General features: G+C 39.2%; 1 protein-coding gene across 1 annotated transcript; it reads right to left on the bottom strand.

Moving 5' to 3' along the window:
* Positions 1-71,259: 71,259 nt before the first annotated feature.
* Positions 71,260-135,007, bottom strand: ALDH8A1 (aldehyde dehydrogenase 8 family member A1; the record flags this gene model as incomplete). Its single annotated transcript, XM_053712194.1, has 7 exons — positions 71,260-73,945; positions 80,620-80,781; positions 96,854-97,110; positions 100,311-100,460; positions 100,542-100,697; positions 110,904-111,051; positions 134,837-135,007. Coding segments are annotated over 7 exons (1,497 nt in total), but the record flags the coding sequence as incomplete, so codon positions are not given.
* Positions 135,008-144,179: the final 9,172 nt, after the last annotated feature.

The raw sequence follows: 144,179 nt of genomic DNA, 5'->3' as shown, positions 1-144,179 counted from the left end.
CAACGGCCGCCGGAGTATCAGGAGGAGGAGGTAAGCCAATCTCCCCCTCCCCAGCTAACTCCTAACTTGGGCCCAGGGTTAACAGTGGAGATGTTGGCCCCCACTGACCCCCACGTTCCCTTTGCCACCGGGCAGGACTATGCCCCAATTCCCCCATACTGGTCAGAACCCTGTGAAGAGCACCTCAACCTGATCCGTCGCTATGAGGGCGCGGATTTCGTTCCAGAGGTAAAGAGGCGGCTAGTCCGATATGGTCCAGACCCTGCGCAGGAGGTAGTCAGTCGCATCATCCGGGAATTGGATACGGAGAACAAAGCGGCACGAGCCTTTGAGCGCCAACTGTGGAGTTTGAGGGTATGGACACCTGGTCTCTCTCCCCAGCCGCAGCATGTTCCACAGGGAGAGGGGAGCAGCGACCTCCCTCCCCAGCGGCAGTATACTGTGCAGAGGGAAGAGACAACCGGTCTCCTTCCCCAACCCCAACCAGAGATACCAGAGGCAGCAGGCCTCATAGACTGGTCCTGGGAGGACCCCCAGCAGGCAGGTGGAGATGGGACCGCAGTCTCTCTACCGGCCCTACAGGGATGCTGGGCAGGCGGCCCAGATCCCCAGCGACAGACCCAGCTACAGGGAGGGGAGAGCATCGACCTCCCTCCCCAGCCGGAGTGTGCCTTCCAGGGAGAGGAGACAACCGGTCTCTCTCCCCAGCCGCAGCATGTTCCACAGGAAGCGGAGAGCATCGACCTCCCTTCCCAACGGCCGCCGGAGTATCAGGAGGAGGAGGTAAGCCAATCTCCCCCTCCCCAGCTAACTCCTAACTTGGGCCCAGGGTTAACAGTGGAGATGTTGGCCCCCACTGACCCCCACGTTCCCTTTGCCACCGGGCAGGACTATGCCCCAATTCCCCCAGCAGAAGAGCTGGCATCAGAACAGAGCGCTGCTGGCCTCTGCCCTACAGACCCCCTTGTTACAGGACTGGCCTGCAAACCCCTCACCCCAGCAGAAGCGCTGGCACCAGGGCAGAGTGCCGCTGGCCTCTGCCCCCCAAGTACCATCAGCTATTTGCACAACTGCGCCAGGAAGGCAGAGGATGCTACACTTTCATCCTATAACCTGGAACCTACAGGCCAGTGCTACTTGTTGTGGGGGGGCTGCTTTGCTGCTAGTGTTTATTTGTGGGTGGGTTGCGAGACTAACTTAGGCACTGACCGACAGAAGGTCAGGTGCCTTGTTAGTCTCCCTCCAAAAGGGGAGATATGTTACAAACTGCTATTTGTGACTGGCCCTTTAAATGGAAAATTGCCCTGCTTCCCTGGATTTTGGAGAAGCCTATTTGCCAGCCTCCTTCCACATGACTATGGCCCCTGGAAGATTGTGCCCCTGAGGACATATTGACTTTTGTTGGGTGTGTGTGGCCCTTTAAGAACCATCTGGGGACATATTGTGACTTTGATGAACAATGCCCCTTTAAGACTATGTTCCCAGACCTGTGAAATGACTTGTCCCTGGCTTTCTCCCACTTGGTTCAGTTTCATTGTGTGCCATTAAGAGTTAAATTTTGTTCAGCTTCAAGAAACCTATTCTAAATACAAGTCTGCTGGGATTAGCTCTAATTAGGTTTAGTGATCAACTTTCCCATTGTCTAATCAGACTAGTATTGATAAGGTGGACTGCATTGTTTTATTGTGTGTAATGTTATCTGCTGAAGTAAATGTTGTGGCCTGTCAAAGGGAGTGTCTCTCTATCTAATATCAAATGTGTGATGGGGGATTTTATGCCTCCCCCTGAGAGTGTCCTGTTTGCATGTAACCTGAATAAAAGCAGGCTGTGTGCTCCAGCACATCAGACCTATTTTTGACCCTCTAACTTGCAGCTTTGACTCATGTTTGTAGGGGACAGCTTATAATCACTACAGGGATTGCTATGTTTTTCATACTCCCTTAGCTACAGGGATTGCTACAGAAGGAAGAGGTTCGCCTACTGGAGCCTGGTCGTAGGTCCAGGGCGCAGAGCAGACGGCGAGATACCAGCCCAGCAGCGGTGGTTCATATAGTCTGCATTACTGATGGTGGCTACGCAGCAGTTATAGTGTCCACGGTGCTGCTGCTCCTTTGGTGAGCGCTAGGAGCATCCTTTTCTACGGTCCAACTTCCAGCCAGCCTGGAGGCAACCGTAACACGTACTAACTGCGCTGGGCTTCAGCACCATTAGGACGGCATGGACAGTTCTAGTCTTCTGGCTGCCCTGATGCCATAGCCGCTTCGTAAATCGTAGACTGGAGGTCATCCTAGGCAATCCCTCTGACCCGACTCCATCATTAAAATCACGTGATCGCATGAACGATTGCGTGATTTCAATTTTTACTCATTTGTTTACAGTTCCGATGTAGACAAATAAGTCTCGGCGGAAAAGGCTTAAACCAATATTTGTAAATGTATATAATTCCATTAGCAAAAATGCTTATTGTAAAAGTTATTACTTTTTTTCAGCTGCATACGCACATATCCTGTGTGGGTCCGTGGACCAGTATTCAAACACCTTTCCTGCTTAGAAAACTGGCAGTGGTGCGTATATAACAATCTCAAAGTTTTCACTGTCCCTTCAAAGGGACAGTCTAGTCAAAACAAAACTGTCATGATTCAGATTTCCAATTTACTTTTATCATCAAACTTGCTTTGTACTCTTGGTATTCTTTGTTGAAAGCTAAACCTAGGTTGGCTCAAATGTTAATTTCTAGGCCCTTGAAGGCCTCTTCTTATCTCAGGGCATTTTGACAGTTTTCACAGCTAGAGGGCATTAGTGCATGTGTGTCATATAGATAACATTGTGCTCACACACATGGAGTTGCCTAGGAGTCAGCAATGATTGGCTAAATGCAAATCTGTCAAACAAAATAAAATAAGGAGGGAGTCTGCAGAGGTTTAGATACAAGATAATCGCAGAGGTAAAAAGTATATTAATAGAACTGTGTTGGTTATGCAAAACTAGGGAATGGGTAATAAAAGGATTATCTATCTTTTTAAACAATAACAATTCTGGAGTAGACTATTCCTTTAAGGAAATAAATGAGTGATTGTTACATATTATGTTGTTTACAGGGGAGTGTTGAAATGTTCTGCACATGTCAATCTATGTGACTGTTCCAGGCAATGCTATAAAAATGAATATTGTTTTACTTGGATCTTCAAATTGATATTTACAACTGCTACAATATTTTACAGTCCACGTGTTTTGTTCTTTGCCAGTGTAAATAGGAGAAAGGTAGAAACTGTACATTGCTTACAGAACACAATGGTGTTCTCAAATAAAAAACATTCATGAGAAAGAAGGGGCGCGCATGATTAATTCTATAATCTTAGCATATGATTTTAATAATAGCAAAAGAGTAAATACAATGGGTTTAAAAAAATAAGCTTTGCCATTCAGACAGCGCATACCATTTTTATAATTTTTCAATGTATTTGTAGTATCAAATTTGCTTCATTCTCATGGTATTCATGGTGATTGCGTGGGTAGGTATAATGCACTATAAGCTATATGAGTACGGTAGAACTTTGCACTTAAAGGGATACTAAACCCAATTTTTTTTCTTTGTGATTCAGATAGAGAATGCAATTTTAAGCAACTTTCTAATTTACTCCTATTATCAAATTTTCTTCATTCTCTTGCTATCTTTATTTGAAAAAGAAGGCATCTAAGCTTATTGTTTGGTTCAGACTCTGGACAGCACTTTTTTACTGGTGGATGAATTTATCCACCAATCAGCAAGGACAACCCAGGTTGTTCACCAAAAATGGGCCGGTATCTAAACTTACATTCTTGCATTTCAAATAAAGATACCAAGAGAATGAAGAAAATTTGATAATAGGAGTAAATTAGAAACTTGCTTAAAATTGCATGCACTATCTGAATCATAAAAGAAAAAAATGGGTTCAGTGTCCCTTTAACCAGTGCAACAGTAAAACATGGCAGCTAATTAACTCAATATGTTTTTATTTAAAGGGACATGGTACTCAAAATATTCTTATCATGTATATAAAATGTATATGAAAGAGAAACTGTTAATTGTGTTAAAATGTTTTTTTGGCAGCTGCTTACAATTTAAACTAAAACAAACAGGATGTATACAAAAACCAAGCATTTTCTTACATTTTGAAACATTCTTTTTCAGATAGAAGAAAAAATACTTGAGTATCATGTCCTTTTAACCATTAATATCATTTCATAAGGTGTGCAATTAACAATTTCACATCATTTTTCATCATTTTATAAAAAAAACTCTAGGCATAGGCAAATATTTGTATTATAATAATAATAAGGCAGTGTTATTTGGCTATTTTCAGCACCCAATTTAGGACGAGATTATAAGTTATGTGCTAATCATAGCTTGGGTTTGCGATACGCTATATTGCTAACATTAGTGCGCAACTTCATATTAGAAGTCCATGGTAAAGCACATTTACCAGAGAAGGGAGATCATGAACACATCATGAACACACTAACTTGCTCTCATATTAGAAGTTGAAAATTATAGTATGAGCTCAAGCGAAAGCCAAATCTGTACTAAAATATTTAGCGTGATTTAAATCCTGAAGTAAAGTGTAAGGATTGTTAAAAACACATCCCAAACATATTAAGATGTAATATTACTCTCATATATACACTTTTTTAAATAAAAAAAATGTATAATTTAATATGAATAAAAAAGGTTTTAAAAGAGTTAAAAGTGATATGGTATATGGCAGGGTGTTTGACAGGAAAGGGCTTCAATGTGTGAGTGTATTATAACTATCTATATCTTTTTATATATATATATATATATATATATATATATATGTGTGTGTGTGTGTGTGTATGTGTATATATATATATATATATATATATATATATATGTCTAAATATGTGAATATATGTCTATACATGTGTATTTATGGGGTTATAACTGTAAATAGGTATGTGGGCATGTGCACAAATACATACATATGTATACATATAAAACATATAACTACACATGTATACACATATATAGACACATATATATATATACATACACATACACATATACTTTTGAGCCCTTTCCAGCCAAATACCTTGAAATATGCAATTTACTTTTTAATCTGTTTTAATGTGTTTTTAAAGAAATACTTTAATTTCTATATATTTCTATATAAACATTATTCAGGCTCTATAGACCGCTGCTCCATAACCTGTACGTCTGCTCTGAGGAGGCGGACAGAACTCGCAAGAAATCATCCCGATCCAATACGATCGGGTTGATTGACACCCCCTTCTAGCGGCCGATTGGCCGCAAATCTGCAGGGGGCGGCATTGCACCAGCAGTTCACAAGAACTGCTGGTGCAATGATAAATGCCGACAGCGTACGCTGTCAGCATTTATCGATGTGCGGCGGACATGATCCGCAATATTGGTTCATGTCTGTCCACACCTTGTTAAATAGGCCTCCATATATCTAGATATATCAAAATCTGTATTTATTCAAGTAGTTATATATGTATACATATATACAGTATTTTTCACAAAAACAGAAATATATATTTATAATAAAAAGAAAATTTTCTTCTTTGTGAAGAACATAGGAATTTGAAGTATTCCTAACACACCTTCAGGTTTAGAGCAGCTGATCTAGCACAGTGTCGGATTAGCTCACAAGCAATAACTAATAGTTTTTTTTTCAGTGCACCCTATAGAAGTTTAATGGGAGAGAAAGTTAGCGCGGTCGTGATATCCGAAGTCCTGAAGTTAGCGTGCGTCGGTCTCTCGCTCGTACACCTAATTTATACTTTCAACTTGTAATACACACTCTAATTTTTTACTTTTGGTGCAGTTAGCACGTAAGTGAAAACATTTAGCGAACCACTTGTAATCTGACTCTTACTTGTGTAAAAGTGCAACACACAAAAATCTGTGCAAATTCACTGCAATCATAAATACACATGATGATGATAATAGTTAATTTGAGAAAGCAATTTGAACTATATTTGTAGTTTAATTTTTCAAAATCATCAATTTTATGTATTAAAGGGACATGAAACCCAATTTATGATTCAGAGAAATAATGCAATTTTAAATAACTTTCCAGTTTATTTCTATTGTCTAATTTGTTTAGTTCTCTTGGTATCTTTTGTTGAGAAGCATATCCAGATATGCTCAGTAGCTGCTAATTGGTGGCTGCACATGTATGCCTCATTTAATTGGCTCACCCATGTGTATTGCTGTTTCTTCAACAAAAGATACTAGGAGAAGGAAGCAAAATAGATAATAGACGTTATTAGAAAGTTGTTTAAAATCGTATTCTCTACCAAAACCATGAACGAAAAAAATTGGGTTTCATGTCCCTTTAAAATCATAAAAATAATAAATAACCATTTATTACTGTAAACTACCGATTTTCAAAATAATTTGCTTAGATAGTAAACCACAATTTAGTCTTATTAAAAGAAAAGATGTGAATGTTTATAAGTATCCCATGTACATGACAGGTTTCTGATTCCAAACATTCTAAAAAGCTAATTCTTCTCAAAATCTTTTCCCTTGGAAGCTTTGTATGGTCACTTGGCTTTTTCCAGCTATTGAGATCATTTCCAAGACCTAAAGCTCACCAATCACCCTGCGTGACAGTAAAGTTCTTATCTAGCAACAAGGAGATATGACCTTACACAGGAAGAGCCTCCTCTATCTATTCATGGGATGGGTGGTGGAGGAAGAGATGTGCAGTGTGTGCCAGGAATACAACTTGTTGAAATACAGGCACAAAATTTTCCTTTAATTTTCTATCTGATCTATATTTATATAAAGTTTGTCAGGGCTTTTACTTGATGGGAACATAAATTTGCAAACATTGTTCCCAGAATAAGATCAATGGAATCCAATTAGGTATGAACTTACAGCACTTTACTGCCAAAATGGGTTGTAACAACATGTTGCAACCTTCTTTTAGTCAAGGGGTTAATAACTTAAAGGGACACTGAACCCAAATTTTTTCTTTTGTAATTCAGATAGAGCATGCAGTTTTAAGCAACTTTCTAATTTACTCCTATTATAAATTTTTCTTCGTTCTCTTGCTATCATTATTTGAAAAAGAAGGCATCTAAGCTTTTTTTTGGTTTCAGTACTCTGGACAGCACTTTTTTATTGGTGGATGAATGTATCCACCAATCAGCAAGGACAACCCAGGTTGTTCACCAAAAATGGGCCGGCATCTAAACTTACATTCTTGCATTTCAAATAAAGATACCAAGAGAATGAAGAAAATTTGATAATAGGAGTAAATTAGAAAGTTGCTTAAAATGTCATGCTCTATCTAAATCACAAAATAAAAATTTTGGGTACAGTGTCCCTTTAAACATTGGACTTATGAAAGTTAAAAGTGTAATTATATTATTAGAATTGTTCATACATAGGACTTTTATTAGGCTTTCTGTATTTGTTTTGTTATGAATGCAAATTTATTGCAAAAACACAGATATTCATTTTGTTTTCTTGAAACAAATATCTGAAAGAATGCACTAGTTCATTTAAAGAATATGAACAAATACTGACAAAATTCATCAGTATTAATTTGCTTGATTTTAATTAGCTTTATAGAGTGAAAACTTACCTTTAGCATGGTGGAGAGCCGCGCTAATCCTGACACAACTTCACAAGGGCCACGCTAATAAGATCCCGGAGCCAGCACTGAAGTAGAAAGTCCTTTAGCACAGACACTGATATCTGCCGCACTAAGCGCTCTATTAGCGTTGCCCCGGGCTCTATAAAGTAGCGTCAGGATTAGCGCAGCTCTCCAGCGAACTATAGGTAAGTGTAAGGGTACAGGTGAACGTTTTCACTTGTAGCATACTTAGTATTAATTTTATTTTTTTAAATAAAGGAATACCGACTAGTGCAGCAGATAAATATTAGGAAAAAAATCAATATTCATTCCGATAGATTTGTCCAAAAACACATTTTTCATCTCTGCACAAGTCTAACTTTTATGTTTTCCTTCTTTGTTTCCTTAAACAGAAGGAATACGCTAGTCAAAATTAAACTTTTTTGAAACAATTTTTTTTTTTTTTTTTTTATTGAGGCATTGAGTAGAAACAACACAATAAAGAGTATGTCCAGACACAGAACATAAACAATGAAGAAACTGATACATTTCACGCATAGAAGGTATGCAAGGATTAAAACATTGGTGTGCTAATATATAGTAGTATCTAGTCCATAGAAGTTCAATATTTATGTAAAAGTAAAAATCAATGACATGGAAAATACCCAGGTTGATAACAGAAGAATACCAGTTAACATAAGTTATAGCACCACCTTTATGACCTTGAGCACAAAATGCAAAACATTATATATAATACATGTGTGACTGGAACATATAGGGATGAAGCCTCGATTTTTTAATACAGGTAACAAGTAGTCCCTACTCCCAGATAAAGGGTGTTTTATAAGCTAAAAATAGTGAGAGGTAGGGAGCTGGCTTTTATATGGGGGGGTGGGAAATGCAGCGGGCAAGAGCCGCTCATAATGAAGGGGAGAGGGGGGGCGGAGCCAGTTAAGTTGTCATGAAAGTACAGACTACAGAGCTATTTAGAATGGGATGGAATTGAATCTCAGGGCTTTTAAGTACACTCCTGGTCTACGCCTCTAGTAAATTAAACCTAGGGCATGTGAAAGTAAGAGTAGCTTCCCAGAATGAATACAAACATTATAGAGATATACAAGGTAAAGGACTACTACATGAGCCCCTCTCCTGGGGCGGTGCCAGCTATAGGCGATGCGGGTAAAAGGAATCGGGATATGACCCGCAGGTAGTAAATGCCAGCGGGAAAGGGAGGAGAGGGGTCAGATTAAGGTGGTAGGTGTCTAAGATAGTAATGTCTTGAAAAAGCTATGTGTCGCTCACAGACAAGCTTAATAAAAAAGTTTGTATAGACATAAAATATATAGCAAAACATAGGATAGGGTGTGGTATATTTTTACCCTTATAGTAAGACGTACATTATAACTCATATACATATCCCTGGTATATAGAAGATAGGGGTTATAAATGGAGTGGGATCACAATTAAAAATTTTCTCTAAGGTAGCTTAAGTCCTAATAGCAAACTTCAGGTATAAGGCAAATGAGTAAGCAAAGGGCATAAGAAGCCACTAACTGCAGAGCAGACAGCTCTCTGCATGTTATTAATGACATTCGTGAGGAGGTAACAATATCGGAGGGATTAGGTAGGGGTCATGTTATATAGTTTCAGGCATGGACTCTATAAGGAGTGACTTACTGTTTAGGTGCATAGGGGTGTTAAACAGTCCAACACAATCCCTGTCCTAGCCAAAGATGTGCAATATATAACAGTTAAAACTGTCCAGTTTATCCCGTCAAAATTAAACTTTAATGATTCAGATAGAGCATGCAATTTTAAGCAACTTTCTAATTTACTCCTATTATCAATTTTTCTTCGTTCTCTTGGTATCTTTATTTGCACTACACTATTAGCCCCTAACTCATCAGCCCCCTACATCGCAAAGACTGCACTACACTATTAACCCCTAAACTACCAGACCCCCACATCGCAAAGTCTGCACTACACTATTAACCCCTAAACTACCAGTCCCCCACATCGCAAAGTCTGCACTACACTATTAACCCCTAAACTACCAGACCCCCACATCGCAAAGTCTGCACTACACTAATAACCACTACCCCGCCAGCCCCCCACATCGTAAAGTCTGCACTACACTATTAAACCCTAACAAACCAGCCCCCCACATTGTAAAGTCTGCACTACACTATTAACCCCTAAACCACCAGCCCCCGCATCGCAAAGTCTTCACTACACTATTAACCACTAAACTGACAGGCCCCCACATCGCAAAGTCTGCATTACACTATTAACCCCTAACCCAGCCCCCACATCACAAAGTCTGCACTACACTATTAAACCCTAAACCGCCAGCCCCTAACGCAAAGTAACCCACTAACATCTACATCCCCTGACCTAACACCCCATATGTTAACCCAAAATAAACTAACCCTACCTTTACCACAAAAAAACTAACTTCCCGTAAAAAAAAATTTACCTGTGAAATTAAAAAAAACCTAATGTTACCTTTTAAAATAAAAAAAACTAACATTACTCTTGAAATAAAAAAACCTAACATTACTATTAAAATATAAAAACCTAACATTACAAAAAAATTACTTTACTTTATAAAAAAAAAAACTGCCATTACAAAAATAAAAACTACAAAAAATAACAAAAACTAACATTACAAAAAATAAAAAAAATTACCAAAAATAAAAAAAATATTTATGCCTATTCTAATACCCCAAAATAAAAATAAAAACTACCACTAAACCTCAAGATGGTACTCACCGAAGATTATAGCAGTGGCACTAAATCTTCATCCCAGACGGCAGTCCATCTTCTTCTTATCTTCATCCCAGTGGCAGCAGTGGAGGTGGCAGCGGCATCAGTTGTCTTCTTCTTGAGAGCTTGAATAAGGAGGTCCTCTTCATGTGGTCACCAGCCGCACACTGAATTCTGAATGCGAGGTAGTTCTTTTATATAGGAGTACCCTTGTATTCCTATTGGCTGATTTGCATGTTCAAATTCAAATAAGCCAGTAGTATGAAAGCTTTCATTTCGTTCTATAGGCTGATTTGAATTTGAACATGCACATCAGCCAATAGGAATGCAAGGGCACCCCTATATAAAAGGGGTATCTCGCATTCAGAATTCAGTGTGCGACTCGCGCAAACGTTTTACAGCTAGCACAGTTAGCGCTCTACTGAAAGCACTAGTTAGCATTCCATATATATATATATATATATATATATATATATATATATATATGTCTAAACATGTGTATGTCTGTATGTATACATGTGTATACATGTGTAAATTTATATACATATATATATATATATATATATACACACATATCTGTATATATACTATATATATATAACTATATATATGTATATATATATATATATTTATTTCCATATATATATATATATATATATATATATATATATATATATATAAAAAAATATATATATACAGTATATATATATATATATATAGTATATATATAGATATGTGTGTATGTATATATATATATATATATATATATACTGTGTATATATATACTGAAGGTATAGATTTATATTTTACAAAAAAAATTCAGATATATAGAAATATATATTTAAAAATAAAAATAAAATGTTCTTCTAGTGAAGAAAATAGGAATCTAAAGCCACATTGTTCCAACAGTTACAAATTGGTCTTGATTCCAGGGAATGAAAGAAAACTACATTGCCAAATATCCATTGCAAATATAGTTGTGCATTTGTTTGTTTACAATTGCATATTCATAACGAGAATAGGGATATTCATTTCATTTTAACCAAATGAATATCCAAACGAATGCACTAATTTAAAGAATAAAGAATATATACTTACAAAGTTTGTCAGTATATATTCGTTATCCTTTAAATGAGCTTTTAAAGGTTAAATGGACATTCTACATCTTAGTCATCTTAAAGTCTTACCAAAGATTAAGCTGCAAATAGCCTCTCTGCATCCCTTTACTATATCATGCAGCAGGAATGCCAAACTCCAACTACTGATGATGTCACGATCAGAGCTGTATATAGCGTCCAATCAGAAAAGCCTCACTAGTTGTCTAATCAGAAAAGCCTCACTAGTTAAATTCAGCTGACTGTCAATGCTATTCAGCAGAGTGCCTAGTTGCAGCTCAGATCGTTACGTCATCAGTGGGTGGAGTTTGGCAGTCATTTCAAAGTGGTCAGAAACAATATTCTTTTTAAAATAACTTTGTTACCGTACCTGCTACATGATATAGAAAGCGGTGCAGGAGGTTATTTGCAGCTTAATCTAAGGAAAGACTTTAAAATGACTAAGGTGTAGACTGTCCCTTTAATATACTTACCTAGAGTGCAATGGCAAGCTCTGTGAAGAAGGGTCAGATTAAACGTGGCTCCCCGCGTGTGCTATACTGTACGTAAGTATAAGCCTACAGGCGACACTGTGTTACCTGAGGCAAAGTAACATTTACTTGTTGGAAAATGTATGTAAATGTTAACAAAAATTCAGTATTCGTTTCATTTTAAAGTAAACGAATACTGAATAGTGCAGCACTAATTTATCAGAATATTCATTACCTATATGTCCAAAACAAATTATTTGCTCTTGCCCATGTGTAATTGCAATCATATGTGTCAGATTTACTAAAAGTTTCAAGTCAATGTTCCAAAACTATCGGCTAGATTACGAGTCTTGCGTTAGCCTTAAAAAGCAGCATTGAGAGGTCCCAACGCTGCTTTCTAACGCCCGCTGGTATTACGACTCTGGCAGGTACAGGTGTACCGCTCACTTTTCTTCCACAACTCGAGCTTACCGCAAATCCCCTTACGTCAATTGCGTATCCTATCTTTTTAATCGGATTTGCCTAACGCCGGTATAACGAGTCTTGGAAGAAGTGAGCGGTAGACCCTCTCCTGTCAAGACTCCTACCGCATTTAAAAGTCAGTAATTAAGAGTTTTATGGGCTAACGCCGTAACATAAAACTCTTAACTAAAGTGATAAAAGTACACTAACACCCATAAACTACCTATGAACCCCTAAAACGAGGCCCTCCCCCCACATCGGAAACACTTAAATAAAGTTTTTAACCCCTAATCTGCCGACCGGACATCGCCGCCACTTTAATAAATATATTAACCCCTAAACCGCTGCACTCCCGCCTCGCAAACACTAGTTACATTTTATTAACCCCTAATCTGCCGTCCCTAACATCGCCGACACCTACCTACATTTATTAACCCCTAATCTGCTGCCCCCAATGTCGCTGCTACTATATTAAATTTATTAACCCCTAAACCTAAGTCTAAACCTAAGTCTAACACCCCCTAACTTAAAAATAATTTAAATAAAACAAAATAAAATTACTACAATTAACTAAATTATTCCTATTTAAAACTAAATACTTACCTGTAAAATAAACCCTAAGATAGCTACAATATAACTAATAGTTACGTTTGTATCTATCTTAGGGTTTATATTTATTTTACAGGCAACTTTGTATTTATTTTAACTAGGTACAATAGTTATTAAATAGTTATTAACTATTTAATAACTTCCTAGTTAAAATAAAGACAAATATACCTGTAAAATAAATCATAACCTAAATTACAATTACACCTAACACTACACTATAATTAAATAAAATATCTAAACTAACTACAATTAAATACAATTAAATTAAATAAACTAAAGTACAAAAAAAACCCACTAAATTACAGAAAATAAAAAAATAATTACAAGAATTTTAAACTAATTACACCTAATCTAATCCCCCTAATAAAATAAAAAAATTCCCTACCCTATACTAAATTACAAATAGCCCTTAAAAGGGCCTTTTGAAGTGCATTGCCCCAAAGTAATCAGCTCTTTTACCTGGAAAAAAAAAATACAATACCCCCCCAACATTAAAACCCACCACCCACACACCCAAACCTACTCTAAAACCCACCCAATCCCCCCTTAATAAAACCTAGCACTACCCCCTTGAAGATCACCCTACCTTGAGCTGTCTTCACCCAGCCGGGCACAAGTGGTCCTCCAGAGGGGCAGAAGTCTTCATCCGATCCGGGCAGAAGAGGACCTCCAGACGAGCAGAAGTCTTCATCCAGACGGCATCTTCTATCTTCATCCATCCGGAGCGGGTCCATCTTGAAGCCAGCCGACGCAGAGCATCCTCTTCTTTTGACGACTCCCGACAAATGAAGGTTCCTTTAAATGACGTCATCCAAGATGGCGTCCCTTGAATTCCGTTTGGCTGATAGGATTCTATCAGCCAATCGGAATTAAGGTAGAAAAAATCCTATTGGCAGATTGGATCAGCCAATAGGATTAAAATTCAATCCTATTGGCTGATCCAATCAGCCAATCGGAATTAAGGTAGAAAAAATCCTATTGGCTGTTCCAATCAGCCAATAGAATGCAAGCTCAATTCTATTGGCTGATTGGATCAGCCAATAGGATTTTTTCTACCTTAATTCCGATTGGCTGATAGAATCCTCTCAGTCAATCGGAATTCAAGGGACGCCATCTTGGATGACGTCATTTAAAGGAACCGTCATTCGTCTGGGTCGTCGGAAGAAGAGGATGCTCTGCGTCGGCTGGCTTCAAGATGGTGCCTGGATGAAGACTTCTGCTCGTCTGGAGGTCCTCTTCTGCCCTGATCGGATGAAGACTTCTGCCCCTCTGGAGGACCACTTGTGCCCGGCTGGGTGAAGACGGCTCAAGGTAGGGTGATCTTCAAGGGGGTAGTGTTAGGTTTTATTAAGGGGGGATTGGGTGGGTTTTAGAGAAGGGTTGGGTGTGTGGGTGGTGGGTTTTAATGTTAGGGGGGGTATTGTCTTTTTTTTACAGGTAAAAGAGCTGATTACTTTGGGGCAATCCCCCGCAAAAAGCCCTTTTAAGGGCTATTTGTAATTTAGTATAGGGTAGGCATTTTTATTATTTTGGGGGGCTTTTTTATTTGATTAGAGGGATTAGATTAGGTGTAATTAGTTTAAAATTCTTGTAATTATTTTTTTATTTTCTGTAATTTAGTGTTTGTTTGTTTTTTGTAATTTAGTTTATTTTATTTAATTGTATTTAATTGTAGTTAGTTTAGGTAATTAATTTAATGATAGTGTAGTGTTAGGTGTAATTGTAATTTAGGTTATGATTTATTTTACAGGTATATTTGTCTTTATTTTAACTAGGAAGTTATTAAATAGTTAATAACTATTTAATAACTATTGTACCTAGTTAAAATAAATACAAAGTTGCATGTAAAATAAATATAAACCATAAGATAGATACAATGTAACTATTAGTTATATTGTAGCTAGCTTAGGATTTATTTTATAGGTAAGTATTTAGTTTTAAATAGGATTAATTTATTTAATTGTAGTAATTTTATTTAGTTTTATTTAAATTATATTTAAGTAAGGGGTGTGTTAGACTTAGGTTTAGACTTAGGTTTAGGGGTTAATAAATTTAATATAGTAGCGGCGACGATGGGGGCGCAAGATTAGGGGTAAATAATTGTAGGTAGGTTGCGGCAACGTTGGGGGGGCAGATTAGGGGTTAATAACTATAATGTAGGTGGCGGAGATGTTGGGGGCAGCAGATTAGGGGTTAATAAGTATAATGTAGGTGGCGGCAGTGTCCGGAGCGGCAGATTAGGGGTTAATAATATAATGTAGGTGGCGACGATGTTGGGGGCGGCAGATTAGGGGTTAATAAGTGTAATATTAGGGGTGTTTAGACTCGGGGTTCATGTTAGAGTGTTAGGTGTAGACATAACTTTTGTTTCCCCATAGGAATCAATGGGGCTGCATTAGAAGCTGAACGCTGCTTTTTTGCAGGTGTTAGGTTTTTTTTCAGCCGATTCTGCCCCATTGATTCCTATGGGGAAATCGTGCACGAGCACATTTAGCCAGCTCACCGCTACCGTACGCAACGCTGGTATTGAGGTGAGATGTGGAGCAAAATTTTGCTCTATGCTCACCTTTTTGCGGCTAAAGCTGGGTTTAAAAAAACCTGTAATACCAGCAGTGAAAAAAAAATGCTCGTTAGCAACGCACCCCTGTTACCGCAAAACTCGTAATCTCGGTGTATATTTCCCTTCATAGAGCTTTTAAAAATGCATCCCACTAATATGACTACCCTTGTTCCTGCACTGTCACTGAGGCTATACTGGTTAGGGTGTAACTTAAAATTTTTAAACATACTGTTTATTACAAATCACACAAGGTTGGAAAGGAGAAAACTCTACCAGAATATAATATGTTCTTTTGTCTAAAACTATGTTCTAATTATATTTCAATTCAAAACCAGCATTGTTCTAAAAATAGCAAAGTAATATATAACATCTGATTTGCATGATACACAGAATTAGACGGATTGCTTGCACTACTGTACACAATGTACTGTACAGATTTTGCACATACACTGCAACATATCTGACAACAAGGAAGTATTATATACATATTTATCTTTGACAAACTTACTTTAGCACAAATATTTTTTGCATGTAAGTAACAAATTAAACTAATAAAGGAAATGATTTCTAAATTGAACTATTGTGCATGTTGTTGTACATTATACTTGGAAATCCAAAACATATTTTTTTATATAAATACTTATTTTTATTAAGATATCTTATACAGACAATATATGTCATAAGAAACACATCAAAATACAGATAAACATAAATACATAAGATAAGTCAATACATGAACCATATGTAATGTGCCACACATTACAACCTCCCAAAATCTATATTGATGTGCATATCTATACCTATTTTTTTAACTCAAAAACACCACATTAGATAATATGGCTAACAACTCAAAGTCATAACATTTTCATTGTAACTGACAAATGATATTTTAGCCCATTTAACAAATTAAAGTGATATATTTAGGAAACCTAAACTTTGAAGATTTTATATAAGCATAAAACTCTGGATGTAAGCCAGAAAATAGTTTGAATTAGCGGACCAGAGCCGCTCTCTAACTATCCCAGCCTTACTACTGGGAATATAGGGTCACCCCCTGCACAGTGAAAATATATTATTATAAAATAACTAAGTAGGTGTAAGAAGGAAATATTCACAACCTTGGAGTATTATATTTAACAGTGGGTAAGCGCCGCTTAACGTTGAAATAAGGGGGGGGGAGCAGATTAGAGCAAAACTCATTATAAATAGGAACAAAGTGGTAATGATATAATAGGCCGCCAGTCAATACGGGGAGCTACTTGAGGCCAGGGGGTCTAATACTTGAACATAATCACTGTCTTTTAGAGTAGAAATAATCCAGTGTAACCAGCCTCAAATTCCCAGTTATGCCACATAAGAGTTCCTTTTCCCTATAATGCGGTGCCTATACGGAACCTAAGTTAAAGGCTATGTAGTATCAAACAAACCCGTTTTATACGGGCATACAATTGTATAGCATAGACACACCAATTGCATGGGATATTTATAAAAATTGATTTCGCCCTCAAGTTATGGGCCCTATACCCAAGGGCAGGTGTGTTAAAGTAATAGAGAAGCAATCCCTAATGATATACTTAATGTTCATAGTAGGCTACCACCTACTTTAATTATGGTATGTCTAGATCAAGGAAAGTAATATATAAGGATACCGCAATATTATTAGTGCTAGTGTCTCCATGTATCGACTACATTGTATAGCTTACCCAGGCATGTAAGTCTGGGTCAAAAAGTAGCAGACCTTGCCCTGTACCGCAAAGATTGGTCTGCTGAGGATGCTGTAGAACAGTAGTTCCCTACTTGCAATAACTGGTAGAAAAAAACAATCATAAACATATATTACCATACCAAAACTACCTGCAAAGTCTAGCAATGTAAAGGTTCATCTAAAGTGGAGCAAGGTGCTATCTGGATCTATCCCCAAAATCTGCATGCGAATCCCATCTCTTATTAGGAATATAAATGTATGCTTGGGGGCTAGATGTAAATATTGGAAATGATGAATTACGTTTAAATGTAGCCTCGCCTTTAAGGCTGAATATTTAAGGTGTAAGACCACTCATGATTCTACGTGAGCCAGGAGAAAGCTTAGGAGGTGAGGTACTGAGATACTTAAAGGCTAACTATGGCTTAGAATATTGTGAAAGAGATCGTTGAACCTGAATGGCAGGAATCATTAAGATAATAAGTAAAGACATTAGGAAACTTAATAGCATATGTGATCTCAAACGCTTGGGGAGACCATTTTCCAAATTATTATACTGATACTGGGTATAACTATTATGCTCAAGGAGAGTAACTATAAATAACAGAAAAATATCATTAGGAGAATCAAAGAGATAATTCAAACTTATAGTTATCATGCTAATTGAATCATCAAAAGTGACTAACATCCCCATGCTATCAGCAACTGATTTAAACCAAATCGGCTCGTAGTCTCAGTTAAGGGGACCCTGTGCTTGCACAAATTTACAAACATATATATTATAGTAACTACCCAGTAGGCCTCACTGAGATCGCTAGACTGATTGTTAGGAGCCGGTATTTTAGCCCATTCCCACTCTCAAAAGCAGGTGTTTGTTGTATAGATTTGAAAGTACATGCAGTCTATATATACAAAATATATGAGCCTGTTATAGTAATCCTGAAGTAGGAAATTTATGGAAGATAAACAGTAGCCGACCCATGTAAATAGTGTATTGGCCATGTAATGCTTCTTATATTCTCTGCGGAGCTATCATCTAACACCGCATCTATCAGATCCCCTGTAGCTAGTTGAACATTTTCCATGAGCTAAGAGTATCTCTCTATTTAGTGGTGCTAGTCATCTGCATGAGTCTGCCAAGCCCCATTATGTATAATCCCTCTAGGTTGGTACCAGTGGGTTGCTCTTATATTAGTCTAAGTGCAAAGAAAAACATTGCTGAATACATACAACTATAAATCGATTGTCTCTCAACATACACATAAACAAATTAACATTTCAACTGATATAAGGATGGCTCTTGTGGAACCACTAAAACATCTTAATACAGGGCTAACACCAATAAGTCATATGCTATAGACAAATCAGAAACCGAGAAATCAAACAACGTAGTTATCATGAGAGGCTCAAGTTTCTATAGCTAAGTCTCTTGTTAAGGGCAAATGATTGAGTCGGCCTGGGAAAGTTCTCAAAGACAATAAGTGTTAAGGTGTCCCATCCACAGTTGAATACCATTACACTTTACCCTACTCCAGACTTGACTATGAGTGTAGAGATCCGCTGTGTGACCGAGGAAACAGTGTAACCCAGATCCCATTTTTAGTAAGAGAGGTCTGAAATGGCTGTCAGCCATCCGGAGCTTAAGATTTCGTCAATCTGCGAATTGAATATAAAAATGTCCTAAGGTAGCGTAGACAGTCCAAATGTGCTATTTTGATCTATTAGTTACATAGCGCCTCAGAGTAGGGGATATCAAATTTACTGCGTCTTAGCCTATTCCAATTCTAGACTGAACCAAAGTTAGTGGTCTGCCGAGGAATCTATCTTCAAGACCATATGGAAGGAATGTGCCATTAGAAGAAATCAGAGAATGAATAGAGCGGGTATCGCCCTGCCATTCCTGAAAGTACAATGAATCTCTAAGGACTAGCTGAACCTTTGCTGTCAAAGAGAGAATCGTGGAAGGTTCATTCTGAAAACCAACGATCACCGCAGTAATCCCCTCTGGTGAACTGCAGCCCCCATCTCTCCTTCGGATGTCAGCCACATCTCCCGTAGGAGAAACTGTGGTAAATAGTTCAGACCACCACTGCACCCTCTGCGGCATAAAAACAGACTCACTCTCCTTTTCAGAGAAAGTTGCGTGTAGCGTCACAGAACATCCTTGTACGATTGAGCTGATAACAGATTCCGGTCTGGGCTCCTGTGAATCAGCTTCGATAACTGTGCCCTTTACCAGATGCGTTAAATTTATAAAGTTCTCGTCCATTTTCTCCTCTAGATCAATTAATAGATCCTGAATAGATACCTTAGCCTTCTCCATGTTGTTGACTATAGATGGCGATCCTAGTCTAGACTTCAGCAGGCCATCAACTTCACTTATATTCCAGGGAGATTAATAATGTGGGTCAAACAAAGTCTCCCCAACTTCTTCCGTGAAATATTGATCAAACTAACGCCTAGATTTAGAGTTCTGCATTAGCCATCAAAACCAGCGTTAAGGGTTTCTAACGCTGCTTTTAACCGCCCGCTGGTATTTAGAGTCAGTCAGGAAAGGGTCTAACGCTCACATTCCAGCCGCGACTTTTCCATGCCGCAGATCCCCTTACGCCAATTGCGTATCCTATCTTTTCAATGGGATCTGCCTAACGCTGGTATTTAGAGTCTTGGCTGAAGTGAGCGTTAGAACTCTAACGACAAAACTCCAGCCGCAGAAAAAAGTCAGGAGTTAAGAGCTTTATGGGCTAACGCTGGTTCATAAAGCTCTTAACTACTGTGCTCTAAAGTACACTAACACCCATAAACTACCTATGTACCCCTAAACCGAGGTCCCCCCACATCGCCGCCACTATAATAAAAAAATGTAACCCCTAACCTGCCGACCGCACACCGCCGCCACCTACATTATCCCTATGAACCCCTAATCTGCTGCCCCTAACATCGCCAACACCTATATTATATTTATTAACCCCTAATCTGCTCCCCCCCAATGTCGCCGCTACCTTACCTACACTTATTAACCCCTAATCTGCCGACCGGACCTCGCCGCCACTATAATAAATGTATTAACCCCTAAAGCTAAGTCTAACCCTAACACTAACACCCTAGCTAAATACTTACCTGTAAAATAAACCCTAATATAGCTACAATATAACGAATAATTATATTGTAGCTATTTTAGGATTTATATTTATTTTACAGGCAACTTTGTATTTATTTTAACTAGGTACAATAGCTATTAAATAGTTAATAACTATTTAATAGCTACCTAGTTAAAATATTAAACAAAATTACCTGTAAAATAAATCCTAACCTAAGTTACAATTAAACCTAACACTACACTATCAATAAAAAAATAACTAAACTACCTACAATTACCTACAATTAAATCAACTAAACTAAATTACAAAAAAAACCACTAAATTACAAAAAATAAAATAGATTACAAGAATTTTAAACTAATTACACCTACTCTAAGCCCCCTAAAAAAATAACAAAGTTCCCCAAAATAAAAAAATGCCCTACCCTATTCTAAAATAAAAAGTTAACAGCTCTATTACCTTACCAGCCCTTAAAAGGGCCTTTTGCGGAATTAAGGTAGGACAAATCTGATTGGCTGATTGAATCAGCCAATCAGATTCAAATTCAATCTGATTGGCTGATTGGATGAGCCAATCAGATTGAGCTCACATTCTATTGGCTGATCGGAACAGCCAATAGAATGCGAGCTCAATCTGATTGGCTGATCCAATCAGCAATCGGATTGAACTTGAATCTGATTGGCTGATTCAATCAGCCAATCAGATTTTTCCTACCTTAATTCTGATTGGCTGATAGAATCCTATCAGGCAATCAGAATTCGAGGGACGCCATCTTGGATGACGTCATTTAAAGGAACCTTCATTCGTCGTTAGTCCGTCGGTGAAGAAGGATGGCTCCGCGACGGCTGCTTCAAGATGGTCCTGCTCCGCGCCGGATGGAAGAAGATAGAAGATGTCGTCTGGATGAAGATGTCTGCCGGTCCGGATGTCCTCTTCTGCCCGGATAGGATGAAGACTTCGGACCCTCTGGAGGAGCTCTTCTGCCCGGATAGGATGAAGACTTCGGACCCTCTTCTGGACGGATCGGTGATACCCGGCTGGGTGAAGATAAGGTAGGAAGATCTTCAGGGGCTTAGTGTTAATTTTTTTAAGGGGGGTTTGGGTGGGTTAGATTAGGGGTATGTGGGTGGTGGATTGAAATGTTGGGGGGGGTATTTTATGTTTTTTTTACAGGCAAAAGAGCTGTTTTCTTTGGGGCATGCCCCGCAAAAGGCCCTTTTAAGGGCTGGTTAGGTAATAGAGCTGTTAACTTTTTATTTTAGAATAGGGTAGGACTTTTTATTTTGGGGGGCTTTGTTATTTTTTTAGGGGGCTTAGAGTAGGTGTAATTAGTTTAAAATTCTTGTAATCTTTTTTTATTTTTTGTAATTTAGTTTAGTTGATTTAATTGTAGGTAATTGTAGGTAGTTTAATTAATTTATTTATTGATAGTGTAGTGTTAGGTTTAATTGTAACTTAGGTTAGGATTTATTTTACAGGTAATTTTGTAATTATTTTAACTAGGTAGCTATTAAATAGTTATTAACTATTTAATAGCTATTGTACCTAGTTAAAATAAATACAAAGTTGCCTGTAAAATAAATATAAATCCTAAAATAGCTACAATATAATTATTCGTTATATTGTAGCTATATTAGGGTTTATTTTACAGGTAAGTATTTAGCTTTAAATAGAATTAATTTATTTAATAAGAGTTAATTTATTTCGTTAGATAAAAATTATATTTAACTTAGGGGGGTGTTAGTGTTAGACTTAGCTTTAGGGGTTAATACATTTATTATAGAGGCGGCGAGGTCCGGTCGGCAGATTAGGGGTTAATAAGTGTAGGTAAGGTAGCGGCGACGTTGGGGGGGCAGATTAGGGGTTAATAATTATAATGTAGGTGTCAGCGACGTTGGGGGCAGCAGATTAGGGGTTCATAGGGATAAAGTAGGTTGCGGCGGTGTCCGGAGCAGCAGATTAGGGGTTAATAATATAATGCAGGGGTCAGCGATAGCGGGGGCGGCAGATTAGGGGTTAATAAGTGTAAGGTTAGGGGTGTTTAGACTCGGGGTACATGTTAGGGTGTTAGGTGCAGACTTAGGAAGTGTTTCCCCATAGGAAACAATGGGGCTGCGTTAGGAGCTGAACGCTGCTTTTTTGCAGGTGTTAGGTTTTTTTTTCAGCTAAAACTGCCCCATTGTTTCCTATGGGGATATCGTGCACGAGCATGTTTTTGAAGCTGGCCGCGTCCGTAAGCAACGCTGGTATTGAGAGTTGAAGTGGCAGTAAATTATGCTCTACGCTCCCTTTTTGGAGCCTAACGCAGCCCTTCAGAGAACTCTAAATACCAGCGGTATTTAAAAGGTGCGGGGGAAAAAAACACGCGTAGCTAACGCACCCCTTTGGCCGCAAAACTCTAAATCTAGCCGTAAGGTAGTTAAACACTCTTTTTATGAGTAAAGAATAGCATTTTAGGACGGTTAGGGTCGGGAGCTCTTAATCCATGCATCCTGTAGCTTTGGCGGTTGACTCTGCCCTCCCCCCAAACATATTTTGTACAAGGTATACTGTATAGACAGTGTAGTGATAAAATTATAGGGAGAGTACATTTATTTATTATTAAATACAATAGCCCAGGTGGAGCTCAATCGGTGCGTTATCCATATAGTGACCCTGCACTAAGAATGGCGCACAATCTGGTATTCCAAGTAAAAAATGTACCAGAGAATCTTAACATGGATATTTTTTAGTGCACCATATACTATGAATGGACAGCATACTGCATGCTATTATCACTCATATTAAAAGTGGTGAGTAATGTGTAATATTTGTTTTAAATATATTTTTCTATATATATATAAAAAATATATATCTATAGCTCTATATATATATATATATATATATATATATATATATATGTACACACACAAACATATAAAACATAGACACACACACACAAGTATAAAAATAGGAATATCTATTTAAAATGATTCATGTGAAGAACTTTGGAATATAAAATATTTACAATACATAAAATATTTACAAACCCATATTAAAAATAATTTTTCTTGTTTTCAGGTATTTGAATAGAAAGTGCTCCAAAGTATATATACATATGTATATATGTGTATACATATGAATATATGTGTTTATATGTGTGTATATATGTATATGCATACATATATACACACATACACATAAATACACATGTATACACATAATATAAAAGGCCAAGTGTGTTTGTCTGAAGCTGTCATGCGCAGTAGAGACTCCTGGCCTTCAACAAACTGACCTGGCACCTGATCTGTGAAGGGAGCTTGGCTGGCCGGGCATGAAGGGGGCGGGGCTGGGGACGGCAGGGCGTGACGGGACAGGGCCGAGGCATGACTTGGGCGGGGGTGTGACTGGGGCGGGACCAGGCGGGCGTGGCGGAGCGGGGCCTGGCAGGAGCGGCCATCTGCTGTGAAAGAGAGAGCGCACAAGAAGGGGGATATAGCGCAAAAGAGGGGGGTTGGAGAGAGCAAAAGAGAGGGGTGGGAGAGAGCAAAAGAGGGGGTGGAAGAGAGCAAAAGAGGTGGGTGGGAGACAGCAAAAGAGAGAGGTGAGAAAGAGAGCAAAAGAGAGGGGAGAGAGAGAGAGCGAGCAAAAGAGGGGGGAGAGAGAGCAAAAGAGAGGGGAGAGAGAGCAAAAGAGGGGGAGAGAGAGCAAAAGAGAGGGGAGAGAGAGCAAAAGAGAGGGGAGAGAGAGCAAAAGAGGGGGGAGAGAGAGCAAAAGAGGGGAGAAATAGAGCAAAAGAGAGGGGGAGAGAAAGTAAAAGAGAGGGGATAGAGAGCAAAAGAGAGGGGGGAGAGAGAGGGAGAGCAAAAGAGAGGGAGAGAGAGAAAAAGAGAGAGAGAGCAAATGAGAGGGTGAGAGAGCGCAAAATAGAAGGGGGAGAGAGAGAGCAAAAGAGAGGGGGAGAGAGAGCAAAAGAAAAGGAGGAGAGAGAGAAAAAGAGAGTGGAGAGAGCAAAATACAGGGGGGGAGAGTGCAAAAGAGAGGGGGAGAGAGAGAGCAAAAGAGGGGGAGAGAGAGAGAGAGCAAAAGAGAAGTGGGAGAGAGAGAGAGCAAAAGAGAGGTGGGAGAGAGAGAGAGAACAAAAGAGAGAGGGAGAGTGCAAAAGAGAGGGGGAAGAGAGAGAGCAAGAGAGGGAGAGAGAGCAAGAGAGGGGGAGAGCGCAAGAGAGGGGGCAAAGAGAGAGCAAAAGAGAGGGGGAGAAAGAGAGCAAGAGAGGGAGGAGAAATTGAGAGCAAAAGAGAGAGTGGAGAGAGAGAGCAAAAGAGAGGGGGGAGAATGATCAAAAGAGAGGGGGGAGAAAGAGAGAGCAAAATAGAGGGTGGAGAGAGAGCAAAAGAGAGGGGGAGAGAGAGAGCAAAAGAGAGGGTGGAGAGAGAGAGAACAAAAGAGAGGGGGAGAGAGAGAGCAAAAGAGAGGGGGGAGAGAGAGATAGCAAAAGAAAGGGAGAGAGAGAGAGAGAGAGAGCAAAAGAGGGGGAGAGAGTGAAAAAGAGAGGGGGAGAGAAAGAGAGCAAAAGAGAAGGGAGAGAGAGCAAAAGAGTGGGGAGAGAGAGCAAAAGAGAGGGGAGAGAGAGCAAAAGAGAGGGGGAGAGAGAGAGCAAAGAAAGGGTGATAGAGAGAAAAAGAGAGAGAGCAAATGAGAGGGTGAGAGAGCGCAAAAGAGAAGGGGGAGAGAGAGCAAAAGAGAGGGGAGAGAGTGCAAAAAAAGGTGAGAGAGAGAGCAAAAGAGAGGGGGGAGAGGGCAAAAGAAAGGGAGAGAGAGAGCAAAAGAGAGGGGAGAGAGTGCAAAAAAAGGTGAGAGAGAGAGCAAAAGAGAGGGGGGAGAGGGCAAAAGAAAGGGAGAGAGAGAGCAAAAGAGAGGGGGGAGAGAAAGAGCAAAAGAGAGGGGGAGAGCATAAAAGAGAGGGGAGGAGAGAGAGAGAGAGCAAAAGAGAGGGGGGAGAGAGAGAGAGAGAGAGAGAGAGAGAGAGAGAGCAAAAGAGAGATGGGAGAGAGAGATCAAAAGAGAAGGGGGAGAGAGAGAGCAAAAGAGAGGGGGAGAGAGCACAAAATAGAGGGGGAAGAGAGAGAGCAAGAGAGGGGGAGAGAGCAAGAGAGGGGGCAAAGAGAGAGCAAAAGAGAGGGGAGAGAGAGCAAGAGAGGGAGGAGAGATTGAGAGCAAAAGAGAGAGTGGAGAGAGAGAACAAAAGAGAGGGGGAGAGAGAGAGCAAAAGAGAAGGGGATAAAGAGAGAGCAAAATAGAGGGGGAGAGAGAGCAAAAGAGAGATGGGAGAGAGAGATCAAAAGAGAAGGGGGAGAGAGAGAGAGCAAAAGAGAGGGGGAGAGAGCGCAAAATAGAGCGGGAAGAGAGAGAGCAAGAGAGGGGGCAAAGAGAGAGCAAAAGAGAGTGGGGGAGAGAAAGCAAGAGAGGGAGGAGAGATTGAGAGCAAAAGAGAGAGTGGAGAGAGAGAGAGAGAGCAAAAGAGAGGTGGGAAAGAGAGCAAAAGAGAGGGGGAGAGAGTGCAAAAGAGAGGGGGGAGAGAGAGCAAAAGAGAGTGGGGAGAGAAAGAGCAAAAGAGAGGGGGAGAGAGAGAGCAAAAGAGAGGGGAGAGAGAGAGCAAAAGAGAGGGGGAGAGAGAGAGCAGAGGAGAGGGTGGAGAGAGAGAAAAAAAGAGAGGGGGAGAGATAGAACAAAAGAGAGGGGGGGAGAGAGAGAGCAAAAGAGAGGGGGGTAGAGAGATAGCGCAAAAGAGGGGGAGAGAGCGCAAAAGAGAGGAGGGGTAGAGAGAGAGAGCAAAAGAGAGGGGAGAGAGAGCAAAAGAGAAGTGGGAGAGAGAGCAAAAGAGAAGTGGGAGAGAGCAAGGGGTGGGACCGCTGTAGTGCCAAAAATGGCCTGTGTACACAGGCTTTAGGACTAGTTATATATATTTACACATTATTGCCCTTTCCATTAAAATTTCCAGCCATATACCTTTTAACCCTTATAATTCTTTTTTTCACTATTTATAGGAATAATTATTACTAGATAGTGTTTATATGAGTGTATTTATGTTATGTTCGGTGCAACTTTAATGTAGCCCTAGCCCTTTACACAAGGACTTCAGTTGCGCTAACCCAACAAGCGCAAGTTTAGTTAGCGCTCGTGCGGACGCATTTACTTTCAACATGTAATATGAGCACAAATTATCGCAGTCGCAATATTTTAGTTTTGTGAACGTGCTAATGTTAGCCACCACTTGTAGTCTAGCCCTAAACTTTATTCTTCACACAGTGTTGCACCCTGTCTATCGATTGCGCTCCACTTCTAAACTAGCCCTGTATACCACATGTATCTGTCTAAGACCTCATCTCTCATAGAAGACAGCTTGGCAGAAGATAAACTTCCTACATATTATATTGACACCAATCAAAATGTAACTCACACAGCTTTCCAGTTTAGTTTTTATCAAACATGGCTCTCCATGCTAAATTAAAGGGCCCGATTCATAAAACTACATAGTACAACTTATAGACTTTTAAAAAAGCCTAAACATAAACCCAAGCTTATTCAAAGACCAATATCTATATAGTTTGAGAATAGAAGTCTTAGACAATATTTCTTCATTTTAAACCTCCTTTTCTACTTGTCCTTGCAGCCAAAAGTAACTGTCACTTGTGCATATGGCAGGGAGTCCTATACATACACGTTATTCTCTGTGAGTACCTTGAGCACACATCTCACACATTCATAGAGCTCAAGTGAATGACAGGTACTCTCAGCTGGAAAGAGGAGAACATTTAGGAAGAGACCTTTTCCCAGGGGTAAAATTAGATGATATGTTATCTGCTAAAGTTTGTGGGTTTGATTAGTTTTAAATACACTATCAAAAAATAGTCTACAAGAATAGAGATGATACTTAAAGGGACAGTCTAGTATTAATTAAACTTTCATTATTCAGATAGGACTTTTAATTTTAATCAACTTTCCAATTTACTTTTATCATCAAATTTGCTTTTTTCTCTTGGTATTCTTAGTTTAAACTAAACCTAGGTAGGCTCATATGTTAATTTCTAAGCATTTGAGGGCTGCCTCTTATCACAGGCTTTTTAAATCTCTTTTCAACACAAAGAGACAGAAAGTACACATGGGCCATATAGGTAACACTATGTTCAGGCACAGACAGTTATTTAAGATCTAGCACAACACAATGCTAACTGCAAGACAATAGATAATAAACAGTCACAGTCATGTGATCAGGGGGCTGGAAGAAGGTTCCTAGATACAAGGTAATCACAGAGGTAAAAAGTATATTAATATAACTGTGTTGGTTATGCAAAACTGGGGAATGGGTAATAAAGGGATTATCTATCTTTTAAAACAATAACAATTCTAAGGTAGACTGTCCCTTTAAGTTAGTTTCCTATTAGAGTAAGGGAACACAGAACTATTTTTTTTATCTAAATAATCCCTTTTACTTGTTAAAAAATGCATTTCACAAGCAGTGCATCACACAAAATATCTACAGTCTAAAATATCTCCCACCTCTGGTCACCATGGAAATGCACCTTTATATTATATTTAGGACAACCACCTCAAAGGCCAGTCCCAAGACTCTGCAAGATAATATTATTAGAGTCAGCTCTCAAGGTTCTGACTCAGCTGTCTATAACAATGTTGCAACAAAACATGTATTACAGTATATGTTTATATTCCAGAGTATTATTATTCTTTATTTATAAAGCGCGAACAAATTCCGCAGCTCTGTCCATGGGTACAATAACAATGATACAATATTTTTAAGGCACAGAACAAAATTAGTCAAACAAATACAGGAAGGATTTAGGTCCCTATTTCCATAAGAACTTACAATCTAGAAGGGTAGGAAGGTGAGAATCTGGTGGTGTGGACTGCAAAGGTGAGAATGATGTTAGTGCGGAGTTAGATGAGGGCAACTATTAGGCAAATGGAAATAATGTGTTAGTGAGTTGGGTGATAGGCTTCTTTAGGGAGCCTTTAAAATAGGACAAATTAGGGGAATGTCTGACAGTGTGAGGAAGTACCTTCCAGAGGTTTGGTGCCACACGAGAGAAGTCCTGCAGTCTAGCGTGGGAGGAGGTAATGGTAGAAGATGCAAGGAGCAGGTCATTGTTGGATCTTAGGGGATGGGCTGGAGTATATTTGTTGATTAGTGAGGACAGGTAGGGGGGGCCGCATTGGTAAGGGCTTTGTAGGTCAGGGTTAGAATTTAATTCTGCTGTAAATAGGGAGATAGTGAAGGGAATCGCAGAGAGGTGCAGCAGATACAGAGCATCAGGAAAGGTGGATTAGCCCTGCAGAGGCATTTCGGATGGATTGAAGGGGGGGGAGGCAGGATAAAGGAAGGCCAGTAAGTAGGCTATTACTGGAGTCAAGTCGGAAAATTACCAGCAGGGAGTGGATTAGCTGCTTAATGGTGTCAGCGCTCAGAAACTGACACATTTTGTAGATATTGCATAGGTGATTAATCTACAATTAAGATAAATTCTAAAAAATATCTATATAGCTGCAATCTGACTATAGTCTTAGAATACCTTTGTCTAAAATATAAAAAATATTGAACAGTCATACATCACCAACATGAACCAAATTAAATGTGTTCCAGCTTTTCCAAGTAGATTCAGGTCACCTCATATGAAGAAAGGTATTGCAATCAGATCAAGAAATGGTCTCAGATTTTGCTTAAAGTGACTGTGTCCCAAATATGGCAGCCAGTTTGTCAGTCAAAATTCAGCAGCAGAGTCCTTTTTTTCTCTCTCTTGCTTGGGGTTATAACACACAATATAATCCCACCCCTTTTTATTCTAATTATCAGTGAAATTTGGAAATGCCCCACGGTGCGTGTCTTTTCATTGGCCCTTCGGATGCTTAGCATTGATTTGTTATTTGGGAGATGCCTCCCTGATTGGCTCATCCTGCTCTGCATGTGTTCCAATAGTTAATTTATTTGGCTGTCATACCAGTTTTAATCCCCTAGGGGGCAGTAGACAACCGAAAATGCAGTTTCACCATTATTTATTGCCACATCTTAATATATCATTTAAAGTGTTTATATTCAACATACTATAATCTCTTGTATTAATAAATCATATGTTTCATATATGGTCTGCACAGTGTCATTTTTTCTGATCATTTTAAGACCAAACGTGAAAATATTCCACTTATAATATATTAAAATGTGTTTAAAAATCATATTTTCTATGAAACGATTTAAAAGAATTATAATACCTTCATCATGGATTCAATTACTTTCTCAGTTATCATCTTAATATCACATACATACCTTGAGGTCAGCAATCAGATGTCATTTTCATATAATTATATCTATATTGGATTACTATCCCATATAGATTATTATTTCATATCTGTATATTTCTTTTTTGAGTGTATAAAACATATGATATTATTTAAAGCACCAATTATATATTTACTTATTGGATGCCTGAATAATATAAAGATATAGGTAATTAAAATTGGACATTTTAAATTGACTGTATAGCTATTTATTAAATTCATCATATATATCCCAATTTGTCCCTTAGATGTCTGGCATTGTATTGTATCTCAATAGGAATGCAGTATATTTCATATTTCTAATACATTTTGAATGCATGAAACACCAGATGCACATTTCCAGGTAGTGACCATAAGGTCTTTTGAAGTGATCTTTCTAAGATAACTTGAAAACAATTCCTTTGATGAATGAGAGAGGGGTCTGGTCTGTTAAAGTTACATCTGGAGTTTTACAAATAAAATGAATTATTTGGTGTACACAACCATATATATATATATATATATATATATATATATATATATATAAATAATTTAATAACATTCACAGATATCCTGACAAAAGCTATGGACAATTACATTAAAGAGAACTTGGCCAAGGGCTTTATTCGTCCATCTTCATCACCTGCATTGAACAATAAAAAAACGGTACCCCCTTTTATTGATTCCAGAATTATTTGACCGTCTTTGGGGAGACCAGATTTTTACTAAATTGGATCTTTGTGGGGCCTATAACCTGGTCCGTATTCATCCTGGACATGGGTGGAAGACAGCCTTTAACACCTGGGCTGGACATTACGAATATCTTGTTATGCCCTTTGGATTATGCAATGCCCTGGCTGTCTTTTAAGCTCTGGTGAATGATATCTTCTGAGACCGTCTCAACAAATATGTGCTAGTTTATTTGGATGATATCTTGATCTTCTCTTCCTCCATAAAAGAGCACCGCAGTCATGTGAAACAAATCCTTTCTCGTTTACGCAATAAACACATTTTTGTTAAATTGTCCAAATGTGAGTTTGAAAGACAAGATATCTCATTTTTGGGCTATGTCATATCTAAAGACAGATTTGCCATGGATCCCAATAAATTACAGGCAATTGCTGATTGGCCTCAGCCCACTACAGTCAGGGGAATCCAGTGCTTCATTGGCTTTGCCAATTATTACCGGAAGTTTATTAAAGACTTTTCACAAATTATTGCCCCAATAACTGCTCTTACCTGAAAAGGGGCTAAGTGCAAAATTTGTCCTGAACCTGCTCTCAAGGCTTTTAAAACTTTAAAAAATGCCTTTTGTGCTGCTCCCATTCTTGCTCACCCAGATGCTTCTTTACAGTTTACCATGGAAGTGGATGCTTTGGATGTTGGTGCTTGGCCAGTACTTTGCCAACGTAATCCCCAGACTGGAAAACATTATCCCGTAGCTTTCTTTTCCAAGAGATTCTCTTCAGCAGAATCTCACTATGATCTGGGAGAGAAAGAGCTGCTGGCTATCAAGATGGCTCTCTCTGAATGGAGACATTTACCAGAGGGTACCATATTACCCGTTGTTATCCTTGCTGACGATAAGAACTTGACATACCTTGAAACTGCTAAACAATTAAAATCATGACAGGCCCGCTGGGCAATGTTTTTCTCCCACTTCAACTAAATTGTTTCTTACATTCCTGGATCTAAGAAAACTAAAGCTGATGCCTTATCTAAGCAGTTCACTCCTTATACCTCACTATCTGAAGCCCCTCAATCTATTATTCCAGCAGAACGGATTATTGGACAACTTTCCACATCTCTCCTAAAGCGTTTGCAAGCAGCCCAATACAAGATTCCTGTTTCCCTTACAGTTCCAGCACAGAAATACTTTGTCCTTGGTTCTCTTCGCAAGAGTCTATTATCTTGTGCCCATGATAATAAGAGTTCTGGCTATCCAGGAGTACTATGCACTACTCAACAACTCCAGTCACATGTATGTTGGCCGAACCTTCAAAAATATGTCAAAGAATATGTTTACACCTGTGCTACTTGTGCAGCAATGAAGGTACCCAGAATGCTGCCTTATGGTCTCCTGCAACCTCTCATGGTTCCTAAACAACCTTGGACACATTTGTCTATGGACTTTATTGTGGACCTACCCCCATCTAATGGCTGCACTGTGATTTGGGTTGTCACAGATTGCTTTTCCAAACAGGCTCATTACATACTACTTCCTAAATTACCTTCTGCCCCAGGCATGGCTACATTGTTTATTACCCACATTGTTAGACTGCACGGCTTGCCAGAAAACATTGTCTCTGATCGTGAAACTCAGTTCATATCTGTTTTCTGGAGAGGTCTTTGTAAACGTCTTGGTACTACTAAATCTTTACCTACCAGTCATCACCCACAGACTAATGGACAGACTGAAAGAACTAATCAGGAACTTGAAAGCTATCTCCACAATTATGTTAATTCACAACAGTCAAACTGGGCCGATCTTCTTCCATTAGCAGAGTTGGCTAAAAATTCCTTGTGGAACAGCTCTCTAAAAACCACTCCATTTCTGGCTGCTCTAGGGTATCAACCCAGAACTTTTCCTCTACATTCACCACAAATTGGTGTACCTGCGGCTGACTGCCGTGTTCAAAATCTAGTAGCCCATTGGCACAAGATCCGCATCATACTTCAACGTTTTACTTGTTGTTACAAGAAGTATGCAGACAGATCCTGTCGGATTCCTCCTAAACTGAAAGTCGATGACAAGGTGTGGCTCTCAACCCACCACATCCGGTTGAAACAACTCTCCTACAAACTCAGTCCTAGATACATCGGTCTTTACCGAATTGTGCGAAGTGTCTCTGACACAGTCTTCAAACTAGCACTTCCATCATCTCTTCGTGTTTTTCCAGTATTTCATGTGTCTCTGCTAAAACCAGCTGTTTTTAATCGTTTTTCCCAAACTGTATATCCACCTCCTCCAGTTACAGTTCATGGCCAGCCAGAATATATAATTTCAAATATTCTGGATTCCAGATATTACAGTCATTGACTTCAATACCTTGTTTACTTGAAGGGCTATTCTGTTGCAGATCGCTCCTGGGTTCTTGCAAAATATGTCCATGCCCCAGCCCTTCTTAAAGCATTTCATCTTGCTCATCCACATAAGCCTGGTTGCCCTCTAAGAGGTCCTTGAGGAGGGGGTACTGTCCCACCCTGGGATTGAACCTAGGACCTCAGCTTCCTGGGCTGTTGTTTTTGCTATCCTTTCAACTTGTCTGCAGTCTGTTTCTTTTGCCTAGTTAGCTTTATGTTTCCCTGCACTTTGGCTCCACCTGCCTGCAGCTGCAGGTAATTGGCAATTACTCTCTGCCTGTATAATTCAGCTCTTCCAACAGGCATTGCTTGTTTATTGAGTTTCTACTCAGGGTGTGCTGTTTATTGCTATTTTGGATTGCTCACTGTTACAGATTGGATTTGGACCTTTTTCTCTTGGTACTTCATTAGATCTGCTGTTTTCTTTCATCTTGGAACTGGACTTTGATTATGCTTTGCTTTAACCCCTTGTACCTCGCTGGATTGTTTGCCTTACTTTTGCTGACCTGGATTGTCTTTGACTACGCTCAAGTCTGGCACCTAGTGACAGTTTCCTGTACTACCAAATTGTATCCTTTTGCAGTACTAGTTTTCCTTGCTCAGTATCACCAGATTGATCTAGTACTGTACAGTCCAGACTGCATCCAGAGCTTCAGGCTGGTTGTTATTCCTATCTCCACCTTAATCTCTGGGCTACTCCGTACCATACCATTACTTTGTGTAGGTATTGTATTTTATTGCCCGTCTCTCCATTTGACACTGAGACAGGTGTAACAATATTATTGGAGAGCTTTCTTATAGAATCTCACAAGCTCAGAGAGCTTTACAGAATCTGGCCCAGGGTCATCAGTGGCTTGTAAGACACAAATTGCATCTTCACAGAAACAATGCACACCACTGCCAGCTTTCTAAGCAAGTACAATGTTTCAAAACTGGTGGACAGCCCCCCCCCCCACAGCATATGCGCATATGCCTCTGAAAACACAGTAATACATTTATTTCATGTAATTGGCAAGAGTCCAGGAGCTAGTGATGTATGGGATATACAATCCTACCAGGAGGGGCAAAGTTTCCCAAACTTCAAAATGCCTATAAATACACCCCTCACCACACCCACAATTCAGTTTTACAAACATTGCCTCCTATGGAGGTGGTGAAGTAAGTTTGTGCTAGATTTCTATGTTGATATGCGCTTCTCAGCATGTTGAAGCCCAGTTCCTCTCAGAGTACAGTGAATGTCAGAGGGATGTGAAGTATCACCTATTGAATACAATGGTCTTCCTAAAGGGGATCTATTTCATAGGTTCTCTCTTCTCGGTTGTAGAGATTCATCTCCTACCTCCCTTTTCAGATCGACGATATACTCTTATATACCATTACCTCTACTGATTTTCGTTTCAGTACTGCTTTGGCTATCTGCTATATGTGGATGGGTGTCTTTTGGTAAGTATGTTTCATTTACTTAAGACACTCTCAGCTATATTTTGGCACTTTATATATAAAGTTCTAAATATATGTTTGTACTTGTATTTGCCATGATTCAGGTTTATCAGTATATTTCCTTTTTGCAGACTGTCAGTTTCATATCTGGGAAATGCTTTATAAAGATTTTTTTGGCGCGAAAATTACGTTTGTTGACGCAAATTCGTCATTTCCAGCGTCTTAGTTGGCGCTGAGTCTTTTCACAAGTTTGCGTTATCTATGACGCTCGAGTTTCGTTCCGGACGTTTTTGGCGGCAAAAATGTTTTTCAGTTTGTGGTGCGTCATACTTGGCCCCAAACATTTTTTTATTGTTTAAGACCTCTTTCCTTTTGCCTCTGGTCTTTTTTTCTATGTCAGAGGCCTATTCTGTTTGCATTTTTTCCCATTCCTGAAAACGTCATATAAGGAAATTGATAATTTTGCTTTGTATGTTGTTTTTCTTTTACATACTGCAAGATGTCTCAATTTGATCCTGTCTCAGAATCTACTACTGGAATCCTGCTGCCTGATATCGGTTCTACCAAAGCTAAGTGCATTTGTTGTAAACTTGTGATAACTGTTCCTCCAGCTGTGGTTTGTAATAGTTGTCATGATACGCTTTAACAGGCAGAGAATGTTTCCATCAGTAGTAGTTCATTACATGTTGCTGGTCCTTCAATATCTAATGCTCAGGATATTCCTGTAAATTTAAGAGAATTTATTTCTGATTCCATTCAGAAGGCTTTGTCTGCCATTCCGCCTTCTAATAAACGTAAAAGGTCTTTTAAAACTTCTCATAGAGTTGATGAATTTTCTAATGACCGACAACATACTGATTTATCTATCTCTGATGAGAATCTGTCTGAGGATCCTGCCTCAGATATTGACACTGTCAAATCCTCTTATTTATTTAAAATGGAGTATATCTGTTCTTTATTAAAAGAAGTGTTGATTGCATTAGATATGGAGGAGACTAGTCCTCTTGATACTAAAACTAGTAAACGTTTAAATTCGGTTTATAAACCTCATGTAGTTATTCCAGAGGTCTTTCCAGTTCCTGATGCTATTTCAGATATGATTTCTAAGGAATGGAATAGACTGGGTACTTCTTTTACTCCTTCTTCAAAGTTTAAATTTTTTTATCCTTTGCCTACTGATAGATTGGAGTTTTGGGAAAAGATCCCCAAGGTTGATGGGGCCATCTCTACTCTTGCTAAACGTACTACTATTCCTACGGAAGATAGTACTTCTTTTAAAGATCCTTTAGATAGGAAGCTTGAATCTTATCTAAGGAAAGCTTATTTATGTTCAGGCCATCTTCTTAGGCCTGCTATTTCTTTGGCTGATGTTGCAGCTGCCTCAACTTTTTGGTTGGAAACTTTAGCGCAACAAGTATCAGATCATAATGTGTATAGCATTGTTAAATTCATTCAACATGATAATAATTTAATTTGTGATGCCATTCTTGATATCATCAGAATTGATGTTAGATATATGTCTTTAGCTATTTTAGCTAGAAGAGCTTTATGGCTTAAATCTTGGAATGCTCATATGACTTCTAAATCGACATTGCTATCTCTTTCTTTCCAAGGTAATAAATTATTTGGTTCTCAGTTGGATTCTATAATTTCAACTGTCACTGGGGAGAAGGGAGCTTTTTTGCCTCAGGATAAAAAATCTAAGGGTAAATTTAAAGCTTCTAACCGTTTTCGTTCCATTCGACAAAAAAAGGGACAGAAACCTAATCCTTCCCCTAAGGAATCTGTCTCCAATTGGAAGCCTTCCTCAATCTGGAATAAATCCAAGCCATTTAAGAGATCTAAACCAGCCCCCAAGTCCTCATGAAGGTGCTGCCCTCATTCCAGCTCAGCTGGTAGGGGGCAGATTAAAATTTTTCAAGGATGTTTGGATAAATTCAGTCCAAAATCATTGGATTCAGAACATTGTCTCTCAGGGGTACAGAATAGGTTTCAGCGTAAGACCATCTGTGAGAAGTTTCTTTCTCTCACGCACTCCAGTGAACCCAGAGAAAGTGCAGGCTTTCCTGAAGTGTGTTTCAGACCTGGAGTTATCTCGGGTAATCGTGCCAGTTCCTTTTCAGGAACAGGGTCTGGGGTTTTATTCAAATCTGTTCATTGTCCCAAAGAAAGAAAATTCATTCAGACCAGTTCTGGATCTAAAAGTCTTGAATCATTATGTAAGAGTATCAACATTCAAAATGGTGACTATAAGGACTATTCTGCCTTTTGTTCAGCAAGGGCATTATATGTCCACAATAGACTTAAAGGATGCATATCTTCATATTCCGATTAATCCAGATCACTATCAGTTCCTGAGATTCTCTTTTCTAGAAAAGCATTACCAATTTGTTGCTCTTCCTTTTGGCCTAGCGACAGCTCCAAGGATCTTTTCAAAGGTTCTCGGTGCCCTACTCTCTGTAATCAGAGAGCGGGGTATTGCGGTGTTTCCTTATTTGGACGATATCTTGGTACTTGCTCAGTCTTTACGTTCTGCAGAATCTCACACGAATCAACTAGTGTTGTTTCTTCAAAGACATGGTTGGAGGATCAATTTACCAAAAAGTTCTTTGATTCCTCAGACAAGGGTAACCTTTTTATGTTTCCAAATAGATTCAGTATCCATGGCTTTGTCTCTAACAGACAAGAGATGTCTGAAATTGGTTGCAGCCTGTCGGAACCTTCAGTATCAGTCATTCCCTTCAGTAGCTATGTGCATGGAGGTTTTAGGTCTCATGACCGCAGCATCGGACGCGATCCCCTTTGCTCATTTTCACATGAGACCTCTTCAGCTTTGTATGCTGAACCATTGGTGCAGGGATTATACAAGGATATCACAATTAATATCCTTAAATCCCAATGTTCGACTATCTCTGACGTGGTGGTTAGATCACCATTGTATAGTTCAAGGGGCCTCTTTTGTTCATCCAACCTGGACTGTGATCACAACAGATGCAAGTCTTTCAGGTTGAGGAGCTGTCTGGGGATCTCTGACAGCACAAGGGGTTTGGAAATCTCAAGAGGCAAGATTACCAATAAATATTATGGAACTCCGTGCGATTCTCAGAGCTCTTCAGTTTTGGCCTCTATTGAAGAGAGAGCCATTTATTTGTTTTCAGACAGACAATGTCACAACTGTGGTGTATGTTAATCATCAGGGTGGGACTCACAGTCCTCAGGCTATGAAAGAAGTATCCCGGATACTTGTTTGGGCAGAATCCAGCTCCTGTCTAATTTCTGTGGTCCATATCACAGGTATAGACAATTGGGAAGCGGATTATCTCAGTTGTCAAGCTTTACATCCGGGTGAGTGGTCTCTTCACCCAGATGTGTTTTTTCAAATTGTTCAGATGTGGGGGCTTCCAGAAATAGATCTGATTGCATCTCATCTAAACAAGAAACATCCCAGGTACCCGTCCAGGTCCAGGGATCCTCAGGCGGAAGCAGTGGATGCATTGACGCTTCCTATGAGTTATCAACCTGCCTATATTTTTCCGCCTCTAGTTCTTCTTCCAAGATCATCATGGAGCAATCGTTTGTGCTGCTGGTGGCTCCAGCATGGGCTCACAGGTTTTGGTATGCGGATCTTGTTCGGATGTCCAGTTGCCAACCATGGCCACTTCCACTAAGGCCAGACCTTCTATCTCAAGGTCCATTTTTCCATCAGGATCTCAAATCATTAAATTTGAAGGTTGGAAATTGAACGCTTAGTGCTTAGTCATAGAGGTTTCTCTGACTCAGTGATTAATACTATGTTGCAGGCTTTCTCTGACTCAGTGATTAATACTATGTTGCAGGCTCATAAATCTGTTTCTAGAAAGATTTATTATCAAGTTTGGAAGAGTTACATTTCATGGTGTTCTTCTCATAAATTCTCTTGGCATTCTTTTAGAATTCCTAGAATTTTACAGTTTCTTCAGGATGGTTTGGATAAGGGTTTGTCTGTGAGTTCCTTGAAAGGACAAATCTCTGCTCTTCTGTTTTATTCCACAGAAAAATTGCTAAACTCCCTGATAGTCATTGTTTTGTACAGGCTTTGGTTCGTATCAAGCCTGTCATTAAATCAATTTCTCCTCTTTGGAGTCATAATTTGGTTTTGAAGGCTTTACAGGCTCCTCGGTTTGAGCCTATGCTTTTTTTGGACATTGAATTGCTTTCCTGGAAAGTGTTGTTTCTTTTGGCCATCTCTTCTGCTAGAAGGGTTTCTGAATTATCTGCTCTTTCTTGTGAGTCTCCTTTTCTGATTTTTCATCAGGATAAGGCAGTTTTGCAGACTTCATTTAAATTCTTACCTAAAGTTGTGAATTCCAACAACATTAGTAGGGAAATTGTTGTCCCTTCTTTGTGTCCCCATCCTAAGAATTCTTTGGAAAGATCTTTACATTCTTTGGATGTGGTGAGAGCTTTGAAATATTATGTTGAAGCTACTAAAAATTTCAGGAAGACTTCTAGTCTACTTGTTATCTTTTCTGGTTCTAGGAAAGGTCAGAAGGCTTCTGCCATTTCTTTGGCATCTTGGTTAAAGCTTTTGATTCATCACGCTTATTTGGAGTTGGGTAAATCCTCGCCTCAGAGGATTACAGCTCATTCTACTAGGTCAGTTTCCACTTCCTGGTCTTTTAAGAATGAAGCTTCAGTTGATCAGATTTGCAAAGCTGCAACTTGGTCTTCTTTGCATACATTTACTAAATTCTACCATTTTTATGTTTTTTTCTTCTTCAGAAGCAGTTTTTGGTAGAAAAGTTCTTCAGGCAGCTGTTTCAGTTTGATTCTTCTGCTTATAATTTCAGTTTTTTTCTTTTCCATTATAAGATTAAAACTTATGATTTGGGTTGTGGATTATTTTTTTCAGCCGAATTGGCTTGTTTATCCCTCCCTCTCTAGTGACTCTTGCGTGGAGTTCCTCATCTTGGGTATTGCTATCCCATACGTCACTAACTCATGGACTCTTGCCAATTACATGAAAGAAAACATAATTTATGTTAGAATTTACCTGATAAATTAATTTATTTCATATTGGCAAGAGTCCATGAGGCCCACCCTTTTTATGGTGGTTATGATTTTTTTGTATAAAGCACAATTATTCCAATTCCTTTGTTTATGCTTTTTGCTCCTTTCTTTATCACCCCACTTCTTGGCTATTCGTTAAACTGAATTGTGGGTGTATTGGGGGGGGGGTGTATTTATAGGCATTTTGAGGTTTAGGAAACTTTGCCCCTCCTGTTAGGATTGTATAGCCCATACGCCACTAGCTCATGGACTCTTGCCAATATGAAAGAAATGAATTTATCAAATTCTTACATAAATTATGTTTTTTAGAAGCATTTTTGCTAATGTAAGTACACTGCAAAAATTTATCTATTTAAAAATGAAATGCACCCATGCACATTTAAAGGGATAGTCTACACCTTAATCATTTTAAAGTCTTACCTTATATTAAGCTGCAAAAAGCCTTCTGCACCTCTTTCTATATCCTGCAGCTGGAATGGTAAAGAAGTTATTTTAAAAAGAAATGACAGCCAAACTCCACCAACTGATGACATTACTATAAGAGCTGCATATGGCATCCAATCATAAAAGCCTCACTAGTTTGATTCAGCAGACTGTTAATGCTATTCAGCAGAGTACCCAGATGCAGCTCAGATTGTGATGTCATCAGTGGGCGGTGGTCATTTCAAAGTGGCCAGAAACTATATTCTTTTCAAACCGTTCCTGCTGCATGATATATAAAGGGGTGCAGGAGGCTATTTGCAGCTTAATCTAAGATAAGACTTTAAGATGATTAGAGTTTCCCTTTAAATTTTACCTTACTATCCCTTTAAGAACAATGTCCCAATAAATAAACCTGAACCTTTATATTAATTTATAATCTAAAGTCAGGAGGCCTGTATTTGTCATATGAAACTCATTTTAGAAGCAAAGATTTAGTTATCTCACAAGTTAACTTGAATCACGTTGTTTTGACTTCCACACTGATGTCATATAGTGCTGAGTTGAAAACAATAGAATTTTCTCTGCAAAGGAACACTGTGTAATGTAATTGCAATATGGTTTTATATGGTATATGTACAATGTGGAATTTAGTAAGTAAATAAAATATATTGTGCCTCTTATCTTTCACTAAAGCTATTTTGGCAATAAACGAAAATTAATAAAGATTAATTGTCCACAAACTGAATTATATTTGAATGGATAGAACATGACCTAACATGATAAATTTGTTTAAACAAACAACAGTGATTCATTACCTTTTAAGCCAAATGGATGTAGGTACTACGTCACAAAGGTAAAGTGTTGGCATACTTCCGAATCCAAGACTCTGGCTCATTCTGCGGTCCCCGCTGCCAAATCTGACTGCAGCTAGAGGCATAAGGCATCTGTCTTCATATGATAAGGAAGAACTGATCATTCTTCCTTTTCCATATGTAGGTAGATCACTGATACAGACAGAGAGACTCTGTGGCACTGAATGAATGGGCTTGCGGTGATGCTGTGTGTGGGGAGGGAGATAAAGAGGGCAGCATATCTTGGGAGGGTTCCCTATGCTACAAAATAAATATTTGGTGATGGAGGGGAAGGGATAGGTTCTGTATGCTACAGAAAAGTGTTATGAAAGGCGGGAGGGGGCCCTATTGATATTTACTGGGAGGGGGTCACTCAGGGCCACCATCAGGAGGTGACAGGGCTGACTACCGGCAGGGTCCCGGTGAGCCTAAGGGGCCCGCCCGGGATCTGTTGCGTGCTGTAAGTGTGAGGAGGTGAGTAGATGCGTTTCACTGACTGACTGCCTCTCAGTGCCTTCAAACTTGCCATTTTAAGCTAGTGTTAATTGCAAGAAAATGGTCATGGGGGGAGCGATCTGGCCCATGTCTGACTGCCAATGACGTCATAATACAAACCCACCTAGCCTCCACTGTCCTGCAGACTCTGTCATAAAGAATGGCTTCTCAGAACATTCCCTAAGCCAGTCTGACAGAGCAAGGCAGGTGGCAGCTGAATTTGAATTGGTGAGGGGGCAGGGAGGTAGGTGGGATAAAGAGTGCGCGGGAACTGGAAGTGACTGGCCCTATAATTGAGGGGCATGCAGAATGAAACATTAACGGTCACACCAAACTGGAGGAAGGGATTTGCTGCTCTGCTGTCACTGAGAGGGTAAAGGTAGGCCAAGGCCACTAGCCTGGAGTTACTTATGGAGAAAGATTATTGAACAATAGTTAACAAACTCTTTTCTAAGGGACAGGGTCCTCAAGATTTTTTTGAGGGTAGTATTTTAAGGTTACCCTTTTACTTGTTGCACTAGTTGATAAGCCTGCCCAGAGGGCAGTCTATGTATTAAAAATGCAACCCCCAAGCTACAAAAAATAAAAAAGTAAAAATACAGAAAAAAATAAACACTATCCAAAATAAAAAAAATTAAACCTAATCCCTATGAAAATAAAAAAGCCCCCCCAAAATAAAAACACACCCTAAACTAAGAATAAACTACCAATAGCATTTAAAAGGGCTTTTTTTGTAGGGCATTGCTCTTTTACATTAAAAATAAACAAATCCCCCTAACAGTAATGCCCTCCCACCCACCAAACCCCCCAAAATAAAAAAAAACATAACACTAATAAACCTAAACTACCCATTGCCCCTAAAGGGCCAATAAGATTTCAGTAGCCCTCATCCTATTGGCTGATTTTGAAATAGAATGAGAGCTACTGAAATCTTATTGCCTGATTTGAACAGCCAATATGATTTCATTAGCTCTAATCCTATTGGCTGTTTTGAAAAATTCAGCCAATAGGAATGCAAGGTACCCCCAAATTGATTGCGGTACCTTGCATTCAATATACGATGGACATCGGATGAATAGTAGCCTCCATGCCGCCGAGGATCGCCACATCTGGGAAGACTGCTCCAAATCTCCGCTCTGTGCCGCCTTTAGTGTGTATGAAGATAATGGACCCGCATGAAAGACGACCTTCTCCGCCGGACTTCTGAAACCGTGAGTTCCTATTTGGGGCTTTAGTGTTAGCTTTTTTTTTATATTTTTGGGGGGTTTTGTTTTTTTAGATTAGGAAATTTGCAAAAGAGTTGAATGCCCTTTTAAGGTCAGTGAAAAAGAGCTGAATGCCCTTTTAAGGGCAATGTCCATACAAATGCCCCTTTAGGGGCAATGGGTAGTTTAGGTTTATTAGTGTTAGATTTTTTTTTATTTGGGGGGTTTGGTGGGTGGGGTGTTTACTGTTAGGGGGGACTTTGTTTATTTTTAATGTAAAAGAGCTGATTTCTTTAGGGCAATGCCCTACAAAAAAGCCCTTTTAAGGGATATTGGTAGTTTATTCTTAGATTAGGGGGGTGTTTATTTTGGGGGGCTTTTTTATTTTCATATGGATTAGGTTTAATTTCTTTATTTTGGATAGTGTTGTTTATTATTTTTTAATACAAAAGAAAATGGAGTTACTGGCAATGTGAACAGTATTAGAGGAAAGGACCTAATGATACATGGGACTGGTGCTGCCCTTACAAAATACCAATTAAACAAATAACCCCACTGAAAAGATATGGGGCATAAGAAAGAGATTATAGCACTCAACCTCTAAATTTAAGTAAACAAAATAAAATATAACTTTTATTATTAATTGATAAAATGTCCTGGACACCCTGTGACAATCCCAACCACCACACTAAAACAATACTCTGTCAGTTATATATATAGTAAGGGGGCGTGAGGGTCAGTCCGGTACTTGAATGAATTCACTAAAATTGGGTTCATTCACAATATGAGCCTGTATGTTGCTGTATTGACAATCGTAAGTCTTTTATTAACAGCCTCGCTCTGGAATGCATTGTGACACCTCTGACATCACATCTCTCATTCGAAACGTACCGTTCTAAATAGCAGATCAGGAGACTTAATACAAATATTCCTCTGTACTTGTATGTATTTACTAATCGTAAACCATTATAATAACAAAAAATTATTTGCTAGAGACTCTGACACAGAGTCATAATGGTGAATAAAACACCATCAGTGATTTGATTTCCTTATTAGAGGAATCTGAACTAATGGAAATGAACAGCTTAGAAAATAGTTGGCGTAACATCTTGAAACCTAAGTCTCACTTTGTCCCCTCTAATAGTACATCATATAATGCACTCACGTGTTTAAACCTAGTATGTAAGGATATCTTAGCTATTGCAGGTAAATAGTAGTGCAGAAATGGAAAATTGTGCCAAACAAGAGAGAGAAGCTCTAAGGGAATTATCTGGTATGTCAAACATACAGATTAAGAAAAGTGACAAAGGTGGCAACATAGTTCTTTGGCCCACTGATATGTATGTCGGGGAGGAACTTAGACAACTGAATAATTCATGGAGTATTCATGAAGTATTCATGGAACAATATAATAAACTCATCATGAATGCCCTAGATAAGGGAATAATTGACAACACTGAATATAGATTTCTTACTGTCTGCAACCCAAGAAAGGTACACAAAAGTCTAGTAAATCCTCCCGGCAGACCTATTGTGTTGGGGATTGAGTCCTTGACAGAAAAGGCTAGTGTTTACCTGGATGCCAGACTAAGATATATCGTGAACTCACTCCCCTCCCACACCAAGGACACAATGCATATAATGAACAAAATATGTGAATTGAAAGTAAATCATTACTTTATATTGGTAACATGTGATGTAGAATATTTGTACACAAGTATCCAGACACAATGGGGATGTAAAGCTGTTTCTCATTTTTTACAAAAGGATATTAATTTACTAGATGGTACTAAAGATTTTATTATCAGGTTACTGAAATATGTCTTGAGTCACAATTATTTTGTTTTTAATGATAAATGCTATCTGCAAGTATGTGGTACAGTGATGGGCACATCATGTGCCCCAACTTACGCCAATGTATACTTGGGGTGGTGGAGGGAAACTGTTGTCAATCATGACTCTCTCAATAAGTACACAAAATATATATCCCACTGGTCCAGGTACATTGATGACATTTTCTTTAGCTGGAATAGACCAGAAGGGGAGCTACAGGATATCTTTGAAGTTCTTAACCAAAACCCTTTCGGCCTATACCTTACATATACCTAGATTACGAGTTTTGAGCGCTATAGGGTTTTTAATGACCGCAACAAAAGTGGCGCTATTTCACTCCCTATAGCGCTGCCAATACAAGTTTAAAAAAGCAGGCTTGTGCGGGCGATGTTGTTCCGTTGAGCTCCATACCGCAATGAAAACAAGCTCTGCGTTTGATGTGCTCATGCACGATTTCCCCATAGACATCAATGGGGAGAGCCGGCAAAAAAAAAACCTAACACCTGCGATCGCGGAATGAAAAGCTCCGTAACGCAGCCCCATTGATATCTATGGAGAAAATAAAAGTTACTTTTAAACCTAACACCCTAACATAAACCCCACGTCTAAGCACCCCTAATCTGCTGCCCCCGGCACCGCCGCTACCTAAATAATGTTATTAACCCCTAATCTTCCGCCATTATACTAAAGTTATTAACCCCTAAACCTCTGGCCTCCTACATCACTACCACTAAATAAATATATTAACCCCTAAACCTAACCCTAACGTAACCCTAAGCCTAACCCTAACTCTAACACCCCATAACTTTGAAATAATTAAAATAGAGCTAAACTAAAGTTACAATTATTAACTAAATAATACCTATTTAAAACTAAATACATACTTACCTGTGAAATAAAACCTAAGCTAGCTACAATATAACTAATAGTTATATTGTAGCTAGTTTAGATTTTATTTTTATTTCATAGGTAAGTTTGTATTTATTTTAACTAGCTAGACTAGTTAGTAAATAATTATTAACTATTTACTAACTACCTAGTTAAATCCTATTGGCTGATTGGAACAGCCAATAGGATGAGAGCTCAATCCCATTGGCAGATTGGAACAGCCAATAGGATTTTAGCAGCTCTAATTCCTATTGGCTGATTGAAATCTTTCAGCCAATAGGAATGCAAGGGACGCCATCTTGGATTGCGTCACTTGCATTGAAGAATCAGTATACGGCGGCGACCGTATGAAGAGGATGCTCCGCGCCAGATGTCTTCAGGAAGGACCCGCTCCCCGAAGGCTGGATGAAGATCAAAGAGGCCGCCTGGATGAAGACTTCTTGCCACCTGGATGAGGACTTCGCTGGCTGAATGAAGATAGAAGAGGCCGTCTGGATGAAGATTTCTTGCCACATGGATGATGACTTTGCCGGCTGGATGGATCCTTCAAGCGGGACTTCAACAACTGTAAGTGGATCGTCGGGGGTTAGTGCTAGGTTTTTTTAAGGGTTTTTTTGGGTGTTTTTTTTTTTTAGATTAGGGTTTGCGCAATGTAAAAGAGCTAAATGCTCTTTTAAGGGTAATGCCCATACAAATGCCCTTTTCAGGGCAATGGTTAGCTTAGGTTATTTTAGATAGTTTTTTTATTTGGGGGGGTTGGTTGGGTGGTAGGTTTTTACTGTTGGGGGGGTGTTTGTATTTTTCAGGTAAAAGAGCTGATATATTTGGGGCAATGCCCCACAAAAGACCATTTTAAGGGCTATTGGTAGTTTAGCATTAAAATAGGGTTTTTTTATTTTATTTTGGGGGTCTTTTTTATTTTCATAGGGATTAGGTTTATTTTTTGTTTTTGATAGGCTATTAGATTAGGTTTAATTCTTTTTTATTTTTGATCATTTGTTTTTTGTAATTAGATACTTTTTGAAATTTTTAGAGTAGTGTTGAGATTTTTTAATGTGTAGTTTAGTTTTATTTAATTGGTAGTTAGTTTAATCTTAGTTTAATAATTATAATAGTTTAATTGTTAGTTTAAAATTTATTTTTTAAATTTCATAGGTGAGTTTTAATTTAAGATAGGGAAATTGTAATTTTAGTATAAAGTTAGGGGGTCGTTAGGTTTGGTTTAGGGGTTAATAGTTTATTTTAGTATATTCTGTTGTGGGGGGCTTTTGATTTAGGGGTTAATAGGTTTATTACAGCGGCGGTGTGGGAGGACGGCAGATTAGAAGTTAATAATATTTAAATAGTATTTGCGATGCGGGAGGGCAGCAGTTTAGGGGTTAATACGTTTATTATAGTGGTGACGATGTCGGAGAGTGGCGGAATAGGGGTTAATATTTTTTTAAGTGGCAGCGAAGTCGAGAGCGGCAGATTAGGGGTTAATAAATGTATTATAGTGTTTGCGATGCGGGAGGGCCTCGGTTTAGGGGTTAATAGGTAGTTTATGGGTGTTAGTGTACTTTGTAACACTTTAGTTATGAGTTTTATGTTACAGATTTGTAGCATAAAACTCTTAACTGCTGACTTTAGATGGCGGTACAGATCTTGTAATTTTAGGCTGTAACGCTCGCTTTTTAGCCTCACCGCAAAACTCGTAATACCGGCACTATGGGAATCCCATGAAAAAACGTCATTTTCAGGAGTGCGGTACTGACGTTGCGTTACAGGCTAAAAGGTGTGCGGTACAGCTATACCGACAAGACTTGTAATGGCAGCGGTGCTGTTTTAACACTGAAAATGCCATATTTTCAACGTTACGAGCTGCAACGCAAAACTTGTAATCTAAGTGATATACAGCTAGTAAGGAGAAATTGGAATTTTTATATCTGTTTATTAAGAACGTAAATGAAAAGTTAGAGACAGATACTTTATCTGCTGAGAGCAGTCATTATCCCTCCACCATTAAAGGGTTACCTGTGGGAGAGTACGTTAGAATGAGAAGGAACTGCTCCACAGATGAGTCCTTCAAAGTTGCAGCATCTGATTTGAGACAAAGACTAGAGAGAGGTTATTTGTTAAGACCGAGAGAACGTAATAAACCTTACCCTATTAGATTTGTCTCGACTTATTACCCTGAAAGTGTCAAAATCTCATTTATTTTTTTTTTTATTTTTTTAAATAATTTTTATTATTTTGAAAGATGAACGAACATAAGAGCATCAAAAGCATGTACATACATATCAATAGTACATAAAATAGGATTAACAGGATTAACCAGAGATTGTAATATATAAAACAGTCACATATAATGAGGGATACAAGAGAGAATGCTGAGTGTTTGAGTCCATATTCGGTGTCTGTTGGTCAGCGATCTTACTCCCACCTCTCCAGGTGAGAGTGTTAAAGTCCATTTGTTGTGAAAAGAGAACCATATTACTATTAACCCATATAGATCAGCAAACTCCGTAGTGTATAGAGGTTTCATCATAAATGTTCATACCAAAACTATAACTTAATCATAGAACATGACAATCAGAAATATTAACCAGGTTATATAGAGAAAAGAATAGAAACTGTGTCAAGCTATCAAATAGGGGGGGGGGGGGGAGAGAGGTACACACAAAATCTCAGAGATTTTTAATAAGCATTTGCATATCAGTTATAGACGCTGGTCACGGATAAACTATCATTTACATATAGGAGGTCTAAAAATCTGAATGAATATCTCACACAAAGCCATTTTGACAGAAATGCCAAGAAGAAACCTCTTTACCAAGGATCCAGTGTGGACATTGTAAAGTCTGCCAACATATGATCAAAACAACTGAAATGATAGACAGATTTAACAAAAAACGGTCTATTAATGAGTATATCAATTGCAAGAGTAACAATGTTATATATATTGTATTTCTTGCAGCTGTAATATGTTTCTATATTAGCATGATGACGAGACCCCTTGGCAAAAGAATGACTGAACACCTGAGTAATATCAGGAATGCAAAGTCTAACATAGAGAAGAATAAGACATTTGTAGACATTTCTCACAACACCATAGAGGAGATACACAAGCACTTAAATGCTGAGGTTTAGAGAAGTTACCTCAGCTGCTCAAACAGGAAACTAAATGGATATTTAGATTGGATAGTGTTAAGCCGCAGGGCATGAACAAATCCAATAATTATTGGACATTTCTTTAATTTAATATGAATTTATTTTGTATTTTCTCCAGGAATATTTTAGGTACTTACTACACTAATAACTCATTTGTACCGGGGCCCATATTATTGCAGATTTAATAGGATACTGTAAAGTTAATATTAATCTCTAAGTAATGTTATTCACACATAATATGGTGAATTGAATTATGATGTTCTTAGATTCATAGCTCGATATAGAGACATAGGGGCCTATTTATCAAAGGGCTTGCGGACCTGATCCGACAGTGTGGATCAGGTCCGCAAAACCTCGCTGAATGCGGAGAGCAATACACTCTCCGTATTCAGCATTGCACCAGCAGCTCACAAGAGCTGCTAGTGCAACGCCGCCCCCTGCAGACTCGCGGCCAATGGGCCGCCAGCAGGGAGGTGTCAATCAACCTGATCGTACTTACCGCATCTGATAGATTTACATTAGCCTTATTCTGATTAGCTAGAAAGCATTTGCCTGGTTTCAAAATTAAAGGGACACTGAACCCAAATTTTTTCTTTTGTGATTCAGATAGAGCATGCAATTTTAAGCAACTTTCTAATTTACTCCTATTATCAAATTTTCTTCATTCTCTTGGTATCTTTATTTGAAATGCAAAAATGTAAATTTAGATGCCGGCCCATTTTTGGTGAACAACCTGGGTTGTTCTTGCTGATTTGTGGATAAATTCATCCACCAATGAACAAGTGCTTTCCAGGGTGCTGAACCAAACAAATAGAGTAGATGCCTTCTTTTTCAAATAAAGATAGCAAGAGAACAAAGAAAAATTGATAATAGGAGTAAATTATAAAGTTGCTTAAAAGTGCCTGCTCTATCTGAATCACTAAAGAAAAAAATTGGGTTCAGTGTCCCTTTAAACTTTGCATGTTATTATAACCAACTTTCCAATTTACTTCTGTTATCTGATTTGCTTTATTTTCCTGTTATCCTTTATTGAAAGGTATACCTAGATAGGCTCAGGAGCAGCTACTGGGAGTTAGCTTGTGATTGGAAACGGTACATATATGCCTCTTGCCATTGGCTCACTGATGTATTCAGCTAGCTCCCAGTAGTGAATTGCTGCTTCTTCAACAAATGATGCTAAGAAAATTGAGCAAATTTGGTTAAAGAAGTAAATTGTATACTCTATCTGAATCATGAAAGAAAAAAAAAAAGTTGTGTTTCATGTCCTCTTTCGACATCTCAATGTCATTTGAAACTAGCTTTGTAAACCATCTCAGTAGCCAGAACGCAACAGAAAAAGACGAAGAACAGTATTAAAGTTTTAATTCAATATTATGTTTTTCTTTTGAATATTATGACATTTAAACGTGATATTAATTCAAATACAATCTAGTTTTTAAATATCAAAATGTGTTTACAGTTGGCTTATTTGTTGTTTTAATTGTCTGTCTCTGTCCAAAATGACCTGACAACCTTAAAGTTGTGTTTGTTAAATATCATGACACTTATAGTTGTGCTATTGAGTGCTAAATATAGTAAGGTCAGAAAGCCAAGCATTAATGATTACACGAGGCAGCTAATTAGTGTGAGGCCTTGCATGATCTATAACGTTTGAGTTGATAAAAGAAACAGTAACAGGAAATGTGTCTTGTTAAAGGGACACTGAACCCAAATTTTTTCTTTCGTGATTCAGATAGAGCATTCAATTTTAAGCAACTTTCTAATTTACTCCTATTATCAATTTGTCTTCGTTCTCTTGCTATCTTTATTTTAAAAATAAGGCATCTAAGCTTTTTTTATTAGTTCACAACTCTGGACAGCTCTTTTTTATTGGTGGATGAATTTATCCACCAATCAGCAAGAACAACCCAGGTTGTTCACCACAAATGGGCCGGCATCTAAACTTATGTTCTTGCATTTCAAATAAAGATACCAAGAGAATGAAGACAATTTGATAATAGGAGTAAATTAGAAAGTTGCTTAAAATGTCATGCTCTATCTGAATCATGAAAGAAAAAATTTGGGTTCAGTGTCCCTTTAACTTCTAGTGCCTCAATACAATTAACCCCTAGCTCCACTAAGCCCTAAACTGCCAGACACATATAACCTCTAAGACCCCTTACTTGTAAAACCCCCAAACCACATGGGACCCTTTCAACACAAGGAACATTTCTACATTAAGACCCCCAAAATCCTCTAAACCCTTCAAATATTTTTTTTTTTTAATTTGCAAAAAAAAAGCCCCCAAGGAAAATAAAAACACCCCAATCTATTCACAAATCTTACCTTATAGAACAGCAAGGTAATGTTCATTTGGTCCCTTGCCACACTTATTAAAGTTACAGGAAACCACAACATTTTATTTTATGATTCGGATAGAACATACAATTTCAAACATCTTTCCAATTTACTTTCATTATCAAATTTGCTTCATTCTCTTGTTATCCATTGGTGCATTGCACTACTGGCAACAATCTGAACACATCTAGTTAGCCAATTACAAGAGGCACCAATCAGCAGCTAGCTCCCACTAGTGTGGGATATGTGCATATTATTTTTGAACAAGGGATATCAATAGAACAAAGCATATTTGAAAACCAACGTGAATTTAAAAGTGTCTTAAAATAACATGCTTTTTTTTTATTCCTATTGGCTTATTTAATTCAAATCCTTCAATAGGAATGGTCACTGAGTATTTTTGGAGGTTAATTGAAGTGGAGGGGTCTGGCTGTTTTCAGTTGTTTAATATTAGACTGTATATATTTTTTTAATTATAAATACGTTTCCAACCATTATGCATTTTCGCCCAACTGCTGCAACATTTTTTTTCTTAGTTGAATCATAGGGAGGTATGGCCAATCAAACGCTCTACTGCCCCAGCCATTCAGTAAAGTTTGTGCACACGTCTGCTGAGCTGTTTAGGTATTATGAAGAAAAATTACCGCTCATGCCTTAAAGGGACACCAAACCCAAATTTTTGCTTTCATGATTCAGATAGAGCACGCAATTTTAAGCAAATTTCTAATTTACTCTTATAAGAAATTTGTCTTCCTTCTCTTGCTATCTTTATTTGAAAAGCAGGAAAGTAAAGGCCTATTTTTGGTCCAGCACCTGAGTAGCACTTACTGATTGGTGGCTAAATGTATCCACCAATCAGCAAGTGTTACCTAGGTGCCAAACCAAAATGGGCCAGCTCCTAAACTTACATTTCTGCATTTTCAAATAAAGATAGCAAGAGAACGAAGAAAATGTTATAATAGGAGTAAATTAGGAAGTTGCTTAAAATTGCATGCTCTATCTGAATTCCCCCCCCCCCCTCCAAAAAAATAATAATAATTGGGTTTTGTGTCCCTTTAAATTTCTCCATCTTACAAAACTGTCTAAGTAGACTCTTGGCCGTGCATATACATTTTATTCAATTGAGTGAGTAGTACTCCTGATATTTTTCTGCCACAAGTAGTAATAATATATTATCTTTCCTATATAAATTAATAGGAAAATAAAAAATATATATACATAGATTTAGCAAAATTCTTAGACATATATTAGCAGTGTAGTTTTATTTTGCATTGGTTCAGTCTATAGTTTATACAGTACACATTATGTGACTTAAAAAAGCTTTTTTATTTCACCTGGTCTGCTGTAAAATATCATATTGTTTATTTGCTTTTCTATTTGTAGAACTTTTAGTCTCTAAATACTAACAATGTTAATTTACTTGTAAACGCTCATGTTTGTACCTTGTGATAGAAACCTTTGTTCATATATTGTTATGCTTCCTTTTCCATGGAATTTATTGTAGCTATAGCTGCAATTACAGTCTCTGGACCAGTAATGCATTTTTTATAGTTCAATATCAGTCACAGGGCACTCCAATTCAGATTATTACATCTAAAAAGGAAACATTGGTTATTAAAATAAAATTCTATTGGGATTACTGGATATTAACTGCTGTAAAGGATCATGTGTAATAGGTCTTCCCTAAGAAGATAGGCCTCCTGGCCTTGCTTACAATCCATTGTCAATTAGCTCCTCAAAAGGCTTTTTGCTTTCCAACCACTTTGGTAGCCATATCCCCTAAAACCCCATAGCATGTAAGCCTATGAGCCCAGCTGCTTGTAGTTCACCTTCATAAGAGCCGACTACAACAGTGCAACTCTCTGCAGGACACTCTCTCCCCATTTGATCCCTGAAAACGTTTTTTTTATATACCACCTATGTTGATAGCGCTGCGGAACCTGTTGGCGCTCTACAAATACCTTATAATAATAATAATTCCTCAAGTGATTACAGTGCTCTATTGTTTCGTTTGTTAAAAGCTTGTCACTACAAATGAGTTTTCAAAAGAAAAGCTCCCGGGAAAAGTTTTTCGTGTGTCAAAGGGGCAGTCTAGTCAAAATTAAACTTTCATGATTAAGAAAAGGCATGCAATTTTAAGCAACTTTCCATTTTACTTTTATCTTCAAATTTGGGAGAGTCAGTTGTATTTGGTGCCAAAGGTTCAAGCTCATAACCACCTTAAGGTCTCTTTCTTCCTGAGATCCTAACCAGCACCCACACAATGCAAACTGTCAAACAAACTAACTGGGAACCTCCCAGGGTGATACAGCCCTTTTGCAATTTTCCCTCGGTACATACAAAAATCAGGTATGTGCCCATATTTATCAAGCTCCGTACGGAGCTTGAAGGGCCGTGTTTCTGGCGAGTCTTCAGACTCGCCAGAAACACAAGTTATGAAGCAGCGATCTAAAGACCGCTGCTCCATAACCCTGTCCGCCTGCTCTGAGCAGGCGGACAGACATCGCCAGAAATCAACCCAATCGAGTACTATCGGGTTGATTGACACCCCCCTGCTGGTGGCCAATTGGTCACGAGTCTGCAGGGGGTGGCGTTGCACCAGCAGCTCTTGTGAGCGTATTCTCGCCGTATTCAGCAAGGTCTGGCGGACCTGATCCGCAGTGTCGGATCAGGTCCGTCAGACCTTGATAAATAGAGGCCATGGACCGCACTCTCAGACCGGACCAGGTACACATCCTACTTTTACATTCAATTTTACTTTTACTTTCAATTTTAAATCTTTATTCTAACCTCCTCACAAAAAGATTGCTTCTAGCAAATTTTACGCTCGAGCCGGAGTGCTAAATAGCACGTCACTTGTAAGCTAGCCCTAAGTGAGTCATGAAAATATAACTTTTACTTTCATGTTCCTTTAACAAAAAACACAAAATGCAAATACTTATTAGTTAATGTTTGCATTGCATGGAAGATTTGCGCTTAATAGAGCGCACTTTCATAGGCTCCAATAGGAGCCCCGTTCTCATGCCATGAGACTCGGCACAGAACCTAGCGCAGTGAAGGTAAGTCTCAGAATGTTGGGCAGCAAATGGTAAATATATATGTAAGTGAATATATACGTGTCTATTTATGTGTTTATATGTGAATATACACGTATTAACACATAAATATATACAGTATATATATATATATATATATATATATATATATATATATATATATCAGCATTTACATATATATTTATAGTAAACACACATTTCTCCATAGAACACAATGTAAAGGCACTTTTCAGTGCCGTTTTTTTTTTTTTCTCAAACACTTCCCACTCGCACACTTTAAACACTAAAAACTGCTTAGTGCAGTGTTTTTAAATGCTAATCATTTCTTTTTTTAAAAGCAGAGTAGACTAAACTTTGGGGGCTATTGTGGCACTTTTGGAAAATTAACCAGAGATCTGTGCAATAAATTAGCGCCCCACTTGTGATTTAGCCCTTAAAGTGTACACATAACTCCATTATTAGTCATGATGATTATTTAGATCTAAATTGAACTGATAATGAATTACCACGACATGATTTACTACTTACTAAATGTGTTATCCCTGCTTAGGTAGTCTTTGTTCTCTAGAACTTGAATGTCAAAGAGATTGCCCTATACTGTTTTGCACAAAGCCAGGATTTATTTCTGCTTGCTGCTTAGAAGTTACTCATTTGGAGCACTGAGGTTAGTCCATTCACTGCCAGGGATGCATTTCAGAAAAGGAAAGTGACCCGGTGAAAGGTTACACAAATTATTATAGGGCTGTCTGATAACGCTGTGCTGAAAGATAAAAGGGTGAGGACTGTTGTGCTTGCATTGTATCTTTCCTTTAGTGACACTGAAGGTCATGATATGAAGATAAAACTATGAATCACATTGCGGCCACATAATACAGGGGATGCATAACGGTAAAACCATGATTACAAAGATCAGTCTGTTTTTCCTTTGTACAGTAATCTGATGCTATTTTCAGAAATGCTTTGAAAGGGATGGGGACAAAAAGGAAACATTTTGTAACTAAATTTCCTGGCATGTGCCATTGATAATTCTTCTTTAAGGTTATGGTAAGTTGCATTTTAAAGGCAAAAAAAAAGATCTCTGCTACAATATAAAAAAAATAATAATAATGTTTGATTCAAAATGTGGTGGCTAAATATGGCATATGAAATAAAAAAAGAGACAAATAGGTAAATTTAACAAAATATACTGTATAATTAATAACTATAGCCTATCTAGTAATAAATAGATATATGATCGATATATAGATAGAGTGAAAGATATCTAGATATATGAATAGATAGACAGACATGATAAATAGATCAATTTTCTTTATATACACATGTATCCAGATTGTTTTACCAGCTCATACCCATTTAAGTCTTAACTTACCTATTCTGCTGAGGCCACTCAGAATCAGATATAAATTAACTACAAACTATGTTGATCAAACAATCAATATATATAATGTAGCAGAGTTAGGTTTGTGAATTTGCACCTCCAGTTCTCATAAGAATTTGAAAACCAACACATTTTTAATTACAAACGAGGCATATAACAATATTGTACGATTTAAAGATAATTTCCTGATTTGATGACTGGAACTACCTTTGCAGGAGATGCGTTGAAGACTTCAAGCAGGGTCTGAGAGGAAACAACAAATATGGTGTAGTTTCCACAGGATAACTTCTCAGAATGCCCCAAGAATAACTGTATAACAAGCCATCAGTAAATACAGAGTAGTCAATCAAAAAACAGCCAGAATATTATTCCAAGGGTCTTTTACCACAAAATCAGTCCACAGGTAAAGGTCGAGACAGGGATTAAACAGCTGACAAAAGCAAAAGAACTCACCAGGGTCAAAATGAAAATGGCAGGATGGGAATAAAATTGCCATGGTTTCTATACAAATAACCCAACACAGAACAGGTGTAGGCGAAGACCCATTAACAACTCCCATTCAGCAGGTTTTGATGTAAAACATACAAAAAAGTGCTATCCTTAGCGCACTTCATTCCATACTAAGCTAAATCTCCCTAAGCAAGGCCCGGACTCCTGCAGAAGCAGCCCTGATAGGCTTAGCGTACTTATGGACCTCCACACTGGCTCTGAAGGTATGGATGGAGCGGCTTCTACCGCGCCTCAAGGCATTACAATAATGAATTTGTATTGCAAAGTTTTTTCTACACATAAATATACAATACAAGTTAAGTTCCCTTTTTGGAGAATTGAATGACGTTTTGCATTGCTAGGGTAGGCACGATGACTTCACTCCATGCCAGTGAGTTTTAGATAATCAGACCCTAGGGCACAAATATTGGAGACAAGACTTTTGACTAAAAACTACAACAAATGTTTCCATTCTATTTTTTAAGCATTTTACGAGTTCCTTCTTTGGTGTGGTTTATGTATTTGTGGTTTATTCCTAGGGGATTTTGAACCCACTCTAGGGTAGCTGTCTATATAAGGGATGTGCACCCAGTGAGTGCTGCTCAAGTTATGGCATGCATAGCCAGTCCAACCATCTATTCGCCTGTCCAGATTTCTCAATACTTAATGTTGAGATTGTGACTGTCCTATATTTTTTCTGCTTTATAAACTGTAAGTACTATATACATTTTTTTCAACATAATGGAAGCTTAGGGGCACAAGGAAACACTGCCAGAGATATTTAAAGGACAGTTTGAGAGATAATAAAACTTTTTCAATTAACCGCCAATGTGCAGCACTCCTTGCAGCCAAAATGTAAATGATTATGCAAAAAGTATGCACCAAATATTAATATCAGGGTTTACCCAGGTGCTCATTGGTTGATATATATAGTAATTAACATAACTGTCCAGAGTAAAATAATGATACGAATGAAGAAAGAATGCATAAAGAATGAAGTTTTATCAACTGAAGATAATATTCATGGAATGCAACTTTATAACTGGAATTAATTTATATTCAATAACATTATGTCAGTCATAGATTGGATGGCTTTACCTTCTTACTGGATATAAAGCTTCTCATTAGAGGTCATTGCTATTTATTGGAAATATGAAATCAAGTTTACAAGGTTTCTTGCAAACAAAAAAATATATCCTCCTGCTGTTACCCTTGCTAAGATACTAGATTTCCTTGCTTGGACTCATGGTCTTGGAGGGACTGTGACAAGACCGAGTCTACTACCGTTGATGAAGTGCAGCACCCCTGACACTCCATGTAACACCCTGCAAGATTTTATTACAGCAGATACTCATTCTCCACTACTTGCTTTCTGGAATATCTCCCTAGAATACAGTGGAACAACCAGCAGAATTGGAGTGGGGTAAGCTTATATAGTCAGGGCCAGACTGGGAATAAAAAGCAGCCCTGGAAAATTTGGAGACCAGCCCTATTTTCCATTGACTCAGTATAATGCGCACACCCCATTTTTCTCAAAGGGAATTACTGGGATACTCCTTCCCCCAATATTTTTCTGCAGCCCACCGGGAAATCTCCTGGTGTCCTGGTAGGCCAATCCGGCCTTGTATATAGTGAACTAATTAGAGAGTTCACCTCAAGGGACACTCTTCTATCTAAAAGCCCATGGACTTCATGGGGACTTGTCAGGGCGCCAGGAATCAGACTGAGACGAGAAGTGCAAAAATAATCACACCTTTATTAAAGGGACAGTCAACACCAGAATTTTTGTTGTTTTAAAAGATAGATGATCCCTTTATTACCCATTCCCCAGTTTTGCATAACCAACACAGTTATAATAATACATTTTTTACCTCTGTGATTAACTTGTATCTAAGCATCTTCTGACAGCCCCCTGATCACATGACATTTTATTTATTATCTATTGACTTTCATTTTAGCCAATTAGTGCAGTGTCTGCCACAATCCACGGGCATGCTCACAATGTTATCTATAGGGTTTACCTGAACTAGTTCTCCCCTGCTGTGAAAAGTAAATACAAAAGCATGTGATTAGAGGCGGCCTTCAAGGGCTTAGAAATTATCATATGAGCCTTCCTAGGTCTAGCTTTCAACTAAGAATACCAAAAGAACAAAGCAAAATTGGTGATAAAAGTAAATTGGAAAGTTGTTTAAAATGACATGCCCTATTTGAAACATGAAAGTTTTTTTTGGACTTGACTGTCCCTTTAATAGCAAAAAATAATAAAAAGTCCACAAGTCAAATAACAAGCCAGTAATCAAAACCAGAGCTGGTAGTCAGACGAGCCGAGTCAGGAGCCAAAGCGAATAGTCAGACGAGCCGGAATCAGGAACAAGGAAAACAGCAGAGTCAGGAACAAGCCAGGGATCAGGAACCAGGAAGGACGTCAGGCAGCCAGGTAATACACAGGAACTCTCACAAACAGGTCTGAGACAACGCAAAGGCAAAGCATACTGAACAGATGATGCACACCAGTCTGGCCATAAAAGGAAGTGAAGGAATTGAGCAGCATCCCCCACAATGCACCATAGTCAGGAAGAGAGGTGAGTAAAATGGCTGCCAGCAGCACATGGCAAACACAACAGGGAAAAAACCTTGACAGTACCCTCCCCTCAACGACCCCTCCTGCGCGGGAGGACAAAAGGCTTATTGGGGAAACGGGCATGGAAGGCACGGAGAAGGGCAGGAGCTTGAACATCAGAGGAGGGAACCCAAGAATGCTCCTCCGGACCGTAGCCTCTCCAGTGAACCAACTACTGTACACGGCCCCTGGACATACAAGAGTCAATAATGCTGCTGACCTCATACTCCTCATGGTTGTCAACACATATAGGACGGGGACGAGGCAACACAGTGGTAAACCGATTAAAAACCAATGGTTTCGGGGGGGCGGAGTCTGGCCACGCTGGGAGATGGCCGCTGTCTAAATAGGCTCCTAATACCCATGTAAGCAAAACCCTTAAAACCTGGCAAAATCCCTCTCCCCCTTTCCCTATTCACAAAGGGCATGCAAGCTGAACACTTGGGGAACCCTCCGGTCACATTAAAAGAGAAGTATACTCTACCCGGCATATCATATCAAGAAACCAGCGCCGCATCGGACACCCACGTGGCCTTGCAGAGTCATCAGCCTTCCCGACCGGCGAAAAGACCGGTTCGATATCCATCCCGCCCTGATCTCTCTTGGGGCAAAGACAGATAAGTGGAGGCAGGCATCGACAACGGAGCAGGTAAAAACTTTACAGCCATTTGCTCAGTCACGCTAGAGAGAGCACCCGCTCCTGTGACGAACCTATCAAACCGCGGCCTCCTTTTTCTTTGCGGTCTCGGCAGGGACTTGTCCCAGAACAACAAGACTTCTCCCGCCTAGAGCTAGGACTTATAATTAGCGCATATTACCCAGACCTGTACTTAGCTGGGCACGAAAAGATATAATAGGCTTGCACTGATTATAATGAGAAGGGCAGATTTTAAGTAACGCTTCCCATCAATAAACACTCTCACTAATAACATTTGGGCAGAAAGTTGGAAAGTAATATTTCAGCATCTCACTCTGTCCCTTTCCAAGCATAGAAACAGTGGGGTACACAGACTGCGAGCTCATAAGCTATACAAACTACCCAGAGCTGCAAAGGTTAGGAATTTTTTAAAGAGTGCATTACCTACCAGCAGAGAAGATTTGTGACATATACTGAAAGCACGCTATAAGGGATCCGTGAAATCTAATCAGTTTAAGGTAGAAAGACATTCTCTACTCCTACTGTGCTTTTTTCTAATGTGATGCCTTGTAAAAGGCAGAATAAAGCTGGGAAACCTATCAATTCTAACCCCCTTAGCCATTTTCTTAAGCCTGCAGAACCTAAACCTATCACTACACAAGACAACATGGCTGACAATCACACATCCATACCAGCCATTCCTGCTCAAAGTGATACCTCCCCACCCTCCTTTGTCACAAAACAAGATATTCAACACCTTTCATCAAAGGAGGACATTAAAGGGATCTTACAGGAGATGAGGAATCTATTTAGGGATCTGCGAAAGGACTTGAGTGCCTTAGACAACAGAGTCTTAAAGATAGAAGAGCAACACAACGTCCTCACCGTTAACATACAAAACAACTCAACGGAGCTGCAGAATCAATCTGACCATTTACACTTCCTAACCGACAAGCTGGAGGATCTGGATAATTGCTGTAGGCGAAACAATCGTAGATTTAGAGGAATATCGGAATCAATTCATCCACCGGCAATTGAAGGCTATTTACAAGCTCTTTTTAGGGTCATTAAGGGATCCCCAGCCGCACAGGAGATTCCTATCGAAAGGGCTCACAGAGCTCTCAGATCAAAGCCTCCACCTAAAGCTCCACCGAGAGACATAATAGTAATAAGTTCCTTAGCTTCAAAGATAAGGAGGACATCCTAAAGAGTGCCAGAGCGAAACATCCTATATTCCATGCAGGAGAAGAAATACAAATTTTTTCAGACCTTTCTCCGGCAACTTTACAGAAAAGGCGTGATCTCTCTCATATCACCTCACACCTCCGTAAACATAAAGTACAGTATAGATGGGGATTTCCAGTCTCCATTATTGTTATTCACAACAGCAGGAATTTCATCTACAGACCTGGTTCTGACCCCCAACTTTTCTTCAAGGATCTAAACCTGCCAGATCCTGCTGACAAGAATAGGGACTTCGCCCCGGGAGAAGATACTTCTGCACCTACAAGGAGCTTAATCTTAACCACATAGATAAGTACCCCTTCTACTGTCCATATTCAGATAACTGCTTGAAAACATTATGTAAGGGATAAACTGCCCCCGCAAGGGGAATACGGCAAGCGGGAGCTACAATTTCCACACTCTTATAATGCCAAAAGGTTTTTGGGTTTTATATTTTCGGGTGATTTGTTCTATGTTATTTTTTGGTCTAGCAATGTAAAAATAATATGCCATGTATTTTGAATGTTTCTGCATATTAGGTTTACATATCTTTATTTACAAGAAGGCCGACAGAGAAGTTATGGTTTGCAAAGTTAATATAACTGTTAATCTGTTGCTGGGTATACACTCTAAGTCCTTAGACAATATTGTTCCCATATTAGAAATAAGTAGTAACATTGAAACAATGCTCTTCCCCCCCCCCTCTTTAGATATATGACCCTTAGTCCATCTCTCGCCATCCATAATGCTTTCCCCCCCCAATCACTTTACCTCATCCTCCCCCCCTTTTTTCCCCTTCTTCCTTTTAAGTCCCTCCTCTCCCCTCCTACCCTTCCTCCCTCTTCCTCCCCCCTCTCCTCCTCCTCCTTCCTCTCCTTCCCCTCCCCCTTCCTCCTTCTCCCCTCATTTCCTTCCCCTTTCTCCCTACTCCTTTTCTCCCTCCCTCCCTCCCTCTCCTCCCCTAACCATTCTTCTTTCCCCCTATCTTCCAATCCCTCTTCCCTTAGGGCTCACTCACCAACAGAAATAATAGATATAAATGTGATAGGCTAGTGGACGCGATTATACTATAGAGCGCCCATTGTATTAGATGACTTCATCTCTCAAGATAACGCATTTCTAATTTAACATATATCACTACTTGATCCATCCCACTACCCATTATTCTTCCCCCACCTGCCCCGTTTTCAGTTCCCCCTCTCCTTCTATATGCCTTCCTCACCCCCTCCCCCAAACGCCAGGTTTCTCTTAACAAATACAATATAATTAAGTTTTATTAGCGACACATGGGTATACTACCTCCGCTAGACTAAGTTCTTATTTAATTGTAAGGTTACTGTTTACATTTTTGTATTTAAAAAGCAACAAGGGAAAAAACACTTCAAAACAGAAAACTCTTCTTCTTGTGTTTCCTTCTCTCCTCTATAACTAAATTTGTAGTTATAACTCCGGGATATACTGATCGAAGGAAAACTTCCTGATTTTTCAGCTATCCACTTGCTTCTCTCTATTTTTTTTTTTTCCCCTCTCCCTCCCTCTAAAGCTCAAAAATGCACCCTAAGGTTAGCAAATTCCAGGACCACACCATACAAATAACTACAATCAATGCGAAGGGTCTGAACAACCCTGGTAAACGCTCCATCGCTTTTCGTGAATTGAATAAATTAAATAGCCACATTCTAATGCTCCAGGAGACACATTTTCAAAAAGGCAGGGAGCCCAAATGACATAACACACATTATCCTGCAGCTTATTTTGCTTCAGGCCCGGATAAGCGAGCCGGAGTCGGCATTCTTATACATAGGTCACTTCCACTACAAATCACTCACACTGAAAAGGATCCCGAAGGGCGTTTTATCCTACTGAGAGGTCTCCTGTACGGACACCAAATAACACTCCTTAATTTATATGCCCCCAACCAAGCACAAGCGGGGTTCTTTAAAAAAATAGCTAATGTAATTCTAGACTACTCCAGAGGAATGTCCAGTGCAACTAAAGCTACTCTGAAATCTATCAAAGGCACCCTTCAAAACCTCACACTTCACGATACATGGAGAACTCTCCATCCCTCAGATAAGGATTACACTTTCTACTCCAGCCCTCATAACTGCTACACCAGAATAGACCACATATTCACTGATACACAGGGCCTTTCTATTGTCTGTGACTGCGAAATTGGACCTATAACCTGGTCAGATCATGCCCCGGTCACGTGCAGAGTTCTCTGGCCAGATATCCCAATAGCAGCTAGGATATGGAGAATGGACGACTCCTTATTAAATGACCCTTTACTGCTAGAGGAAATTCAAAAAGATATAAAGGAATACTTTACAATTAACTCCCAATCCTCCACCTCCCATCAAATGGAATGGGAAGCACATAAAACAGTCATTAGAGGGACATTAATAAAACAAAAATCCAAACTAAACAGGCAAGCTAGGGAAAAACATTCAAACCTACTACAGAGAGTTAGTACACTAGAAACTAAACACAAAACCAACCCTTCAGACGATACAATTCAACACGACCTTATGGATGCAAGACTAGCTCTGAAACAACACCTGACAAAGACTCACCAACGCAAAGCACTTTACCTCAAACAGTTTTACTACGAAGGAGGGAATAAACCGGGGAGAATATTGGCTAGAAACTTAAGAAGGAAGCAATTAAACACTTACATTCATTCTCTTACCACCCCAGAAGGGCAAACAGTTAAGGATAGCTCCAACATTGCTGCAACCTTTAGAAAATTCTATAATACACTCTACAATATAGACGTAGATAAAACTCAAGATACTCTACCTTACAAAGAACAATCCAATCTTTACTTTAAAGATTTAGGTCTCCCAGTCCTAGACAAGAAGGCAGCAGACACATTAGCGGCCCCTATAACAGGAGAGGAACTCCACCAAGCCATTACAGACTCCCCCCCAAATAAAAGCCCGGGCCCCGATGGATTTACTTCAAAATACTATAAAAAATGTGAAGGAGCATTAGCAGCACACATGTTGAACCTATTTAATAACCTTAGAGAAGACCCCTCGCTATCACAGACGTTACTGGAAGCACATATTACAGTACTGGCCAAACCAGGCAAACCAGCCACATGCCCAGGTAACTTCAGACCAATATCATTAATAAATTCGGACATGAAGATACTAGCAAAGATCTTAGCAAACAGACTAAACAAATTTCTACCCACCTTGATCTCTAATGACCAGGCGGGATTCATCCCTGGAAGGGAATCCAGGGATAACATAATCAAAGTTATACAACTCACAAATCATGCTAGAGTAGCGGGGGTCCCAATGGTACTATTCTCAACAGACGCAGAAAAGGCCTTTGATAGGGTCAGTTGGTCTTTTTTAAGGGAAGCAATGAGAGAGATGGGTATTCCAGAGCCTTTTTTAAACATGTCTATGGCCCTATACTCAGCCCCTAATGCAAGAGTGCGAGTGAACGGCACACTATCAGACCCCTTCTACATCAAGAACGGAACCAGACAGGGATGCCCGCTTTCACCCCTATTGTTTGCCATTTCCATCGAAATACTTGCTCAAAAAATTAGCAAAAACCTCAAAATTAAAGGGATATCTGTTGGGGATACAGAATTCAAACAGGCATTATATGCAGATGATATCCTCTTCACTCTCACCGAAGTGGAGACCTCATTACCTGAATTATTAAAAGAATTAAAGTCATATGGGGAGGTTTCTAACTTCCTTCTTAATCTAAATAAATCGGAGCTGTTGAATGTTAATACCCAAACCCACCACATACAAAAATTAAAGGAACTATATAATATCCCTATAGCCCAACACAAGCTTAAATACCTAGGAGTGTTTTTGACACCCTCCATACAAGACCTCTTTAAACATAATTATATTCCATTAAAAAACGAAATAATTAGAGACCTTTCAAGCTGGAAAAACAAGCCTCTGTCTTGGTTGGGGAGGATTGGAGTAATTAAAATGAATGTCCTACCAAGAATCCTGTATGTACTCCAAGCGCTCCCAATACCAGTGCACGAAGGTTATATTAAACAACTACAATCCATAATTGAGAGTTACATATGGGCCAACCTAAAACCTAGAGTTCCACGCAAGACAATGTACCAAATTTAATGGCTTACAGAAGGGCGATCTTCCTTCAGCACATAGTGGAATGGTCCCACAATGCCAATCACAAGGCATGGGTTCATCTAGATAGACAAATCTTCGCAAGGAATAATGTAGGCACATTGGCATGGTCCCCTTCATCACATAGACCAAAACAGTTACATAAATACACAATGACTGCCGAAACCTTAGCTGAATGGGATAAACTTTTAGCTACTAGCACACAAACCTCAACCAGGTGGTCCCCACTTACCCCCATAATTGAAAACGTGGATCTCCCATACTGGAAGATGGGATTCCATGTCAAGCAACCTTATAACCTTAAAACTGGAACTATGCAGTTCCTTACCGAAAACAACACCACTAAATCACAAGCTCAACTAATGGAAAATCACGAGGAAATCTTCTCTTCGTGGCTTAGACACAACCAACTACTCCATTACATCTCTCACCACAGACACAGGAAGGATATGGGTAGGGAACTCACACCCTTTGAAAAACTTTGCACTCTAACAGATACCCCCAGACACCTAATATCCTTACTATATAAACTTACTCTGCTATATGACCCTAATACACTTCCATCTTATACACTAGCTTGGAATAGAGATTTACAACACGAAATAGATCGTGACTCTTGGATTAGTGCCTTTGCACTTACAAAGCGATCATCTGTATCTGCAACGATACAAGAAATTCACATAAAATTCTTGAGTCGATGGTACCTGACCCCTTCGAGGATACATAAAATATATCCCTCTGCAAACAACAAGTGTTGGAGAGGTTGCGGCGAGGAAGGCACTCTAGTCCATATCTGGTGGTCCTGCCCCAAATTACAAAAGTTCTGGTCGGAAGTTTTTACTTATATATCAGATTTGCTAGGAACTCTCATTCCAAACTCACCAGAGAGCATCCTGTTCTGCTCCCTACCCAAATTAAAAGACCCTACTAAACTAGCTCTCCTCCTGATAATGATCACAAGCGCGAAAAAACTCATACCCCAAAGGTGGAAGAAGCAAAGTGTTCCATCTATACTTGAATGGAAACACCAAGTCTCAGAGATCATTACCCTAGAACGATATCATTATCTTAAAATAGAAAAATTAGAAACCCACGAGCTGATCTTGGGAACCTGGAACAAGACAATTTGAGCTAAATACCCATTCCCTTTCCCCCCCCTCCCCCCTTTTTTTTTTTTTTTCTCTTCTCTCTTCCTGCTATTTCCTTCTCAGATATCCTCACGGTTTGCACATATATTCTGTTGATTGTAATTTTAATACCTGTAGTCCAAATGTGGACATAGAGCAGATGCTTGTATATATAAGAGCAACATCAAAATGTCCATATAATGTTGTACATTTTTTTTTTTGTATTTTTCTGATTTATGTATGTCTATATCTTGAATTTTCATCAATAAAGCTTTTTTGAAAAGTAAAAAAAAAACAAAAAAAAAAAACAATGGTTTCAAGAGGGAGACATGAAAAACATTGGAGCTGTGCATAGCCGGAGGAAGGTCAAGAGCGTAGGCCACAGGATTAACCCGTCAGAGTATTCGAAAAGGACCAACATAACGGGGAGCCAATTTTATTGGATGGCACATGAAGATTCAAGTTGCGGGAGGACAGCCAAACTCTCTCACCAACCTGGTAGGAAGGAGCGGGCAGACGCCTACGATCAGCCTGGAACTTTTGGCGCTGCATAGAACGATGAAGGCAATCCTGAATCTGTACCCACGTGGAACGGAGTTGCCGGAGATGCTCCTCCAAAGCCGGAATACCCTGAGACATGAATGAATCGGGCAACAACGATGGTTGAAACCCATAATTCGCCATGAACGGGGATATCTTGGAGGAAGCATTAATAGCACTATTACGAGCAAACTCTGCCCAAGGTAACAGTTCAGACCAATTATTGTGGTGATCTGAGACATAGCAACGGAGGAACTGTTCCAGAGCTTGATTAGACCGTTCCGCAGCCCCATTGGATTGAGGGTGATATGCAGAGGAGAAGGAAAGCTGGATCCCATTTGAGCACAAAAGGAACATCAAAATCTGGAGACAAACTGGCTACCCCGGTCCGACACTATCTCTTTGGGTAACCCATGTAAACGGAAGACCTCCGGGGCAAAAATTGAAGCAAGCTCCTGAGAAGTAGGCAGCTTCTTCAAGGGAATGCAATGTGACATTTTAGAAAAACGGTCAACCACAATAAGGATAACAGTATTGCCATTGGAAACAGAGAGCTCGACAATGAAGTCCATGGAAAGATGTGTCCAAGGACGCTCACCATTAGCAATAGGTTGAAGAAGACCCACAGGAAGACGTCAAGGAGTCTTATTCTGTGCACAAACTGAGCAGGATGCAACATACACAGCAACATCAGAACGAAGACCTGGCCACCAGAATTGTCGAGTGACAGACCAAATAATTTGGTTCTTGCCTGCGTGACCTGCGGCTTTAGGATAGTGGTAAGTGTGCAAAAGTTTAGTTCGAAGATTCTCAGGAACAAAACACTTACCACTAGGTTTCTCAGGAGGTGCATTGGTTTGTGCAGCCAGGATCTCCTCCCCCAAGGGAGAAGTCAAATTAGTACGTATGGTAGCCAAAATATGGTCAGGAGGTATAACAGGAGTAGGTACAGACTCCTCCTTGGACAGAGGCGAACATTGTCGAGAGAGGGCATCAGCCCTAACATTCTTACTACCAGGCAGGTAGGAGACCACATAATTAAACCGAGACAAAAATAGCGCCCATCTGGCCTGTCGGGGCGACAAACATTTTGCTTCAGATAGATAAGTTAAATTCTTGTGGTCAGTAACAATGAGCACTGGCACGCTAGTACCCTCGAGAAGATGCCTCCATTCCTTAAGTGCCAAAATTATGGCCAGTAATTCCCTGTCGCCAATTTCATAATTGCACTCCACTGGAGACAATTTCTTAGAGAAGAAACCACACGGATGCAAGGAACCGTCAGGCGTAGGATGTTGAGACAAGAGGGCACCTACTCCAGTCTCAGACGCATCGACCTCAAGAATGAAAGGCAGGACAGGGTTAGGATGAGCCAGAACTGGAGCGGCAGCAAAGGCAGTCTTAAGACTATCAAAGGCCTTAATGGCAGTAGGTGACCAATGGAGTGGATCATTCTCTTTACGGGTCATGTCTGTGATAGGTTTGACCAAGGAAGAAAAGTTTTTAATAAACTTTCTATAGTAATTGGCGAACCCCAAAAAACGTTGAATAGACCGAAGACCAACTGGGCGAGGCCACTGCAGAACTACAGATAACTTGTCAGGATCCATGGAGAACCCTGCAACGGAGATAACATAACCTAGGAAGGTTACTTGAGTCTGATGGAACTCACATTTCTCGAGTTTACAAAACAGGCCGTTCTCACGTAGTCTCTGAAGAACCCGTGTAACATCAGAACGATGAGCCTCAAGTGTGGGTGAGTGTATGAGGATGTCGTTTAAGTACACCACAACACACTGTTGCAACATATCTCGTAGGACATCATTAATAAATTCCTGAAAAACAGCAGGAGCATTACATAGGCCAAAGGGCATTACAAGATACTCATAATGCCCACTCCTGGTGTTAAATGCTGTTTTCCATTCGTGGCCCTCCTTAATCCTAACGAGATTGTACGCTCCTCTCAAATCAAGTTTAGTAAAGACCGTAGCTCCCTTGAGGCAGTCAAAGAGTTCCGTAATAAGCGGAATAGGGTAAGCATTCTTAATGGTAAGACGATTAAGACCCCTATAATCGATACATGGTCTTAACTCGCCACCCTTTTTCTTCACAAAGAAGAAGCCAGCCCCTGCAGGAGAGCAGGATTTGTGGATGATCCCCCACAACAGAGAATCGGCAACATACTCCTCCATAGCACAATTCTCTGCAACAGACAGAGGGTACACCCGGCCCCGAGGAGGAATGGCTCCGGGTTGCAGGTCTATGACACAATCGTAAGTCCGGTGAGGAGGCAACGTACCGGCACGCACCTTGTCAAACACGTCTAGGAACTCTCGGTACTCCTCTGGCAATTGAGAAACCGAAGAAGTGCACAAGACTTTAACTGGTTTCCGAAGACAAGTGGAAATACATTGCGGGGACCACGAAAATTTTTTGGACCTGCGCCAGTCGAGACTGGGATTGTGCTTTTGGAGCCAGGGATAACCCAGAACAACCGGAAAATGCGGAGAGTTTATCACCTGGAACTGGAGGGTTTCAAAATGGAGAGCCCCAACAGCCATGGACAACGGAGCAGTTTCGTGAGTAACGAGTGCGGGCTGAAGGGGCCTGCCATCAATGGCCTCAATAGCAAGTGGAACGGACCGAAGCAAAACAGGAAAGGAGTGCTTTGATATAAAAGCACTGTCAATGAAATAACCCACATCACCAGAGTCAACAAGAGCCTGGGTGACTATGGAGGAGTCCACCCAGGAAAGTACAACCATGACCAAAGGTTTCTCCTTAAGCGGTTCCGGGGACGAGGATAAACCACCCAAGGTCTGCCCCCGACAGGACCTTAGGTGTGAGTGTTTCATGGCCGTGTAAGACAAGACTTCAAAAGGTGGCCCTGTAACCCACAATAGAGGCAAAGCCCCTCCCTCCTCCCAAAGGCCCTCTCCACCATGGAGAGACACGTGCTGCATTGGCTCAGCAGTACCTGGTGACTCGGGACCAGGAGGCATGGGAGGAGAGGGAGGCATGGGTGGGAACGAACATGTAGGAGACAACGGAACAGGAGGCTTCCGCAAGCGCTCCTTGAAAGAGGGCCTCTCTCTGAGTCTGATGTCAATTAGGATCAAAAAAGACACCAATGCCTTGAGATCCTCTGGTAAATCTCTGGCAGCAACTTCGTCTTTAATCGCATCAGAGAGCCCATGAAAGAAGGCGGCAACAAGGGCTTCATTGTTCCAACCTACCTCTGCGGCAAGCATACGGAACTCAATAGCATACTGAGAAACAGATCTTGTACCTTGCTGAATGGACATGAGTCGTTTAGCAGCAGAGGAGGAGCGAGCCGGAATATAAAATACCCTTCAAAAAGGAGGCCACAAATTCAGGGTAATTGGAAATCACAGGTTTATTAGTCTCCCACAAGGGATTAGCCCAGGCAAGAGCTGTGTTAGCTCTGTCAGAGGGAAACGCCTGAGGTAACATCTCAAAGTAAATGCCCACCTGGTTCAAAAACCCTCTGCACTGAATGGGATCGCCTCCATATCGCTGAGGTAGAGGTGCAGAACCGGACATGCTCCTGGTAGGCATAGGTGCAGCAGCGGAAACAGGAGCAGCCATAACTTGCGGGACACTTTGGTCCAAATGTGCAGTGTGAGTCAGCAGGGTTTGCAGGGCTAGTGCAAATTGATCCAAGCGGTGATCCTGTACATCCATCCTGGAAATGATGGCAGGTAAAGGTGAATTATTAGCACCATCAGGATTCATGGCCTTTGCGTAATGTCAGGGTGCCAGGAATCAGACTGAGACGAGAAGTGCAAAAATAATCACACCTTTATTAATAGCAAAAAATAATAAAAAGTCCACAAGTCAAATAACAAGCCAGGAATCAAAACCAGAGCTGGTAGTCAGACGAGCCGAGTCAGGAGCCAAAGTGAATAGTCAGACGAGCCGGAATCAGGAACAAGAAAAACAGCAGAGTCAGGAACAAGCCAGGGATCAGGAACCAGGAAGGACGTCAGGCAGCCAGGTAATACACAGGAACTCTCACAAACAGGTCTGAGACAATGCAAAGGCAAAGCATACTGAACAGAGGCCCTTTAAATAATAAGTGATGACATCACAATTCTGAGACTGCATCCTGTCTCACATGGATGATGCACATCAGTCTGGCCATAAAAGGAAGTGCAGGAATTGAGCAGCATCCCCCACAATGCACCATAGTCAGGAAGAGAGGTGAGTAAAATGGCTGCCAGCAGCACATGGCAAACACAACAGGGAAAAAACCCTGACAGGACTTTGGTTATACCTGTTTTTTTACCCACATGATGGTCTTACATTTCTCTTTATATGAAAGACTTGATTAATGGTACACAGGGGACTCTATGGACTATTGTCGAGATTCTATTTTCACAACAGATGATGGTGAAAGTGAGCATAAGAAACTGTTGTAGTACAATTACTATATTCCTAGGTTACTGCATAACGTACTGTTTACCAGTATATTAAGAACATGTTATTTATTTACAATACTTTTGCAAGCCTTTCCTTCAAATTGTTATCTTTTCTTTATTCTGTGCTGTCTGCGGCCGAGATAGCATGGTCTACTTCAGTGTTTCTCAACCGCGGTCCTCAAGTATCCCCAACAGTCCTGGTTTTCATTATAGCTTAACTAGAGCACAGTTGAAATGATCAGCTGATGGGTGAGAGCAGGTTGGTTACTGATCCGCTGATTACTTCACCTGTGCACTGGTTCATATATATATATATATATATATGGCTATAATATATATGGCTATAATGAAAACCAGGTCTGCTGGGGGAACTTGAGGGCCGCGGTTGAGAAACACTTGCCTACTTAACTAAATTGTGAGAGTGTGGTTTGGATCTATAGTTCACCTACTGCTCTATCTAATAATCATGAATTACTCTATTTCTGAGAGTAGCAGCCAATAGTTAAGTGATACTCCTTTGCTTTAATCTTCAGTTAATATTTATTACCCAAAGTTAGGATTTGGAAATAGTTATCTTTGTGGTATTTGCATTCCCCATATTTGATGTCACTATAGAGAAACTTGTGTAGAGATAACAGTATAAATACTGCCTATGCCTCCCTCTTCAGACGTAGCTAGATTTTAAAGCTAGGAAATAACCCATAGCAGTTTGGGACCATGTTATAAGTTCCCCACAGTTTCTTATTGCATTTATTACCTATTCTATTAGCATACTATATAAGTTGAGTTTTTTTTAATATAACCCCTTAATACTATCTTACATACTATTCGCACTTACTAGCTTTTCAAAAATGAGGTTTGTCAAATGAGACCCATGAGCGTTCTCCTTTAAACCAAGATACTTTCTATTCTTAAAAACTCATCTGGACTGAAGTTTTTTTTTACACCAAAATATTTGGACTCTACCTTATGAAGCTTTGTTCTTTTTCTTAACAGAGAAATTATTTGTTGTTTAGTTTATATTGAGCATTGTGATATGTTGTGAAATTGAGAAAAGATAATCTTGAACTAAATACTCACCAGTTTAATAAGCAAGGTTCTAAAATATTTATTTATTGTTTTTTTTTTATTTTTATTATTTGATATGCAAACTCAAATATATAACGTAATCATACATTATAGTTTGAGAATATGGGTACACTGCATATACAGAGAAATATAAATTCAGATTCCAAACAAACAAGAAACAACTTGGGTCAACAAATCATGTTGTATCTTCCCTTGAAACTGAAGTTTCTAATTGTCCTTAAAGTGACAGTCAAGTCCAAAATAAACGTTCATGATTCAAACAGGGCATGTAATTTTAAACAACTTTCCAATTTACCTTTAGCACCAATTTTGCTTTGTTCATTTGGTATTCTTAGTTGAAAGCTAAACGTAGGTAGGATCATATGCTAATTTTTTAGTCCTTGAAGGCCGCCTCTAATCTGAATGCATTTTGACAGTTTTTCACCACCAGAGAGTATTAGTTCATGTGTGTCATATAGATAACATTGAGCTAACGCATGTGAAGTTACCTAGAAGTCAGCACTGATTGGCTAAAATGCAAGTCTGTCAAAAGAACTGAAATAAGGGGACAGTTTGCAGAGGCTTAGATACAAGGTAATTACAGAGGGAAAAAGTGTATTATTATAACTGTGTTGGTTATGCAAAACTGGGGGATGGGTAATAAAGGGATTATCTATCTTTTTAAACAATAAAAATTTAAACAATAAAAATTCTGATGTTGACTGCCCATTTAAATATTCATGTTGGGGAAGCTAAGCCCTCCTTATAAAATGTTTTGTTCTTTCATTCTATCATCAGTTTAGAGAGGTATATTTGGTGTGCATGAGCATAGGTGGCAGGTCGATTAACATTCATCCAAACAGCAACCTAATATGATATATCACAGTTAAACTTTGTAACATGTTGTATGCGTAATAAAAAAAAAGGATATTTCCAAGTCTTTATGTCATTGTTTTTTGTTATTGATCACATACATTTTGGATAAAAAAGAGAGGTACAACGGTCACTTCATTAAGTGCATAAATAGTGGTAAGCTGGTCCCCTGAGTCATACTCTACTCGCCTTCATCTGAGCTCTTTCAAAGGAGTGTCTCGCCCTCGCCAATGATATTTGATGTCTAAAAAATTCTTTAACTTATTAAGTCTGAAGTAGCTGTAGTCTTCGAGAACTTACGTCTCTGCAACATGGTATGGTTGGGGCTATTTTTTATTTCCACATGCTGGCAATTAGTACCTTTACCAAATTAGACAGAAATTGCAAAAGTTGTAGTGGTACTGCGGGGGGGGGGGGGGGTATTTAATAATATTGGGTCCAAGTTAAAGATTGGTCCCATGAATAGGCATATAAAGGATTCCATCTAAAACCAGAAAGGGCGTAACACTGGGCAATCATACTATATATGTGATAGGGTGCCTATTCCTTTAGAGCCTCTCCAACACTTCCCAGTTGTACCAGGACAAAGGTGTGTAAGGTGTACTGAAGTGAAGTACCATCTGGTAAGTATTTTATGGTTCATTTCCAGAAGCTTAGTGGACGTGGACAATTATCTTGTATGATAAATTATCTTTTTCCAGTCCTCCTCCCCTATATCTCTTCCAAATTCCCTAACCCAGGGTGCAGTATAGGAAGGTAAGTCCTGTATAGGAATACTGAAGAGAATTTTTCTAGCAGTAGATAATGTGTTTTTCATATTGGTATTCAGCAAACACATTTGTTAAACATTTGAAAGAGGAGTTGCTACTATTTCAACTGAGGGTCTTGAGTGTGTTTTGATTTGTGACTATGAAAGAGACACAGTTTAAGGCCCTCCTTTTAATTATTTTTAAACGTGATGCACAGTGGTTTAAGAAATTGTATCTTTTCATTAACCATTTATATTCCATTTTAAATTAGATGTTTTAAGGGTATATGGATTTATTTTTGGCAGAGGTTCAGGTAAAAATACATTTATTATTTGGTAGTTTGTATTACATTTTATTTTTTAAAAAGATCATCCTCTTTTCTATAAGTATTCTAATGTCCATCTATGTTTTCAAGAGGCTGTGATATGGATTATTTCCTGCGTAAGGATTCAGACTTAAGAGGTATAAAAACTAGGGAATAAAACATTTCCAACCACATAGACCTACAAAATTCTTATTACACATCCCTTTTCTATAGACCAAATCAAATCTAAACAATTACACACAATCCTTACAAACACACACACTACATTAAAGCATTTGTTAATTGTTTAGTATATTCAGAGAACAAATATAACGTGTAATTAGTGATATTTATTGACAGAATTATTCTATTTTTCGAAATCGTCAGTATTTAGTGTTTTATTGTAACGGTTTTGACCTCAGTAAAGAAATCATATGAATCTTTTGCACCTTCCCTTCCTAAACCTGAAGCTTTCATACCACCAAATGGGAGATTTAGATCTCTAATGAGCCAGCAGTTGGTCCACACTAATCCTGTCTGCAATTTCTTAGCTACCCGGTGCACACGACCAACGTCTTTTGTCCACACAGTAGCTGCTAGGCCATACTTGACTCCATTAGCTTTCTCAATGGCTTCCTCTTCTGTATCAAAGGGAACCACACAAGTCAATGGACCAAATATTTCTTCTTGGATACAACAGGACTCCTCCTTTACCATTGTAACTACAGTTGCCAACATAAAATAACCATGTGTGTTTTCTGGGGGAACTTCCAAAATATCCACACCTTCTCCACAAAGGATTGTAGCACCTTCCTCTAAAGCCTTCCTCACGTAGCTTCTTACCTGGTTATTTCAGAAATTGAAAACATTTAGGTGAATGGTGTCTGATTCCAAAAGCTAGAAATATTACACAAGGACTATCATTCTTGCATTCTTATGACTTTTATTTTACGATAGGCAATTTTGTCCTTTGCAATTCTATATGAATATTGTTGATATGTTTTTTAATTATCAACAATTGCTAAAGCATGAATAAGTTTTAAGACAGTAAATATAAATACCATTACAAATACAGTACTTTAAAGTAACAATATACAAGAGCTTATTGTGTTCAAAGATCGCACAGGAGCACACTTTTTAAAAGGGCAGACTCTCGCTCTCTTTCCCACCCTCACTGGGAAGTTGATTTCTGCTTCCTACTGTTTACATAGCATTTCTATAGACCAGGCATCAACAAACTTGACTCTCCAGAGGTTTTGGAACTACATTTCCCATGATGCTAACCAGCTGAGCATCATGGGAAATGTAGTTCCAAAACCTCTGGAGGGCCAAATTTGAGGATGTCTGCTATAGACATTTCTACAGTATTGAAGCTTTTCTTATGCATGGTAGTTTCATTAAGAAGAAGCAGCTATTTCAAATGACATAATAAAGGAAAAGAAGCTAGTTATAAATAATTTAATACACTCCAGCAGATAAAATGGAATTTTGGGAATTTATCAAAGGGGAAGAAATTTTACAGCACCCTGTCCCGAGCCAAGCCCAGCAGTCATATGTAGCCTTCAGCACTAGTTTCTGCTCCCCTGGAAGAAAACAGAACTAAGAACCTGCACCATCTTTTTGTGGCCCCGGGAAAAGCAGAACAACAATAACTTCTAGTGGGAGGGCAAAGAAGGTGGCCCCAACTCAAAATATAGTGCATATACCCTGCAAACTTACCTAAATCTGGCCTTGCGCCACTGGATAGTTTTAGCTAATATATTGTTATGTGTTTAATAGTCAAATATTTATGTTGTGCTTAGGCTTTTAAAATATTGATCTATGCCCCCCATGTGCTAGGAAGTGTGTCATTCCTGATTTAAGTCATAATTTTACATAGTAGCAATGGTTTTTCCCTTTGGGTTACAAAAATATATATTTGTTTAATCTATATCAAGATCACCGTCTGACAGTATAGCAATAAGGAATTGCTTCCATGTTTCTTTAAAGGGACAGTCTACAATATAATTGTTATTGTTTTAAAAGATAGTTAATCCCTTTATTACCCATAACAAACACAGTTATATTAATACACTTTTTACCTCTGTGATTACCTTGTATTAAAGCCTCCTCTGACAGTCCCCTGATCACATGACTTTTTATTTATTATCAACTGACTTGCATTTTAGCCAATTAGTGCTACGTTGTGCTGACTCTTAAATAACTCCACAGGCGTGAGCACAATGTTATCTATATGGCCCACATGAACTAGCAGTCTCCTGTTGTGAAAAGCTAATAAAAAAACATGTAATAAGAGGTTGTCTGTAGTGGCTTAGAAACAGGCAGACATTTAGAGGTTTAAATGTTATAAAGTATATTAATATAACAATGTTGTTTGTGCAAAACTGGGAAATGGGTAGTAAAGGCATTATCTATCTTTTTAAACAATAACAATTTTAGTGTAGACTGTCTCTTTAAAATAAGTGTGTGAGATCTTTTCATTTGAGGAACCATACGGCTAGATTTAGAGTTTTGTAGGTAACGACCTGCGTAGCTAACGCTGGCTTTTTTTCCCCCGCACCTTTTAAATATGGGGCATTTTGAGCTGAAAAAAAACCTAACACCTGCAAAAAAGCAGCGTTCAGCTCCTAACGCAGCCCCATTGTTTTCTATGGGGAAACACTTCCTAAGTCTGCACCTAACACTCTAACATGTACCCGAGTCTAAACACCCCTAACCTTACACTTATTAACCCCTAATCCGCCGCCCCCGCTATCGCTGACCCCTGCATATATTTTTTAACCCCTAATCTGCCGCTCCGTACACCGCCGCAACCTACGTTATCCCTATGAACCCCTAATCTGCTGCCCCTAACACCGCCGACCCCTATATTATATTTATTAACCCCTAATCTGCCCCCCCCAACGTCGCCTCCACCTACCTACAATTATTAACCCCTAATCTGCCGACCGGACCTCACCGCTCCTATAATAAATGTATTAACCCCTAATCCGCCTCACTCCCGCCTCAATAACCCTATAATAAATAGTATTAACCCCTAATCTGCCCTCCCTAAGATCACCGACACCTAACTTCAAGTATTAACCCCTAATCTGCCGACCGGACCTTGCCGCTACTATATTAAATTTATTAACCCCTAAAACTAAGTCTAACCCTAACACCCCCCTAAGTTAAATATAATTTTAATCTAACTAAATAAATTAACTCTTATTAAATAAATTATTCCTATTTAAAGCTAAATACTTACCTGTAAAATAAACCCTAATATAGCTACAATATAAATTATAATTATATTGTAGCTATTTTAGGATTAATATTTATTTTACAGGCAACTTTGTAATTATTTTAACCAGGTACAATAGCTATTAAATAGTTATTTACTATTTAATAGCTACCTAGTTAAAATAATTACAAAATTACCTGTAAAATAAATCCTAACCTAAGTTACAATTAAACCTAACACTACACTATCAATAAATTAATTAAATAAAATACCTACAATTATCTACAATTAAACCTAACACTACACTATCAATAAATTAATTAAATACAATACCTACAAATAAATACAATTAAATAAACTAACTAAAGTACAAAAAATAAAAAAAGAACTAAGTTACAAAAAATAAAAAAATATTTACAAACATTAGAAAAATATTACAACAATTTTAAACTAATTACACCTACTCTAAGCCCCCTAATAAAATAACAAAGCCCCCCAAAATAAAAAAAATGCCCTACCCTATTCTAAAATTAAAATAGAAAAGCTCTTTTACCTTACCAGCCCTTAAAAGGGCCCTTTGCGGGGCATGCCCCAAAGAATTTATCTCTTTTGTCTGTAAAAAAAAAACATACAATACCCCCCCCCAACATTACAACCCACCACCCACATACCCCTAATCTAACCCAAACCCCCCTTAAATAAACCTAACACTAAGCCCCTGAAGATCTCCCTACCTTGTCTTCACCACACCGGGTCCCGATCGGTCCATAAGAGCCTCCGAAGTCTTCATCCAAGCCCAAGCGGGGGCTGAAGAGTGACGTCCATCCTCCAGCTGAAGTCTTGATCCAAGCGGCGGCTAAAGAATTACATCTTCGGGCAGAAGTCTTCATCCTATCTGGGCAGAAGAGTAGATCCGGACCGGCAAACATCTTCATCCAAGCTGCATCTTCTATGTTCTTCCATCCAATGACGAGCGGCTCCATCTTCAAGACCTCCAACGCGGATCCATCCTCTTCTTCCGATCAGCCAATAGAATGCAAGCTCAATCTGATTGGCTGATCGGATCAGCCAATTGGATTGAACTTGAATCTGATTGGCTGATTCCATCAGCCAATCAGAATTTTCCTACCTTAATTCCGATTGGCTGATAGAATCCTATCAGCCAATCGGAATTCGAGGGACACCATCTTGGATGACATCCCTTAAAGGAACCTTCATTCTGTTTTAGGACGTCGGAAGAAGAGGATGGATCTGCGCTGGAGGTCTTGAAGATGGAGCCGCTCGTCATCGGATGGAAGAACATAGAAGATGCGGCTTGGATGAAGATGTTTGCCGGTCCGGATCTACTCTTCTGCCCGGATAGGATGAAGACTTCTGCCCGAAGATGGAATTCTTTAGCCGCCGCTTGGATCAAGACTTCAGCCGGAGGATGGACGTCACTCTTCAGCCCCCTCTTGGGCTTGGATGAAGACTTCGGAGGCTCTTCTGGACCGATCGGGACCCAGTGTGGTGAAGACAAGGTAGGGAGATCTTCAGGGGCTTAGTGTTAGGTTTATTTAAGGGGGGTTTGGGTTAGATTAGGGGTATGTGGGTGGTGGGTTGTAATGTTGGGGGGGGTATTGTATGTTTTTTTTTACAGGCAAAAGAGCTGAATTCTTTGGGGCATGCCCTGCAAAGTGCCCTTTTAAGGCCTGGTAAGGTAAAAGAGCTTTTCTATTTTAATTTTAGAATAGGGTAGGGCATTTTTTTATTTTGGGGGGCTTTGTTATTTTATTAGGGGGCTTAGAGTAGGTGTAATTAGTTTAAAATTGTTGTAATATTTTTCTAATGTTTGTAAATATTTTTTTATTTTTTTGTAACTTAGTTCTTTTTTATTTTTTGTACTTTAGTTAGTTTATTTAATTGTATTTATTTGTAGGTATTGTATTTAATTAATTTATTGATAGTGTAGTGTTAGGTTTAATTGTAGATAATTGTAGGTATTTTATTTAATTAATTTATTGATAGTGTAGTGTTAGGTTTAATTGTAACTTAGGTTAGGATTTATTTTACAGGTAATTTTGTAATTATTTTAACTAGGTAGCTATTAAATAGTAAATAACTATTTAATAGCTATTGTACCTGGTTAAAATAATTACAAAGTTGCCTGTAAAATAAATATTAATCCTAAAATAGCTACAATATAATTATTATTTATATTGTAGCTATATTGGGGTTTATTTTACAGGTAAGTATTTAGCTTTAAATAGGAATAATTTATTTAATAAGAGTACATTTATTTAGTTAGATTAAAATTATATTTAATTTAGGGGGGTGTTAGTGTTAGGGTTAGACTTAGTTTTAGGGGTTAATAAATTTAATATAGTAGCGGCGAGGTCCGGTCGGCAGATTAGGGGTTAATACTTGAAGTTAGGTGTCGGTGATGTTAGGGAGGGCAGATTAGGGGTTAATACTATTTATTATAGGGTTATTGAGGCGGGAGTGAGGCGGATTAGGGGTTAATACATTTATTATAATGGCGGTGAGGTCCGGTCAGCAGATTAGGGGTTAATAATTGTAGGTAGGTGGAGGCGACGTTGGGGACGGCAGATTAGGGGTTAGTAAATATAATATAGAGGTCGGCGGTGTTAGGGGCAGCAGATTAGGGGTTCATAGGGATAACGTAGGGGGCGGCGGTGTGCGGTCGGCAGATTAAGGGTTAAAAAAATTTAATAGATTGGCGGCGATGTGGGGGGACCTCGGTTTAGGGGTACATAGGTAGTTTATGGGTGTTAGTGTACTTTAGAGCACAGTAGTTAAGAGCTTTATGAACCGGCGTTAGCCCAGAAAGCTCTTAACTCCTGGCTTTTCTCTGCGGCTGGAGTTTTGTCATTAGATTTCTAACGCTCACTTCAGCCACGACTCTAAATACCAGCGTTAGAAAGATCCCATTGAAAAGATAGGATACGCAAATGGCGTAGGGGGATCTGCGGTATGGAAAAGTCATGGCTGCAAAGTGAGCGTTAGACCCTTTCCTGACTGACTCTAAATACCAGCGGTAGCCCAAAACCAGCGTTAGGAGCCTCTAACGCTGGTTTTGACGGCTAACGCCAAACTCTAAATCTAGCCGATAGTGTTTACTTTTTTTTTTACCTGGGCAGTATAAGAGCAGATTTTATGATAATTTCTTATTACAGATAGAAAACCCTTTATTCGAACTGCTTGGGACCAAGAATAGTTTGGATTTTGGAATATATATTTGCATCTGTAAAATGTAACAGCTTTGAGAAGGGAAGTATAAAACATTATCTTATGTCATTTTAGAACACAGAATAAAAATTAAAGATGCAGGTAGAGAAGATTGTGACTTACTGGTTGGGAAAATATATTTTTTAGATCATTTTATTAAAAAAAAAAAAAAAAAAAAAAAAAGGTCTGGATTTCGTGAAATAACTCCTGATTTTGGAATTCTGTATGTGGGGATTCATACCTATACAACCAAACACATTCACAGTACTTGTTTTTATGTAATGTTAAAATAACACAGGATTTATCTACATATATGTGATTGTTTTTATCTGCAAAAGTGACAGATATCATTAACTTCTATTATTGAATGTACTTCATTCTTTTTGTATACTTTATTGAAGGAGACAGAATGCACTACTAGGAGCTAGCTGAACACATAAGGCGAGCCAATGGCAAGAGTCACATATATGTAGCCACCAATCAGCAGCTAACTCCCAGTGGTGCATTGCTGCTCCACAGCCTATCTAGGTATGCTTTTCAACAAAGGATACCAAGAGAAGGAAGCAAATTTAATAACAAAAATAACATGAAAACTTGTTTAAATTTGAATTCTTTGTCTGAATTATGGAAGAAAAATTGTGGGTTTCATATTCCTTTAAATGCTTTGTCCAACTACTCCTCTGTGTTTTGATACATTGAAGAGCTTTAAAGTGATAGCATTTCCTTTATATGGCATTCTAATACAAAATGTACATAATCTAATTTGATAGGGCACATCATTTTTGCATTACTAGATAACTGTGTATAACCCCAGCAAACAGGTTAAACGCACAGATAAAGCCCTTCTTGGGAGCTAAACGTCTTGCAGCTCCTAAACAGGACTCTGCCAGTCAGCAAATCAGGAGTGTTGGTTCATACAACCCCAGAATTTGCTGTTTTCTACTTGATTGATGCAAGGAATGTATTAGAATATCCGTTTAAAGTATAACCTGACAAAAGGATAAAATAACAATGAAGAATAGGAATTATGTAAAAATCAGTTAAATTTAAGGGGCGGAATAAATACCTTTGCCAAATGGTTTTCACTAATAAGAGCTCCCATGCAAGCAGTTGGATCAGAGGGGGCGCCGACCTTCCATTCTTTGCTAGCGGCCACAAACATTTTCAGAAATTCCTTATAGATAGTTTTCTGAACATAAATTCTGCTTGTACAAAGACAAATCTCACCCTGTGATAAGAAATTACAATTCACAAGCTATTAAAATATTTGATCCAATTCTAATTAAACACACTCTGCTTTTCTACAGACAGAAACATAACTCATTTATTGATGTGCTTTTATTTAATCTATTATAAGTTAAATGAGGCCACCTAGTGGCAGAATCCAGAAATTACACAAGAAGCAAAATCAGTTTACTAATAAATCAATTTATTCATTTTTGTAATAGATCCAGTGATGTATTTAGTTCTTGTGCTAAGCACTGGGAGATCTGCTACCACCCAAACCCAATGCAGCTTGCAACAATTTTAGCTCATATTTGCCTCATTAATTTCTCATAACTAAATGCTAGAAGTTATGCACCCTCACTATACAGCCAGGATCATTTATTGAAATACATGCAATAAATAAAACATCTGTAAAGAATACAAGTGGAAAGGCTCCATGCTATTGAACTACCACTCCAAAATGTGCTGAACCGCAAAATACTGCTACCCTAGGCACATGGCTAGATTGCCTAGGCCAAAATACACTGTTAAGTAGGACAAAGTTAGTTCTGAAAATTAGAGGTGAGATGTTCTCTAAAACATAAATCTTAACAGTAATCTTAGGGGGTTATTCAGATCATACATATCAAGCAGGAACTTGATAACATTAATGAGACAGTCTACTTGAAAATTGTTATAGTTTAAAAAAAATATATAATCCCTTTACTACCCATTCCCCAGTTTTGCATAACCAACACTGTTATATAAATATACTTTTTACCACTGTGATCTCAGTTATTTTGACAGACATGTGTACATCTGAATATGCATTTTGGGACACTCGCTTTTGTAAACTCTATTATTCACCAAGATTTTGGCCCCTGAAACCGACACCATTCCCCTAAGAGATTAAATGCCCTACATCTCCTGAGTGTCTGCTTGTAACATAACTAAGTAATAACTTAACACTTAACAGTTGAACTTCAGTAATTCTGTCAATAAAACTCGACACAATAGGTGGGTGAAAGACCCGTGGGTCGTATTTATTCATACCAGCAATGGGAACTGGCAACGACAGGTAAATCAATCACGGGTGGCGGCAATCGGGGCCTACATAACTAACTATATATATAACCCCTTCTAGAAAATGGCCAAAGGACACTGCTGCAGACCTCAAGGCAGAGATACTTAACGCAGCTTTAATATAGAGGGTTCTCGGCCCGTTAATAATCAGCCCGAGCACGCCCAAGCATACCGAGCCTGTGACGTCACCCTGACCGCAAATGGCCGTCATTCAAACCTCCTTCCAGCCTGCAGCCGTGATCCTGACCACCCGCCAGAGTAGGGTGCCAACATTAGAAACTCCAAACCAGTAGGTCCAGCCTTGACTTGACGAACATCATGTCAATAACTGGGGAGCTCAAGTTACCGTCCTTGGACTTAAGGAAGTAGTTTGAGTAACCCTCTTCCCGCCTCAGACACCTAGTCTCATGTAGAGACACTAAAACAGAAAACGATTGCCGCCTTTTAACAATAACATTTACAAATCATAACAATGCATAAAAGGGATGGGAGGGTGGGGAAAGAGCTTCCAGGGATCCACAGGAACAAAGAGGAAGTGGGCTCCCTGCACATCCCATATATAAGGTTGGTAAACCCTCCCAACACAATGCAACATTGTAACAAATACACACACAGCAGCAGCACTCACTCAACCAGGCCTTAACCCTTAGCTACGCTCCGGGTTAATCACCCTGCACTTTCTTAAGGGATTAAATGCCCTACATCTCCTGAGTGTCTGCTTGTAACATAAATAAGTAATAACTTAACACTTAACAGTTGAACTTCAGTAATTTTGTCAATAAAACTCGACAAAATAGGTGGGTGAAAGACCCGTGGGTCGTATTTATTCATACCAGCAATGGGAACTGGCAACGACAGGTAAATCAATTACGGGTGGTGGCAATCGGGGCCTACATAACTAACTATATATATAACCCCTTCTAGAAAATGGCCAAGGGACACTGCTGCAGACCACAAGGCGGAGATACTCAACGCAGCTTTAATATAGAGGGTTCTCGGCCCGTTAATAATCAGCCCGAGCACGCCCAAGCATACCGAGCCTGTGACGTCACCCTGACTGCAAATGGCCGTCATTCAAACCTCCTTCCAGCCTGCAGCCATGATCCTGACCACCCGCCACAAGAGACAGACCTGCAAATTAAATGGTCCAGACTCTTGCCACCACCACTATATCCTGCCTGATGTTCTGAAGAAACAAATCTACTCCTGCCGGTTCTAAATGAACCCCATCCTGTCTATATAAACCCTTATGGGCTGCTAAGATGTTCCCATGCTCTATCACAAAACCTTCGAGGTCCCCTACCTGCTTCCTCAGGTCCCTATTTATCTTTTTCCTGACCTGGAAAGCCACTTTATGGCACACCATGTGCTTCCACCTCAATCTAGGGATCACATTCGACCACCCGATTCGCACACCTGGAAACCAGAGTCTGAACTGCCGCAGGTCCGACTGCATTGCCCGGATAAAATCTAATGTGGGGATGGCCCCCACGTCATTGCCGCCAGCATGTAAAATCAGAATGTGGGTTTTTTCCCACCTTCTTGCGGCATCCTGTAACAATGCAGGCAGATCTGCCCAGGACAAACCCCTGCGCCCTAGCCAACACAACACAGCCTTGGACGATGGAAATCCCAGCTGCTGTCCTCCTGGCATTGCTGCAGCTCTAATTGCAGCCCAATGCACATAGGAATGGCCGATGATCAACACCCGTACAGGACCTGGATGTATGCCTGAATCAAAGAAACAAAAGTTAGCTTGCACGCTTACTAGACCTGACCATCATTAACCATGGCCAACCCCCCTTTGTGCACCCATGCAAGTCCAATTCCCTTGATGTCCCATCGTCATCAACCTATACTCTTATGCGTACAGAGGCCTAACATAGGATTTGTACCGCTGCGATCTCCAACGCCCCAAGGAGCGAATGCGGTCTGATGGCCAACCCAGCTCTGCTGACGTCGTGGCCGCCCCAACCCTGAATGAGTGGGGGGCAATATGTGACCCGTCGAGACCCGCCCGCTGCGCTACCCGGCCTAACACTGTCCTTAACTTGTATCTGGTCAGCGGGTCTCCATTCACATGTATAAGAAACCTGGAGGATCCTCCTGGCCGTACCTCCAGGTATGAAGAGACCAGACGTACTGGGTAACAGGTGACACCTGGCTGCCCCGGCAAGGAAAGCCAGTGCTCCCCAGCCCTCCTGTTCCGTCTTAGACCTGGGGATAAAGAGAAGCACTGAATCATCCACAACCCTAACGTGATTGTGCATGACTCCCCCCGATACAGCCGTCTTGGCGCTTGGGACCAATTCCCCTACTCTCAGTGCCCCGTGAAATGCGAGCTCAAAAGCCACCCCGAAGAGCTGAACCTCAAAATGCGAGGAACAGATCTCTGGCAACATCGCCAGTAATTTAACCAAACAATCTGCTGTAATGGGTTCCCTAGCATCATGCCTCAGAACCTCCAATCGGCCGCACCTCCGGATTAACTGTTTCACCAGGAATGAGCGCGACGCATCCTGAAAAGAGTACAACCTGCAAAAGAAGGCTACGGCAGAAAGCCTAAAGACCACTGCCCCCTTTTTCACTTGCTTACCTCTCAGGTCAGCCAACCACTGCAGAATAAATCCCTGCTCACCTTCGCAAGAAGGAAACTCATGGAGGCCGCAGAAACCAACCCACTCACTCCAATACCTCAAGTAGGCCGACCAAGTGTTGGGTGCCAAAGAGGCCCGTAATACGGGGATCAGTTGCTGCAGTCCTTCACCATCTGCCACAGAAAGAGAGGGCAAGAAAGACCATTAGGAGCAGCTGCTGGCGCTGCCGCCCTAAAAGCCTCCCACTGGAAGCGAGACAATGCGCCCGCCACTATGTTCTGGACCCCTGGGACATGACGAGCCCTAAAATCAATGTTCCACTGCAGACATCTCAACACCAGGTGTCGCAGGTAATGCACCACCACAGGCAATGAAGCTGAAAGTCTGTTAACGGCAAAAACTACACTGAGGTTATCCGTCCAGAAAATCACAGCCTTGTTGCTGAAGAGGTGCCCCCACAGCTCAACTGCAACTACAATGACAAACAGTTCCAAGAAGCAAAGGTTGCGTGTAAGCCCTAGGCCCGCCCACTCAGACGGCCATGGCTCTGCACTCCATGCCCCTCTAAAGTACGCCTCGTATCCAGATGCCCCTGCAGCATCCGTGAAGAGATGCAAAGACTGATTGGACACTGGGTCACCCCTCCACATATAGACACCATTAAAATCTTGTAGGAACCATTCCCAAACTTTCAGATCCGCCACGAGATCCCCCGTGATCCGGATGCGTGACGATGCCGTCCTGCCGCCCCCCCCAATCTCCGTTCCAACCTTTTGCTAAAAATCCTACCCCACGGGATGACCCTCCCCGCGAAGTTTAGGAGACCCAGGAGCGACTGCAACTCCCTCAGTGAACATGTTTGCGCTGTGACCATGGCGCAAACTGCCATCAACATTCGAGCCACCTTCTCTTTAGGCAGCCTGCATACCATTGCCACGGAATCTATTTCTATGCCAAGAAACGTCAGGCACGTGCAAGGTCCCTCCATTTTATCCTCGGCAAGGGGAACCCCAAACCTATCCATCATGAACCTCATGACGTTCATCAAGGAGGCACATTCCCCTGAATCGGCCACCCCCACTAGAACGAAATCATCAAAATAGTGCGCAATCTTGTCACTCTCTGATGCTGATGCAATCGCCCAATGGAGGAAAGTACTAAACGCCTCAAAATAAGCGCATGATATGGAACAGCCCATAGGCAGGCAACGATCGACATAGTAACTCCCTTCAAACCAGCACCCCATCAGTCTGAAAGATGATGGGTGGATTGGGAGAAGCCGAAACGTGTACTCTATGTCCAATTTAGCCATTAAGGCCCCAGGCCCCCTTTCCCTCACGATAGCCAGTGCGTCGTCAAATGACTGGTAGTGGACCGAGCTCAAATCCTCTGGAATGGCGTCGTTCACCGACTGCCCCTTGGGGTAGGATAGATGCTGTATGAGCCGAAACGTACCCGTTTCTTTCTTGGGAACCACTCCCAGCGGAGAAATTAGCAAGTCTGGAATTGGCAAGTCCTTAAAAGGTCCTGCAACCCTGCCCAAAGCCACTTCCTTACCCAGCTTGTTCCTGACCGCCTCCGGGTACTGAGAGGCCGATTTCAGGTTCTTCCGAACCCTAGACGCCAGCACCTGGCCGACTACCGGTATAGTGAAACCCAGTCGAAGACTGGCGTCCAGCAATCTAGCAGCCGCCCTGTTCGGGTACCTGCTCAACCACCTACCGATAATAGGGACCCTAAAAGGCGAATCCGCCCTTTCCCGTAGCACTCCCTTTAGACCCAAAGCGTTCAGTTTGGGTGTCCCGCTTCTTGGAGACATCCTCCCCAGGGTGTTGCCCGCTGCAGAACTTGCAGATGTGCTTAAACATGCAGGATGTGCCCCTGTCACATGCCTTATCCTGGTAACGCCAGCACACAAACCCTTGCCGCCGTCGAAAGCGCAAGGGCTGCCTAGGCCCCTGAGTAACTACTCCCGGGCCCACTTGCGCCCCACGCTCCGCATCAAGATGTGCCCAGAGGTGTAGATCCATGGTCCCAAAGTCTAGCAATGGGTTACCCACCTTCTTTTTGCAGTAGATCATGTCATACTCCCTCCAGGCCCCATCGGCAAATTTCCTACGTATTGCATCTATCGTGTCAACATACTTAAACAACGCGGTGCCCTGATCTGGGAACCTCTCTAGCTAGCACGTGGCATATACCCGGAAACACCGATGCCATTCCCCAAATGTGTCGGGCCGTTTGAATTTTTTAGGGCCCGTCCCGTCTTCCACCATTTCTTTGAATTTAAACACTTCTGCGGATAATTCAAACATGTTGACGTACTTACCATCCTGGATACGCTTCACCATCTTTGACTTAAGGTGGGCATGCAAACTATGTACCTGACAAGAGTAAGTGTCCCCATGTACAGCCGCTTTCCTATTCATAGCCTGTGGTGAACTACCCTGTACCCCTGGGGGCTGAGATGACCGGGCCAAGCCACTGACAGTACCCACCCTGGGTTTGCCCCTACTCATTTTTCTTAACATCCTATACATTCTCCTGTGGCATTTTGTGTGTAAACCCAAGGACCCATCTATCTCGGACCCAGACCCAGACCCACTAGAACTAGAGGAGTCACATCTTCCCCGAGAAAAACCTATTTCGCACTCACCGGATGAGGTATCCATAAGATCAAATGAGTATGAAAGTACAGAGCGCCACAATGAGGGCTTAGGTATTTGTGATGACTTAAAATTGGATAGTATAATTAGTTTAAAAATAGTTTAATACAAATTAAAAAATGCTGAATCATACAGAAACTCTCATAAATATACAGTTTAAATAATATAAAATTGTGGATTCACAATGTACATTTTGTCACTTAGTTGAATTGGGAACTGACCCTCACAAAATTGGGCAAAAGGAAATGCCTCCAGGAATCTGAGGGTGATGTGATGCTGTTTGGGTCTAATTGGTTATATATCCTATTTGTGTGTACCTCTAATTGTCTTCTATACAGGAGGAGTTGGCTAGATTTGAATAAGTGTCCTTGGGTATGTGCCTATGGTACCCTTCATAAATGCAGGTTTTACCTGGAATATGATTGAATAGAAATTGGGCCTTTAGATGCAAATAATTTGCTGAATAATGTTTCGTGAATACCTTACTTTAGGTGTATATGTCCTACGTGGATAAGTGGAGTATTGACATAAATTTAGAGTGTATCATTTTTTTTTTTAATCAAAGATTTTTATTGAGGCAATACAAGACAAAGAAAAAACATAAACATAATATACATTTTGCATCTCTTTGGTAGATTTTGCATACAAGACATTGTTTATCCATTGGACAATGGAACCTTTTCATATAAGAGAGTAAAGAAATCTTAATTCAGACATCATATATGTATCTCACCAAAAGAATATAATGAAAATAAAGGACATTGTATGCGATTACAAAATCAACTACACATAATCAAGCATTACCTCTTTTTTCCTTTTGTTTCCTATAGAAACGCATAAGAAAGTGATAGAGTTTGAACAACCAGAAAAATGTATACTTCTTATAGAATGGTATATTAATTATAAAATAGGTGTATTTGTTATCTGAAAATTTACAAACTATGGTGAGTCATAACAAGTTACTCCTACCAAATGCACGTAAATGGAGGGCAAATTGCCTCATTTTCTTTGTAAACAACAGGATAAGAGCAACTTATAACAGTACAACATCAATAGCGGATTAATACCGCTTGTTTGCCCACCTAAAATAGGGGTGGACGGGAGCTAAATGAGAGGGTGGAGGGCGGAGCCATAAGTTATATTGGAGCTAATAAGTTTCCCAGGTTGTTAACATTGTAGCTGTACTCTATGAGTGTACTTAAGTAAAGATCCGATAAGAGTCCCTGGTCTTTTGTGTAAAGGATGAATAAGATTAAATCCTGGAACAGTTGTTCTCAAGGAGGGGTGTTAAAATGTATGCACTATGAGATATGAGATATATGATATAAGACATGGTATAAAATGAGATATAGGGGGCTTCCATATGAGCTCCTTTCCTGGGGAGATGCCAACTATAGGCGATAAGGGAAAAGGGAATAGGGGTATGACCCGCAGGCAACAAGTACCGGCGGGAAAGGGAGGAGAGGGGCCCAACAGAAATAAATAATATGCGTTCAGCCTGATGCATCTTGAGCAGATCTTGTGCTATAACATTGTTATGAGTTGGAACCTCTCTATTGAACACTAGCTAGGGTTATACAAACAGAGACCAAATAAAGTGTCTCACATCAGTTAATTAGCTACCATGACGAGAAATGTCCTGAATCCAGATATGTACATATTAAACTATCCCTACTGGTTAGTAGCATGAGTGATTGGGAGTATAGACAAACATAGCGGTGGGTTATAGTAGGGTAAAGATATAACAATACATTAAAAGTCTCCAACTAAATGTATGAGAAGATATATACTTTAGCTAACAAGTTTATGGAGCTGGCCTTGACATAATAGACCCTTCTAAACCAAAGTATCGTATAGGAAATAATAAAAATGGCATACTATGGTACAACATATATTATGAGTATGGGAAAAACTTTCTTGCACTTAGCTAAGCCTATATCAGGTCCCCTTACAATAATAGGATCTTGTATAGTGCATATGGAATCTTGGGTAATATGTGTCAAGTTTCACGAAGGTTAGTTGCTACTCTTGCTTTGGTGAGCAATTTCAATACATACTCCTATGACACCCAGCTACAGGCTAAGTACCTTAACATGAAGAACCTATTAATATAATTTAGAGCAGGACAAACCTTCATTTCCAGGGTATCAACCTGTCTGATATGCTCTACATTAAATGAAAATAATGTGGACTGACAGATATTCCTACCTTCTGTTTGTTGGCACTCTGTATTTGGAGTAGAAAACGGAACCTCTAGCAGGCATCTCAGTCATAAGCAAGTATTCTTATGTATCTATGCTGCCATCTAGTGGGCCAGGGAGGTTATAATCAGAATGTGGGAAAAGGAATACTTCTATTACATTCGTGCCGGACCAGCAGCTATAACAGCAAATAGCTACCCAGATAGAGCTAAACAAGCAGTTTAGTCATACCAAATAATACAGAAGTCTTAGATAAAGTAGTGGGATATGGATATATAGGGCAATCAGATTCCTGGTACAAAATAAAGTAAATGTTTTGTTATTGTATGAGTTAAAGAGTGTATCATTTAATCTCCTCAGTTTGAGTGATCAGGGAAAGATGCTGTGCAATCAAACTAAAATATAACAACACATGTCTAAATATATGACAATCTTAACAAATATAAATGACCAAGGCGTGCACTAATGAAACTTGTGTACACAAGAAAAATAAGTGAAAAATGAGTGAAAAATATGAAAAAATCTTTGGTCCTTGTTATAAAATCTTTGTGCTTGTTGAAAAAATTGAAAATTATATGTTGATTCACCAAAAAAAGGGGGGGAAGAAAAAAGTTGAAAAAGAAAAAATAATAAAAAATAGTGTTCCAAAAAGCTGTGATGAGAAATGAGTTCTTGTATTCCAATAATTATATGTTGAAATATGCGGATACAGATAAATAGTTAGTGAAAAAATTACCTTGTTTCTTGATGGTAAGAATCTCTTTCAAATCCTGATGGTGAGAATCGTTATTTGTATATCCAGGATCCCTTGCAATATGTCTGTCTTTGTGAAAGTATATACCCTTTGCAAAGGGAATATGAATTCTTCCTGAGGAGGAACCTCTAATCCTCAAATGCTGTGAGTGTCTATCTTTTTGTGTTAAAGTCCTAAAAACATAAAATGGCAATAGTGTGATACGTTTAAAACAAATAAAATACCTGAAAATATTCTTACCAGCTTGGGTCAACGCGTTTCGGCCTAGGTTAGGCCTTTTTCAAGACTGATATATATGTCTAGCTGGTGGCTATTTATACTGTTTTACTCCCTAGTTTCAGGTCAAAGTAGGCGTGTGTTTGCACAGGAACTTCTTCCTGTTTACAAAAATAGACTTCTTGCTTCTATTTTGTTATTATGACTATCTACAAAAAAAATTCTATATTAATAAATCTTCCTTAAAAATTATTTGTACCTTTCAAAGGGCTTACCTCTTAAAATTTGATTTTTATTATTTGATAAGCTGTTTCCTTAAAGGGACATGAAACCCAAATTTTTTCTTTCATGATTTAGAAAGAGCATACAATTATAAACAGCTTTCTAATTTACTTCTATTATCTAATTTGCTTAATTCTCTTGATATTCTTTGCTGAAAAGCATATCTAGATATGCTTAGTAGCTGCTGATTGGTAGCTGCATATAGATGCCTCCTGTGATTGGTTCACCGTGTGCATTGCTATTTCTTCATTAAAGTATATCTAAAGAATGAAGCAAATTAGATAATAGAAGTAAATTGGAATGCTGTTTAAAATTGTATTCTCTACCTTAATCATGAAAGAAAATGTTTGGGTATAGTGTCCCTTTAACCATGATGTCACTTCCGGTTTCGGAACTATCTGACAGTTGTCTAACTATATCCAAAAGGATCTCTGTTAGTGGTGTTCTAACCTTAAAACGACCCTTGCTGCGTTAGATCTTATGAATGTTTAATCATATATATCTCTAATGAGGTTTTGATTAGATCGTGATGTTACTTCCGGTTTCGGACCTCTCTAAAACATTAAAAAAGTCCTTCACCTTAATGTTAAAGGTATCCCTTAGTGTATTGATCCTCATTATTATGTTTAACCATGCTCTTATATGTAAGACATATGTTTTACCAATGTTTTTTCTCTCCGTGAATCAGACCATCTGATTGGATGTAACTTGATGGTAACAAACCATTTAATTGGTTCTCAAGACCGTAATGTCACTTCCGGTTTCAGACACCTCTAAAACATTAAAAAAACTTTCAGTTTAATGTCAAAGGCATCCCTAAGTTTGCAGATTCTCATAACCATGTCTAAACATGCTCTTATGTATAAGACATTTATTTTGCTGGTATTTTTTCTTCCGTGAATCAGACCATCTGATTGGATATGGCTTGATGGCAACAAACCATTTAATTGGTTCTCTAATATTCAATAAATTTCCTTATAAATCACTGTCAACATACCCCTTAACAATGAGATATATTACTGGTAATGGATATAAGTGTCTAAAACTTTGTATCTTATGACATGGTAATCTGTACCTGAATTTTAATCATGAAATGTACTCCGAAATTAATGTCAACTGAATAACAATTCTCTAACATGTTCTCTTATGTTGTGTATTATAATAATAGGATGGACCAATGGACATAATTAGCCCCAATGTGATTGTGATAGTGTTAGTATAGTTTGGGGTTAATTATTTGAGGTTTATGGCTGTTGATCTATACTTAAATTTCTTGATCAAGAGATCACCCTCCGTTGTGTAGTTATCTAATTGGACAGTCAATGACAGTCACATCTCTCTGATTGGCTCACTTATGTGGCCGTCCCCTTTTGGTTTATATTTATTAATATAGATGACTGGTTGGGGATGCCTATATTTGGCTAGCTTAATTGGTCGAAACCTGTTGGGGTTATGTTATAAACATCTATATAGATTTTGGATGCTATTATCTCTAAGGATACTCATTGAATAGTGTGGCTTCCCCTAAAATCCTTATGCTGTGTATAATGTGAGTTAATAAGCCTCTTAATAGCGGTATCTCTTATGTCAAAGTTTGACCATTCTTATGCAGATTTGTCTGTTAGATGTTTGGAGGCAGAAATAATTACAACATGTAAGTGTTAGACTAAACCATATAAATATATAAAAATTATACATAATATATATATGAGATTGTCAGTTTGCTTGAGAACTTCCCTATTTTAAAAAGAGGAGGAATAGAAGGATCTGATAGATCCCACTTTGAACCAAACGTCCAATGGTCCTTATATAAAACCTGCATTTCTGAAGGGTACCATAGGCACATACCCAAGGACACTTATTCAAATCTAGCCAACTCCTCCTGTTTAGAAGACAATTAGAGGTACACACACATAGGTTATATAACCAATTAGACCCAAACAGCATCACATCACCCTCAGATTCATGGAGGCATTTCCATTTGCCCAATTTTTTGAGGGTCAGTTCCCAATTCAACTAAGTGGCAAAATATACATTGTGGATCCACAATTTTATATTATTTAAACTGTATATTTATGAGAGTTTCTGTATGATTCAGCATTTTTTAATTTGTATTAAACTATTTTTAAACTAATTATACTATCCAATTTTAAGTCATCACAAATACCTAAGCCCTCATTGTGGCGCTCTGTACTTTCATACTCATTTGATCTAACCCTTAGGCTAGCTAGAGAGCCTCCAGTCAGAGCTAAAGGTATTTCATTCCTTGGCGCGATATCTAAACCTACCAGAACACGAGGTATCCATAAGACCCTGGCCGGACCCGGATGTGCTGTTGTCACCCGCACGTGTCGCCACCACTCTAGGCACGAGGGCTCTGGAACTCTGGGTAGCTGTGTCTCTACTAGATGAAGACGCCATGGGTACCTGAAAAACAAGAGGGGAGTACCCCGGGAAGAGCCAGCCGCCTCCTCCCTATCCTCCCCCGTCTCATATTCTTGATACCCCTCACGATCACTATCACTCACACAATACAGCAAACTGTGATCGTCATCCATACTTGCAGCCTGGCCACATTCATAATCCTCCATAAATCTAATGACCCTGCCACGCCCTTGTGGCTTCACCACCCTGGCCGGACTAACTGTCCTTCTACCAGTGCCGTCTAAGCCCTCATCAGGACTAGCGCTAATACTGGCGTGCCCCCTCTTCACAGCCCCGCTCATCGCTATCTGCCCTGATCTTGCCGCTAAGGCCCTGCTGGGTGGTAACGTACCCTGCAGGCCCACTGCTTGCGATTCCAAAGACACTGCGTCACTAACTAGGCCCGCAGCATAAGGGGGGTGCCCTATCAGCCTCCCCTCCTTTATTGTTGGCTATGGTCGAAGCCCTGGTGCGCACACCCTGCTGCGTGTTACCCGGAGTGCCCCCCGGGCGCCCTTGCTGCCCCGCATTCTCATCCACACTTGTCCCCTGACTCCTCTCTGCCGTGACTCCTACCGGCTTAGAATGCCCCCCCCAGCCCTCTGATGTCTACCATGTGTGCCCCCTTGAGCGGGTGCCCCGAGTTGCTCCCTTCTTACCTCCGGAGCCAGGGGGGAACGATCCGCTCTGCACGCCAGCCAAATTTTGAGTGCCACGGGCGGAAGTGACGTCACCGGAAGTGACGTCGGGGCGCACAACGTAGCCAGAAATCGACGCGGCGGCCATCTTGGATGGGGAAATCGATGAAGACGGACCGGAGGCCTGCGCACCACGTGGGACTGGAGCCTGGGACTGAACTACCGCCGCACCCGACGATGACGCACCCGCGAGGACCGACACCAATGATTGCAGGAGAGCCACTGCTGTCACAACGGATTCCCCGGAAAGGCCTACCGATGCAGGTAAGGCCGCAATGCTCCCACTACTAATGCCACCGGTACCCGGGCCTACCAAGCCCTCCCCGGAGAAAAAGCCTGAACTCCCTTGGGACCCCCTAGACCCGGCTACTTGTGCCCCCTGCCTAGGGCACACTCCGGTACCATACCCCTCAGGCCCAGCACCCCCCAGAACCACAGAATGAAGGTCCAGGCCCACTGGCTGATAACCCTGTGCAGGCCTAACTTCCTCAACCCGATCCTCCCGTACGGGAGAAGGGAATAAGTTAGGACTGCCCTCCCCAACCGAGGGAGAAGGAGGAATAGATAGCCCAGAAACATGGCCCTGACCCACCATAATAGTCCCTGATGGGGATGGTGCGACCCACTCGATGTCCTCAAGATCCATCTCTTCCCATTCCACAGGTTCGCCTTCCATTGGAAAATCTGCTGCAAGCTGTGCTGTAGAAAGAGCTTCCCGGGATCCACAGGAACAAAGAGGAAGTAGGCTCCCTGCACATCCCATATATAAGGTTGGTAAACCCCTCCCAACACAATGCAACATTGTAACAAATACACACACAGCAGTAGCACTCACTCAACCAGGCCTTAACCCTTAGCTATGCTCCGGGCTAATCACCCTGCACTTTCTATAACAGCTGGCCTCTCCAAAGAAGCAGCTTTTTTTTTAAAGCTCATCACAAAGCTGTTTGGCTATTTACAGCAATGACCATGACACTATTCACTATTAACTAGCGCTCCCCCGAGCCGAATGAGGTTGTTTGCTTTGGTGTAGTATAAATCACTAACAGCTTAGTGATTTACCAATGTGAGTACCCAGTGATGCACACAAGTTGGACAATAATGTTTAAATAATAATTATGTTTACTGTCCCTTTAAGACTTGCACTCTCTTTAATAATGATAATAATAATCAGCTACCAGGTGCTTTATAAATTGTATACTCCAGGGAAATCACTATTTTGTTTCAAGTAAAGTGATGTTTTGGAAAAGCATACAACTTATTCATCAGACATCTGAAGAAGGTGCTGCATAGCACTCTGAAAGGTCAATTTATTTGAAAGGGACATGAAACTGACATTTTTCCTTTCATGATTCATATAGAGCAGTGTTTCTTAACCGCAGTCCTCAATTACCCTTAACAGGTCAGGTTTTCATTATAACTGAACTAGAGCACAGGTGAAATAATCAGCTGATGAGTGAGAGCAGGTTACTATGGTTACTGATCAGCTGATTATTTCACCTGTGCTCTAGTTCGGCTATAATTAAAGCATGGCCTGTTGTGGGTACTTGAGGACCGCAGTTGAAAAACACTGATATATTTTCCCATGTATATACTTTACCTAATTTGCTTTGTTCCCTTGGTATCCTTTGTTAAAAAGTATACCTAGGTAGGCTCAGGTGTAGCAGTGCACTACTGGGATCTAGCTGTTGATTGGTGGCTGCACATATATGCCTCTTGTCATTGGCTCACCCAAAGTGTTCAGCTAACTCTTAGTAGTGTATTACTGCTTCTTCAACAAAAGATACCAAAATAGAACAAAGGAAATTTGATAGTAGAAGTAACATTTAAAGTTGTTTTAAATGGTATGGTCTATTTGAATCATGAAAGAAAACATTTGTGTTTTGTGTCCCTTGAAGTTAAATGTAATTATGACTGAAGACCAAAGGGTGCATGTATTTTTCTATGGTGTGTATATGCAGGCCTGGACTGACATAGGGCATACAGAGCATTTGCACAGTGGGCCAGGGCTAGTTGTGGGCCAAGGCTGGTTGCCTTAACCCCAACCAGTCACCAGCATTATTACTTGTGCACAATGGAGGGCCAGCCCTGCTCTGTCTCTCACTACCTTGATGTATGTTAGCCAGCTCATGGCCAGTCCTGGCCCAACCCTGTTTCTGTGAGCAGGCTCAGGGCCAGGCTTCCCCCCTAAGGATTACATCAAAATGGTCCTCCTCACAATGTCTGGCTCTGTAGGCTGCTAAATGGCTCCCTGCACAGCTGTCTCCTCTGATGGATTTGTCTTCAGTGCTGGATGTCTAAGGGCCCCTTCTGGCCCTTCAGTCATTTGAGGTATGGGAAGGTCCAGGGGTGCCTGGGTACTGACTGAATCATGTCTGAGCCCCTGTGTGCCCTTCCCCTGCAAAAGAGGGCTCACAGTAATTTGCCTTTATGTGGGTAAGGTTTCCAATATGTCTGCCACAATGTTGTACAGGATAACGTCACCATATTTGTACAGGAAGGTTGTGCAAGTGCATATTCTCAGTTGTAGTTTTTCTTTATTTAAATGGAAACTACAATAGCTTCTGTTTTTCTTTTTTTTACTACATTTCATTTTTTTTATTATTTAATGACAAAACAATTTACAAAATATAGTTACAAAAGGGTGTTACCATCTTTAAATGTTTTTGTAAATCAAACTAGTACATTATACTTGTCAGTTTTAGGGTATGGTTAAATAGCAAATGGAGGCAGGAGTGGGCTGCTATGCACTCCAGATTCATCCTGTCACCCTGGTGAGAGTGTGAATCCCTGTGGAATCTCTCTCACTCTCTCACTATGGGCTAGATTAAAAGTGGAGTGCTAATTTATCGCATGAGAACGAGGCTGCCATAGGAGCCTATGGAAGCGCGCTCTCGTGAGTGCAATGGTTCCCAGCAATGTGAAGTCATGCTTGCATTGCTGTCAACTTGTAATACCAGCACACATTAGCGTGCGCTGGTATTAATCGGTGGAGCGCAAATATCGCTTTCACGAAAACTATATTTAGCGCTCCACTTGTAATCTAGTCCTATAAAGGTTAAGAATAACTTAGGCCCAAATTCTAAAATAGCTGATAATTCAATGAAACATAACCTCTGATTAATAAAATATGAGATTTTACAAAACACTAATATGATAACATTTCTGCTTACTTGGTTAGAAAAACTTGATCTGACTGTAGTGTTAACACACTCCTCTAAGTTAGCATCTTCAAATATTATTGCCGGGTTTTTTCCACCAAGTTCCAGCGATAGTTTTTTGTAAAATGGGGCACTCTTCTCAATGATGCGCTGTGCAGTCACTGTACTTCCAGTAAAGGAGATAATAGGCACCTCAGGGTGACACACAAGAGCCTCGCCCGCTTTTGGGCCTGTACCAAATACTATATTTACCACTCCAGATGGAACTCCTGGAAGGAACAATCCAATAAAGATTAATTTATGCGTTAGTAGTTTTGCACATTCTATTACCCCAATTACTACATTGGCTATAGGCTCCTACAATACTAATTCTCTATCATTTAAATATGTTTTGTTTTGACTGCAATTGACCAGCCAATTATTGTTAAATTAAGCTTTTTTTGTAACATTGTGAAGACTTATTGTAGTTGTCCTTGTACGGTATGTTTATTTGATGCTCTATTAGGGGATGAGTTTAATTTAGAGAAACATCAGAAAAGAAACTGTTTTAATGTTTTAGAGCAGTAGTTCCCAAACGTTTTCCAGCCACTGTCAACTTAGTTCCATGAACTCACTAACAGCGCCCCCTAATGTACCCAGCAAAAAATATTTTTAAGAATAGAAGTGCACAACCCCTAATGAAGATAACCACAATGCAATTAAATTAATTAGTTAATTAAACATTTCTTCAAATTTTAGATTCAACTTTTTAGTTTAAATTCTTAAAAAAAAAAAATCATCTTGATCTTCTAATATTAGCGTTACCATTGTCTACTATATGTATCACATTTAGTAATTACTTTTCTATTCAAAAATTGTTAATGGGATCTATGAGCCAGATAAAGCTGTTCTGTGACCTTCCTACCTATTTTGGCAGCTGTTCTGTGACTTTCCTACCTATTTTGGCAGCTGTTCTGTGACTTTCCTACCTATTTTGGCAGCTGTTCTGTGACTTTCCTACCTATTTTGGCAATCAGCTGCCGTCAGTGTTCCGAGAGCACTACTTTACCATGAACAGTTACGTTGTTTTTGCAACAAGATAAGACTTTTGTTTTTGAGTGCCTTTTATATTCAGAGTTGTTCTGAAATAAACGCTGTTTCTTACATCCACTGGTGCTCCTGTTACCTTTATTTTTCCTGTGACCAGATAAAACGTATGGTTTTATGCCACTTAGCAGGAGTTTTAAATTGCCACATTCAGGATCTGAAGTTCATTTCTTTGCTTGGAGCTTAATTGTACAACTGCATGAATAAACAAACTTTATGGAAAGTGTATTCTACTTACTAAAGTGTTATGTAGTGCACATTACACAGATCATTTTCAGTGACAGCAGACATAAGTCTGAAATAAACAATCAACAGGTTACTTTGTGTAAAGCTACATAGACAAACACTTTGTTGGGTTTCCTGCTACTACACAGTAATTCTAAAACTCTGCAGCTAATGTTAACAATATAGTTATACAGTCATTTACAGAGCTGGTAAAGCAAGGAATGCAAACCTTCCTTACAAGTGGCTGCTGTATATTGCAGTCACAGAAAGTGTAAGTTGCTCATAAAACTTAACTATCATAAAAGGAGAAAAAAAAGAGTGGTATAACTTCAAATGCAAAGCGAGAAAGTTGGTTTGCTTTAGGCATCACTTGGATAAATAGCAGGAAATTAACCTGTTAGCCTACTAGCCCCCTCTATAGTAATCTCAGTGCCCCTTGTACCTTTTGTGCCTATTAATGCCCCTTTCAGTAAGCCCAACACCGCTCAGGGGGGACCACTATTTTAGATTATTTTATTGTTGCACTATTGCTTGCGTATAGCTATCTGGTTAACGCTTGCAAATGGGGTCAGCTCCAGAGCAGCAATACACTACTGGAACCCAGCTGAACATATCTACTGAGCCAATGAAAATAGGCATATGTGTATAGCCACCAATTACCAGGTAGCTCTTAATAGTGGCTCCTGAGCCTGCCTAGGTATTCAATCCAGCAAAGTATATAAAGAAAACAAACTACATTTGATCATTGAAAAAAACATTTAACAGACTCTTAAAATTGCATGCTCTATCTGAATCCTAAAGGTTTAGTCTGACTTTCATTTACCTTTATTTTATGTGAAATAAATAACACACTTTCATTTGTCGGTAAACTACTGAAAAAGGTTAAAGACAGTTTTTTTTGGAAACGAACTATTTTTTTTAACAAATCCTACAATTTATATTGAGCTTTATTTTGCATAGCATTAAATGTTTTGCAGTCAAGGTGATTGCATAAAAAAACACTTTGCAAGGACTTCTACAGATAATGAATCCTGTCTGGGCAATAGGCACATGGTATATATTTCCCAACATCAGCCTATGGAAGCAGTGGATAAAGATACCTATTTTATATAATTAAAATTATTATGATTATTATTCGCTTTAACTTCTGCACATTACATTTGAAAACGTAACACTAATTTATAAATCAAAATTGGCTTATTTATTATGCTAGCACAAAATGTATATGAACATCATGTTTCCATGGATACAATAAAGTTCTCCACTCTGGAGAGATTATCTAAGATGTCTCATCACAATATTGTGAGGTCTCTCAAAGAATTTTAGAAAGGTAGATTTTACCTGGTCTACTGTTTATCTAGCTATGCAGGGTTTGGGTAAGAAGGATATGCACACAGATTACAATATAATGCTCAAAAAAGCCCTCAAAGATTTGAGTAATGTATCTTCATGCTAGAAAGTTGTATGATCAGACACTATGTATACTGGATAAGTTTTATATATATATATATATATATATATATATATATATATATATATATATATATATATCCTCTTTGGTCTGAGGAAGGGGTCTGTGAACCCCGAAACGTTACCACTTAATAAATATTAATTTATTTTATGCAGTCCCTGCTTGGAATATATATATATATATATATATATATATATATATATATATATATATATATATACACACACACTAGAAAATGTTAAAAATGATTTTATGAATCAGCCATTTGATTGGAAAAGAGTAACTTTAAATTTGGATTTATACTTTTATATTGGTAAAGTGTTCTGTTATATAGTTAATAGATCAAAAGTGGAAAAATGTAAGCCCAAAGGCTTCATGTGTCTCCTAGAAGTTTCCCCCCGGCCCTATTCTTTCCTTCACAATGGGAATGAATGTTTTAGTTTGGCCACCAAAAAAAAAAACATAACCTCCCAGTGTCCCCTGTTCACTCCCCTTTTATCTAACTAATCCCCCTCCTCACAGAAATATCTACACTGGATCCCATATACAGTTTTTTCATTTGGACACTTCTGGGTCACTTTTATGATGCCCTTTGAATGAAGATGGTGGCCCATCCTGAGATTCAGACAACCTTCCTAGACATATTCTGTACAAAGTGTTGTACATTTCCATTCTGTATTTCCTTACCTGCTTCACTTAGCAACTTGCACATCATCCATGCAGTAACTGAAGTCATCTCACTGGGCTTTGCTACTATAGTATTACCACATGCTATGGCAGGTGCTATCTTCCATGTTAATAAGTAAAGTGGCAGATTCCAAGGACTGATTAAGCCAGCTGTTAGTAAGAAACATACAGATGTAATCAATTCATTAACAGTGTCTGACCTTTTTTATTCTTGCCCATATTAGATCTTACCTACTCCAATTGGGCTCCGCACAGTGTAATGCATACAGTCTATGTTATCCATGTGGGTGCACTCTGTGGTGTGATGCTTTATAGATGAAGCAAAGAATCTGAAGTTGTAGACTGATCGAGGAATATCTACAGTGCGAGCAAATGTAACCGTTTTACCTGAAGGGATAGAAAAACTCAATTCAGAACAGGAAACGCAGATAATCAAATTCAGTCAAACAATAGTGTGATGATATTGATTAGTATTATATTATACTAATGATAATAATTAAGCTGTATTAACATTACCTTTATTGAGGGATATTTTATCACTTTCTCAGTTTATAAAGACTGTTTAACATTACATTTAGAAACTATAATTCATTATAAAGAACACATTTATGATTAGGCAATCATGGTAGCTGCCTATTGGTTATTCTCTAAGAGGAGCATCTTTCTGGCCAATTATAGACAGGAACTCTGAAATGTAGTGTTTCTGGCACACCAGGGGATTTATGTGTTCTATATAAAATTAGGTTTGTCAGAAAGATCAAGATCTTGGGATCACAAAGTAGAAGGATAAAAATGATAAATGTTTGAGGTTAGCTTAATCATTTATTTTGATGTGCATTAAAGTTGTCATCCATTTAATGCTGACATTTTAGATTCAAAGGGATCCTTCAAGAATGAACATCTATCAATGGCATTTTTATCTTGCTTTGCTCTCTGTATCAAGATACAGGGATAACCCCTGTCCTTAAGTCGCCCAGCTAAGATATCAGCCTGATGTTCATATGGGGTATTCTACGAACAATTCCTTTTCAGTCTAATGAATTGGCACTTGGCCACTGCATAATATACATGTTTCAGGTGACAACATTTTTTCATGACTTTCTTGCAATGTCATGTTTCGGTGTGACTTGTGAATCTGTTATGGTAACCCAGACTTCCAATGCAGCAGTAACAGGAGAAAGGTTCATTAGTAATACCTGCTTGAATTGTAGGTCTACTTATTATCTACTTACTACAATCTTCAATATGTGGATCTCACCACCTGGGAGGGAGGTCTGCTTGAGAGTCCAAGAACATTTATCATCTATAAATATAGGCACTTCAAGTACACCTCTTGAGCAACATGTTGTGAATCAATATAATAAAGAAGTTGCATCCCTAAGATGGATGGTAATCAAATAAGTTAGCTTATTGATAAAAGGAGGTGACAGATTAAAGGTCCACTGAACCCAAAAAAAATTTCTTTCGTGATTCAGATAGAGCATGCAATTTTAAGCAACTTTCTAATTTACTCCTATTATCAATTTTTCTTTATTCTCTTGCTATCTTTGTTTAAAAAAGAAGGCATTTAAGCTTTTTTTTGTTTAGAACTCTGGACAGCACTTTTTTATTGGTGGATGAATTTATCCACCAATCAGCAAGGACAACCCAGGTTGTTCACCAAAAATGGGTCGGCATCTAAACTTACATTCTTGAATTTCAAATAAAGATACCAAGAGAATAAAGACTCCAAACTTTTCATGTTAGTGACACAATTTTTAGACCTACATCAGTTTGCGACACAGTAATTTAGTTGTGCTAGCAAACAAGAGGTTAAACTAATTTGTTTTAAGAGATACGGACACATACATAAATTATATAATAACAAATTTACAAGTAACAGTATGTACAGTATGTGCAAGAATTAAAAACAAGTTTAATAACACCAATAGCTACTTACTATTTTAATGGGATGTATGAGGTTGATGGGATGAACACAGTTTCTGAATAATTGGTGGAATATTAGATAAAGATACTCAAATTTATAAGCTTCCACCTCCTATCCATATATCAAGAGGAGGAGCAGAGCAACTTCTGACTTCAGCTCAGCGTTTAAGCTGCCGCCTTCAGAGCTCTGTAAGTCCGATTGTCTTCCGCCCGCACTGCAAACACACTGATGTCCCACTCACTGACTACACATGCAGTCACGAGCCGATTGAGGAGACTACACGTGCAGTCAGGAGCCAATGTCCCGCCATAGCCACCAATGGGAATAGTTTCAGTTGCTACTGAACTTCGCCAAAAGGTTAAGATGATCTGTGACCCACTAGGTATCAATCATGTGATATGCGTAGCAGGCAGGCGGAAAGTCGGAAATCCAAAAAAAAACGTAAATTAAAAAATATTTGTGGTGAAGCAGGGACACACCTACACACTGCCGCCAACACATTAATGTGTCACGACACACAGTTTGGAAAGCACTGCCTTAAGGTCTTAATTCAGTGTATGATTTTGTTAATTATTAGCAGTAGAGAAGTATTGTCTTGACAGTTGTGGCCACATTATGCCAAATAGGGTACAAAAAACACCAATAATAATAAAATTATACTTTATTTTAAATATTATTAATGTATATCATTATGAAAATCACAGCTCTGTAGCCACAAAGCAAGTCTTGTTTTTGAAGTTACTGTCTAGTTCAGGGGTTGCCAACCTTTTGGACCTCAGGGACCACTAAACTCACAATTTTTAATCCTGTGGACCACTAACATAATGTTTTTTTTAAAAAAAAGGTACAAACCTCTATAATGTGTGTATGTATATATATATATATATATATATATATATATATATATGTGTATATATATCTACACATCTACACACACACATACTGTACATAACTAGTATAACCATAGCTAAGTTTACATTATGTATATATTTACACATTTTAAAGAATTATTTTTTGGAATTAACTAATTGAATGACAGAACTGAGAGAATACTTCCAAATGGCAGGTGAAGGGTGAGTGCCAACTTTTGAGCTGGAAACAGAGAGGCAGAAAGTGGGGGGAAAAAGAATTATGTTTAAAAGGACCACAAGACTTCCAAGTTACCTCCCCAGTTAGGAATTATTCAAAACTACTTATGATCATAGGCAGACATCAGAGTCATAAATTAAGTTTATATCAGAAAGCTCACAAAATGGATGTGCGCTAACCACAACTGATATTTCTGGCAATTACTATAATACTTGTGGGATATGGCTGATCTGCTGGATGGCAATTACTGGAATTCAGGTGGAATAAAATTGTTAGAATGAAAAATAATATTTCATTAAAAAAAAGAAGATGGAGGGGAGGAAGACAAACCATGATGTAAGTCCATCTGAAGGAATTAGGAAAAATACTACAAAGACAGGTAAAGGAAAGAAAATAAATAATTATTTTTTTTTTTAGATTTTCTTTTTTATATACTTTAATTCCACTTTTTCAAGCCAAGACTATACCAACCTCTGCTGGCTTTAGAATGGAAGCATCTTCCTCTGAGCAGCCTGCCGGACGACAAGAGTTAAAAATACAATCTAGCTACACAAGTTACTCAGTACTACGCAACGTGTGTAGGGAGATTGTAATTTAACTCCTTTGTCGGTTTTTACTGATGTCCAACCAGGCACTGTAGGGAGTTGCGGCGCGACGGGGGTGACACCATCAGAGGAGATTAATTCCTGCTTGATGGTGTCAAGGACCACCAACATCTTCTCGTGGACCACCAGTGTCCATGGACCACTGGTTGGCGACCGCTGGTCTAGTTGATTGTTACAATAGTTATTTTTTATTAGGTTATTAGTATGAATGTATCCATTGATTACAGTTATATGTTGATACCTATCTGTCATCATCTTTGAGTGCACAATTTTGTGGTCATAGTGTTTTATGGCAATTTAACAGCCTTGTGTATACCTAAACAAGTAATTATATGTTAAATAATGTTGCTGATTTATTATAATATATATGTATATATACTTGTAATTTATAGATAATTCATATTAATTGTAGTAGTATGTATCTTTAAACAGTTCTGATGTCATACTTTGTGTCCAGTCATGCTCTAGGGTGAGCTTTTTAAATGAAGTATGGATTAGTTATTATCTTAAGGGCTACGACTACACAGCCACAATGCGTCAGCTCTTGTAATTAATGCTGGAACTGCAAGTTTTTTACGAAGTCCGTGTATTTTATTACATAACATATAAATGTTAGGTTTGATATATTTTTAATTCTGGCTCCCCACAAATTTTTCTTCTCACCAGAAATGGACTCAGACAGACATATATATATATATATATATATATATATATATATATATATATATACACGTACACATGAATATACTCACACATGCACACAGAAACATATTTACCTATACACATGCATATACACACACACAAACACATTAACACATACAAATACATACACAATCAAATGCACACAAACAGATGCACATACACACATATATACACACATATACACATATATAGACAGACACACACATATACATGCATATAAACATACAAACACCTTCACACATACAAAACAAATACGTGCACATATAAACACAAACAGATGCACATACGCACACATATACACACACATATATATACACATATACACAAAACCACATGCATGCACACACACACAAATACATGCAAACACACAAGATGGAGTGGATGCACAGCCCAGCTAACACCCCTAACAAACAGTACGTCAGTAAAAGCACTAAGAAAAACTGCTTGCTTTCTGTGCAGTGCTTTCTTTTTACCATTTTTTTTTAAGTCACCGCAAGACATCTAGTGGTGATTCGAAAAACTACAGCCTCCTAAATAAGCTGCTCTGAAATCTGATTCTGCGTGAGCAGACTCGGCCGGGCCCCTAGAAGGATGGGCCCAGTAGCAGTGGAGACCCAGGGGTCAAGTCGAGCGGGAACGCATGGGAACGGAGTTCCTGCACTATTTTTGCAGGAGGAACTAAGTTCCCTCTGGATAGACAACAGAAATGCTTCAGTAAAAACTCTTGCTGCTGCTAGTGGAAAAAGCTGGAGCACAGTCTGGTTAGAGGAATAGTGAGATTCTCAAGTAATGGGCAGTAACACTTCCTACAATACACTTAATGAAAGCCTGTCAGTGGTTCTGCTGTGTGATCACCCCGCACTGTGTGGAACGCATGGTGCTTACATTTCTGTGTGGCTTGCTCTGGGGTTATTCAGCTCACCTCAGCAGAAATAGGTAGACATGTGCCGCCGCGGATCGATTCGGACCGATTCGAATTTTGGTTCGGATCGATTCGAATTCGGAAGACATTGAATGAATTTGTTTCGTATTCATTCGGATTCTTTCGGATTCGAAAAAATTTGGTTCGCATTCGTTTCGGTTCGGTTTAATTTGGTTCTAATTTATTTGGATTTTCGGAAATTCGGTCACTGTAAAGTGGGATGTTCTGTGTATTACACTAGTATACTAGTGTAATACACAGCCATCCGAATCCATCCGAATCTACCGAATAAATTCGAATCGATTCGGATTTATTCGGTAGATTCGGAACTACCGCAATTCGGAAATTCGAATCGATCCGAATCCCGAATTCAAACAAATTTGTCTGAATTTTGATTCGGGCCGAACCGAATCGCACATGTCTAGAAATAGGACTATTGCACCTTAAATTGGTAAGACTCTCTGGCAGAGGAAGATTCTCAGGCCCAAAGGCAACCATTCAACCCTTCATTGGATTGAATTTGCTTTCATTAACCAACGTTTATAGATTATATACATATAAATACAGTCACCTAGATTTAGAGTTCTGCGTTAGCCATCCAAACCAGCATTAGGGGGTCCTAACGCTGGTTTTGGCCTACCGCTGGTATTTAGAGTCTTGTAGGTAAAGGTCTAACGCTCACTTTCCAGCCGCGACTTTTCCATACCGCAGATCCCCTTATGTCAATTGCGTATCCTATGTTTTCAATGGGATCTTTCTAACGCCGGTATTTAGAGTCTTGGCTGAAGTGAGCTTTAGAAATCTAACGACAAGACTCCAGCCGCAGAAAAAAGTCATAAAGCTCTTAACTACTGTGCTCTAAAGTACACTAACACCCATAAACTACCTATGCACCCCTAAACCGAGGCCTTCCCACATCGCCGCCACTCTAATAAATTTTTTTAACCCCAAATCTGCCGACCGCACACCGCCGCAACCTACATTATCCCTATGTACCCCTAATCTGCTGCCCCTAACATCGCCAACCCCTACATAATATTTATTACCCCCTAATCTGCCCCCCCCCAATGTCGCCGCTACCTACCTACACTTATTAACCCCTAATCTGCCGACCGGACCTCGCCGCTACTCTAATAAATGTATTAACCCCTAAAGCTAAGTCTAACCCTAACACTAACACCCCCCCTAAGTTAAATATAATTTAAATCTAACGAAATAAAATAAATCTTATTAAATAAATTATTCCTATTTAAAGCTAAATACTTACCTATAAAATAAACCCTAATATAGCTACAATATAATTAATAATTATATTGTAGCTATTTTAGGATTAATATTTATTTTACAGGCAACTTTGTATTTATTTTAACCAGGTACAATAGCTATTAAATAGTTAATAACTATTTAATAGTTACCTAGTTAAAATAATTACAAAATTACCTGTAAAATAAATCCTAACCTAAGTTACAATTAAACCTAACACTACACTATCAATAAATTAATTAAATAAACTATCTACAATTATCTACAATTAAATCAACTAAACTAAATTACAAAAAAAAACAAACACTAAATTACAAAAAATAAAAAAAGATTACAAAAATTTTAAACTAATTACACCTACTCTAAGCCCCCTAAAAAATAACAAAGTCCCCCAAAATAAAAAAATGCCCTACCCTATTCTAAAATAAAAAATGTACAGCTCTTTTACCTTACCAGCCCTTAAAAGGGCCTTTTGTGGGGCATGCCCCAAAGAATTCTGCTATTTTGCCTGTAAAAAAAACATACAATACCACCCCCCCAACATTACAACCCACCACCCACATACCCCTAATCTAACCCAAACCCCCCTTAAAAAACCTAACACTAAGCCACTGAAGATCTTCCTACCTTATCTTCACCACGCCGGGTATCACCGATCCGTCAAGAAGAGGGTCCGAAGTCTTCATCCTATCTGGCAAGAAGAGGTCCAGAAGAGGGTCCGAAGTCTTCATCCTATCTGGCAAGAAGAGGTCCAGAAGAGGGTCCGAAGTCTTCATCCTATACGGCAAGAAGAGGGCATCCGGACCGGTAGACATCTTCATCCAGGTGGCATCTTCTATCTTCTTCCATCCGGCGTGGAGCGGGACCATCTTGAAGCCGCCGACATGGATCCATCCTCTTCTAACGATGTCCTAAGTCCGAATGAAGGTTCCTTTAAATGACGTCATCCAAGATGGCGTCCCTCGAATTCCGATTGGCTGATAGGATTCTATCAGCCAATCGGAATTAAGGTAGGAAAAATCTGATTGGCTGATTGAATCAACCAATCAGATTCAAGTTCAATCCGATTGGCTGATCCAATCAGCCAATCAGATTGAGCTCGCATTCTATTGGCTGATCGCAAAAGGCCCTTTTAAGGGCTGGTAAGGTAAAAGAGCTGTAAAATTTTTATTTTAGAATAGGGTAGGGCATTTTTTTATTTTGGGGGGCTTTGTTATTTTTTAGGGGGCTTAGAGTAGGTGTAATTAGTTTAAAATTCTTGTAATCTTTTTTTATTTTTTGTAATTTAGTGTTTGTTTGTTTTTGTAATTTAGTTTAGTTGATTTAATTGTAGATAATTTTAGATAGTTTATTTAATTAATTTATTGATAGTGTAGTGTTTAATTGTAACTTAGCTTAGGATTTATTTTACAGGTAATTTTGTAATTATTTTAACTAGGTAACTATTAAATAGTTATTAACTATTTAATAGCTATTGTACCTGGTTAAAATAAATACAAAGTTGCCTGTAAAATAAATATTAATCCTGAAATAGCTACAATATAATTATTATTTATATTGTAGCTATATTAGGGTTTATTTTACAGGTAAGTATTTAGCTTTAAATAGGATTAATTTATTTAATAAGAATTATTTTATTTTGTTAGAATAAAATTATATTTAACTTAGGGGGGTGTTAGTGTTAGGGTTAGACTTAGCTTTAGGGGTTAATACATTTATTAGAGTAGCAGTGAGGTCCGGTCGGCAGATTAGGGGTTAATAATTGTAGATAGGTGGCAGCGACGTTGGGGGCGGCAGATTAGGGGTTAATAAATATAATATAGGGGTCGGAGATGTTAGGGGCAGCAGATTAGGGGTACATAGGAATAACATAGGTTGCGGGGGTGTCCGGAGCGGCAGATTAGGGGTTAAAAATGTAATGCAGGGGTCAGCGATAGCGGGGGCAGCAGATTAGGGGTTACTAAGTGTAAGGTTAGGGGTGTTTAGACTCGGGGTTCATGTTAGGGTGTTAGGTGCAGACTTAGAAAGTGTTTCCCCATAGGAAACAATGGGGCTGCGTTAGGAGCTGAACGCTGCTTTTTTGCAGGTGTTAGGTTTTTTTCAGCTCAAACTGCCCCATTGTTTCCTATGGGGGAATCATGCACGAGCACGTTTTTGAAGCTGGCCGCGTCCGTAAGCAACGCTGGTATTTAGAGTTGAAGTGGCGGTAAATATGCCTGTACGCTTCCACGCGTAGCTAACGCACCCCTGCTAACGCAAAACTCTAACTCTAGGCGAGTATTTGTGTGTGTATAAAAAATTATTAATTGTGAGGGGGGTGGAAGTCTTGGTGAGTTCCCACACTTTTTCTTGTAGGACTTGACCCCTGCAGAGACCCCTGTAGATTTCCCCTTTGCCTCGGATACAAAATCTTTTATATGACTAGATCATGATTTAGTAATACCTCCCAATGAAGCTGTTGGAAACTCAGAGAATAGTTGTGTGCAGCTGGGGGTTTGATCTGGATGGTATGGGTGTGGTAGGACAGCCAATGAGAATGCAAAGGAAGGAACATCAAAAAGAAACTACAAAACCAGAACAATTCTGCAAAATGCAGGATAGTTGGGAGTTCTTCATTTGGCTTACACTATGCACTCAAGTAGGCTGCACTGACAATGTATATACAAACCTTTAGAACCCCAACTCACTAATATTTATTATTTTGACCACAAAGATTTTACAAGATTCAATATGCTGTTAAAAAGATGAACACCGCAAGTTTGGTCACATAATCTGCATTAGGTACAAACCCCTTGAAGCAGGAGGTTTTATTGCAAAGAATGAGTCAGAAGAACAATTAGGCTGCCTAAAAATCCCAAACTGGGAACCTTAGCAACCATGTAAAAGGAAATGGTTTTGCATAAAGTTAACATGGTTTGTCCTAAATGAAGTAAAATAACAATAGCACGGGTATTTCCTAAGGCAGCAGCCTGCACGCCTCTGTCATTTTCTCACTTATGTTTGCAGTTGTAAACCTTGTTGCACATCTAAAATGTTTCCTCTAAAAGATGCCCAAGTAAAACCTTACAATTGTTTTCCCTGAAACACATTTATGTCTATTTAGGTCATCAGGTTTCCCAGAAATACTGAATAATCATGGGTTTGGCAGAGAAAACCAGTGACATACAGAGGTGAGAAGGAAATGTGTATATATGTGTATTTGTTGCAGAGCTATAGGTGATAGCAAATTAACTTATGCTCCTTTTTTTAGAAAACTGTATAAAAAAGTGTTTATATATATATATATATATATATATATATATATATACACACACACACACAGTATACAGTATATACACACACATACAAAACACACAAAAGGGTGCTTTGTTGTACCACATAATATTAAAGGGTCCATAAAAATACACCAAACTATCAAAGAAAATAATACATTTAATGATAAACATTTCTGGGCCACTCACACCTTCATCAGACCTTCAGGCTCACTGGAAACAGAAGTTATGAAGCAGCGGTCTAAAGACCACTGCTCCATAACTTGTCCGCCTGCTCTGAGGCCACGGACAGAAATCAACCAGATCAAATACGATTGGGTTAATTGACACCCCCTGCTAGCAGCCGATTGGCCACGGATCTGCAGAGGGCGGCATTGTATAAGCAGTTCACCAGAACTGCTTGTGCAATGATAAATGCCGACAGCGTATGCTGTCGGCATTTATCGATGTGCGGCGGACATGATACGCTACATCGCACTATGATAAATTGACCCCATTAAATCACTGAAATGTATATCTGACTTGTTTTTATATAAAACACTACTATTTTAACCCTGTGGTTACAGAAACATCATAAGTACAGTAATATGTATATCTTGTTTGAAGCACATTGCTAGATGAATATACCGAAGTGTGTATCCTTAATTTTTGTATCTGCTAAACATTTCAGTTATTTCTTTCATTTATTGTTGTATTCTATAATGTTGAAAGAAGATTCAGATTTTGTAGGTTCTATCATTCCAAATGTGTCTCAGGACTGTAAATCAAAACGGATTCCATTTGCACCAATTACAAAGTAGAACATTCTGATACCTTGGTCTTTAGATTCTGCTAGGGCAAACTCCTCCATGTGGCTCTCAATCAGGTCTGCTAACTTGCACATTATTGCAGATCTTTCCTGAGGGCTTTTGGCAGACCAGCTTGGGAATGCAGCTTTGGCAGCCGCAACGGCTGCATCAACCTACAAAAATAAAGACAATGTTGTTGTAGGTTGTAGAGTTAATGATAAACCCAAATGCTTTTTTTGGATTTCATTATTGGTTCATTATCAGTACTAAGATAGTAAAGTGGGATATAAAAGGAAGGTTAGCAGAGAGGTGATTTTGAAGAATATGTGAATCCAACAAATGGTACAGTGTTCAGCTTGATAGGAGGAGCAGTGGGAAGTTTTTGTATACTTGTAAGCAGGTGTCAGTTTTGTATGCTTGAAATAAATATTAATTGGTATGTGGCCAGTAAAGTAAATACATATGGTCTGATAGCAAGCATTAAAGGGATAGTCAACTTGAAAATTATTAGTGTCTAAAAAGTTAGATAATCCTTTTATTACCAATTCCCCAGTTTTGTATAAACAACACAGTTATATTAATACACTTTTTTTACCTCTATGATTACCTATATATAAGCCCCTACAGACTGCCCCTTAGCTCAGTGGTGGTTTTTACAATTTAGAAATTTAGCCAATCAGTGCTGTTTCTTGTTTAATTATTATCATTTTCCACAGGAGTGAGCACAATGTTATCCACACATGAAATAGCACTGTCTAACTGTTCTGCAAGATTTAAAAAGCATATAAAAAGCTCAGAGCCGTCATTAGCACTCAACTAACTTTTTTGCAATCTGGGGGCCCCCACCCGCTCCTACCCCGGCCTGCATAGTGACAGGCATCGCCGGGGCTTCCCGTTACGTGTGGTGACGTCACACGCAATGACGTGATGACGTCACAGCGCAACTTTATTTAAAGGGGGCATGCTGCTTAGAAACCTGTATCTCAAGAATTCTCTACCACGCAGTCAAATGCTGAGAGTTAAACGAATAGTAACTGATCATTCTTTGGCGGAACAGAGGTTGACAGAAATGACTATGAAGTTTGAGGACAGAGGATATACAGGCTCTATGGTGAATGAAGAGAGAAGAAGGGTTTTAGAAGAAGTATTTAATGGAAATAAGAAAGAAAAAAAGTCACAGCGCATAGTTTGTGTCACTCAACATAACCCCTACAGTAAGGATATTTCTAGGATTATATACAAACATTGGAACATTCTGAGGGATTGTAATCCTGACATCATAGCCTTTAAAGATCTCCCTATGATGGCCTACAGGAGGGTACCTAATTTAAAGGATATGTTAGTAAAGAGTGATGTGGGCTCTAGGAAAGTACAGAATCAAACCTAAAATCTAAAAACACAGGCACTTCCCCCTGTTTGGTATGTGCCAGCTGCAATGCAGTAATTAAAGGTAAATATTTTCTGCATCCTTTAACAGGTAGAAAGTTTATGATTAGGGAACATTACATGTGTGACTCATCCTATGTCATCTACCTAATAAAATGCCCCTGTTCCAGAAATTACTTGGGGGAGACAACCAGAAAGGTGAGAGATAGGATGAGTCAACACAGGTCTAATATTCGTTGTGGAGACCGAAATGCCCCAGTATTCAGTCACTTTTTAGAAGCTGGGCACAGCATAAGCCAACTTAGGTGGCAAATCATAGATGGCATAGGTAAACTACACAGAGGGGGCAATAGGGAACAACTATTGAAACAAAAGGAATCCTTTTGGATCCACAAGCTTAAGACCATGGTACCTGTAGGCCTAAATAGGGAGTTGGATTTTGCTGTGTTTCTTTAAGGTTATTATCAGTGGCCTCTGTCCAGTATAGGTACTTTATGTTTTTATAGGTTTGCACATTAGAATGATTTAATAATAATGGGATGGTATAGAAATAAAGTAATGTGTTTGTAATAGAATGTACTATAGTATGATGTCAGCCAGGTGGCGCTATACTATCAGGAACAGTTATAAGTATGTGAAGGGTTAAAGGGACACTAAACCCAAAATGTTTCTGTCATGATTCAGGTAGAGAATACAATTTTAAACAACATTCCAATTTACTTCTATTATCTAATTTGCTTTATTCTTTAGATATCCTTTGTTGAAGATATAGTAATGCACATGGGTGAGCCAATCACACGAAGCATCTATGTGCAGCAACCAATCAGCAACTACTGATGCTATCTAGATATGCTTTTCAGCAAAGGATATCAAGAGAATGAAGCAAATTAGATAATAGAAGTAAATTAGAAAGTTGTTTAAAATCACATGCTCTTTCTGAATCATGAAAGAAAAAATGTGGGTTTTATGTCCCTTTAAGTATTTCCCTATAAAGGTTCAGTGCACACCTGTGAACTCTATGCATTTTTAAGGGAATTGCTCCCGAAACGTTGCATTTGTTTGTACCCACTACAATAAACTCCTAAGTTTGGTTTATAAAATTTGGTGCTGTGGATTCTTTCAAGATTTGGATATTGCATTTTGAGGTACGGTGCTACATTTCACAGTCTGTTAATCCTTTCCATATTTAAAAAGCACATTAAAGCATTATTGTATACATGCATCAGAAATTATACAGTGTGCCTTGCAATAGATTTGCATCTGAAATAATATTTTTACAGTATTTAAAACTATTATTTTGTTAGCAAAATTTGAATTTGTTTGTAGTCCTGAAACACACTTTTTGAAAGGCTCAGGGGTGCAATGAAAAAACTCAAATTTCCAGATTTAAATCACATGAAAAGCAGGCAGAAAATATAATGAATGGGCATTGCAAAGTTCAGTAACCATACCTAATTTAACATTTTGGGCTAGATTACGAGTGGAGCGCTGTTACGCACAAGTGAAAAGGGCTTTATCGCGAGTGTTTGCACGTGTCGGGTTTTTCGCTCTACAAGTAAATGTGATCGCTTGAGCACAATTGAATTTAACACTGCTTAACTGTTTCGCGAAACAAAAAAGTGTCACTAAACACATCAAAAATGCATTTAAAAATGTACAGTTACACACATAATAACACCATCTAATAAATTATTAATAACAATATTGCACAAAAAAGTTAAAAGGGCTCATAGTTATGAGGTCTCAGGTGTTAGAAAAAAAGGCAGGCAAAGGGCTTTAACACAGAGATACATACATAACATTTACATGTCTAAAGATGTATGTATATACTGTATATATGTGTATGTGTGTGTATGTATATATATATATATATATATATATATATATATATATATATATATATATATATATATATACATACTAAAGACTATTATAAAGATAGATATGGTATACAAAATTTCGAAAAATTAAGTATAAAGAAAAGGGATTTCAGCACTCTTTTTTAGAAATAGTCTTATTTAAATTTATTTCAGAATAAAGATCTATAAATGGCGGACTCCAGCCCTATCAATGGGCAGAATACCTACACATCATAGACATACATTAAAAATAATACAAGAAATCACACATGACTGGCCAGTCTTATTATAATCAATTTAGAATTTGGTATTAACAACCAAATAAAATCACATCGATGCAGCGTTAAACGCTACAAAAAACTTTCAAGCGATTATAACAATGTAGCAACAAATACGTCAAGCAAAATGTTGCCACCTAAGGCAATCCCCCTTCCTAAATATAGTATAATTTCAAAGCAGGTTATGCATAGAAAAAATATGCTAGCATAGTCATTGTTCCATTTAAAGATGTTGCACCAATATTATTTTAGCACCAGTTCAACAGAGCTAAAAAAGATGAAATGTACATTCACTTTACCATTTCCACGGCAGTGTCCATTAATAGCTGTTGCTCTTACCACCAATGCGGGCCTTTAAGGCAGCTTGTTGAAAACAAATATGCACAGAACCAAGCCATGCACTGCATCCGGGGTAACTTTCAGACTTCCACTTTTACTTCGGTCAGCTTTTCGCTTTTTGTTTCCGATTGGTGGTGTCTTTTCTCCTTATTTTCCAGGAATACCTCTAGGACACAGTAAGTAGCTGCTCACTCCTCATTTGTCTTTACCAACTTGGAGGTTTCTCAGCTGTATCTTGTTTTCAATCAGGAACCGACTCTTGCAGGTAGACTTGTACTCTTTGATAAAGGTGCTTACTGAAACAATGCAATCATACTTGGGGACTGCTTTTTACTGGTTCTGTGCATATTTGTTTTCAACAAGCTGCCTCAGAGGATTCACAGCCTAGCAGAGGTGAGGAGACGCTGAATGAAGCGTGGCTGTTCCGGCATCGAGAGATATGGAACAAACAAGAAAGTTTAACCAACATACGGCTCTGCAAAAGGTTTGATAACAAACGACCCTTTACCTTTGACCATAAAGGCCCGCATTGGTGGTAAGAGCAACAGCTATTAACGGACACTGCCGTGGAAATGGTAAAGTGAATGTACATTTCATCTTTTTTAGCTCTGTTGAACTGGTGCTAAAATAATATTGGTGCAACATCTTTAAATGGAACAATGACTATGCTAGCATATTTTTTCTATGCATAACCTGCTTTGAAATTATACTATATTTAGGAAGGGGGATTGTCTTAGGTGGCAACATTTTGCTTGACGTATTTGTTGCTACATTGTTATAACCGCTTGAAAGTTTTTTGTAGCGTTTAACGCTGCATCAATGTGATTTTATTTGGTTGTTAATACCAAATTCTAAATTGATTATAATAAGACTGGCCAGTCATGTGTGATTTCTTGTATTATTTTTAATGTATGTCTATGATGTGTAGGTATTCTGCCCATTGATAGGGCTGGAGTCCGCCATTTATAGATCTTTATTCTGAAATAAATTTAAATAAGACTATTTCTAAAAAAGAGTGCTGAAATCCCTTTTCTTTATACTTAATTTTTATCGAAATGTTGTATACCATATCTATCTTTATAATAGTCTTTAGTATCTATTACCAGAGGGTCTGCACCACATGATGTGACTACATCAATATTTATTTTTTCACCTCAAGCGGTGAAATATATAATCTCTCCCCATAACTTATATTTTGTATATATATATATATATATATATATATATATATATATATATATATATATATATATATATATATATATATATATATATACAAATGCATTTATGTAGTTTATATGTATATATATACATTTACAGACGTATAGACAGATAAACGCATAAATACATATATACACACATACGACATATATATATATATATATATATATATATATAAGTGCATTGTGCCCTTTGTAGTTAAGTAAATGAAAACATATTTATGCAATATTCATTTTTAATAAAGTGGTATACTGTCTATTTACTGTAAATATTTGAGATTCCAATGTTCTGCACATAGCAGAATATGTTCTATGTATTTTTAAATAGATATTCCTATAGATACCTATGTATATCTATACCTATATATACTTGTGTATGTGTATATACTGTATGTATGTATATATATATATATATATATATATATATATATATATATAGGTATAAATATATATATATATATATATAAAAACATAATTTATGCTTACCTGATAAATTCCTTTCTCCTGTAGTGTAGTCAGTCCACGGGTCATCATTACTTCTGGGATATTAACTCCTCCCCAACAGGAAGTGCAAGAGGATCACCCAAGCAGAGCTGCTATATAGCTCCTCCCCTCTACGTCACACCCAGTCATTCGACCGAGAACCAAACGAGAAAGGAGAAACTATAGGGTGCAGTGGTGACTGGAGTATAATTTAAAAATTTAGACCTGCCATAAAAAACAGGGCGGGCCGTGGACTGACTACACTACAGGAGAAAGGAATTTATCAGGTAAGCATAAATTATGTTTTCTCCTGTTAAGTGTAGTCAGTCCACGGGTCATCATTACTTCTGGGATACCAATACCAAAGCTAAAGTACACGGATGACGGGAGGGACAAGCAGGATCTTTATACGGAAGGGACCACTGCCTGAAGAACCTTTCTCCCAAAAACAGCCTCCGAAGAAGCAAAAGTGTCAAATTTGTAAAATTTGGAAAAAGTATGAAGAGAAGACCAAGTTGCAGCCTTGCAAATCTGTTCAACAGAGGCCTCGTTCTTAAAGGCCCAAGTGGAAGCCACAGCTCTAGTGGAATGAGCTGTAATTCTTTCCGGAGGCTGCTGTCCAGCAGTCTCATAGGCTAAACGTATTATGCTACGAAGCCAAAAAGAGAGAGAGGTAGCAGAAGCTTTTTGACCTCTCCTCTGTCCAGAATAAACGACAAACAGGGAAGAAGTTTGGCGAAAATCTTTAGTTGCCTGCAAATAAAATTTCAGGGCACGGACTACATCTAGATTGTGCAGAAGTCGTTCCTTCTTTGAAGAAGGATTAGGACACAATGATGGCACAACAATCTCTTGATTGATATTCTTGTTAGTGACAACCTTAGGTAAGAACCCAGGTTTAGTACGCAGAACTACCTTATCTGAATGAAAAATCAGATACGGAGAATCACAATGTAAGGCTGATAACTCAGAGACTCTACGAGCCGAGGAAATAGCCATTAAAAACAGAACTTTCCAAGATAACAGCTTGATATCAATGGAATGAAGGGGTTCAAACGGAGCACCCTGTAAAACGTTAAGAACTAAATTTAAGCTCCATGGTGGAGCAACAGTTTTAAACACAGGCTTAATCATGGCCAAAGCCTGGCAAAAAGCCTGAACGTCTGGAACTTCTGACAGACGTTTGTGTAAAAGAATGGACAGAGCTGAGATCTGTCCCTTTAAGGAACTAGCAGATAAACCCTTTTCTAAACCCTCTTGTAGAAAAGACAATATCCTAGGAATCCTAACCTTACTCCATGAGTAACTCTTGGATTCGCACCAATGTAAGTATTTACGCCATATTTTATGGTAAATCTTTCTGGTAACAGGTTTCCTAGCCTGTATTAAGGTATCAATAACTGACTCCGAAAAACCACGCTTTGATAAAATCAAGCGTTCAATTTCCAAGCAGTCAGCTTCAGAGAAATTAGATTTTGATGTTTGAAAGGACCCTGAATTAGAAGGTCCTGTCTCAGAGGCAGAGACCAAGGTGGACAGGATGACATGTCCACTAGATCTGCATACCAGGTCCTGCGTGGCCACGCAGGCGCTATTAGAATTACCGATGCTCTTTCCTGTTTGATCCTGGCAATCAATCGAGGAAGCATCGGGAAGGGTGGAAACACATAGGCCATCCCGAAGGTCCAAGGTGCTGTCAAAGCATCTACCAGGACTGCTCCCGGGTCCCTGGACCTGGACCCGTAACAAGGAAGCTTGGCGTTCTGGCGAGACGCCATGAGATCTATCTCTGGTTTGCCCCAAAGTCGAAGTATTTGGGCAAAGACCTCCGGATGAAGTTCCCACTCCCCCGGATGAAAAGTCTGACGACTTAGGAAATCCGCCTCCCAGTTCTCCACTCCAGGAATGTGGATCGCTGACAGGTGGCAAGAGTGAGACTCTGCCCAGCGAATTATCTTTGATACTTCCATCATCGCTAGGGAGCTTCTTGTCCCTCCTTGATGGTTGATGTAAGCTACAGTCGTGATGTTGTCCGACTGAAACCTGATGAACCCCCGAGTTGTTAACTGAGGCCAAGCCAGAAGGGCATTGAGAACTGCTCTCAATTCCAGAATGTTTATTGGAAGGAGACTCTCCTCCTGAGTCCATGATCCCTGAGCCTTCAGGGAATTCCAGACAGCGCCCCAACCTAGTAGGCTGGCGTCTGTTGTTACAATTGTCCAATCTGGTCTGCTGAATGGCATCCCCCTGGACAGATGTGGCCGAGAAAGCCACCATAGAAGAGAATTTCTGGTCTCTTGATCCAGATTCAGAGTAGGGGACAAATCTGAGTAATCCCCATTCCACTGACTTAGCATGCACAATTGCAGCGGTCTGAGATGTAGGCGTGCAAAGGGTACTATGTCCATTACCGCTACCATTCAGCCGATTACCTCCATGCATTGAGCCACTGACGGGTGTTGAATGGAATGAAGGACACGGCAAGCATTTTGAAGCTTTGTTAACCTGTCTTCTGTCAGGTAAATCTTCATTTCTACAGAATCTATAAGAGTCCCCAAGAAGGGAACTCTTGTGAGTGGAAAGAGAGAACTCTTCTCTTCGTTCACCTTCCACCCATGCGACCTTCCACCCATGCGACAAATGCCAGTACTAACTCTGTATGAGACTTGGCAGTTTGAAAGCTTGACGCTTGTATCAGAATGTCGTCTAGGTACGGAGCCACCGAAATTCCTTGCGGTCTTAGTACCGCCAGAAGAGAGCCCAGAACCTTTGTGAAGATTCTTGGAGCCGTAGCCAACCCGAATGGAAGAGCTACAAACTGGTAATGCCTGTCTAGGAAGGCAAACCTTAGATACCGGTAATGATCTTTGTGAATCGGTATATGAAGGTAGGCATCCTTTAAATCCACTGTGGTCATGTACTGACCCTTTTGGATCATGGGTAAGATTGTCCGAATAGTTTCCATTTTGAATGATGGAACTCTTAGGAATTTGTTTAGGATCTTTAAATCCAAGATTGGTCTGAAGGTTCCTTCTTTCTTGGGAACCACAAACAGATTTGAGTAAAACCCTTGTCCGTGTTCCGACCGCAGAACCGGATGGATCACTCCCATTAGTAAAAGATCTTGTACACAGCGTAGAAACGCCTCTTTCTTTATCTGGTTTGTTGACAACCTTGAAAGATGAAATCTCCCTTTTGGGGGAGAGGCTTTGAAGTCCAGAAGATATCCCTGAGATATGATCTCTAACGCCCAGGGATCCTGGACATCTCTTGCCCAAGCCTGGGCGAAGAGAGAAAGTCTGCCCCCCACTAGATCCGTTCCCGGATCGGGGGCCCTCACTTCATGCTGTCTTAGGGGCAGCAGCAGGTTTTCTGGCCTGCTTGCCCTTGTTCCAGGACTGGTTAGGTTTCCAGCCTTGTCTGTAGCGAGCAACAGCTCCTTCCTGTTTTGGTGCAGAGGAAGTTGATGCTGCTCCTGCCTTGAAGTTACGAAAGGCACGAAAATTAGACTGTCTAGCCCTAGGTTTGGCTCTGTCTTGAGGCAGGGCATGGCCTTTACCTCCTGTAATGTCAGCGATAATTTCTTTCAAACCGGGCCCGAATAAGGTCTGCCCTTTGAAAGGTATGTTAAGTAATTTAGATTTAGAAGTAACATCAGCTGACCAGGATTTTAGCCACAGCGCTCTGCGCGCCTGAATGGCGAATCCGGAATTCTTAGCCGTAAGTTTAGTTAAATGTACTACGGCATCAGAAATAAATGAATTAGCTAGCTTAAGGGTTTTAAGTTTGTGTGTAATCTCATCTAATGGAGCTGAGTCAAGGGTCTCTTCCAGAGACTCAAACCAAAATGCTGCTGCAGCCGTGATAGGCGCAATGCATGCAAGGGGTTGCAATATAAAACCTTGTTGAACAAACATTTTCTTAAGGTAACCCTCTAACTTTTTATCCATTGGATCTGAAAAGGCACAGCTATCCTCCACCGGGATAGTGGTACGCTTAGCTAAAGTAGAAACTGCTCCCTCCACCTTAGGGACCGTTTGCCATAAGTCCCGTGTGGTGGCGTCTATAGGAAACATCTTTCTGAATATAGGAGGGGGTGAGAAAGGCACACCGGGTCTATCCCACTCCTTAGTAACAATTTCAGTAAGTCTCTTAGGTATTGGAAAAACGTCAGTACTCGACGGTACCGCAAAATATTTATCCAACCTACACATTTTCTCTGGTATTGCAACTGTGTTACAATCATTCAGAGCCGCTAACACCTCCCCTAGTAATACACGGAGGTTTTCCAGCTTAAACTTAAAATTTGAAATGTCTGAATCCAGTTTATTTGGATCAGATCCGTCACCCGCAGAATGAAGCTCTCCGTCCTCATGTTCTGCAAATTGTGACGCAGTATCTGACATGGCCCTAATATTATCAGCGCACTCTGTTCTCACCCCAGAGTGATCTCGCTTACCTCTAAGTTCTGGTAATTTAGACAAAACTTCAGTCATAACATTAGCCATGTCCTGTAGTGTGATTTGTAATGGCCGCCCTGAAGTACTCGGTGTTACAATATCACGCACCTCCCGAGCGGGAGATGCAGGTACTGACACGTGAGGCAAGTTAGTCGGCATAACTTCCCCCTCGTTGTTTGGTGAATGATGTTCAATTTGTACAGAATGACTTTTATTTAAAGTAGCATCAATGCAATTAGTACATAAATTTCTATTGGGCTCCACCTTGGCTTTTGCACATATAGCACAGAGATATTCCTCTGAGTCAGACATGTTTAACAAACTAGCAATTAAACTAGCAAGCTTGGAAATACTTTTCACTCAAATTACAAGTAATATGGAAAACGCACTGTGCCTTTAAGAAGCACAGAAAAAAATTATGACAGTTGAATAACAATGAACCGGAGAAATTATAAAAACCAAATTTTTCCCGGTAAAGGCATAAAATTAGCAAAGGATTGCCCCCATTAGTAATGGATAACTAACCCTTAAATAGCAGAAAAAAATGTACAAAATATAAACGTTTTTTATCACAGTCAAAGCACAATCTCACAGGTCTGCTGTGAGTGATTACCTCCCTCAAAATAATTTTTGAAGACCCTTGAGCTCTGTAGAGACGATCCGGATCATGCAGGGAGAGAAACAGACTTTTGACTGAATTTTTGATGCGTAGCAAAAGCGCCCAAATAGGCCCCTCCCCCTCACACACAGCAGTGAGGGAAGTTCAGTAAACTGTCTTAAATTAAAATAAACGACAGCCAAGTGGAAAAACAGTGCCCAAAACAATTTTTCACCCAGTACCTCAGATAATTAAACAATTTAGCATGCCAGCAAAAACGTTTAAAATCAAATAACATGAAATGTCATTAAACAGCCTGTTGCTAGACGTTCCCACTGCAAGTTAGGCTAAAAATTATATGCATATAGTATTACCCAGTGAAGTGCCATTCCCCAGAATACTGAAGTGTACACATATATACATAACAGCCTGATACCAGTTGCTACTACTGCATTTAAGGCTGAACTTACATTATATCGGTATTGGCAGTATTTTCTCAGTCAATTCCATTCCTCAGAAAATAATATACTGCAATATACCTCTTTGCAGGTGAACCTGCCCGCTGTCCCCTGATCTGAAGTTTACCTCACTCCTCAGAATGGCCAAGAACAGCAAAATGAATCTTAGCTACGCCGGCTAAAATCATCCAAAAACTCAGGTAGATTCTTCTTCAAATTCTACCTGAGAAGGAACAACACACTCCGGTGCTGTTTTAAAATAACAAACTTTTGATTGAAGATAAAAACTAAGTATAATCACCACAGTCCTCTCACACATCCTATCTATTAGTTGGGTGCAAGAGAATGACTGGGTGTGACGTAGAGGGGAGGAGCTATATAGCAGCTCTGCTTGGGTGATCCTCTTGCACTTCCTGTTGGGGAGGAGTTAATATCCCAGAAGTAATGATGACCCGTGGACTGACTACACTTAACAGGAGAAATATGTATTTATCAATAAATAGAACATATTCTGTGTGAAGAACATTGAAGTGTGAAATATTCAGATTTTCATGTCGGGTTAGCGCACTTGAGAATGCGCGGTCAGGTTAGCGTGTGAGTAGGGTGTTTTTTTTACCACTTTTTTGCTCCATTCACTTCTATGGGGGAATAAGTTATTACACGAGCGATAATCTAAGTTTGGATTTTTGCATGCATCGGGTTAGCACGCAAGCAAAAAACATTTTACTTTTAACTTGTAATACAAGCGCAACCCGACGCGCAAAAAGCTTACTTGTAGTGGAGTTAGCACTGGAGCGGGAGCGTTAAATACAGCTCTACTTGTAATCTTCCCCTTTATGGGGAATTCAATTTGGGGCTTCAAAAACATTAATCATGGGATTACACAAAGAGCAATCATAAATGACTGTAAAACATACAGATACCCATGTAGGGTTGCCACCTGTGCACGAATGACCCAGACAGTTCCGGAATCCATTTGTGTGTCCGGGTTTGAAACTAACTCAGGGCTGAACATTTGCAACATGCTGTACATGTGTCTGTGTGTTTAAGTGTCAGTATGTGTGCAAGTGTGTGTGTCTGTGTTTGTCAGTGTCTTTTTGTGTGTGCGTCTGTGTGTGAAAGAGTGAGTGTATTTGTGTGTGTGAGAGAGTGTATGTGAGAGAGAATGTGTGTGAGTGTGAGAGAAAGCACTGTGCCTTTGCGTGTTTATGTGTGAGTGTTTTTGTGTGAGAGAGAGAGAAAGTGTGTGAGAGAATATGTGTGTGTGAGAGTGTGTGTGTTAGTGTGTTAGAGCGTGTGTGAGCGTGTGGGTGTTAGTGTGTTAGAGTGTGTATGAGAGTGAGGGTGTGTTTGTGTGAGAGAATATGTGTGTGTGTTAGTGTGTTAGAGTGTGTGTGAGCGTGTGGGTGTTAGTGTGTTAGAGTGTGTGTGAGAGTGTGGGTGTTAGTGTGTTAGAGTGTATGTGAGAATGAGGGTGTGTTTGTGTGAGAGAATATGTGTGTGTGTGAGTGTGTGTGTTAGTGTGTTAGAGTGTGTGTGAGCGTGTGGGTGTTAGTGTGTTAGAGTGTGTGTGAGAGTGTGTGTGTTAGCGTGTTAGAGTGTGTGTGAGAGTGAGGGTGTGCTTGTGTGAGAGAATATGTGTGTGTGAGAGTGTGTGTGTTAGAGTGTGTGTGAGAGTGTGTGTGTTAGTGTGTTAGAGTGTGTGTGTGTTAGTGTGTTAGTGTGTGTGAGAGTGAGGGTGTGTTTGTGTGTTAGAGTGTGTGTGAGAGTGTGTGTGTTAGTGTGTTAGAGTGTGTGTGAGAGTGAGGGTGTGTTTGTGTGAGAGAGTGGGAATATGTGCTATTATACATAAAGTGTACCCTGCAAAACATTTTTTTGCTGTGCATGGCAAAAGAGTGTTCGGGTTTGACAACCCTACTCCAGTGGAATGCCCCAAACCAGCTCAACTCCCCTGGTCACTTGATCCTGGCAGCTTAGATCCAATATAGCGTGCAGTTAAGTCATTCCAAGTTACTTCTGTCATTAAATGTACTGCTTTCTCTTAGCATCTTTTGTTGAAACGTTCACCTTCCTATGACTTTCATAATAAGGTGAGCTCAGGAGCGTGCATTGAGCACTATACATATGTTGGCCGCTTTATCCTGCACAGGAGCGCACTATACAGCGTGATCAAAAGGGTGGTGATTAGACAGCAACCCCGGTGACACATGTTTTTAAAAAAAGCAGCAGAAGCCAGACGAGCTCTGAAGAGTAAATCAGAGGCTGTTTTGGAGGTAAAATATAGGTATTATGTTTAGAAAGGGGAGACTCTTATGAAGCTTGTTAGATTTGCATATACTGCACAATCATATTATTAAAACATTTACTTGCCCTCCTTAAGCATCTAATGAACAAATATTCACTAATACTTGCAAAAACACCATATTTGTCAAAGCATACAGTATAGGGCATGACAAAACATTAATGCTGCTATGTATTAAGTGCTGGTTATGCAAATCTGTCAATATTTAAACAACCTAAACTGCAGGTCATAGTGCTACGTGCCAGTCTGTCTATGCTGACAAGGCAAATATAAAACATGATTAAAAGTTAAAGTGACACAAAACCCAAATTTTTTCTTTCATGATTCAGACAGAGCATGCAAATTTAAACAACTTTCCAATGTACTTATATTATCTCATTAGCTTTGTTCTTTTGGTATCCTTTGTTGAAAAGCATACCTAGGTAGACTCATGAGCAGCAGTCCACAATTGGGAGCTAGGGTTATTGCCTTTTATCATTGTCATTACACCATGTGTTCAGCTAGCTCCAAGCAGCTCCAAGCAGTGCAGTGCATTGCTATACCTTCAGCAAAGGATACCAAAATGATGAAGCAAATTTGATAATTAAAGTAAATTGGGGAGTTGCTTTAAATTGTATTTTCTATCTGAATCGTAAAAGAAAAAAAAATTGGCTTTGATGTCCCTTTAAGAAACTCACTTACATATCCACATATAAGCATTATAAAATTTGCAAATCACTGACTGCATTAAGGAAAGCTCTAGATCAAGGGTTTTCAAGCCTGTCCTCGAGCCTACCTAACAGGCCAGATTTTCAGGATTACCTTGGGTGAGAGCAGGTAAATAGCAGAGGTCATGGGCCTTATCTACCACAGCTGTGTTAACCTACACAGTTATTAATTACACATGCTGCAGGGTGTGCAGGGAGGCACTTGACTTATGCTGTACATCTGCACAATTCTGTGCTATCTAGCGGCTCAATACAAGTATTTTTGTCCATCTAACAATTTTTTGGACAGCAATTGACCATTATAGGAGACACAGAACAGTCCTGTTGACTTAAAGGGATAGTCAAGTCCCCAAAAAACTTTCATGATTTAAATAGGGCATGTAATTTTAAACAACTTTCCAATTTACTTTTATCACCGATTTTGCTTTGTTCTCTAGGTATTCTTAGTTGAAAGCTAAACATAGGAGGTTCATATGCTAATTTTTTAGACCTTGAAGGCCGCCTCTAATCTAAATGCATTTTGATAGTTTTTCATCATGTGTTTCATATAGATAACATTGAGCTCATGAACGTGAATTTACCATGGAGTCCGCTCTGATTGGCGAAAATGCAAGTCTGTCAAAAGAACTGAAATAAGGGGGCAGTCTGTTGAGGCTTAGATGCAAGGTAATTACAGAGGTAAAACGTGTATAATTATAACTGTGTTGGTTATGCAAAACTGAGGAATTGGTAATTAAGGTATTATCTATCTTTTAAAAAAACAAAAATTCTGGTGTTGACTGTCCCTTTAAAATTATTAAAATGGTGATCTTCTACTGCAGATTTTTCCTCCATTATCTCGTATACCAGAAAAGAGAATTTCCGAGAAAAATAAAATCTTAAAATCCGATTGATCAGTGCCAGAAGTTTGGAAGTGCATCAAGCCTTGCACTATTTTTTATAATCTATTTAAGTAGATAGATATTTTATCTTAAAATAAGCAGCTTGTGTTGTATATATTTTTTACAAACTAAAACATTTTGAGTTTCAAATAGCAAATTTATAGATCTGCAAATGAGGTTCTTAAAGGAACATAAGACCCAAAATTTTAAACAACTTGCTCCTATTATCAAATTTTCTTCATTCTCTTGGTATCTTTTGTTGGAAAGCAGAGACCTACACTCAGGAGTGTGCACGTATCTAGGGCACTATATGGCAGTGGTTTTGTAAGACTGTTATCCATTTGCTAGAGCACTAGATGGCAGCACTATTTCCTGCAATGTAGTGCTTCAGTGAGCTACCTAGGTATCTATATAAGTAGATAGAAATTTTATCCTAACTCTTTAATGACAGGGTCAACTTGTGTTGTCCCGATGTAGACAAATGGAAATCCCGCGATCGTGCACATGATCGCGAGATTTAAATGATGGTATCGGGACAAGGGGGCGTCCCTATGAAGCTAGACACGGCCTTCAGACTGCGATCCGATCCAGGAAGCGCCGTTGGACAGCCAAATGGCTCGGATGTTCTATTCTGTCCTAAAGGCACTAAAGCCCGACACGGTTAGGATGGAATAGAATGCCGGAATGGTGATAAGCAGTTTGAATTGTATATATTTTTTACAAACTAAAATATTTTGAGTTTCAAATAGCAATTTTATACATCTGCAAATGAGGTTCTTAACCCTTTCATGACAGGGTCATAATGTCTACATCGGAACAAATTGAAATCCCGCAATCACGAGATTTCAATTATGGAATCGGGTCAGGGGGGCGTCCCTATGACGCTAGGCACACCTTCCAGACCGCGATCACATCCAGGAAGCGCCGTTGGCTTCAGGACAGCCAGATGGCTATGACATTGTAATTTGGTCCTACCGGCTAAAGCCCAGTGCCGTTTGGACGGAATACAACGCCATAACGGCGCTAAAATGTTAAAGGGACATAAAACTCAAAATTGTAAACAACTTACCCCTATTATAACATTTTCTTTGTTCTCTTGGTATCTTTTGTTGGAAAGCAGAGACATAAACTCAGGAGCGTGCACGTATCTAGGGCACTATATGGCAGCCGTTTGCAAGAATGTTATCCATTCGAAGAGCACTATATGGCAGGACTATTTCCTGCAATGTAGTTCTCCAGACACCTACCTCGGTATCTCTTAAACAATCGGAACAAAGAAAATTTGATAATAGCTGCAAATTTGGAAAAAAATTTTTTTTTATAAATCTTGCTGAATTAGTCTGTGTGAGTGAGAGTCAATGTGTTCCCTGTATTTTGTCCATAAGATTTCTGAGTAGAGCTTTGGAGATCTAAGGATGTGGCCAAGGGGCACAGGAGCTTCACCAAGCAGGCCTGGGTTGAGTCATAGTGGTCTGGAGTATATTTAGGCAGTTCATGAGTTGTTGGGCATTTATAGGCACGGTTGGCACCATTCTGTGAAATTATGTATAGTTTAATATCAAATAGGATTAAATGTTTAACAAGCCTCCCAGCATCATATGGCTCACTTTTTATTTCAAACTTAAAGGGACAGTGAAGTTAAAACATAAATAAATTGTATAGAACTTAACATTTTAAACAACTTTACAATTTACATCTATTATCAATTTTGCTTAGTTCTTTTGGTATCCTTTGTTAAAGAGTAATCCTAGGTGAGACCAGGTGTGTGCATGTGTCTTCAGCCATTTGCCTGCAATATTTGCAACAATGTTTATTGCACTGTTATACATAGTTGCAAACAACACTGCCATAGAATGCTAAAGACTAGTGCATGCTCCTAAGATCCTATCAGTCTACCTACATTTACTTTCAAAAAAAGATACCATGATGGTGAGAGTCTATGATAAGAGCCATAAAAGGAGCAGGGAAAAATGATGTGCTAAAGAAAAAAATGAACCCCACAAACATAAGGGTGTGGTCTTGTGGACTCTCACCACCATCAAAGAAATTATTTATCAGGTTAGCATAAATTATGTTTCTTTCATACAGGTGGTGAGAGTCTAAGATCCATTACTCCTGGGAACTAATATCCAATCTTTAGAGTCCATGAGTAAAAACATAAAGGGAGGGATTTAAAAGCATCTTTTTTCACTGAGAAATTAAATCCACAACCCCAATATTTTTTTTTTTTAATGCACTTAAAATAAATCAAATTGAGATAGCTAGTGAAGGCTGCTTCAGAAAAATCAAAAACATTGGTAGAATTTTGTAAAAGTATGCAAAGAAGACCCAGTAGCTGCCTTGCATATCTGGTCAACTGAAGCCTCATTCTTGAAAGCCCAAGAAGTGGCAACTGACCTAGTAGAATGTAAAATTTTCAACGAAGAGGCCAAAGAAACAGCAGAAACTTTCTGACCCTTCTAAGTTCCTAGGACCAGAAAAATGAATGAACAAACTAGAAGTTTGTCTAAAATCCTTAATAGCACCAATGTAATATTTTAATGCCCTAACGACGTCCAAAGAATGCAAAGATCTCTCTGAAGCATTCTTAAGATTAGAACACAAAGAAGGAGCAAAAATCTCTCTGCTAAAGTTATCTGAAGAAACAACCATAGGCACAAAATCAAATAAAGTCTGTAAAACAGCCTTATGCGGATGAAAAATCACATTAGAAAAATCACAAGAAAGAGCAGATATGGGGAAGCAAGACTTTATTCTTGACATAATCTTCATTTGGTAACAGAGGACACAAACACCCTAATCAGGTACTTATAACAAACATCTCCTGAACTAAGCCTATGGAGAGTTCTCAAACTTTAACTACTCCCACAACCATATTGTAAGCTCTTGCATAGTTATATGTAACATATGCTTCATAGAATGACTCATGTACCCATTTCTTTAACAATGTTTTTGTTAGCATTTATAAACTGGTTGTTTATGTTTAAAAAAAAAAGAAAAGAAGAAGCAGATAACTCAGAAACTCTTCTAGCAGAAGAAATAGACGAAATTATTAACACTTTCCAAGAGAGTAGTTTAAGATCCAACTTATGCATAGGAGGAGCCTGTGAAACCCTTAAAGGACCATTAAATACAGTAGATTTGTATAATCAACAAATACATGATAACAAGACAATGCAATAGCACTTAGTCTGACCTTCAAATTAGTTGTAGATTTTTTTCTGACAAATTTAAAGTTATGTCTATTCCCACATCCCCTGTTCCATGTGACAGCCATCAGCCAATCACAAATGCATATATGTATATTCTGTGAATTCTTGCACAGGCTCAGTAGGAGCTGGTGACTCAAAAAGTGTAAATATATAAAGATGGAAGTAAATTGGAAAGTTGTTTAAAATTGCATCTCTATCTGAATCATGAAAGTTTAATTTTACCTGAGTGTCCATTAAACACCAAGTTACGATTCCATGGAGGAGAAATTGGCTTGGTTACAGATTTAATACAGACCCCAGCATAAACAACACCATGAATATCAGAAAGATTAGCAATCTACTGTGGAACAAACTTGAAAGAGCCGAAATCTGCCCCTTCAGAGAACTGGCAGATGGACCTTTATCTAGACCATCCTGTAAGAACTGCAAAATACTAGGAATTCTAAAAGAATGCCAGGAAAACCCATGATCTACCCATCAAGAAATAAAGACCTTCCAGACCTTGTTATAGATGCTGCTAGTTAAAAGGCTTACATGCCTGAATCAAGGATTCAATCACAGAATCAGAAAACCCTATGTCTAAGGACTAAACATTCAATTTCCAAGCCATCAAGTTCAGAGACTTGAGATCTGTATGGAAAAATGGACCTTGAGACAGAAGATCCGATGGTTGACATAAGCTACTGCTGTGACTTGTCTGTCTGGAAACAGAGATGAAACTGTCTTTTTGACAGAGGCAAATCTTGAAAGCCCTTAAAATTGCACAGAGTTCTAGGACATTTATTGGTAACCTCGCCTCCCGAGGATCCCAAACTCCCTGTGCTCTGAGAGACCCCAAAACAGCTTCCCAACCTGAGAGACTTGCATCTGTAGTGATCACAGTCCAGGTAGGATGAGCAAAAGAAGTCCCCCTAATAATAAACTGATGATCCAACCACCAAGTTAGAGACTGACTTGTACTGGGATCTAAAATATCCTTTGAAAAGTTGAGTATAATTTCTGCACCATTGACACAGCAAACCTCAAGAGGCCTCATGTGAAAACATGCAAATGGAATTGCATTTGAAGCTGCAATCATGAAACCTAGGAGTTCCATACAAAGAGAAGCCAAAGGAAAAGAGAGAGCTGACACCAATTTGAACCTTCTTTACTCTGTTAGATAAAGATTCATGGAAACTGAATCTATTTGAAAACTAAAAAAGTTAGCTTTGTCTGAGGAACCAAAGAACCTTTTGGAAAATTGATCCTCCAACCATGCTGTTCAAGAATAAACAACAATAGTCAGTTGGTGTGAGATTCTGATAAAGGAAAAGACGGAGCTTGAACCAAGATGCTATCCAGGTGTGGAGACACTGCAATACCTTGACCTGATTACAGACAAAAGGGCACCCAGAACCTTTGTAATTATTCTTGGAGCTGTAGACAGATCAAATGGTAGAGCAACAAAACTGAAAATGCCTGTCCAGAAAGGCAAACCTCAGAAAATGAAAATGTTATTTGTGAATTGGAACATGAAGGTAAGCATGCTTTAAATCTATTGTGGACCTTGCTGAACAAAAGGCAGAATAGTCCAAATACTTTCCATTTTGAAAGATGGAATACTTACAAACTTGTTCAGAGTTTTCAGATCCAGAACTGGTCTGAAAGTACCTTCTTTCTTTGGAACTATGCAGAGATTTGAATACAATCCTATCCCCTGTTCCTGCAAAGGAACTGGAACATTCACTCCCATAGCGTCCAAATCTGAGACAGACTTGAAAAAAAAAATTGAGCTTTTACAGGATTCCTTGGAACATTGGACAGAAAAAAACTTCCTCTGGGAGGCCTTGTTCTGAATCCTATTTGATATCCCTGAGAAACTATATTCAGAACCCAAAGGTCTGAAACAGACTGAAACCAAGCCTCCTGAACGAGACTTAATCTGCCCACTACCAGAATGTCTGGATCGGGCCGCACCTTCATGCAGTTTTGGTAGTAGGGATAGATTTCTTACCCTGATTTGACTTGTTCCAGTTAGCACTAGGTCTCCAGACTAAGCCAGAGGTACCTTGCTTTTGAGCAGAGGAGTCAAAATGAAAACAATTAGAAGTTTTAGATTTCCCTCTAAACTTTCTGTCCTGAGGAAGAAAACCCCCCTTATCACCAGTAACAGTAGATATAATAGAATTTAAATCAGAACCAAACAACTTCTTTCCCTGAAAGGAAAGAGATAATAATCTGGATTTTGGCACCAAGCCATAAGGCTGTCCTGGCAAAGACTGTCAAATACATACTTTTGACATTAATATTCATAATATCAAATACAGTATCAAAAATAAAAAAAAATTGTCACTCAAGTAAACCTAAAATATTTGCACTAGCAGAGTCATCATAATACTGTTCTGAAAGACTAGACAACCAATAAGTAGAAGTAGCAGCCACATAAGAAATAGAAAAAGCTGGCCTGAGCTTCTATGAAAATACTTTTTTATCTAAAGCAGGCATGGGGAATCTCTTTGTCCTCCAGATGTTTCAGAACTACATTTCCAATTGATGCTCAACTTAACTTCAGAGTGTCTAAGCATCATGGGTAATGTAGTTCTGAAACAACAGAAGTGCCAATGTTCCCCATCCCTGATCTAAAGGGTCTTTAAAAGAAGTACTGTCTTCCAAGGAATAGTAGTATGTTTCGCTAGAGTGGAAATGGCCCCATCAACCTTTGGAACTGTTTCCCACAAATCAATATTAGCAGCAGATAAAGGACACACATTTTTAATCCTTGCAGGAGGAGTAAACAAATGAATGCAGGAGTAAATACAAATAAAATAGAATATGTACCTATTTGTTACAGAGTCCATTCTCAATATGCTTCTGCTCTGCTGCTCCTCATAACATGTTGGTAGGAAATAACTGGTGCTTGCAAGAAAAATACAAAAAGACAGAAGCGCTAAAGCCAGATCTAAGTGTAGTCCTCTCTGCCAATCCCTTCACTGGCTTCCTCTTGCCTCCAGGATTAAACACAAAATTCTCACTCTGACATACAAAGCCCTCAATTGCACTGCTCTCCCCCCTACATCACAGACCTTGTCTCCAGATACTCTCCCTCCAGTCCCCTTCGCCCCGCTCATGATCTCCTACTCTCCTCCTCTCTTGTTACCTCCTCACATTCCCGTCTTCAAGATTTCTCTAGATTGGCTCCCATCTTATGGAACTCTCTGCCTCGCTCCACAAGAATCTCCCCTAGTTTTAAAAGCTTCAAGTGCTCCATGAAGACTCTACTATTCAGGGACGCTTACAACCTACACTAACCTTCCTATCTCCTCTATCCCCTAAAACCCCATAGCATGTAGGCCTATGAGCCCAGCTGTTTGTAGTTAATCTTCATAAGAGCCGACTACAACAGTGCAACTCTCGGCAGGACCCTCTCTTCCCATTTGATACCTGTAATCGTTTATATACCACCTATGTTCATAGCGCTGCGGAACCTGTTGGCGCTCTACAAATACCTGATAATAATAATAATAAAGTAGTACTCAATACAAAATCCTTTTAATACTGCACCATTGTCAGTATATGTCCCAATAGGGTAAGGTAACGTTCTGGGTACAACATACAACATTAAGGAGACAGTGGGGATAAAAATAGGAGCCGGTACCTGTGGAGACCCGATACATCCGACTTCCTAAACCTATTGGGACATATGGGACTTTGCGGACACAGGTGCAGAAACAGCAACAGGTCCGAGAGACTCCTTCCCCTTTTCCCACAGTTGGGCACTACATACTTGTGTGCATAAGATTCTTCATAATGCTTTGAGGTTTTTAAATGTAAGTGTGTACTATACAAGGCCAGATTGGCCTACCAGGATACCAGGAGATTTCATGGTGGGCTGCAGCAGCTGGGGCTGGGAAGCTACACTTTAAAGGGGTGACTATTGCATGCAATTGGGTTGTAGGGTGCCTTTAAAACAAGCTGGCACTTTAATTCAATACAAAATAATATAATTTGATTCTGAAAAAAATATTGGAAGAATGAGTATCCCAGTAATCCCCTTTGAGAAAAATGGGGCATGTGCATTCTACTGACTCAACAGAAAAGAGGGCCAGTCTTCATATTTTTCCAGGGCTGCTTTTTATTCCCAGTCCGGCCCTGGTACTACACTTAGATCAGACTTTTGCGCTTCTGTTTTTTTGTATTTGTCTTTTTAAATGTAGTTATATAAATTGATATTCAAATGATCAGGAAATACATGTTTGTGCACAATGCATCTCTATTGACATTCAAATAGCTTGATTGATTGTTTAGGACAACTCCCACAGTTCTGTAAGTGGACACGGAACACCTCTACCAACATAAAAAGAAAGTAGTTTTATGCAGGATCCATTCAAAAATGCAAAACAATTGGAAAAAAATTATTTAAAGTGATGGTTTATTAAACCTTTTCAAAATCAGCCTCTTTAATCTAAGTGCCAGCTACACCTATATTACAATCATTATTTATGTTATTTGTTTTAAATATTTTATTTATATACATATAATTTGTATGCATTCAGATAAGAGGCAGCCTTCAAGGGCTTAGAAATTAGCATATGAGCCTACCTAGGTTTAGCTTTCAATTAGGAATACCAAGATAAAAGTAAATTGGAAAGTTGTTTAAAATTGCATGCCCTATCTGTATCATGAAAGTTCAATTTTGAATAGACTGTCCGTTTAATCACAAACTTCCGTTATATTTAATCTAATATATAATATAGTTTACTATTACTTTAATGTCCCTTTAAACTACAACATATGTAATTAAAGGGACATTAAACATCTTTTGCTTTTGTGCAAAACATGTTCTTTTTCCTACGCTCCCAAAAAGCAAAACCTGTAACCTGGGTTTTTCCAATGCTGTCAACTGCCTAAAGAGCTAATTGATTTGCAGCATTTGCTGGCTACAGAACTCGCTTTTTGGCCTCCTAGGGAGCGTGGAACAAGCACATGGTTTACACCAAAGCAGGATGTATTTAAAGGGACATAAAACCCAATTTTGTCTTTCATTGCTTCTTATATGCAGTGATATAAACAAACATTCTTAGCTTTAATCCATTTTTGTAAACTACAGACATTTTATTGAAATCGTCTACAGAGCATAAAGTATATGAAATATATCACCTATTCAATCCTGTTTCCAATAAAGCATACTATTAAAGGGACATTAAACACTAAATAAATGCTAGATAGAATGATGCATTCAAAGAAAAGATTAGTCTGAGACTAACATGTAGATGTATTTTTTAAAGTTTCATAGCTGTTTAAATATTGACAATATAAGTGTAAAGTTTTAGTGTCTATAAAACACTGGGAGCTGCCATGTTGTAACTTAGGTTACCTTCTCTGCTGTGGCCAATTAGGGACAGTTACAGTTATAAATAGGTCACTAGAGTGTGCAGCCAATGGTTGTGCTGGATTTAACAGTGTTCTGCACTTCCATTTCTAACAGGAACTGACAAGCTCACAATTTCAGAATGGAATTACAGGAAAAGAGGACAAAATAAATAATTAAAGTATATTGCAGAATTGGTTTTATAAATATGATTTATCATTTATATTACCATCTCAAAGTGTTTAATGCACCTTTAAAGTGATTTAAAGTAAATAAATGCTTTAAAAAAAATCACCTTTATTGGTTACACATTCTAATCAAGAACAGATAATATTTGTTAATTGCTTGTTACCATTCCCCCTGCTGTAACATAAATATAAAGCATTTACAACAAGAAATGGTAATATTAATCAAAATGCTTTTCTCACCTCCTCTTTACCACTGTCTGGCACTTTGCAGTATATTTGTCCTGTAGATGGATCATAAGAATTGATGTGTGATTTGCTGGGAACAAATTTACCACCAATAAAATTTTCAAGCACTAATAGATTTGGCTGTTCCTCCATGTTGAGCTGCGGTTGCCTTGTATTTGCAGGGATTTACACAGATTGAGGCAATGTTGGAGTTTGGACTACAAAAGTAATGTTACAGGTCAGAAATAACTCCTCCTTTCCCTGCAGAAACAACTCATGGATGAACAGACTGCTGACTTCATATATTAAGTGCTAAATTATTTTTACTATACAAGGGCATAAAATTGCAAAAAATAAAATAGCATTTTTGATTGCACTGTTGTTTGCATATAACTATGTACAATGAGCTACTGGGAGCTAGCTGTTGATTAGTGGCTATGCACATATTGGATCATCAGACGGGTTCAGCTAGCTCCCAGTAGTGTGTTGCTAGTTCAAGACTGTCACATATACAAATAGTGCAATACTAAAAAGCACTTTTTCTTTCATTTCCCATTAAACTTTTTATATTTTAATTAGTTTTTAAAAATTGGTATACAGTCATTCAGCTTTACTGTGTTACTTAAAGGGACTGTAAAGTCAAAATTAAACTTTCAGATAGAGCATACGATTTTAAACAACTTTCCACTTTACTTCTATTATATCATTTTATTTGTTCTCTTGGTAACCTGTGTTGAAAAGCATACCTAGCTAGACTCTGCAGCAGCAATGTTGTCCATCGGCGGCTGTAGATTTATGCTTCTTGTCATTGGCTTATCCAATGTGTTTAGCTAGCTCCCAGTAGTGCGTTGCTGCTCCTTAAATAAAGAATACCAAGGGAATAAAGCACATTATATAATAAAAGGAAAATTGTTTAAAATTGGATGCTCTAAATTGGGTTTCATGTCCCTTAAACAATGCATTTCTTTAATTTTTCAGTAGCAAGTATAGTAGTACAGTGTACCTAACCACAGCACGTACATTTTAAGGTTTTAAATGTCTCAAATGATTAAAATAATAGCAGAAACATGTTTTCATTCACTGAAGCTTTCATACCTTAAAGGGACAGTGAAATAGTTCAGTAAGAAAGTCAGTTGAACCTGGAACTCACACAATCTGTTTTCTATAAAAAGTAATAAAAAGTAATAGACCTCTTGGAAAAGTTGGTTTATTGTGCTAAAAGGTTTAACATAAAATACTCAGTGTAAAGCAAATACAAATCAAAATGTGTTGTTAGTACAATTTAACTTGTAATTGCTTCTAGTATTACAGTCAGTCATTATTTAGCAACTGTTATGAGACAGTGAGATAGATCAGCAAGCCATGCAGGGTTAAAATCCTTAAAGGGGGATTCTAGTGTGAAAAATAAAATTTCATAAGAGTAACAAGTTCACTTATTTTAATAAGTACTAATTTCTTCAAAAAGATAAAAGGGGCATTAAACAGATTGTAATTACAAGACATTTCTGTTGCTTTGCTATAGAATAACTTATCAGCCAAGTTTAATTAAAATAAAACAAAAATTCACATCTTGTTCGCTGCAATTGCTTTTTAATAGCCAATCTCCATCAACCATTTCTCTTATTTGAAGGAGCTGATCTAGGCTTTAGTCTGAACACAACAAATTTGGCCACAGTGACAAAGTTAGTATAAAGGACATTATTTTGCAGTTATTATCAGTGAATGACAATTAGGGAAATATATGCAGCAGGGTTGGCCTTGAAAAGTCAGTAGGGAGTATTTCCATTTCTGAGTATAAGAAAATCCACAGTTTTCAGAGATTACATAAAAAAGGGGCAAAATAAACAATAAAAGTATAGGACAAATTTGTTTTACTATGTATTCAGAGGAGGATTGACTGGTGTTTCAGGCCTGAGCTGTCCTTTTTCAGGCGGAATCAGACTAATATACTTCTGGAAAGTTCTCTATAAAAAGCACAGTTGAGCTATAAAAGACTACTTCCACTTGTTGACCCCTCAAAGAAGAAGCTACTAAGATGCTGTTCGTTCCTGGCTGAGGGCTTCTCTTTCTATAAACATGTGTATTATTATCACGGGGAATATCTCTCTAAAGGTAATGGGGGAACCAGACGTGGGTGGAGAAGACCCACCAAAGAACAAACTACTGAGTCATTGTTCATTCCCAGTCGAGTGCCTCTCTTTCTGTAAATATGTTTATTAAAACCTCAAGGTGTTTACTGAGTCAGATTAAACCTGTAGTCAAATTTGCACTGCTGGAATACCCACATACTGCTCCAGATGATTAGGTCATGAACACCTAACTCTAGTTTAATCACAAGCTGTATACTCACACACATGTAGGGGTTGATCACAATCCTTTAGTATAACGTAGCAAATGATTATTAACAGAAAATTGACCTCATGGTAATGGAAAAAGATTTGTTTCAAAATCAAATGCTCCAAAGAAATAGAGCATTTTATTTTTACACTAGTATATGCCTTTAATGACCATGGTGAGGGCAGGAAGAACACATCAAACATGGCCAAGGAACACCCTTTACAACCCATTAGCTGATGCTGTAAGACCTGTTTTACACAGTATAGAAGAAAAAATAAAAAATAAAAAAAGCTTTCTGGGTGGGCCCTGGGTTTTCTTTGATAGGGCATGGGGTGTACCAGGTTTCTTGAAGCAAAACTAAGAATGACATACAAGTAAATTATTTGAATTAAATATAGTGTCATAACATTGTTGAAAAACATGATTTATGCATATTTGTTAAATTAATTTCTTTGATGGTGGTGACAGTCGACAATATATTTGTCAGGGTTTCTCACTGTCTCTTTAAGGATTATTCATCTCCCTGCTGCTGATTGGTTACACCTCCTTTAAAACAGGTGCTCTCCCAACACACCTTGCTCAGTATTCTGGAAACCTAGCCTAAGTTAGGTGTGATACAAGCCTGATAAATATAAAGTTGTAATTTATTCACTGACTCGTATTTTCCTCTTTCAGCATTTCTACTATCTCCCAAAACGGATTACAGTGGTCTCTCTCCCTTCCTGTATTACAAGCTGCCGTGAAGCACTAACTACTAAGCTGCTGATTTTGCTGTATGCTACAGTTCACTATTGGGACAATCAGACTGCAGGTAAATTCGGGACTTCCACTAACAACTTGCTTTCTTATTTTACTTACCCGGTAAGTCTCAAGAACTGCTGTACCGGACTGACGTGACATCACTTCCGGTTCTCCCGGACACATTGCCGTGATTACCGAGCAGGGAAGCTCGCAGAGGAACGGATCAGTATTCAAATCATTGGACATTCAGGTACATTTGAGATCTGTTACTTACATTTAACCTCTTGATAGGATACGTATGCCGGAAGCCTTCTTGACACTTTTGTTGCTGTATCAGTGTTTGTTTAAACACACGGAACTGACTGCTTGTATTGTAATTACACTGGGATCCATTTATCTCTCCAATATCCCTGCAATATACTACTAAGTAACTGTTTGGACCAACAGCAGAGGAACCGTGTTTTTTGTTATAAGAGACTTTCCTTTAGTTCTTGCTGGAAAGTTACCCTGTGTTTAACACCTGTTACCTTTTTGTCATATCATCTCTCATTGCAATACAGTACTAAGAGAGCTAGAATCATCTCTTTCTCTCAACCAATTACTGTGTAACAACTATACAGTATTAAGAAAATATTAATATCACTGATAAAAAAGGATCTCCTCTTCCCATAGGGGATCCACTACATTAGTGAAAACAATCTATCATTTTAACCTGCAGTTGTGTTCCACATTTATAGTTGTATCGTTATATAATACTGAGCCCCAAAAAGGAAATGGAACCAGCAGAGTTACCCCAGATTGTTTTCAACTTATCCCAAAAAGTAGATCAGCTAGCCCAAGGCTTACATGACCTACGTATAGAAAATGCTGCTTTAAAAGGTGTCATAAGAGATTCAATTGCTGTTAAATCTAACCAGTTGGAAATATTAGCGGAACCCCAAGTTTCATTGCCAGAAACATTTTCAGGGAACAGAAAAACTTATAGGCAATTTAAGAATGCATGTCACCTACTATTTCTGATGAAACCTCGTACTTACCCCACTGAGAGAGTGAAGGTTCTAACTACCATTTCCTTTCTCAGAGGGGAACCCAGGAATTGGGCAGACCGGTTCTTTGAAACCGATGACTCCATACTGGGGTCCCTGAATGAATTCTTCTCAGCTATGGATGAATTGTTTCAGGACACTGATATACAATTGACCGCAGAAACCTCCATGAGGAGCCTCAAACAAGGCAAAAGGCCTGTGGAGGAGTATATTACGGATTTTAAACAATTCGCTGCTGATTCGCTCTGGAGCCCCGTTGCCTTGCGGAATCAGTTCCGTTTAGGCCTATCAGAGGCGCTAAAAGATGAATTCGCAAGGATTGAGCTGCCAAAAACTTTGGATGACTTTATGCGAGTTGCCACCCAGATCGATAGACGCATACGTGAAAGAAAAGCAGAACGTTATACTGTAGAAACAAAGCCTAAAAGTTATTTCAACAGGTATTAGCTCCTACAGTCATTCCAAACCTCAGACCGAGGCTATGGAGATTGGATTCCTAAGGGGTCCCCTCACTCCAGAGTTAAAACTACGACGTAAGGTAAAAAAACCTATGTATGTACTGCGCAAGTCCCTCCCATTCTGTCCAGGATTGCGCAGTTCTGACAAAAACCAAGAAAGGTATGTCACACATAACATACACCTCTATACTATCTCTGCCTAAAGCTCCAAATTCTTACTGTACTTTATCTCTCTTTCTGCAGCTGGATCAAAAACGTCTGACGATTAACGACGCCATAATAGATTCTGGTGCTACAGGGAACTATATTGATGAAGAGTTCTGCCTAACCAACAACATTCCACTGATTACAAAGAAAGTCCCTATTCCAATCAAGGTCATAGACGGTTCCCCTATGACCTCCGGACCTATTACTCAAGAGACTGTACCATTATATGCTAACATTTCAGGACATGTTGAAATGATTTCTTTTGATGTTTTACCTTCTCCTCATTTTACTTTGGTTATAGGCTTGGAGTGGCTTAAACTCCATAACCCTTCAATTGTATGGTCTCCATTCACAATAAATTTTGTTTCAGATTATTGCAAAGAAACCTGTTTCCATGATCAATTCTTATTTCACACTAACCCCCAATCTGAAGATTTACCCTCAGAATACAAAGACTTTCTAGATGTCTTTAGCAAAACTGAGGCTGAGAATTTACCACCCCATAGGGCATACGATTGCCACATAGACCTCCAACCTGGTGCAAGGATACCATGCTGACACCTTTATCCCTTAAGTCCCCCAGAACTAGAACACCTGAAAACGTATTTGGAGGAGAATTTAAGGAAAGGCTTCATCAGGAGTTCCACCTCCCCTGCTGGTGCAGGTATATTTTTTGTCCGCAATAAAGATTCCAGTCTCAGACCCATAATAGATTATCGTGAACTTAATAAGTGCACTATAAAAAATCGATATCCTTTACCCCTAATTCCGGAGATGATCGAAAGACTCTCTGAAGCTACCATCTTCTCTAAATTAGACCTAAGAGGGGCCTACAACCTCATCCGGATAAAGGAAGGTCATGAGTGGCTGACGGCATTTAGGACCAGGTACAGTCTTTTTGAGTACCTGGTAATGCCGTTCGGCCTATGTAATGCCCCCGCCACGTTCCAACACTTCATCAACGATGTGTTTCGTGATTTGTTGGACGTGTGCGTAGTCATCTATCTCGACGACATCCTCATTTATTCCAGAACTATGGAAGAACACAAAAAACAAGTGCGTTGGGTCCTCTCCAGACTTAGAGTCCATAAGCTGTATTCCAAACCCGAAAAATGTAAATTCCATACTAATCATGTCTCCTTCCTCGGGTATAACATCTCACCCAAGGGAATACAAATGCAGACTGAAAAGGTTACCGCCGTACTAGAATGGCCAGAACCTAAAACAAAAAAGGATCTACAGAGATTTTTAGGGTTTTCTAACTATTATAGAAAATTCATAAAGAATTTTTCCACACTGGTAAAACCTTTGACAAGATTAACTGGCTCTAACGCGGTATTCAGATGGGATTCTGATGCCAAAAGCACATTCAATCTGTTAAAAGCCAGGTTTACATCTGCACCTATTCTTCAATTCCCAAACCCACAATATCAATACACATTGGAAGTCGATTCCTCTGATTATGCAATTGGAGCTGTCTTGTCCCAACAGAAAACCTTACAAGAACCGCTACATCCCATATCTTTCTATTCAAAAACAATGACTCCAGCTGAAAGAAATTATGCTATTGGGGATAAGGAGTTGTTGGCAATCCGCCGATCTCTAGAGCATTGGAGGCATCTCCTGGAAGGAACTAAACTACCAATCAATATCTTCACAGATCATAAGAACCTCCAGTACCTCCAAAGGAATAAAACACTCTCGGCTCGTCAGGTACGATGGAGCCTTTACTTCGATCGATTCAATTTTAACATCATTTATAGGCCTGCAGAAAAAAACGGCAAGGCAGATGCCTTATCTCGCATCCCTAATAAGCCTACAACCTTGCACACTAGGACTTCTATTGTTCCTCCAGAGTGTTTTATCGGGTTGTCCATCCCATTACTTGATGAACTCAAGGATTACTGTAGGAATGTACCTCTTTCCCCAGAACCCAATCTCTTAAAAACCTCTGGAATATACTATCACGGGGATAAAATTTATTTGCCCTCTCATATGAGATTACAACTATTACAGTCAACACATGATTCACCCCTTGCTGGACACCCTGGTGTCCGACGGACCATGGAGCGAATAAAACGCAGTTTCTGGTGGCCTAAGATGAAAACAACTGTTCAAAACTACATCAAGACTTGCAAGGTTTGTGCCACTTCCAAACCTGAGAGGAAACCACCGTATGGACTCTTAATGTCCATTCCTGTTCCACAGAAACCCTGGGAACATGTGTCAATGGACTTTATCGTTGATTTGCCCCCATCCAACAAACAAACAACTATTTTTGTAGTCATAGATCTGTTCACTAAAATGGCTCAGTTCGTTCCCTATCACAAGGTCCCTTCCTCCTCTGAAACAGCTCATCTTTTTATCGACCACATAGTTAAGTTACATGGCATACCCCCCATCTTGACAACTGATAGGGGATGTCAATTCACTTCGAAATTCTGGACTAAGCTATGTCGACTAAAATGGACCACCGTTATACCACAGCATTTCACCCACAGACCAACGGTCAAGCTGAGAGACTCAATCAATGGCTCGACCATTACCTCAGATGTTACTGTTCATACCATCAAACAGACTGGATAAAATTCCTCTCTATGGCTGAGTTCGCATATAACAACTCAATTAACTCCTCTACAAAGATGACACCGTTTTATGCGAACTACGCTTATCATCCGGATTTCCCACTGTCAAAAAATGGGTCACCTGATTCGCCATTAGTTGACGATTTATGTAACACCCTACAAGAAAATTTCAAGCTTATAAAAGAAAATATCTTAAGCGCTCAACATACTCAGAAACATTACTACGATCTTCGTCGAAGGAAACCACCAACATATTCTATAGGAGACTTAGTGTGGCTTTCCACAAAAAATCTGAAGCTTCAGATCCCTTCAAAAAAGTTAGCCACTCTTTTTATTGGACCTTTTCCCGTTCAGAAAATTGTAAACAAAAATGCTATTCGATTGCAGTTACCTGCAACAATGAAGATACATCCTACTGTCCACGTATCTTTGGTAAAACCTTACATAAGGACAAGAGATGAGCAGGTATTACTCCCACCAACTGATCCCGGACTAGCTTTGGATGAATATGAGGTTGAGTCAGTTTTAGATTCCAGATATCACAAAGGAGTCTTGCAATATCTGGTGAGATGGAAAAACTACTCGGTGGATGAGGACTCTTGGGAACCTGTATCCAATTTAAATGCTCCTCGTTTGATCTCTGTTTTTCATCGCAGACACCCTGAACGTCCTCGTCCTCTCGCTGTGGAACAGCGACCCTGAGAGGGGGGTCATGTCAGGGTTTCTCACTGTCTCTTTAAGGATTATTCATCTCCCTGCTGCTGATTGGTTACACCTCCTTTAAAACAGGTGCTCTCCCAACACACCTTGCTCAGTATTCTGGAAACCTAGCCTAAGTTAGGTGTGATACAAGCCTGATAAATATAAAGTTGTAATTTATTCACTGACTTGTATTTTCCTCTTTCAGCATTTCTACTATCTCCCAAAACGGATTACAGTGGTCTCCCTTCCTGTATTACAAGCTGCCGTGAAGCACTAACTACTAAGCTGCTGATTTTGCTGTATGCTACAGTTCACTATTGGGACAATCAGACTGCAGGTAAATTCGGGACTTCCACTAACAACTTGCTTTCTTATTTTACTTACCCGGTAAGTCTCAAGAACTGCTGTACCGGACTGACGTGACATCACTTCCGGTTCTCCCGGACACATTGCCATGATTACCGAGCAGGGAAGCTCGCAGAGGAACGGATCAGTATTCAAATCATTGGACATTCAGGTACATTTGAGATCTGTTACTTACATTTAACCTCTTGATAGGATACATATGCCGGAAGCCTTCTTGACACTTTTGTTGCTGTATCAGTGTTTGTTTAAACACACGGAACTGACTGCTTGTATTGTAATTACACTGGGATCCATTTATCTCTCCAATATCCCTGCAATATACTACTAAGTAACTGTTTGGACCAACAGCAGAGGAACCGTGTTTTTTGTTATAAGAGACTTTCCTTTAGTTCTTGCTGGAAAGTTACCCTGTGTTTAACACCTGTTACCTTTTTGTCATATCATCTCTCATTGCAATACAGTACTAAGAGAGCTAGAATCATCTCTTTCTCTCAACCAATTACTGTGTAACAACTATACAGTATTAAGAAAATATTAATATCACTGATAAAAAAGGATCTCCTCTTCCCATAGGGGATCCACTACATTAGTGAAAACAATCTATCATTTTAACCTGCAGTTGTGTTCCACATTTATAGTTGTATCGTTATAATATTACTCCTGGGAATTACTCTTCCCTGCCACTAGGAGGAGGCAAAGATTCCCGAGCTCTATAAAACCATACCTCCCAACCTTTGTGGCTGAGAATGAGGGACACAGGAGGTTGATAGGATCTTGTCATCATTTTGTGGGTGGAGATGTGTTAAGAGGGGAGGGATCATGGGTGGTTGGTAGGTGGGATTGTAGGTGTTTCTGGGTGGTCTGTGGGTGTGTCAGGGCAGTTTATGGGTGGGGTTAAGGAACATTCTGTAAAGAG

Source organism: Bombina bombina, chromosome 4, assembly GCF_027579735.1.
Source record: "Bombina bombina isolate aBomBom1 chromosome 4, aBomBom1.pri, whole genome shotgun sequence".
Lineage (NCBI taxonomy): Eukaryota > Metazoa > Chordata > Amphibia > Anura > Bombinatoridae > Bombina > Bombina bombina.
This window is presented reverse-complemented; position numbering and strand designations above follow the sequence as displayed.